The 144,179-nt window shown below is 40.6% G+C and overlaps 1 protein-coding gene across 2 annotated transcripts; it reads left to right on the forward strand.

Annotated features, from left to right (window-relative positions):
* Positions 1-49,098: 49,098 nt before the first annotated feature.
* ngfb (nerve growth factor b (beta polypeptide)) lies at positions 49,099-119,221 on the forward strand. Of its 2 annotated transcripts, XM_039749342.1 has the most exons (4): positions 49,100-49,174; positions 50,468-50,525; positions 86,579-86,701; positions 118,096-119,221. In XM_039749342.1, exon 4 carries the CDS (start codon positions 118,107-118,109, stop codon positions 118,863-118,865), a length of 759 nt encoding a protein of 252 aa, XP_039605276.1. In that variant the 5' UTR covers positions 49,100-49,174; positions 50,468-50,525; positions 86,579-86,701; positions 118,096-118,106; the 3' UTR covers positions 118,866-119,221. The 2 variants fall into 2 exon arrangements, with proteins under 2 accessions (XP_039605277.1, XP_039605276.1); XM_039749343.1 differs by lacking the exon at positions 86,579-86,701 and having other exon boundaries at positions 49,099-49,174.
* Positions 119,222-144,179: the final 24,958 nt, after the last annotated feature.

Here is a 144,179-nt window from a genome sequence, read left to right on the forward strand (position 1 = left end):
CAACAGGTTTTGATGCGTATTTATCACCGTTAGAAAGAAATCTTCCTTTGTTTAGATGAGTCTATAAATATTCTCTATTCCTCTGCATTATACTCTCTACCAAGTTTCTGCCCCAGGCCATTTACTTCAGTGCAGTAAACCAACAATCCATCTTTGTTAAAATAAGCTGAAAACTCTTTGTCTCTGTATTGGTACCAAAAAAGACACATATTAAGCTTTTATCTCTAATGGATTTACATTGCTACTATGACTCACTACTGTGTTTACTTCAAGCTATATTTTAACCTCATTATCGAACATAGATTTTAATTTTAGAGAATGTTAGATTCGAACAAATTATCATTAAAATAAAATTTAGTAATTAATTACATTGTGAAAACAATAACATAAAATATAATTGACACCTAAAAATGTGTTTTGTGAAAAAATATGTGAGTGTGGAAGAAATAAATCTCTCTCTATATAAAATCCAAAGTATGTCTGTCTGTCTGTATGTCTGTCCACTCTTCACGAAAGAACTACTTTACGGATTTAGTTCGGGTTTTTTTCTGTAATTTGCTTGAACATTCCGTTTGATTTTGCGACTTCTTTCATCGCACTAAGTATCAAAGTTTGCTTGCAGTACCAATTTATTTGCGTGAATCCTAGAGAGATACAGTGGACCAGGGGGAGGGGGGCAGGGCCCTCCTCACTAATGCGCCAGCCTCGGGCTGTTCCTTACCTCCGCATAGCTAGCGAACGAGAGAACTACTTAATGGATTTAGATCGGGTTGATTTTGTGACTTCTCTCATTTCGCTAAGTATCATAGTTCACTTGCACGAGCGATATATTCGTGATAATCCGAGAGAGTTGCAGTGGACTGAGGGGAGGGGGCAGGGCCATCCTCACTAATGTGCCAGCCTCGGGCCGTTCCTTACCTCCACTTAGCTAGCGAACGAGAGAACTACTTAATGGATTTAGATCGGGTTGATTTTGTGACTTCTCTCATCACGCTAAGTATCATAGTTCACTTGCAAGAGCGATATATTCATGCTAATCCGAGACAGAGGCTTTGGCCTCACTGTCCTGTTTCACTAATACATGGGTGGAGCCATGGAGGATGGCTACATGGAAATATATTAAAGTAAGAAATTGTGTCCTCAACTACAGAAACCAGACAGGAGGAAGCTTGTTCATATGTCTTTAATTTTTCTTCATGAATAGGTAGCGCCCTGTCACAGCAGTCTTCTAAGGAGCAGAGGCGTCAACAAAATGGTCCCAAAACAAAGGCAGAAGCTCATATTTATAGATAACTGAATTGACATAACAGTGCTTAATGAATGCATGCATAACATCAGACCTTTACTCTGATTGGTTCGTTGGCTTACACACCCATCATCTGATTGTTTCATTAGTTTATTAACCTTTCAAAATTAAAGTCCCATTCGACTACACTTGTGTTCTTCTCGGTAGTTCTTAACTTCAGCTCTTTTTATGAAATTTCTATGTGTGTGACAACGATCAAGTGTTACTGGGTACAAGAAATAACTGACTTTTTAATTCACCTACTACAAAATCCTGTGTATGGCATCAACCATCTCCTAGTATATTCCTATCTTTTTTACTTAACCATTTCAGACGTTTCTTCATTCTATTTCTAAGACAAAGGCTATATTCTTTTTAAATGTATACTGCTTACCAAAATACTTTACGCGCAATAGCTATATTATCCCTTTATCATCTATTTATTCTCTCACAATAGTGAAACATGGTTTTGATTTTTGAATTCAACCCCCAAAAAAACATAAAATCACCTGAAATTAGTCAGTCAGTCATTATCCAACCTGTTATATCCTAACACAGGGTCACGGGGTTCCGCTGGAGTCAATCCCAGCCAACACAGGGCGCACACACCCACACACACTAGGGACAATTTAGGATCGCCAATGTACCTAACCTGCATGTCTTTGGACTGTGGAAGGAAACCCACGCAAACACAGGGAGAACATGCAAACTCCACGCAGGGAGGACCCAGGAAGCGAACGCAGGTCTCCTTACTGCGAGGCAGCAGCACGACCACTGTGCTACCGTGCCGCCTCTCACCTAAAATTATCGAAACAATTTTTTTAATGCATACCTGTCTTACCCACTGATTAATACCTTAATTGACAAGTCTTTTACATTCCTGGTAGCATCATATAGACTGTGGTTGTAGTGGTAGAAGCATTTCAAGGATTTTGAATATTCAGATATTTTGAAAAGGTTGTTTGGCTATTGGTCTGAAAGGCAGCAATAAGTTCAGGAAAAGCAGTATAGTCGGAGATGCTGCATCAGCGTTGAGGAGACGTTCCTTCACGACATCAGCAATAAAAGCCGTTTTCAGTGCCGTGGTGACGTAAGTATACATTCTGTCTGCTAGTGGTGGGCTAAGCGGAAACAACACACTCATATACTGTACAATGTAATGTATTACAGATTTCCTTATAGCCACCATGGAGCTCATTAATAAAATTAATAATAAGATGATGTAACATGGAAAAATCCTCCAGGTAGGAATAATTTGTTCAAAGTTGGATTTATGTGCTGCTGTTGCATTTCCTAATTGTGGTAAAATACATTCAAATAAGGACCTGTTCATGATTACTTTGAGAAGTTATAATGTGGTACAGTAAACAGTAAAGGCTGGCCTATGCCGTTTTTAATTATTTTATTTAACTCAATGGACTAATGACTAGAAAATCCTTACCTAACACTTCAGATAAACAGGTTCATGATTATTATTTTGTTCGATTACTGAATATATAGTACATTTTATAAAACGAGTCTAAGAACTCTGCCTGGAAGATCGGCAGCTGCTTATTTGTTTGGTGTGCATTTACAGTCCTTCCATCAATTATATATTATATTTGTTACAGCAAATTCTCATTTGCATGACTGCATTGGCACCACATTTGATTCTAAATAAAAATCTACTTCACTGACTAATATACAATCTGCGGTTGCTTTGTTACACAGGAACATAAAGGAGGATTCATCAAGAAAGATATCCAGTATATCCAGTATATACCGTAAACCTTGATACCATTTTAGAAAAGAGGCTTTAAGGTCTTCCTATAGTACATCTATTATTAACTTGCTGCTATATTAACACTAACAAAGTTAAAAGATAAGTTCTCATGTCAGAGTTATTTCTTCTCAATTATGATATATATACTGTATATGCTTTTGCTTCAGACCCCAGCTTCATTTATCATTTTTTCTCTGTATTTTCTTCCAGTCATTCTCATTTTTTCTTGCCTTCTGGGCAGAATAAGTATCACTTCCAGATATGCCATAGAACCATTTCCAAGGTCAAGGACTGCCTTCCATATGCCCCAGAGACACCAGGCTAGAGCTCCCTCTAGTGGTGGTTAATATGACTTAAACATTAGAGCATCAGAACAATCGAGATCAGAACAGGCCATTCAGCCCAATACCACTCACCAGACCTACCCCAATTAATTCTTCTAAAATAACATCAAGTCAAGTTTGAAAGTATCTAAAGTCCTCCTGTCTACCACACTACTTGGTCACATAGTGCATTCCACGTGTCTGTGGTTCTCTGTGTAAAGAAAAACTTCTGGATGTTTGTGCAAAATTTACTCTTCACAGGTTTCCAACTGTGTTCTTGATGAGCTCATTTTAAAGTCACCGTCTCGATCCACTGGACTAATTCCCTTCAGAATTTTAAACACTTCAGTCAGGTCTCCTCATAATCCTCTTTTACTTCACCTGAAAAGGCTTAACTCTTTACATCTTTCCTCATAACTCATCCCATGTAGCCCTGGAATGAGCCTAGTCACTCTTCTCTTCACTTTTTCTAACCATTGTCTTTTTATTATTAGGCCAGGTAATTGTGTCCTGTGCCAGTTTGCCTGCCCTGTGGTAAAATAATACACTTGCACTTAGGATGCATGTCACTTGTTATCCTTGAAGGTGTTCCTGTCTTTAATTGTTAGGGTTCCCCAAATATGAAACGCACACTCACTGAGCAAATGATTAGGAACTCTGTACTAGTACTGGGTAGGATCATCTTCTGCTCACATGATGTTGGAAACATTTCCTTGAGGTCCATTTTGACATGACTGCATCACACAGTTTCTGCAGATTGGTCAGCTACACATTCTCCCATTCTACCACATCCCAAAGGTGGTCAAATGGATTCAGTTCCAGTGACTGGGAAGGCCACTGAAGAACACTAATTATTGTCATGTTCATGAAACCATACACTTTCATTATGATCTGGTGCGTTATGATACTGAAAGTAGCCATTAGAAGATGGGTAAACTGTGACCATGAAAGGATGCACATGGCCAGCAACAATATTCAAATAGTCTGTGGCAATTAAGCAGTGATTTATTGTTATTAACTGGCCCAAAGTGTGACAAGAAATCATTCCCCACACCATTACACAAAAACTACCCCCAGCCTGGGCTGTGGAAACAAGGCAGGTTAGATGCATGGATTCATGCTGTTGACACCAAATTCTGACCCTACCATCTGTGAGCCTCAGCAGAAATCGAGGTTCATCAGACCAGGCCACATTTTTCTAGTCTTCAGTTGTCCAGTTTTGATGAGCCTGTGACCACTGCAGCTCCCAGCTTTTGGTCCTTGGCTGACAGGAGTGGAAATCAACGTGGCCTTCTGCTGTTGTAATTCAGCTGCCTGGAGGCTCAACATGTTGTGCATTCTGAGAAGCTTTAATGCTCACCACAATTGTACAGAGTGACTATTTCAGTTTCTGTAGGCTTTTTGTCAGCTTGAACCAATCTGGCCATTCTCCTGTGACCTCTCTCATTAACAAGTTATTTCCTTCTGCAGAACTTCTGCTCATTTGACATTCTGAATGAACTCTAGAGAAATGTTGTGTATGAAAATCCCAGGAAGTCAGCAGTTACAGAAATGCTCAAACCAGTCCTTCTGGCACCAACAACCATGCTATGGTGTTTGTTATGAGCATTAACTGAGCCTCCTGCCATGTATCTTAATGGTTTTATGTATTGCACTACTGCCACATGATTGGCTGATTCAAAATTGACATAAATAAGCAGGTGTACAGGTGTTCCTAATAATTTCTGTATTAAACGATGAGTATATTTCACTCTGGAGATGCACCACCTATCACCCTTGTATTATACTGGGATGGTTTGTCGCCTGCCCATCTCCCATATCACTTTTCACTGTCTGCAATACCAATCCAGATCCGCATCCCAACTATGAATGGACTCGGGCCTGTAAGTCAGGCCAGCACCTGCAAGTTGACATGTTCTTTATGAATCCATGTGAAGCCTCATCTGATACCCTCTTAGTGTATTAAATTGTGGCAGTGATTGTGATCGCATTGTTGTAAGCCCTGAGAGCCTCGTCTCATCTGATGTACAGCAGGGCATGTCAAATCCATTTCAGGGTTTATAAAGTCACTGGAGTAGCTCCAGGTCCTGATTAGATCTGGTAATCTTATAATGCTTTTGTGGTTGAGCAATGCTGTAGAGATTCTGTTTTCATTTTGGTGTCAGATACCCTTGAGGCATTTGAATGCCTTCTTTCACCATTTTTCGCTTTCTAGTACTGTTATATTGAATTAAGCATAGAAAAACAGAACCATGTATAAGCGTTGCTTTGAAAGAAGAGGAATGGGCTTTTTGTATTTAGACACCGGAACACACTGATAGACATTTTCTGAAATTACTCTTGGTTTTTGGGGACAAAAGAAAGAAAGAAAGAAAGAAAGAAAGAAAGAAAGAAAGAAAGAAAGAAAGAAAAAATTTTAATTCTACAACTACATATCTATCTGAGTTTCGTATTATGTGTATAATGAAAGAAAGAATTTTAATTCCACAATTACAAATCTATTTGAGTTTCTTATCATGTGTATAATGAAGGAAATAACAGATTGTAATTCTACAATTACAAATATAACTGAGTTTCTTTTCATAATGAAAAAAAGAAAGAATTTAAATTCTACAATTACAAATCTATCTGAGTTTCTTATCATGTGTATAATGCAAGAAAGAAATAATTTTAATTCTACAATTACAAATCTGTCCGAGGTTCTTATCATAATGAAAGAAATAATTTAAATTCTACAATTACAAATCTATCTGAGTTTCTCATCATGTGTATAATGAGAGTCTTTCTCGCATGTCTTCCACAGATTGGACAAGAAGGGTCATTACAGATCAGTACACAAGCCCAAACGAAGATCAAATAGGCAGTCATAGGACCAAATCTAGATATTTTAATAAACAATAATACATACAAGGGGAAAGCAAAGGAGAACACAAAGACATAACATAAGGTCTTCCTGGCCCACTAACACTGTCTTGTTCTTCTTTCTATGTCTTTTACTGGCACCTCTACACCGTGATGGTGAACTTTTGCTCCCCACGTCCTCTCTGATCAACGGCCTGTTTTAATGCTGCGTTTACGTGCTACACGACAGACAAGGCCGGATTAAGGTGGGTGCTATTGACGCTGCTGCATTAGGCCCATTCCTGAAATAGGCCCAGATGAAAACAGACAAGAATTTTCCGGAAGCTGAACAGTTTTCCTTTGCTATATTAACCTCAAAATAATTCTCAGAATGAAATTTGGAGTCTGACTTTTGGACGCCTAGACACAGCGTTACTTATTACACAGTTACTATGGTTCTTTGTGCTGTGACATAACTATAACATTGTTGTGTTTATTGTTAACCGAAGATTTCAAGTTAATGCTATCAATTTTACGTTAAACAGTTTACTTAGTAATTTAGCTACATTTTTTGCAATATCTTCAGGATTCTTGCCACTTTATTATTGTTCAGTAAGTGCCACAAAGTAAATTTTTCACCTTGAAAGTTAGTTGTACAGTAAAAATTGATGGCTATTTAAATGGTTATCTGTAAAGGTAAAACTAAAAGCCAGCCCGCGGGCCCAGCATGGATGTCTACAATTTTTAAAATCCTCAACAGGATTCTGGTCTATTATGACATTTAAATCATTGACAAATTTTACCCTCAAGAGCCTGAACTGAGTCACTTTGACCCAAAGTCTCTGCAAATCAATTTTTTTCTTACTCTGTTTTGCAAGAGAATTGCGAAATTTTGTGTATTTAATTGTTAGGTTTTCTGCATTAATTGCACTTTTCAGACAATTGCTATTGAATGTTGATGTTACATAGTTTGATGTTAATCTCGAGTTGTTACGATACTACGTCGTCATTATTATTCATGTTCAATAAAGGCTGGCTGGTTGCGTCGCAAGCAATTAAGGCTCCTTGGTCAGTTTGAGTGCGCATGTACGGTGAGTGTCGAATGCACATGCACCAATGCCATGAAAAAATAGGCCTTTTTTGTGCTGCAGCATCAGGCCCAATTTCATCTTAATCCGGCCCTGACAACAGACGGTATATTTGAGTCAGAAATTCAATGTGAACACCCTATAAACCTGGAGCTCTGAGTCCGACAATTCAGAGAAAACAAAGCTATCCAACTTCTTCAAGTTGTTGTGTAATGCTGACCATTCACCTTAGTATACGATGAAAATATATAACCAGGTCAGCGACAAAATGTAATTTCTGTGGTTCAACTTAACTTTTCTCAAAGTGACATGCATGTAATAAGTTTAGTTTGGTCTTCATATTTAGGAAAAAATCATACAGTTTATCTTCAATTACTTTTTTGAAGACCAAGTAAACAAATCAATAGCAACCTCATGTTTCTCCAAATAGTCCAACTAGAAATTCACGCAGACACACTGAAATGGGAACGTGCTCTGAAATCTGTAATAGCACCTGAAGTCATCATTACTCTGGTCCTGGCTCCACTTCAGCCCAAGAGAAAAGCATATAAAACTGCTGCGCACCCCTGTTCAGAGCCACTGGTCAATGGCCATGCAGTATCCTAATGGATCTCTTAGCCCATTCACAACAAAAGGCCTAAGTAATCCTGCAGGGTTCTTGCCACCCAATAATAAGAATGGGGAATGCACGGCCACATTTCCCATATTCCCTGCTGCCCTTTCTCTTCCTCTATACCACCATGAACAGTTATTTCCAAGACTTTGCCCCATTTTGGTCTCCCTGACAGTACAGAGGGTCTTTTGCCTCCCTTCCTTAATGCCCTCAAGCCTATCTGTGTTCCAGCCCTGACCACCCACACCATTACACTGGTCTCAATAACAGGAAATCCCAACACCATACATTAAATAATTTTCAGTTTATGAGAAGGTACTCAAGAATAACCAGAATTGGAAATTGTTTAAATAACGTTCACTTAGTACTTTCCATGTGAATGAATGCACTTGTCCCAATGGTTTTCCCACTGGTGGAAACATTTTTATAATTGCTGAAGAGGAACATTGTTCCAGGCCTGCAGCGATTTTTCTTTGAATTCCTCCATGGTACAAAAACGCTTTCTTTTGAATTCTTTTTTCATATGCAGGAACAAGAAAAAGTCGCACAGAGCAAAATCAGGTGAGTTGGGAAGGTGGCAGGAACTCCAAGACGCACAAGTCAATTCAGAAATCTCTTTGAGAGTCCGTCGACGATCTTCGTAAATTGCATTGTGAATTTTTTCAAGATTTTCGTCATTCCTAATTGTGGTAGGTCAGCCAGATCTTGGCTGTTCTTCAAGTGACATTTCCCCTCGTTTGAAACGTGAACACCACTCGTAGACCTGTGTTTTGCTTCCTCTTTAAAAGCAGTTTCAAGCATCCCTACAGTTTCAGCAGCTGTTTTCCCTAAGAAAAAGCAAAATTTAACATAGACTCGATGTTCTTTTTGATTATCCATCACAAAAATCGCAGAACACGTTTAATAAGCATCAAGAAAAACCGACGCAGAATGAACAATACAGAACAACGCCACTTAGCACACTGCCACAAAATACTGTAAGTATGCTACACCTAGCGGCAAAATTTGCAACTAAGTCGAGATTGTGCGCCAGGTACAGATTCTGGTTATTTTTGGGTACCCCCTCATATATTGTACTTTATACTGATAATTACACGTAAATAAATACAGCATGCTGTCAGAAAAAAAATGTAATCGCCAGACAAATCATGACGCCAGACTGGATTTTAAGAGCTGTTCACCCTGCCTGGCCAAACACAGTATGCCTACTGACCACATTACTGTGACCGCAGTCTGTACAGATCTACCAGCACATATTGCATGCCAGTAAAATGGGGAAAGAATGAAAAGGGTGTAACTCATCACCGTTCATCAAAAAAGGACGCAGAGAGTTTTCTGATCTCTGCATTTCACTGACGAATAGATTAAGTACATGACCATGCATTGACAATGCTGAAGAGAAAAACCAAATCTGTAACACCACATAGTTGAGTGGTGACTTAGAGCCTAAGGATCTGCGGATATTCGGAAGGTTGCTAGCTTGAATCCCCATTACCGGCAAAGGAGATCCTACTCTGTTTGGCAAATAACCTGTGATTGCTCCAGGTGGTGCTACCTAATAGCTGACCCTGCACTCTGACACCAAGGAGTATGCAAAAACGAACACATTCCTAATACAATAAATTGTGAAAGGTGAAATATTGAAAAAAAAACATTATTAGATAATAAAGCCCCCGAGATTGCAGAGATAAACTAATCGGCGCTTTTTCCTAAACACAAACTCAATCAAATGATTGCTTGTTTAAGATCTCTCCTACACTTTGATAGCACATGACAGCATCACCCACCCTGCCGTGTCTTTGAAATGGTCTGATATGAGCTCTCCAAAATACCAAGGTATAGTTCCCACCTCACTTACCCATGTGCATTCCGCATGGGCGCTGCCAGAGTAATTGATTAGGACTCTTAACACCCCAAGGTGATTGCATCATCCTTAATCTGTCCAGGTTTTTAAACTCACAAATGACATGGCTGGGTTTCAAGAGGCATTATGCTCCAGGCTTTTTCTGGATCAAGGATCATGGTGCTGGTTTTAATTAGAGGATGCACTTGTCAGCCTGGAGTAAGAGGGAGGAAATCAGCCCTGCAGCTACTGAATAAACAGATGGGTAATGCCTTGAGATAAAATAAGACAAAGACAAACACAAATTTAAACTTCTCTTCAGTGATGAGTACACTTTTGACCTTTTCTCATGAAGGTGCAATATTTGAAATGTAATCCCTGCATGATTATATATGCAGCTAAAAGAAAATGAACAGTCTGGACAAAAGAGAGACTTGCCGGGAAAGACTGCTGGCAGTTACGGAAGAAGGGTGATCAAAAATAAATCACCTGGCGTACACAAGTATGGGATGTCCTTTTCGAATTTTGTTTTTGGATTTCTTGTGGAACTTGGGTGGACTTTTTTAGATTTAAGTCAAGTAACATGAGTAATGATGCATGGAGCTGAGACATGAGCAGTAAAGGGAGTGTAGGAGAAGAAGATGAATGTTGCAGGAAGAAGAATGATGAGATGGTTGTGTGGAGTCACAAAAGAGGACAGAATAAGAAATGAGACAATCAGAGGTACAGCAAAAGTGGATGAGATATCTAAGAAAGTATAGGAAAGTGGATTGAAGTGGTATGGACATGTGATGGATGAGGAGAGACAATGGAATTTGTCAAGCTTGGGTTGTAGAGGTGCACAGGAGGATTAACTTTATTGTTGGACAGGCAGGAACAGACACAAGAGTTGATTCAACAGGAGTTTTTCTTCAGGACATAAGCACATAGGTAGCAACTGGCAAACACTGCGCTTCACCCGCACCCTTCAGCTTAAAAGAAAATGAAGTCTTCTACCTCAAACAGATTTAGGGCCTTAGAAGCAGCGGCTAGGGCAGACATAGTCTGGGGAAGAGAGGACAGAAGAGCGAGCAATTGGCTGAAATGTTCAAAGCATCGTGCGAGAAGCATGTTACGTGGTGAGTGAGCAAAGCTACAACTAATGTTGCAAAAAGAGTTGGTTATGAGTGTGCTTGTTTCCCATCGAAATGTTTGTTAGGTGGGCAGCTGTGTTTCATTGCCATTGGTTTACTGTTCAACAGAGAGCCAGCATACAGGTAAGAGAACATCAGCGTGCATCAGCTGCCGTTACGTGGTATAGGAATACGAAGTAGAGGAGCCACCATCTTGAGCGATCGCTGCCCCCTCTGTCAAGGACCGAGAATTGGCCGAGACACAATTTGTGGACAAAAGAATGATGGGAATGGAAGTACAGGGGATGAGAAAGTGAGGGAGGCTAAAGAAGAGATGGAAGGATAAAGTAAAAGTAGATCTGAAGGAAAAGTGCTTGACTGAGGAGGTGGTATCAGGCCAAGCTGTATGGAGAAGGCCGATCAAACACATTGACTCCATTTAAAAATAGAAAGAGATGAAGCTGAAGAGAAGGAAGAAAATTTTGGGGTTTTGTACATATACATTCCAATTCTGATAGCTGTGTTTCCTAACTGAAATTAATTTAATCCGGCTCATCTTTTTCAATGCCATTTTATCTTTTGTGAAACAATCGCAAATACTTTCCTTAGAATACGACCCGGACAAGATACAAGGGATGTTCAAAAAAGTTTCCGCACTTTTTTTAACCCTATTTACTAAGAATTTCAAAATCAAATGACATCACTTTTCTACATAGTCACCTTGCTTTGCAATGCAATTTTCCAAGCGTCGTACCAACTTTTTAATGCCATCAGCAAAATTTTTTTTTGATTGAATGCATAGCCACTGACGCACTGCTGCTTTGACATCATCATCACATGAAAATCTGCATTTGTCATGCTAGTACGGTCATTTTCGAACATTTCAATCCCCTCATAGAGGACTCTATGAGAGAGAACTTTATCTCCATACTGAGCACACATGCGGAGATGAATTTGTGCTCCCGGCACATCCACAAAAATCATATGACAGAACGCTGTTCCTCTTTGGTGCAATTTCTAAGTTTCACAGCCATCTTCACCACAGGGTGACAACTCTTATACTAAACTGCAAGGGCAGCTGTCTTGACAGGCAGAACTTGTCACATGACACTCTCAGACACGACCAATTACTACTCCTCCCGCCTTCACCGTTTCCAACGAAAATATAAAAGTGCGGAAACTTTTTGAACGGCCCTTGTATAACTGTTGCTTCGTTATAACGATCACACCCTACACTTTGTAAACCTTCCAGGTTGCTGGGTGAAAAACTAAAGGGCTGATTTATCCTTCTGTGTTGAGCCTGTGCCGTAGCTACTTGCATAGCTTACACTGTAGGCCACACCGTCAAAAGAAGTTTATACTTCTGCGTCATTTCATGCCACAGGCACATGCCTGGATAATAGCTGATGATGTTTGTAGTATGCAAGATGGTCCACTGAAATGCAGGCCGCTTTTGCCTTCCAGGATCACCGCTTCTCTTCCTAACATTTTATTCCATAAGTGGACATATTTGTCCTTCACTTTTTTCCACTTTTTCATACCTTCTCTGACTTCAAAACTGATGTTAGGCCACCGTCTGACTGTCTTTGTAGTCTTATTTATGCTTTCTAACTTCTTCAATAAGTGTTTCCTCAGTCTGCTCCTTGTTTATTTCATGAAGTATGTGGCTACCAAACTGGCCAATCAGAGTCACCGGGGTACACGTCAATGCGACGCATAGTCACATTTGTGAAGGGGTGCGTGTCAGGCTACATAGGTTATGGCGTAGCTTTAATGTAGGCTCCATGCAGAAGTATAAATCAACCATCATATATTAGTGTGTTGCACTTTTTGTTGTGTTCTTGGTAAACAAATCTCTGATAAAACAAACTACTAAATATGATTTAAAATTCATATTTTTGGCTTGACAAGTCTGTTTTACGAATCTTTGCCTATTTTCTTATCCACGTCTTATCTTCTAGTCCCAATTTAAGTTATTTGCTGCCTCACCCTCTCTGGCAGATCAGAAACAGTTGGCCTCTTCTCAAATAAAAGTTCATGCTGCTGACACGTAAATCCCGTATCTTGATATTAAATCTCATGCTTGAATACCATCCATCCATGTGAAGTCTGCACATTCTCTTTGTGTTTTCTGTCCACGTTCTCATGTTCTCCTAACAAAGATGTGTGTGTTTGGTTTGGTGTGTTAGAGTGGGCTTAGTGATGGACTCCTGCCCTGTCCCTGGCTGTTTCCTGCCTTTAATGTTGCCATGATAGTCTCCAAGAATTGGATTACGCAGATTTGAGGATGCTATATCTGGGATTACATCACTGCATCTTCTGCTAGAGGTGACATCAGACTCCTGCTTACCCATCTTAGGGTTTTTCATTCACTACTGTAATGGTTTAATCTCTGCTTCGATGCCAGCTCGGATAATGCCCCATTCATTTACTTGTCAGTTGAAAATGACGCTCAGCGATATGAATTAAGATATTATAAAAATGTCAATTTATTACCATCAAATTTGATTAAAAAAGGATCACGGGGAACCTTTCCTTCAGGGTGATCAAGCCATTATACTGTTTAACAGGAAAAATGAAAGCAAAGTAGACAAAGTATGTTAGTAATATACCAGTTACATTAAATAGACAGGGTGAGTCAAAATGATGTTAACACTAATGGATTATTTTTATCTCAACAAAACCTTTCCAGGTCGATGGATAGGTTGTGGTGGACTATTGCCATGGCCTCCACACTCTCCTGATTGAACCATCTGTGATTTCTGGTTATGGGGTATGGTGAAGGAGCGCATGTACAGCAGGAAAGTTTGTGATTTCAGTGACCTGAAGGACAGAATACAGACAGTGGTATCATTTATCCCCCGCAAAATGTGTGCCCGCACTTTAAATGGTACTTTTGCTCGTTGTTTTTTATGCGTTGAACATGATGGCGAGCAGACTCAGACAGTCGTGTAAATCATCTTGCACATATGAAGAATAAATTGTTTCCGCCATTCAACACAATTTTGACTGACCCTGCATTGCTGTATTTTATAATAGGGACCATAAAAAGTTGTTGTATTTGATGTCTACAGAATGCCAGGGAGGGGTGCCCAGCTGGCTGGCGTCTCCAGGACTCTCACTGCCTCTGACTTTCTTTGTGACTTTCTTTGTTCTAACTGATTGTGGACCACCCAGTTGCTTAGTTTCTTCTGTGATGCTGCAGGCTGCAGCTTTTGTTTTCCTCTCCTCCATTCAACAATGAATTAATGGGCACCTATTGTTAGGTTCCAGTTATGTTAATCATTTTCTAATTACGGTACTTTGTTTCCTATCTGTTTAAATATATCTGAGTCCTTATGTGTCTCGATTAATGTAATTAGTACTTTGCAAATTTTGCAGTTGTATTTTCCTCTGAACTTATTACAGTGCTCTGTGCCGGCACACAGTGGAGAGCGCTTTACAAAATAAAGTGAATTAACTCGATAATGTATTGTATACAGGTGCATCTCAATAAATTAGAATATCATTGAAAAGTTAATTTATTTCAGTAATTCAATTCAAAAAGTGAAAATTATATATTATATAGATTCATTACACACAGAGTGATAGATTTCAAGCATTTATTTAAAATTAGAATATTACCTAAGACTAATGAAAAGAAATGATTTTTAATACAGAAATGTTGGCCTACTGAAAAGTAAGTCCATGTACACACTCGATACTTGGTCAGGGCTCCTTTTGCATGAATTGCTGCATCAGTGTGGTGTGGCATGAAGGCGATCAGCCTGTGGCACTGATGGGGTGTTATGGAAGGCCCGGAAGCTTTGATGGTGGCATTCAGCTCGCCTGCGTTGTTGGGTCTGGTGGCTCTCATCTTCCTCTTGACAATACCCCAAAGATTCTCTATGAAGGGGTTTAGGTCAGGCAAGTTTGCTGACCAATCAAGCACACTGATACCATGGTGAGGGTACTTTTGGCAGTGTGGGCAGGTGCCAAGTCCTGCTGCAAAATTAAATCAGCAACTCCATAAAGCTGGTCAGAAGGGGGAAGCATGAAGTGCTCTAAAATTTCCTGGTAGACGGCTGCGCTGACTTTGAACTTGATAAAATACAGTATATGAGTTTCACTTTTTGAATTGAATTACTGAAATAAATTAAGTTTTCGATGATATTCTAATTTATTGAGATACACCTGTATTCTAGTATAGTTTTATACAGTACTAGGGGGGCCAACCACCAGTTGCGGCCAGAATATTAGTAAAATCTGTAAATGTACAACAGAAAAATGATAATTTATTGGAGTCAAAATCACAAAATTCTAGAAATATGTAAAAGAAAAATTAATTATTATTTAATGGAGTCAAAATCATGAAATGAGAATAAAATATTTACTCTCTTACCGATTGGAGTATTCCCGTGAAACTGAGGTCCACAATGCTCGATGAGTATTTATAAAAGACTAAATAAACGATCCATTCGTTTTAACTGACATTCTTATAAAAAATGACAAGAACAATCACATGAAAACTAAAGTGGTATGCAATGGGTCGTCATAACTCGACTTTCAGCTAACTAAATCACCTAAATACAAACATTGGTGTTAGGAATAGATATTTTTTTTTAATAGTTTGTTTCTGTGAAAGAAAGTTTACTCCATCAAAAATTATGTAATTTATTAAATTAAATTATTCAAATAAATTATTGAAATAATCATTATTTACTGAAATTAAAAACCACGACTTTCATGATATTTTAGTTTATAATTTAAAAATAGAACAAGAATCTGAAAATCTAACAACTTCACATTAAAGTTCAATAAATTCTGAAAAGAATGATACCAAACATATATATGTAATTTTTTAAAATAAGCCCGATTTAAAGTGTGACATAAAATCGTCGCACTTTTAGGCTTAGGATTTTATATTTAGAGAGTAGATATGGTTATGGAATTGATACCAAAACATGCTCTTTTTAATAGTAAGCTGTGGAAACAGGATGCGTCCCGTCTTTTCTATTTTCTTTGTCTCGACCAGCAGATCAAATTAAATGCCACAGACACTTAGATGATAAAATGTCACTAGTGATGAGCGAAAACATTCACGCAGAATAGAAGGTACAGTGACATTCACTTGACTTTCAAAATTCACAAAACAATTATGTTTTAGTCAGTATCCAACCCGCTATATCCTAACACAGGGTCACAGGGGTCTGCTGGAGCCAATCCCAGCCAACACAGGGTGCAAGGCAGAAACAAATCCCGGGCAGAGTGCCAGCCCACCGCAGCAATTGTGTTTTATTTCCAGTGAAATTTCTGGAATTGATTAAGAAGGAAGACTTTCATTTCCTGTCTGGAAGTTTTTACATGCATTAATTCTGCATCTGCAGATCTCTAGTGTGAAAAAAGGGATCACCGGTCTCATTTCCTGACATGTGTAGACATTGTTGAGCCACCAGACGTCACCAATTATGATGGCAATCCTGGCGATCGCAATCCTGAGGATGCATCAGAGACAGAAAAGAAACTCCAACATCTACAGCGCTTGGGGTCTGCAAACCTCAGCCTCATCTGCTGGAATTGAGAATCGGCGTAGGCCGGGAGGGCTTGGCTTCCCATATCGTGAGAATTTCCTGTGGAGAATGTGCACGATCGGGCATTTTGGCGTGTCTTCATGTGGAAAATATGCAGCATGTTGCATAAAAAAAAAAAAAAAGTGAACCGCACCCATGCAGTGATGTGAACAAGAGACATAAACAGAATTGACTTGACAGGAATACGACAGAGCATACGCATTGTGCAGCTGTAGAAAAGCACAGGTCGACACCGTAGTGTGCATGAGGCACTTGGGAGCACCCCAAAAAACCTTTAAAACTACCCAGTTTTTAAGTAGTAATGGGGAGTCACGTGTTTCACACTTGCAAAATCGCCTGCAAAGCAAATTTCAGTATCAGTTTCACAATACTCTGCCAATCGAAACTTGCCCGTTTCATCACTAATTGTCACAAATGTGATCATTACACCACTCCTTCAGGGATTAATGTCAAGAGAACATCGGAATGGTTGGAACCTCAGGGCAGAAGGCTTTTTATTTATTTATTTATTTTTATTTTTTTTGTGAAAAATTATTTTATTTGACAAAGTCGAAAAATCACCATCTCAAAAAGAGCAGAAGGCTTGAAGTCTCTCTGTGAAGTTCTTTTCAAATTTCCTTTATTTTATGTGTTTGACTTTAATTCTAATGCAGGGTTTTAGGTTTGGATGCGTTTCCCACAGGCCTTGAATGGTTATTGCCAAACTACGCAAGAATCTCACTGCACTCTGCACATGTGACACCGATGACCCCACACATGTGCGGAGTATGATATTGGACCTGCTTGTTTGGGAATGGCAATCAAAGCCGGGGGCAAACTCCTTCACAATCATAGACGATGCTGGCCAACAAGTTGGGAGCAGAGTCATTTCTTTTGTAAATGAGAAAGTTTGGTGGATCCCCTACATCACATTGTAGTCTTCACTTTCTTAAATGCGCTCCAGCTTTTCAGTTATCTGAGACTCATTGGTGCACTTTCAAGTGAAGTTTATATAAAACGTGATGCTGTAAATCAGCGCACACGATTTCATATGTGTAATGTACTTGACATGAGTCACACCCATCTTTAAAAGATCTGATTACTTGTCTTTAACAAGAAAAGGCACACTTTTACAGTATAGTAATAAAAAATGTGGATTTAATACAAAGGTAAAGGATGGAAGTAATAGACTGCAATCTTCTTCTTCCTCTTTATCTTTTCCCACTTTCTAGGGGCAAAAATGTTTTTTACATACAATATCAAAAAGAAAGGTAACATGTTTAGAATTGAACTTAGTAGTGACTCTCTAACTGTGTGAGTTGTTCTGCTGTGAAAGCGACCCTACCGCTACACAAGCGTTACACAAGTGTGCGCGTACTTTATGTAAATCTGGAAGATTCCACCAGGTGGCAGTGCAAGATATCATTATGGTGAGAAAACGTTCGGCCTCGATTTGATGTGAATTGCCTGAAACATCCAATAAATTTTGAGGACACCTTGCCACAATATCTCTGAAAAGGATGCTTAATGGTTTCATCTATCAATCCGGGGATGCGCCCATTCCAGTATGCAATGAGTGCGAAAAACAAAGAAAATCCCTGGACGGGGCATCAGCTCATCGCTAGGTGAACACAAGCATATACATATACTAACGTCATATTAGTGGCACCAAATCCCCAAACATTCATGTCTTTGGAAGGAAACCGGAGCACACTGTGGGAACCCACCAGGAAAACATGCAATCTCCAGGCAGGTGACACCAGGGACGTGACTCCCTGCAAGGCAGACCGTGCCGCCACAACATGTGTAATTAGTAGTATTCATTATTTAAATGACTGTGGTGGGCTGGCGCCCTGGCCAGGGTTTGTTTCCTGCCTTTCCCCCCTGTGTTGGCTGGGATTGGCTGCAGCAGACTCCAGTGACCCTGAAGTTGGGATATAGTAGATTGGATAATGAATGGATGGATTATTTAAATGAAGTTAACGACTTATCTGTGAATTGTAACATTCTGTACATACTTTAATGCATCCCATCATGAAAGTGATATCAAGTGTAAATCTAAGGATTCTAACTGTGCAGAGAGCTGTGTGGCAGACGGCCGAGACCAATGCCTGGCAGGGACAACCCTTTGACACTGAGACCGGGGTAGCAGCCATGGAATGCACACTACATCCCCCGGAATGCGTGGTGGCAGACCTCCTGGGATACATCAGGGCCACAGGTGTGGGACTTCAGGGCTCAGCCCAGTTGGCCTCTGTGGCCACCACCAGGAGGAGCTCCACGGCTTAACGAGCCTCTGTGGCCTGGAATGCAGCCACACCCGGAAGTGCAGCCTGAATTAGGCTAATTATCACCTGAAGCACTTCCGGCTGGGCTATAAGGAGAGTCTGCCGCCACTACTCGAGGCACCAGAGTCGAGAGGAGGAGGACAAAGCTGCCTGGGAGGAGTAGAGGAGAAAGAAGGAAAGAAGAGTCTGTTTTTTTTTTGGGTGTTTTTGTTTGGTGTGTTTTTCAGGACTGTGTAGGGCCTGTGGGACACGGGGAAGACATGCTCCACGGCCGAAGACAAAATAAATCTTTTATTTCCATTTTCACGTGCCTCCGGTGTTAGTCTGTGTCGGGTCGGTGCTAACCAAGCAATTCTGCCACAGCTGGAATATCATAAATGTAACGTGTTCTGTGTGGTGATCTATTGCTGCTTTCAGTTCAGGAGGAAACCCCAGAAGCTCGTAGCGATTAACAACTGTGTCGGTTTTAAGATGACGTTTACGATGGTCTACTTTAATGACAAAGTAAACTACGAGGGTAAAGTGGACATTTCCAGATTAAAGCTAAAATTTCCACTTTAGTCACAAGATAGACTTTTTCACCGTGTTCTTAATTTTTTTCTCTGTGGCTCAAATACGCCGCCGTACATTCTGATGCTGTTGTGAAGGTGCAAATAAAAAGAAGGGACAGAAGATGGTATGTGAGATCTTTAAAATGTATTGTATCATTATATTAGGGTATATGCAACGCTTGAATATAAAAGCACCACAAATGCATTTGTATGCTGGCATTATGCTTCCCCACATTGATCCTTTCATCAAATATCGAAGCAGGCACATCGATCCTCAAAGCGGCTTTCCATCACGTGTAGATAGTAAACAGAGACTCTGGCGTCACATTCTGACTTTTAGCGCACTGCACCCTCCGACTTTTTGCTGGTACTGCAACTCGTGCACGTGTCGCGTTAATTTCTTAGGACGTGCTCAGAGGACACATCAAATGAATGCTGGGAACGTGTGTCAGCCATGATGCATGCGCATACGTGTTCTGAGTGTGAAGTGTAAATGAGCTCTTAGGATTAAGGACAAGGTTAGGGTCTTCAAGGAGGATGGACACAGTTGTGCTGTGTTTTAGGCAAAAAAGACAGATCTTGCATACCCATTTCAAAGGAGATTGTTGTGCCCCTGACTGGAATGGTCTTCTTTTATATCAAGTGAGACGTCTTCCTTTCTGACACCAGGAATGGAAATTATAGTTTTACACAACATAACCCTTTTATTGTTTCCCAACAGTACATACGAAACAAGGCACCCTGATACTCATATATATGAGGGTAGATGAATTAGTGGCTCAGAATCGGCCCAGTGGGTAAGTGAGTGTGTCCAGCAATGGATGCAAACCCTGTCTTATACTCAGTCTTGTACTGGTTTAACTGGATTCAAACATGAATACAGTGAGAACATTGCACATATAAATATCATAAGCAAAGGTGAGTCCCATAGCTCTTTAAGAATTGTTGCTGGGACAGCTGTATCTCATGAAAGAGGTTGCCCCCTTAGCAGATACCCTCTGTCCGCCTGCCTCTCTCTCTCTCGTTATGCTTTGTCTTTATCTGCTATTTCTTTTCCAGATCCATTCATTCATTTACCCATTCATTCACCTTAACCATTCATTAACTGGGGACCATCTGATTCCCATTGAATGCTGCTTTATGGTCAGAACATGTGGAAAGCATTAAGAAAGTTTTCCAGAATTAAAACATAATCACAAAGTGCAAGTGGAAACATGTGGTGGGTGTCAAACTTCACCCTGGCAGCCCAGAATTACCATTCAATCAAACCAGTAAAATGGCAGATGAGCACAGGTCATAAAAGAACGGCCTGCTTTTATACGGTTAAAAGTTCCAGCATCTTGATAAGAATGACTTCAGTTGGCATTACGTGTTACCGGCATGACAGACAGAGCTTTAGATGGAGACTTAGAATTCTTTATTTATTTATTCAGTACACTTAGTACACACTGTAATAAAAAAAATAATAAAGGGTCAGGATAAAATGCAATTAATAGGATTAAATGCCAAAATGTATTAGCATATATTTTGGTTATGTCTTTCATTTGAGGCATTAAAATGAGAAGAATGGCCCTTCAACGTCATAAAAGCTGCAAATAGTAATATTTTACAGCTTAAAGGTCAATCAAGAGAGTGGTGAGGGGTGGCGCAAGAGACTTAAAAGAGATTCTTATTTATGTTTCGTTTAAGAATCAGCTTTAGACAAAAAAGAGGCACGAGAAACAATTGAGGTAAAATGAGACAAAATTAAGAATTTGGTTTGAAAAGCATGTTATACAGTGTGAAATGAAACGCCTTGACATAAGAAAAAGGTTTGGGGCAGTCACTCGTATACTTGAATAAGGCTGCAAAAAAGTGAAGATTGGTAGTACAGTAGTGTACAGATCAAGTCTAAAACAGAACTGAATTCATAGAAGGAAGCTGTCTGGCGTTAAAAGGCAGGTCGGGCAAAGTGGCGTCAGCAGGCCCGGAACCGGAAGTGGCGTCAGCAGGTCCAGGCAGAATTTCCCATGTTGCAGGGATAAAAGAGAAAGAGGATTATTGCAGCCTGCCACCCCCTGACCTGGTGTGGAATTATCTTCTTTTGGTCCTTCTCGTTGACTCCCGTGTGCACATGTGTGACAACAGTTAGGTCCATCAGTATCTGGACAGGGACACAATTATCATAATTTTGACTCTGTACGCCACCAAAATGGATTTGAAGCAAAGCAATCAAGATGTGACTGAGGTGTGGAATTTCAGCTATAATTCAAGGGGTTTAACAAAAGTATTGTATGAGCTGTTTAGAAATGCTGCCTCTCTGCCCGGGGTTTGTTTCCTGCCTTGTGCCCTGTGTTGGCTGGGATTGGCTCCAGCAGACCCATGTGACCCTGTAGTTAGGATACAGCGGGTTGGATAATGGATGGATGGATGGAGTGAGGAACAAAGTGTGATGCCGACAAAATTGAAAAATGTATCGAAAAGGGAAACCACTGATGGGAATGTTATTCTGCATTAATATTAATAATTCTTTGCATTTATATAGCGCTTTTCTCACTATTCAAAGCACTCAGTGATTGCAGGTTAAGGGTCTTGCTCAAGGGCCCAACAGAGCAGAGTCCCTTTTGGCATTTACAGGATTCGAACCAGCAACCTTACGACCCCCATGACCCTGTAGTTAGGATATAGCAGGTTGGATAATGGATTGATGAATGTTTAGAAAAGACAGGCATTTTTATATATGTTCCATAATACCAATAGCATATTTGGTTGAAAATCCTTTACAGTCAATGACTGCCTGAGGTCTGACCCCATGGCCATCTTCAACTGCTAGGTTTGCACCCTACGGATGCTTTTCTAGGCCTTTGCTGTAGCTGTCTTGAACTGCTGCTTTCATTCGTTGGACTTTCTGCCTTCAGTTTTATCTCCAGTAAGTGAAATGCATGTCCAATAGGGTTGAGGTCAGTTGATTGACTTTGAAGAATATTCCACTTCATTGCTTTGAAAAACACTTGGTTTGCTGTCACAGTATGTTTTGGCTTATTGTCCATCCCTCACAGAGCAGACGTCCTTTACCCAGTCCCATCACTAACACAGCATTCCACCCTGTCCGCTCCCGCACAGCGCACCACAAGCTGCCTGCACATCACAATATACAATATTTAACAAAACAAAACAGAATTTCAAAAAGAAAATTAAGGTGCAGAATAACATTAGGGTGGAGTGGTGGCTCTGAGGCTAGGGATCTGCACTGGCTATCGTAAGGTTGCCGGTTCAAATCCCGTAAATGCCAAAAGGGACTCTGCTCTGTTGGGCACTTGAGCAAGGCCCTTAACCTGTAATCGCTGAGTGCTTTGAGTAGTGAGAAAAGTGCTATATAAATGCAAAGAATTATTAATATTAATGCAGAATAACATTCCCATCAGTGGTTTCCCTTTTCGACACATTTTTCAATTTTGTCGGCATCACACTTTGTTCCTCACTCCATCCATCCATCCATCCATTATCCAACCTGCTATATCCTAACTGCAGGGTCACGGGGGTCTGCTGGAGCCAACACAGGGCGCAAGGCAACAACAACAACAACATTTATTTATATAGCACATTTTCATACAAAAAATGTAGCTCAAAGTGCTTTACATAATGAAGAATAGAAAAATAAAAGACACAGTAAGAAAATAAAATAAGTCAACACTAATTAACATAGAATAAGAGTAAGGTCCGATGGCCAGTTTGGACAGAAAAAAAACAAAAAAAAAAAAACTCCAGATGGCTAGAGAAAAAAATAAAATCTGCAGGGGTTCCAGGCCACGAGACCACCCAGTCCCCTCTGGGCATTCCACCTAACATAAATGAAACACTTCTCTTTGTATTTAGGGTTCTCATGGAAGGACTTGATGATGATGGTCATGCAGACTTCTGGCTTTTAATCCATCAATTTTGGAACATCATGATGCTTTGAGTAGATGGTGGTGGCGCTGGCTGCCACCACAAAGAAACCAGAAAAAGAAACAGAAGAGAGAGTAGTAGTAGCAGGAAACAAACCCCGGGTAGGGCACCAGCCCACGGCAGGGCACATACACCCACACACCAAGCACATTTGTTCCTCACTCCATACCAAGGTTATTATAGTTTTGCCTTTTTATATTAGTTTTTATTTCTATATTTTTTCTGACCTTTCTTGGAAATTCAGTTTAGTTTTAGTTTTCCTTCATTGTGTATTTTAGTTTTAGTTTAGTTTTTATTTCACAAATGTATTTCTATTTTATTTTTATATATATTAGTTTCAGTTTTAGTTTTAGTAATTATGGTATGGAGCGCCTACGGAGTTACTTTTGTGTCACAATCGGACAGAACTGCACACTTAACAGATTTGGATATGAGTTTAATGTTAGTGGAAGCTTACTACACTGCCTAGTTTACTATCTGGTTTTGTTTTTGTCTAATAAAAACAAACATAATCAAAACTAGACATTGAATATGAACAATTTTACACAATGTTATAATTTTTTTAATATTTTCTCATGAAAATCACAAGGGCTTAGGAAGAACAGGACTCTTAGGCTTGAGTCAGTGTGCAGACCCCACCGAGCTGTATTGAGGGAAACAAAGAACAACAAGCATGTAGTGTCAAGGTAAGGGGTGGTAAGTCTTGAATAGCCCACCATAAGAACAGTAAACCAACCCATAATGAGCAGAGCAGGAGCAGGTAATAAGAGTATGGACAGGCACAAAACAACAGAGACAGCGTCTGAGAGTAAGAAAACATATACATTATCTAAACCTGTTTATCTAGAGTAGGATTGCAGAACTTACAAGGGTTAAAGACTAACGGCAAGAATATTCATTCAAAAACTAAAACTAAAAATATTTTAGTAAATGATTATTTTATTTCAGTTCGCCTTTCCAGCTACTTTAATAGTTTCGTTTAGTTTTAGTTTTTAATTTTGGTTTTGTTAATTATTTTATTTCAGTTTACGAAAATGTTTTTTTAATAATAGTTTCAGTTTTGATTTTAGTTTTTGTTAACTATAATAACCTTGCTCCATACTCCATAAATTGAAGTAATACTTGAAGCACTTTCACTGTTTCATAAACATTTAATAATTTCAACACCATACACATATGTTTATTGGTAATAACAATGTATAGTAGATTAATTATAACAAAAGAGAAAAGCTACAAAATGCTATTAAAAGTGAAAGTGAATAGCTGGCACTGTGAATTCAAATTGCAGCATGGCACACGGTGCTGGGGAAGAACACCACGCGCTAACACAAGGGAGAGTAGCTCAGCAGAGCTCACAGTATACCACACAGAAGTAGTAATAGGTAGGCGCTGGTGTGAGCAATGTTTTTTTTTTTTTGCCCTGACGGTTAATGGAGACTGAAGGTTAACTGAGTTATGGATAATCAAGGTTTGACTATATTTAGTTAATAATAATAATACTATTAGTCATTCTAATTTATTTATTATAACAGCCAGGCAGTGTGCCATGGTGGTTAATCGTTTGGGCTTCAGACCCTGAGATTGCATGTTCAAATCCCACTACTGACACCACAATGTGACCATGAGCAAATCGCTTTATCTGCCTGTTCTCCATTGTGACTGATCATACTTTAAATGTTTTAAGTCTCCTTGGATAAAGCTGTGACGCGTCATCCTATCGGTTTTGCAGCATTTGTCTGAATCTGAGCAGACAGTAGAGCCCTGTACACTTCAGAATTAATCCTGCTGCTTGTCAGTAGTCATATCATCAATAAACACCAGTGACTGACTTCATTTGGTAGTCATGCATCTCCATGCCATAACACGGCCTCCACCACGTTTCACAGATGATGTGGTATTCATCAGGTCATGAGCCATTCCTTTTCCTCTTCATACTCTTGTCTATCCATCATTCTAGTACATATTGATCTTAGCTTCATTTATCTAAAAGAAATTTTTAAAAATATTTTCTGGCAAAGTCTAATCTGTCCATCCTATGCTTGAGGCGTACCAGTGGTTTGCACCTTGTGGTAAACCCTCTGTCTCAACTTTCATGAAGTCTTCTCTTGATTGTAGACTTCGGCAATAATAGGCCTACTTTCCAGAGAGTGTTCTTGGTTTGACTAAATGTTGTGAAGATGTTCTTCTTCACCAAGGACAGAATTCTGCAATCATCCAGCACCGTTGTCGTCCATGGTTGTCCAGGCCTTCTGGTGTTGCTGAGCTCACCAGTGTGTTCATTCTCTTTAAGAATATACCAAATGGTTGATTTGACCACTCCGGGTGTTTCTGCTATCGCTCTAAAGGGTTTGCTTTGTTTTCTCATCCTAATGATGGCCTGTTTTAACTTGCATGGACAGCTCTTTGAGAGTTCACAGTAACACTTGGAGTCAATTCCAGACCTTCTACCTGCTTAATAGTTAATTAAGTAATGAGGGACCTGCTCCCACCTGGCACAGCTAACACAGCTTGTCAGTCAATTATCCAATTACTTTTGAGCCCCTGAAAATGAGGAGGGCTATGTTTAAAATGGCTCACGCAACATCTCTGTGAAACTCTCTGAATTAATGCTGAAAGCTTACACTTCAATCATGTCACTATTTCTTCACTTCAAATCCATTCTGGTGGCATATAGAGCCAAAATGATGAAAATTGAGTCACTGATCAAATACTTATAGACCTAACTGCATTTTGTTAGACTTCTTTCTAGTCTTGTTTCAAATCTCTTCCAAGACTTCTTATTTTTTAATTATTATTGGACTGACTCCATTATGCAAGGAGACTTAAAACATTTGATGTATGATCAGTTACAATGGAGAACAGGCAGATAAAGCAATTTGCTCATTGGCACATAGTGGTGTCAGTAGTGGGATTCGAACATGAAACCTCAACATCTGAAACCCAAAGGATTAACCACCATGACACATTGCCTGGCTGTTATAATAAATAAATTAGAACGACTAATAATATTACTAGTACTGTATTAACTAAATATAGTAAAACCTCGATTATCCGTCACTCGATTAACCTTCAGTCTCCATTAACCGTCAGGGAAAAAAAAAACCATCGCTCACACCAGTGCCTACCTATCGCTACTTCTCTGTGGTACACTGTGAGCTCTGCTGCAAATCGGAGCTCCTCTCCCTTGTGTTAGCGCGTGGTGTTCTTCCCCAGCACCGTGTGTCATGCTACATCTTGAAATCACAGTGTCAGCTACTCACCTTCAGTTTTAATAGCATTTTGTAGCTTTTCTCTTTTGTTATAATTAATCTGCTGTATATTGTTATTGCTGGGCGGTACGGTGGCGCAGTGGTAGCGCTGCTGCCTTGCAGTTAGGAGACCCGGGTTCGCTTACCGGGTCCTCCCTGCTTGGAGTTTGCATGTTGTCTGCGTGGGGGTGCTCCGGTTTCCTCCCACGATCCAAAGACATGCAGGTTAGGTGGATTGCCGATTCTAAATTGGCCCTAGTGTGTGGCTTTTGTGTGTCCTGTGGTGGGTTGGCACCCTGCCCAGGATTGGTTCCTGTGTTGGCTGGGATTGGCTCCAGCAGACCCCCATGACCCTGTATTCGGATTCAGCGGGTTGGAAAATGGATGGATGGATATTGTTATTGCCAATAAACGTACGCATGTGGTGTTGGAATTGTCATAAATGCCAATTTCAAAATTGAACAATGTGTCGTAAAGGGAAACCACTGATGGGAATGTTGTTCTGTATTAATGTTAATGTTCTTCTGCATATTCATTTTCTTTTCCAAATTCTGTTTTATTTTGTTAAATATTGTATATTGTGATGTGCAGGCAGCTGTTGATGTGCTATGAGGGAGCAGAAAGGGAGGAATGCTGTGTTAGTGATGGGACAGGGTGAGGGGCTTCTGTTCTGTAAGGGGCAGATATGCCTCTGAGGAGATGGGTGGCAGGAGAAGTTAGGAGGAAAAGGAAGGTGCGTCGGAGTGGAGTTTTGAATAGGGAGTCAGGAGAGAATAAGCAGGAGTGTTTGCGGTATAGAGAAAGACAGAACGAGAATGACAGGAGGTAAACTGATCGGTAGAGAAAGCTTTCTTTTATTGTTTTGAAGGTGTGTGCCATAAAACAGATAGCAGAGTATAAGGCAGGACGCCGTTTGTTACGGAACAAAGACAAGTAAAACATAGAAAACTCCAGTACCTCTGAGTTATGTTTGCTTATAACTCTGGTTGTTACTGTATTATTATAAATTAAATAATTTTGTTAATACCATATTATAGTTTCTTAATATACTTTTGTTTTGTAATAAATATGACTATTTGCTATACTAATCTACTGCATATCATTTTTAAAGTAGCTGTTTTGTTATCTGTCTTTTCTCTAATCTGTCATGGCTTTGGTCCTGACCCCTGACAGACAATTGAGGTTTTACTGTATTATACTGTATATATTAATAGTATTAACTAAATAAATCAGAACAACTCATAGTATTATTCAGAAGCAAGGGCTACAGTTTTGTAATCATATATTTTTTTTACCACAAACAACTGTTCATACGAGGGGGAGTCAAACTGAAGTAAGAAAATGCGATTTATTAGAAAATGAAATGAACCTTCACAAAACTGATCATGTCATTTCTCAATGTCGTCTCCACTCTTCTCAACGCACTTGCGCCACCTGCCTGAAAATGCCAGCAGAATAAAAGGTTTTGTCTTGTCCTCACAACCACTCATGCCACCCGAGTTATTTTCGAACACTCCATGCCGAGGGCTACTCCAGTCTCCAGTGCAAGGTACTGTGACTCGCTGGAGACCAATGTGAAGCCTGCTATTCGATCCAAGTGGCGGGGACTGCTGTCTCAAGGAGTCTTATTCACCAGATTTGGCACTTTGTGATTTCCACTTTTTTGGACCGCTAAAAAAACATCTGGGTGTTTGTCGATTCAAGGCAGATGACGAAGTGAAGAAAGCAGTGCACAAGTGGTGGCGAGGACGAGACAAAACCTTTTATTCTGCTGGAATCCAGGCAGGTGGCGCAAGTGCATTGAGAAGGGCGGAGACAATACTGAGAAATCACATGATCAGTTTTGTTAAGGTTTGTTCCATTTTGTGATAAATCCCATTTTCTAACTTTAGCTTGACTCCCCCCTCGTACATTTCACCATATAGTACTGAGAACACAATACAAATACTTTAAAATTGTGCAAAAATAAACATCAATACACTACTTGGAGGATCTGAGCCCATCGTGTGACTTTGCTGAAATCTCTGCTGAAACAAAACAGGAGCCGCTTGTGACAATACTGGGCGATTTTTTCAATAAAAAAAATCAGAGAAGCAGGAAACAAAAGAAAATGCCTCTATTCTATTCCTTTCTTATATATTATCTCATTTTTGATTTCTCATTCCTACTGGTATGCATATGACCTTGCTGGCGCTGAGTTGGACCTGAAGTTTTATTGCTGTTGGCGTCATAGCGAGGTATCCATGTTTCATCACATCCCCAGTTAGGAAGGGTTTCTCAAATTTGTCCCATTCTGAATCCTTTAGCTTGAGATCCTCCTTGGAACTTTGGATGTAGTGATGCTACTTTTCAAGCGTCAACTTGCTAGACCCTCAGCATGCACAGACCAAGCTCACATGTAATGGTTCATGAAGAATGGAGTCAATAAACCTATACAGCCTATAACTAATATTATGTTTCACATTTTAGGGATTTATTTACCATTTACTTCATGTTCTCTGTGACTTTTAGTGCAATTTTGAAATATTTGCTGAAGACAATCATTGAAATTGTTCAAAATATTTAATGTCTGACCTTGACACAATTATGTTTCTTCTTGGTACCTCCATTTTGGTCTTAACTAGTGTGTGGTTACTAGCGGATGTTGCTATGCAGGACAACTGATGGGAACAGATTTTCCCGTTTTCATTGTGACATTCAACGTGTTAACGTGATTATTGATATTTCCTGATTTTTATGTTGGTGTTTATCGCATTACAATCCCGGATAATGTATTGGCACTCATTCACCGCACTGCCTTTTATGCAAATCGTTTTTGCTGTTTTTCAGCATTTTGCCTTTTTCTAATTTATGCAAATTAATCTTCATTTCTAAAGATTCTTTGGAGGGCCTGTATGTACAAGTGAGACTTTGATAGTGGCTCTACCTCTTGACAAATTTTTAAATTCATATTTTGGGACTCTTATTGTATTTTGAACATTTAAAGCTAGCTCCTACCTTTGGCCCCGTGCACAACAACACCATTCATTTCTGTTGAACATTTCCATATGCAGGTTGTAGCTTACTAAAAAGATTACAATATGCAAGCTTTCGAGGCAACTCAGGCCCCTTCTTCAGACAAGATGTATTAAGATGTATTAAGATGTATTAAGATGTACATCTTGCCTGAAGAAGGGTCCTGAGTTGCCTCAAAAGCTTGCATATTGTAATCTTTTTAGTTAGTCAATAAAAGGTGTCATTTTGCTTGGCTTTTCTCTACATTCATATTGGCTAACACAGTACAACACCCTAGTACTACAGGTTGTAGCTCAAAGTGTTTTATAAGACGTCAAATTAATAGTTACAAGAAAAGAAAAACAAATTAAAATTAGATAAGAATAAGGAAAAAAGAAAAAACACAAAAAAAATCAAAACGTTTAAATAAATTAGATATATAATTAGTATAAATGCAGAGTCCCTATACAGTATATAAACTGCTCAAAAAAATTAAAGGAACACTTTGAAAACACATCAGATCTCAATGGGAAAAAGAAATCCTCCTGGATATCTATACTGATATAGACTGGGTAATGTGTTAGGAACGAAAGGATGCCACATCGTTTGATGGAAATGAAAATGATCAATCTACAGAGCCCTGAATTCAAAGACGCCCCAAAAATCAGAGTGAAAAAATGATGTGGCAGGCTAGTCCATTTTGCCAAAATTTAATTGCAGCAACTCAAAATTGTACGCAGCACTTTGTATGGCCCCTGTGTTCTTGTATACATGCCTGACAACATCGGTGCATGCTTCTAATGAGATGACAGATGGTGTTGTGGGGGATCTCCTCCCAGATCTCGACCAGGGCATCACTGAGCTCCTGGACAGTCTGAGGTGCAACCTGGTGGCATTGGATGGACCAAAACATAATGTCCCAGAGGTGTTCTATTGGATTTAGGTCTGGAAAGTGTGGTGGCCAGTCAATGGTATCAATTCCTTCATCCTCCAGGAACTGCCTGCATACTCTCACCACATGAGGCCAGGAATTGTCGTGCACCAGGAGCCACTGTACCAGCATAGGGTCTGACAATGGGTCCAAGGATTTCATCCTGATACCTAATGGAAGTCAAGGTGCCTTTGTCAAGCCTGTAGCGGTCTGTGTGACCCTCCATGGATATGCCTCCCCAGACAATCATTAACCCACCACCAAACTGCTCATGCTGAATGATGTTACAGGCAGCATAATGTTTCCATGGCTTCTCCAGACCCTTTCACTTCTGTCACGTGCTCAGGGTGAACCTGCTCTCATCTGTAAAAAGCACAGGGCACCAGTGGTGCATCTGCCAATTCTGGTATTCTATGGCGAATGCCAATCGAGCTGCATGCTGCTGGGCAGTAAGCTCAGGGCCCATTAGAGGACATGGGGCCCTTGGGTCACCCTCAGAAGTCTTTCTGGTTGTTTGGTCAGAGACATTCACACCAGTGGCCTGCTGGAGTTCATTTTGTAAGGCTCTGGCAGTGCTCATCCTGTTCCTACTTGCCCAAAGGAGCAGATACTGGTCCTGCTGATGGGTTATGGACCTTCTATGGCCCTCTCCAGCTCTCCTAGAGTAACTGCTTGTCTCCTAGAATCTCCTCCATGCCCTTGAGACTGTGCAGGGAGACACAGCAAACCTTCTGGCAATGACACGTATTGATGTGCCATCCTGGAGAAGTTGGACTACCTGTGCAACCTCTGTAGGGTCCAGGTATCGCCTCATGCTACCAGTAGTGACACTGACTGTAGCCAAATGCAAAACTAGTGAAGAAACAGTCAGAAAAGATGAGGAGGGAAAAATGTCAGTGGCCTCCACCTGTTAAACCATTCCTGTTTTGGGGGTCATCTCATTGTTGCCCCTCTAGTGCATCTGTTGTTAATTTCATTAACACCACAGCAGCTGAAACTGATTAACAACCCCCTCTGCTACTTAACTGACCAGATTAATATCCCAGAAGTTTCATTGACTTTATGCTATACTCTGATTAAAAAGTGTTCCTTTAATTCTTTTGAGCATTATAGTATTGTTTTTCAAGTCTGCAGGGATTTCAAGGCTAAAAGGCCATAAAGCCTCTACTAGGCATTGGACCCGAGATACAATAAATGTTCTTAAGTTGCTCCTCATTGTTCTTTAGGCTTCGTCTTAGAGGACTGGGTCTTGTGCAAAGTTGGGGTATTCGCGTTCATTCAGACATCACAAGGGGCTGCACAAATTGCTACCACAGAAAAAAACAGAAAAGAAAGCACAGAAAAGTAGAGATTTGTAAAGATTGCTAATCCCAGAAGAATGTGATCATTTCATGCATGTACAGTACAGTCGATTAGGAGTAGAACTGAAATACAGCTGCAAAAACGCTAAGTTAAAGTAAGGAGTTTGTATCTCTGTTGGTAAAGTATTACAAATTTTTTGGTACATAACAGCAAAAGACCACCTCACCGTTTCTTTTATTCTTAGATTTTGAAATAATAAGCAGACCACTATTGGGAGATCTAAGGCAGAACCAAAGCATGGATGGTGCGAACTGTGCATCCGCACAGAATATTAGGCAGAGCATGATTATTTAAGACTTTATACACAATTAGTAGTGTTTTTAGAGTCAATTACTGCATATAATGTGGATAATGAAGCTAAGACTGGTGAGATGTACTCAGTTTTTCTTTACTTGATTAAAATTCTTGCTGCTGCATTTTGAACTAAGCAACAGATTGATGTCTTCCTTAGGTAGTCTTGTAAGTTGTGCATTACTGTAATGTAGTCGACTAAATACCAAAGCATGAATTCATTTCTCAGCATCTTGCATTGTTAGAAATATTGCAACTTTTTCAATATTACTTAAACTTCCTAATGCAGTCTTATTAATCTAGATAATGTGAAATTTCATTTTTAGGTCAGAGATCATTGTTTTGCCTAAACATATTTTTTATCTCCACCTTGACTTTTTGTGCTAAAGGATGAAGTTTATTTCTAAGAACTCCATTATGTCCATCTTTTCCAGACCAATACTATTTCAGTTGTTTTTTTCCTTATTTAGCTTGGCAGAATAATTACTTATCCATTCAGAAATAAATATAAGACATTGGATCAGAGAGCCAAGAGCATCAGGGTCATCAGGTGCTAGAGATAAGTAAAGCTGCATGTCATCTGCATATCTGTGGAAGCTCACCTTGTGTTTCAATATATTCTTGCCTAATGGAAACAAGAAGATTGAAAAAAGAAACAGGCTCAGAATAGATCCTTGTGGTACACCATATGTATTATCATACATCTCTGAACACCACAACTAACAAAGCTTTCCTACCCATTGCTTAAGACTAATCAGTTTAAGACACTGCTTGAGAGACCCATCCAGTGCTGAAGGCATTTTATTAGAATACTGTAGTCTGTCGTGTCAAGTGCTGCACTCGGTCTAAAAAGAACCAGAACTGTGTCCATATTAACGCACAAGTCCTTTACCACTTTAACCAGTGCAGTTTTGTTACTATGATTTGTTCGAAAACCTGACTGTAACTTATCAAGCATACAATGTTTATCAAGTAATCGTTTAACTACTGAAAAGCTGCTTTTTCTAGAAATTGAATGCACTTAAGAAAGGCAAGTTAAAAATAGGTCTAACATTCTGAGATACAGAGAAGTCGAGATTAAATGGGGGTTTAACAAATGGAATCTTTAGACAATATGGGAAGACCACCATATCTAATGAAGGATTAACTATGTCATGTACACTATAAAAAAGGAAATCAGAGACATCTTTGAAAAAGGCAATTAGAACCGGTCAAGGACACAAGTGGAGGGTTTTAGGTGGGAAATTATTCTACGTAGTTTAAGTAGACCTACGTTAATGATGTAATTTAATTTATTTAAAAGAGCATGCTGAAGTTCAATGAGGTTAACTTTAGAAGGATGTATTATATTTAATATATATCTTCTCAATCTGTGGCGGGCCCCCCTAGGGGGGCGTGAAGTAACGAAAAGGGGGGCGTGAAGATGTGAAAAAAAGAAAACAAGAATCAAAAATATGAAAAATACATCTATTGAAACCAAAACAAATTAACTTAAACTACATTCTGATACTAGAAAAATAAGCATAGAGTTAGATAAATGTCGATAAAAGTTAAGTATCTATGATATATCATTAATTTAAAAAAAAAATTGGTATTAGTGGGCTCCTTTCAAAAAAACGTTAGGGGGGTGCGATTAAAACTGTTTTGAAAACTCGGGTCGCAAATACTTAAAGATTGAGAAACGCGGCCTTAGGTGAAAATAAAAGCCTTGAATTTCCAGCATTATCGTGTATAGTTTAAAAAAAATAGGACAACCTCTCAAGGCTGAAGGTTGTATTAATTGAAATCTACTTTTAATATGCAGGTGTACTGTTTATTTAGTTTTCCACGATTTACTCTCAGCTTTTCGGTATTTACTCTTACGTTCAGACACTCTATGAGTCTTCCAAGGAATTTTATTTCTTTTGGATTTCTTAACAGTAATCCTCCAGCACTATACCCTGCAGGTAGTTGTTAGGGACTGGCTGACTTGGAGGAGACCTTTCTGGGCATGACTCGCAGAGTTCCTGGCCTGCTGTTGGGTCTCTCACCTTCTCACCAAGTCAAGAATTCGGACTCACAAAACTTTACTATTATACTGTACTGTACATTGTCACAAAAATGAGACATGGACAGATAAAGAGTTGGGGCAGCCACCCGTATATTGTGGTATCCTGGCTGCAAAGTCGTTTTTCTTGTAAAAATACAGAGCACTGAAGTGCATACAACCGAGTCCAAAACAAGACTGAGGAAACAAAGGAAAGGGGGCAGGTTTTAAAGGGGGAGACAGGAAGTGAGGTCGTATGGATCTGGCACGTGGTCTTCCACCATTGGCTCGTAGCCGGAGGTGACATCAGAGGGACTGGAGCTGGTGTGGCCGAGTTCCATTGGCTCAGTCCCGGAAGTGATGTCAGGAGATCCAGGTGAAATCCCGGGGATGGTCTACAGGCAAGGAGAAAAGAGTCAGTGCACTCTGCCACACCCGGCATGCCTCGAACTGCCTTCACTCAAGCCCTTTAGCTGCCTCCCATGCGCGTGTGTGACAAGGCCCCCTTAGCCCAGACCCGGCGGGTCGGGCGACCTAACGAGAGGTCGTGAACCGAGAAAGGGCATCAGCGTTGGCGTGGAGCGCCCGGCGATGAACGGCGAAAACTTATGCGGCTGCAGGTCAAGAAACCACCGGGTGACCCGCGGATTCGACTCCTTGTGGAGGGCCATCCACTGTAGGGGTGCATGGTCCGTGACAAGGGTGAATTCCCGGCCCAACAGGTAGTACCTCAGCTGAGTAATCGCCCATTTAATCGCCAGAGCCTCCCTCTCCACCGCAGCATACCTGGTCTCCCGGTCCAACAGTTTCCGGCTCAGGAACATGATGGGGTGCTCCACACCATCGACGCTTTGGCTCAGCACGGCGCCCAGGCCTGTGTCCGAAGCGTCCGTCTGGAGGATGAAAGGCAAAGAAAAGTTAGGTGCCATCAAAACAGGTGTGGACGTAAGGGCCTGCTTTAAGTCACCAAATGCAGCGCCTGTTTTTCAGTCCATGCCACAATGTTGGGGCCCTCTTCTTTGTTAAATCAGTCAAGGCGCGCTCTCTCCAAAACCGGGGTACAAACCGGCGGTAGTACCCGGCTAACCCGAGAAAGGCTTGGACTTGCCGCTTGGTTCGCGGACGGGGCCATTTCAGAATGGCATCAATTTTGGAGCACTGTGGCCTTACGGTACCCCGACCCACCAGGTAGCCTAAATATTTGGCCTCGCTTAATCCAAGAAGCATTTCTGGGATTAATCCGGAGCCCGGCCTCACCAAGTGTCCGTAATACCGCTTGGACATGCTGTAGGTGTTCCTTCCATGTGCTGGAATAGATGACCACGTCATCCAGGTAGGCAGCACTGTATGAGTTATGAGGCCGAAGCACTTTGTCCACCAGGCGCTGAAAGGTTGCTGGAGCCCGTGTAACCCAAATGGAAGGACACGATACTGCCAGTGTCCGCTAGGGGTACTAAACGCGGTTTTACCTTCGGAGTCCGTTAAAGGAACCTGCCAGTACCCTTCGTCATGTCAAGTGTGGTCAGGTATTGAGCCTGTCCAAGCCTCTCGAGGAGGTCGTCCACGCGTGGCATTGGATAAGCATCAAATTGGGAGACTTGATTAAGCCGGCGGAAGTCATTGCAGAACCTCCAACTTCCGTCAGGCTTACCGGCGAGCACAATGGGGCTGGACCAGGGACTATAACTTTCCTCAATCACACCTAGCTCCAGCATGCGCGATCTCAAGCTCCACTTCAGCCTTTTTGCCTCGGGAAGGCGATACGGGCGTTCTCGGACAACAACCCGGGCTCTGTCACGATGTTGTGCTCAATCAGAGAGGTCCTTCCGGGTTCTCACTGACTACCTCCCGAGCGGTCCGGATAACTGTTTCCAGCTCCTGCCGCTGTCTGGGACTTAAGTCCGTGCGAAGTTAAGGTCGTGTGTGTGGCGAAGAGTGGCGGGGCTGGCGGAGGAGGGATCGGGGTCCCTGTCCTTCCACGGTTTCAGCAGGTTCACATGATAAACCGCTCCTTTGGCCGGCGATTGGGTTGACTCACCAAATAGTCGACCAGTCCCTTCCTCTCCTTAACCGTAGGGGCCCTGCCAGTGGGCAAGCAATTTAGAGTGGGAGGTAGGCACTAGGACCATGACCCGATCTCCGGGCGGAACTCCCGAAGAGGCGTGCAGCGGTTGTAGTACCGGGCCTGTGCTGCTTGAGCTCCTCCATGTGACTTTTAAGGACAGGCGAATCTTTCCAAATCTATCGCGTAACTGCGCGATATACTCCAGTATGTTTGTGGAGGGAAGAGCCTCTTCTTCCCAGCCTTCTTTCAAAATATCTAATATGCCCGAGGTTGTCGCCCATACAGTAGTTCAAAGGGGAGAACCCGTGGAGGCTTGTGGGACTTCCGATAGGCAAAAGGACGAGGGGAGGAGCTGATCCCAGTTCCTTCCATCCTCGCTGACCACCTTACGCAGCATTTGCTTGAGAGTTTGATTAAACCTCTCTACTAATCCGTCGGTTTGAGGATGATACACGAGGTCTTTAAATGCTTTATTTTCAGTAATCTGGCAGTCTCCTTGAGCGTTTCCGAGGTGAAGGGGTCCCTGGTCTGTCAAGACTTCTTTGGGGATCCCCACGCGAATACCCTAGTAATTCCCGTGCGATGGCTTTAGAGGTAGCTGGCGCAGCGGAACAGCTTCGGGTATCGTGTAGCGTAATCCACGAGGACTAAAATGTACTTGTGTCCTCGGGCTGAGGGCTCCAGGGTCCCACCAGGTCGACCCGATTCTGTGGAAGGGAGCGTCAATCAGTGGAATAGGAACAGAGGAGCACGGTCCCTCCTAGGAATTTGTCGCAGTTGACACTCCGGGCAGGAAGCGCCAAAGCGGCGAACCTCCTCATTAATTCCTGGCCAGTAGAAGCGGAGCTTGATCCGCTCCAGAGTTTTTTTGGTGCCCAGGTGGCCACCTAGGAGGTGGGCGTGTGCTAGCTCGCAGACCTGCCGCCGGAAGGTACGCGGCACCAGCAGCAGCCTCGTCTCCTGCCCGTCATGCATTGCTACACGGTAAAGGAGGTCATTATCTAGCACAAAGTAGGGGCCCTGTGGCATCGACTGATTAGTGCGCTGGCCATTGACAAGGACCACTGCATTTTTTACAAACTTCAGGGAGTCATCATTCCATTGCTCCCTTCTAAAAGAAGCGGCGTTTCTTTAAATTGGAACCGCAACACGGAGAGAGGGTCAGCGTCGACCTCAATGGGCGTGGTTTCTCCGCTCCGCCGCGCGTTGGTGGATGGCGTGTTAGCCAGCGACGGCCGGGAGTTGCCACGTCAGTCAGGCGACGCCGTCTCTCTCTGCCGGCTGATTACACGGCGTGGAGGCAGCTTGAGGCGGGTTATCTCCGTCCATAACGAGGCCCAAATTAACCCGGGAGTGGTATGTGTCTCACCGCTTTTGATTTTAGACCAGTCCGCCCTAGTATCACCGGGTGTGGAGGATCAGGTAGGACGCTACGGTGAGTTCTGAACTGACCCTCCGTAACTGATGACACAGCGGCGGACCTGTACCAGCGGATGTCTCCGTGGACACAGGTTATACCGGTCTTAAATTTTAGCCACTGTTGCGGTTGCACAAAGCGGCGGGCAACAATAGAAATGTTGCTGCGGGTCGAACAAACCTGTGGTCTTGTGTCCGTTGGCGATCACCACGCCAGTATGTGGGACCGCCAGCGGATTAGCGAAACACACCAACCCCTCCTCGCCCTCCACCTGCATTCCTCCTTGCCCCAAGCGGTTTTGCGCGCCAGCGCCGCCGGACGCCCGTCTGAGCTCCGGATTGTACAGGGAGGGGCTAGGTCTTGGAACATACCCGGCTGGGTTTGACATGAGGGCGGTTCTGCTCCCCCAGAGTGTGAGGCCGCCCTCTGCGTCTCCATAAGCTCTATGAGCTCAGACATGTTCTTAAACTGCTCGCCCCAAACCGGCTGGGTGAAGCCACGGGGAAGCGCTTCCAGGAGCAGATAGCAAGCTACCTGCTCTATTATTTGGTAGGGCGTGTTTTCAAATGGCGTAGCCAATGCCCTACCATTGCCCATAAGGACCAGGCTTGTTGTTGGTGGCGCTCAGGGTCCAACCTCCATTTTTATTTTATTCACCTGCCAGTCTGGGGCACCCCTAGGTGGTAAATGGGGCTTTGGTTTCAGGGAGGCAGGCACTCTCCCCAAGAGAGCATACTGAGTCCCTTTTGCCTCCCCCCTCCAGGGCAGCCCAATTCTGTGAGCCCCACCCGCACACTCCCTGGCCTCTCCAGATGGCCTAGTTATGAGTGCTGGGGCGGAGCCCACGCCGGTCACGCCGACCGCGGGCACCCTCCCCGCCTGAAGACTCGGCCCCGATACGCTCCCACCTGGGTATATTGCAGGTCCTGTCCCCTTCTCCTCTGGGACTTCTCCATCCTGCCGACTACGCCACTGTCACAAGAACGAGACATGGACAGATAAAGAGTTGGGGCAGCCACCCGTATATTGTGGTATCCTGGCTGCAAAGTCGTTTTTCTTGTAAAAATACAGAGCACTGAAGTGCATACAACCGAGTCCAAAACAAGACTGAGGAAACAAAGGAAAGGGGGCAGGTTTTAAAGGGGGAGACAGGAAGTGAGGTCGTATGGATCTGGCACGTGGTCTTCCACCATTGGCTCGGAGGCGGAGGTGACATCAGAGGGACTGGAGCTGGTGTGGCCGAGTTCCATTGGCTCAGTCCCGGAAGTGATGTCAGGAGATCCAGGTGAAATCCCCCGGGGATGGTCTACAGGCAAAGGAGAAAAAGAGTCAGTGCACTCTGCCACACCCCGGCATGCCTCCGAACTGCCTTCACTCAAGCCCTTTAGCTGCCTCCCATGCGCACGTGTGTGACAACATATATTGGCATTATTCCCTGGAGTTAAATAAAGTGCTATCTATCTATCTATCTATCTATCTATCTATCTATCTATCATCTATCTATCTATCTATCATATAGTGCCTTTCATATCTATCTATCTATCTATCTATCTATCTATCTATCTATCTATCTATCTAATGAAATAACAGTTTGCTTGAAGTGTTACTAATAGATTTTCCAGCTATTAGTCCATAGAGTTAAAAAATAATTAGGAACTGCATAGATCATCCCTTACTGTTTCTTTATATCTCATTGTAACCTCTCAAAGTAATCATGAACAGGTTCTTATTTTAAAATATTTAACCACACTTAGGAAAGTATGAACTGAAATGCAACAGCAGCACACAAATCCAATGTTGAACAAATTCTTCCTACCCGGAGGATTTTTCCATGTTACATCATCTTATTATTTGTTTTACTCATGAGCTCTATGGTGGCTGTAAGGAAACCTGCAATATGTTATATGAATGTTTTGTTTCGGCTCAGCTTAGCCCACCTCTAACAGATAAAGTTAACTCTTTTCAATCGGTATACCTGCCTCACCATCTTTTGTGAAGAAACATCTCCATCTATGCTGCTTTTCTTTCACCTCACTGCTGCCTTTCAGAATGATGACCAAACCACCTTCTCAAAATATCTAAATGTCCATTATAATCCTTGAAATTTGTCTACCACTCCAACCACAGTCTATATGATGGCACTAGGAATGAAAATAAGTTATTAATCAGTGGGCAATCAGATGGTGTTGACTGGAAAATCACAGTGGAACATTACAGTACTCATCAGTCCTGGGCACAAGGTGAGAAACAACCCTGGTTAGCCAGAAGCCTATGTGACCATCATCATCAAGTCCTTCCATGAAAACACTAAATACAAAGAGGACTGTTTGATTTATGTTAGGTAGATTGCCCAGAGGGGACTGGGCGGTCTCGTGGTCTGGAACCCCTACAGATTTTATTTTTTTCTCCAGCCTTTGGAGTTTTTTTTGTTTTCTCTGTCCACCCTGGCCATCGGACCTTACTTATTGTATGTTAATTAATGTTGACTTATGTTTATTTTTTTATTGTGTCTTCTATGACCCCTTTTATTGGCTAACTAAAAAGATTACAATATGCAAGCTCTCGAGGCAACTCAGGCCCCTTCTTCAGGCAAGATGTAATCTTGCTTGCATATTGTAATCTTTTTAGTTAGCCAATAAAAGGGGTCATTTTGCTTGGCTTTTCTGTACACACCTAGTGAAGCTCATGCCCTGCTATCTATCAAATAAAGGTGCCAGCGTCATTCTTCAGACCGCTGCCACAGGAGATTCAACTTTGGTTCCCAGTACACCCAATCCACATGAAGGTTCCAGCAAGAATTTGTATTTATTTGGCTCTGTAACAGGCAGCTCCATGAGGATAGGGTGTTCCAGATCTAATTATACAATTTTCATTATGCTATAACATTAAAGTTTATTACATAGAAAATCAACCCTTAAAATCCTGGAGAACTGTGCAAACTGACGACATGAAGAATCATCTTCGCGCCGAACTGGAATCGTCCCTGCATAAATCAAAGTCATCCAGCTGATCTTGATCTGCATAATTAGATGTGGACCACCCTGTAGATTGTAACAGATTTGTAAAATCCCAATGGCTCTTGATTTTAAAAGGCCTCTTCTTTTCATACAACAACGCAGACTACTGTACATTCAGGTTTTCTTAATCTGTTTGTGACTGACATACGTTAACGGTTTCAGTTTTTTTCCACATGTTAGAAAGTTTTTCAGATCTCCGTTTTTTCCCCACCTATTAGGAAGTTTTTCAAAGCACAAAGATCGACTTTGTGTGCAAAGAGCCCTACGAACAAGTAATTGATCTATGAAGAACTACACAACCTAGTAAAGAACCATAAATTGCCATTAAAGAAGTGTTATTTTTAAGAGTGTAGTTTGTGTCAAGTTCTGCTGGTGCCAGCATTTAGACCCTGTGATGATGTGATGGTAATCACTGCCATTCACATTCATTTTATTATTTGCCTAAATTACTTAAGGGAGTACATGCTGTATGTTTTATTAATTTAAAGCTGTTTTTGTCTTATTATATCAGACCCAATGTTTACAATGTTTCCTCCCACAATCCAAAGACATGCAGGTTAGGTGGATTGGCGATTCTAAATTGGCCCTAGTGTGTGCTTGGTGTGTGGGTGTGTTTGTGTGTGTCCTGCGGTGGGTTGGCACCCTGCCCAGGATTGGTTCCTGCCTTGTGCCCTGTGTTGGCTGGGATTGGCTCCAGCAGACCCCCGTGACCCTGTATTCGGATTCAGCGGGTTAGACAATGGATGGATGGATGTTTACGATCTATGTATCAGAAAAAACAAAAATCCAAATCTACATTGCTTAGTTACGTCTAAGTTGTAAATATGTGTGTGTGCTTTAAGCCAGTGCTTAGTGAAGAATAAATGGAGTGCGTTGAATTGAATTCCTGCAATAAGCAGGCCAGCAAAGCAGAAGAATGAATTGCTGCACTCTCACAGGGGAGAGGGGCTCAAGATTTAAACAAATGCTATTTTTATTTGCACTTTTTGTGGCCTTACCTGGCAGGCTACTTTAGGTGGTACCACTTGGCACTTGTTATTGATTTGGTTTCTTAGACATCCATCCATCCATTTTCCAACCCGCTGAATCCAAACACAGGGGTCTGCTGGAGCCAATCCCAGCCAACACAGGGCACAAGGCAGAAACCAATCCCAGGCAGGGTGCCAACCCACCGCAGGACGCACACAAACACACCCACATACCAAGCACACACTAGGGCCAATTTAGAATCGTCTAACCTGCATGTCTTTGGACTGTGGGAGGAAACCCACGCAGACACGGGGAAACATGCAAACTCCACGCAGGGAGGACCCAGAAAGTGAACCCGGGGCTCCTAACTGCGAGGCAGCAGCGCTACCACTGCGCCACCGTGCCGCCTGGTTTCTTAGACATCTTTTTACAATATTTTTCCATGAGTTTTGACATACACTGAATCAGATTCAGCACTTTAAAGACTTGTTTGCCACATATTTACAGACATCTTATTTTTTGTGGGGCATTAACATTTTGTGACAGACTAGGAGTGCACTGTGTGCTTTGTCATCGGCGGTCCGCACTGAGCACACACGGCAGACGGTTCTTTACGTATCGGAGTGTGTCTTGCTTTAGAAACGTTGCATTTTTTGATTTAGACTTCTCGTTTTGTTTTCTCGCAATGAGTTTTGATTTCTGATTTTAGCAAGAGATAGGACAGGTTTTTGGGATACAAACTTGTTCGCTTGTTTTCTGACTTATGTGTCATTTTCTGATTCTTTTATAATAAAAAAGAAATTCTCCGCCATTACCCTCAAGGCATAACAACAGCTGACGCACTTCAAAGTGAGCCTCTCTAGCCCTATAAAGTGTTTAGAGATAATTTTTAGATTTAATTATCAGAGTAACTAAAATGACCTATTATGTCTCTCAAAAAAGAGAAAAGAATTCAAGGATTCTTTTTGGATTTACCATGTTCTGATATTTTAATCAGGTTTAGCTTAATAAAAACAAAATATATGATAGGATAGAAAAGAATCCAGGGGCTCATTTCCAGAATGAATAAATGTAAATTAAGGCCACACTCCTGACTTTTCCCTTCCAGTTCACTTTGTCTCTTTTTCTCTCCCCGTCTCAGTCTTCCATTCCATTCCTGTTCAGCGCCAACAGACTGGCACAAAGCCCTGAGACACTTAAGCGCGCCATGCTCCTGACTTTCAACGACTTGGCGGGATCTGCAAGTGCAACCATAAATCACCCAATCAAGCTGGTTTCTATTAACCCAAAATGATTTATTCAAATGCTTTTATTTACAATTATGAGCAGCGCCTGTCTTGTCAAGATAGACACCATAAATAAAGAAGATCCTGAAATGTGACTACTGTGCTTGTCGAATTCCAGCTACTGGAATACAATTTCTTCATTTTCAATTTTAGAATGTATCAATTATTGATGCCTTTTGCTGAAAATATATCTTAAGATTAAAAGATACCTTATTGCTCGATGTGGTGGTCCATATAGGGCTGATTCCTGCTTCATACCCAAAGCAGCCAGGATGGGCTCTGTTCCCTATGACCTTGAACTGGGTTCAGAAATGGATGAATTGATTTATTATGAGCACAATATGTTGTTTACACAATGAATATCTCTTTGAGAAAAAAATATGTGCATATGGTGGATTAGAGAATCTCGACCCCTAAACATTATGTGCACTTTACTGTTTTGAAGATCCACCTTAACAAAAGGACAAGTGTCTGTCTGTGTGTGTGTGTGTGTGTGTGTGTCGGTCTGGTAGGTTTGTCTCTGTTGTATGCCATTTGATATGGGATTTCTCACAAAGCAGTGCTAGTGTTTGTGCTGTGCCATCTGTTGGAATGAAAAATGCAGTTCATTATTACTACATGCATTACAAAAAAAAAAATTCCAGTACATGATGCGCTGCAAAAGTTAGCAGTTAATATGTCCAAAAAAGAGTAAGTGTCGGACAGACAGAAATCAGCTTATCAACCTTAATAAAAGGACAAGTGTCTTTGTGTTTGTGCATATGTATGTCCGTCCTGTAGCTATTTTTCTGTCATGTGCCATTTTGTATAGGATTGGGTAAAAGCAATGCTAATGGTTGTGATGTGTCATCTGTTGGAATGAAAAATGAAATGCATTTTATTACCACGTGCTTTACAAAATACTTTCCAATACGTGATTCACTATGTACGTTCAACAGAGAGTAAGTGTCAGACAGACAGAAATCAGCTTATCCACCTTAATAAAAGGGACAAGTGTCTATGTGTGTATATGTATCCCAGTGTCTGTCTGGTAACTTTGTCTATGTTATATTTCATTTGGTATGAAATATTCAAAAATGTTGTGCTAATTTTTATGATGTGCCATATTTTGGAATGAAAAATCCAGTGCACTTTATTACTACATGCATAACATTCCAATAGATGGTGCACTGTATATTGTTAAAGCTGAATATCTCCAATAGACAGTTATTGCCGGATAATCAGAAGTCAGTTTATCCACTTTATTAAAAGGATAAATGATTGTGTGTATATCTGTGTGTGCAGCTGTGTGCCCAGCTGCTGGGTCTCTGTTATATGCCATCTGGTATGGGGTTTGTAAAATATTGCAATGCTAATGTTTGTGATGCACCATCTGTTGGAATGACATATGCAATGCATATGTCCCTGTTACTGTATATGCTATTTTGCATTTAATTTGTAGAAGTAGTGCTAATGTTTGTGAAGTGCCATCTGTTGAAATAAAAAATGCAGTGCCTTTTATTACTATATGCATTACATAAAACATTCCAATATATGATACTCTGCAATCTTTAACAGCGAATATGTCCAACAGAGAGTTAAGTGTCGGTCAGACAGAAATCACTTTATCCACCTTAATAAAAGGAACACGTGTCTGTCTGTCTCTGTGTCTGAGTGTCATATATTTGTGTATAACACATAAACAGTATTGTAACATATCAGGCATATTTCACTTTTTAGAAAATGCATACAAGTAGCACTAAATGTATTATTACTATTATCATTAGCACTGTTTCTGTGTGTTCTTTATGCATAGCTTTTGCTTTTCCAGCCACAGACTTGAAATTTGACATGCAGATACTTTTCACCATAAGTTATGATTTTGACATAACTTTCAGCCTTGGCGTCCCAGGAGGTTGGCATAATGGATCAGAGTTGAGATACAAGTGGCTGTAACTTCATATCTCATACACAATTGGGATTGCTGATTGTATTTAGTCTAAACACAGAAACATTTGCCATATTTAATTTACAGCAACTGCATTAAAGCTGCAGTTTCAAAATAGTGATTGGTATGAGAGTTAATAGATTATCAGAGAAACAGCATCAAACTGGAAGGGAAATCCAAGAATACTGTTTATAAAGATGCTATCCAATAATAACAATAATTATGTAATAAATGAAACCAGTTTGAGGGTAATAAAATTTGATAATATATTGTGGTCGTCCCAGGGAATGACAGGCTGATACTGTGACAAAATTTTCAGTGGGCCAATCTGGCTGTCCTCATTTATTTGCAAAATTCAACAAAAACAATGCACAACAGAATTCAAAAAGGAAACAAAAATACTGCACCTTAATCTATCTATCTATCTATCTATCTATCTATCTATCTATCTATCTATATAGTGCCTTTCATATCTATCTATCTATCTATCTATCTACCTATCTATCTATCTATCTATCTATCTATTATATAGTGCCTTTCCTATCTATCTATCTATCATATAGTGCCTTTCATATCTATCTATCTATCTATCTATCTATCTATCTATCTATCTATCTATCTATCTATCTATCTATCTATCTATCTATTATATAGTGCCTTATCTATCTATCTATCTATCTATCTATCTATCTATCTATCTATCTATCTATCTATCTATCTATCTATCTATCTATCTATATAGTGCCTTATCTATCTATCTATCTATCTATCTATCTATCTATCTATCTATCTATCTATCTATCATATAGTGCCTTATCTATCTATCTATCTATCTATCTATCTATCTATCTATCTATTATCCAACCCACTATATCCTAACACAGGGTCACAGGGGTCTGCTGGAGCCAATCCCAGCCAACACAGGGCGCAAGGCAGGAAACAAATCCCGGGCAGGGCGCCAGCCCACCACAGATCTATCTATCTATCTATCTATCTATCTATCTATCTATCTATCTATCTATCTATCTATCTATTATATAGTGCCTTTCATATCTATCTATCTATCTATTATATAGTGCCTTATCTATCTATCTATCTATCTATCTATCTATCTATCTATCTATCTATCTATCTATCTATCTATCTATCTATCTATCTATCTATCTATCTATCAACTGGCAGTGAAACATAATTTATTTTGCAATAATAATACCCTGATCACTATCTACCAGGGTATCTTTCAGTGCTGGGTCTTCTCAACTGACAATGACTACCTGCTACGATTTGGATTTGAAGGCTGGTGCCAGAAGGCGAGAATTTGAAAGTGGGATTGAGGTGACGTCAGTGGTCCTCTTCCAGTGGGTTCTCCTTGATTCTAAGTGCAGAAGAGGTTAATGGGTCAGCAGCTGTGCCAGATCCATTCTTTTCCCTCATATATGCACAACAAAAATCTGTCCTTGTAAGAGATTCACCAAGTCCACATGTATGACGGGCACAAAGATGGGATTTGATAGCATAGTCTTATAGCTATGATGGTCTTATATTACCATTGGGTTAATACCCTTGGACTGATGGGGTAAGCAGCCTTCCTTTACAGGGAGAAGGAAGTGGTTTCAGAGATAGGATGAAAGTTTTGAAGGTGACCTTAGTTTCCTGTCTTTGGTTCTTTACCTTTTGCTTTAATCCATTCATCCATCCATCCATTATCCAACCTGCTATATCCTAACTACAGGGTCACAGGGGTCTGCTGGAGCCAATCCCAGCCAACACAGGGCGCAAGGCAGGTAACAAACCCCAAGCAGGGCGCCAGCCCACCGCATCTTTAATCCATGCACTTTTAAACATTCCAAAAATGACATCACATAAATGTAATGAAACGCTAACAAACAGAAGTGACTGAAATAGTTAACTGCTGCTTCAGAAGCACTTAAGTGGAGGATCTGTTTATATGCAGCATGGCTTATCTAGTCGTCCTCGTCAGTGCGGGAATTTGCTGTTCCATTCAGAGAATTAAACACTGGAGGGCAAATAGAGAAGCAAAAAGTCACAATGATTTACTGATTATTTAACTGTAAGGAAAACAAATTCTTAGTGAGGTATTGCAATTTAGCTGGCAAGAAATTAAAAAACAAAAGTTCAGGCTAAATGGTGGAGTCTTTATGGGAGCAGCCGGGAGTGAAACATTAACAAATAGTAACTTGCATGGATTTCCGGCACATTCTAATTTGCATGTGGCTGATAGAAGTAAAGATAAATTCATATAACAATTAAAGTAACAAAGTTAACAGACAAATCTCAGCGTGCTTCACTTTTCACATGTCCACCTAAGAAACTATGAAGCTTGTATGGCAACGTGTAAGACAAGCAACTCTGTTATTACAGATTGACATTTAAACTGGTTACTGACAGATCCAGGAGATGCGTTTGGAACCCTGGCCCTCGTATCACGCTGGTAAAAATTAATTTTATTTATGCCTCGTGCACACATCATCGCTGAGGAGTGCAGTACATTTTTTACTTGAAGTATAAGGCAAGTATTGGAATCATCCAAAAATTCAATTTCAAGATTTTGATGAATTTCGACATTTTAGACCTCCCTGAGTCTGATTTACTTTCTCGTACGGAAAGTATTGTAATCATCCAAAAATTCAACCTCAAGATTTTGATGAATTTCGACATTTTAGACCTCCCTGAGTCTGATTTACTTTCTCACTGGGAAGGCATTGTAATCATCTACAAATTCGATTTTGAGATTTTGATGAATCTCGCCATTTTAGACCGCCCTGATTCCAATTTACTTTCTCGTACGGAAAGTATTGTAATCATCCAAAAATTCGATTTTGAGATTTTGATGAATCTCAACGTTTTAGACTTCCCTGAGTCTCATATATTTTCTCGTAGAGAAAGTGTTGTAATTGTCCAAAAATTGGATTTCGAGATTTTGATGTGTGTTTAAACACGATAACTTGAGTACACTTTCAGTTAAGTTAACCAAATTTTGCAAACAAGTATTAGGTACAAAACGTAGATTTCTATCAATTTCTGAGCTATTTCTGCTAACTGGAAGTAATACTTTTTTATTCATGAGGTTACAGAATCTGTTTATTCAATTTTAGTTTTATAATAATTGTTCAATATATTGTTAATTTGATTTGATTTGTTGTTGATGGTTCTTTAATGTACATAATATAAAAATATAGTCATTGTCTTGCGGTTTACTCCTCAAATATCCATCCTCATATCTGAGTATGCAAGAAAGTCTAAGGGAGACCACTCCCGATTTTTTAAAAATGTGACGTTACTTATTGTTCACACAAATATCTCAAAAAACACACCATTGTGTACATTACAGTGTTCTATCCACAGTAAAAAAACAAAAACTACTTAAGTAGGAAGTCATTGCTCCCAAATCTTTCCCCATCACTATATAGAAACTACCTTATCCTAGCTGAGGATATGCACAACTCCACCGACTGGTTTTCTCCACTTGAAATCTTTATTGAAATATTAAATAACAGGCACACACATGTGGAATTAATGCATGTGAAATTTCACAGACTGGACTAAATACACTTTTCAGAGTTTCACAGTGAATTCAATTTTTTATGAATCATTTCAACTGCCTCTGGAAAGAAGCTACACAGTATAATGATCAACTTGTCAATTTGTGCTTTTAAATCACTCAATTTTACAAATTAAATTGAGTTTAATGTTGCTGATAAATCGGTGCCACCATAATGCAAGGGTTACAAAAAAAGACATAGCAGCACTACAGAAAGACCAGAGACGATCAACTAGGCTGATTCCAGGGCTACAGGGGATGAGTTATGAAGGAATATTAAAAGAGCTGAGCCTTTACAGTTTAAGCAGAAAGGAGATTAAGAGGAGACGTGACTGAAGAGTTTAAAATTATGAAGGAAATTAGTCCAGTGGATCAAGACTGTGACTATTAAAAGGAGTTCAACAAGAACATGGAGACACCGTTGGAAACTTGTTATGGTAAATTTCACACTAACGTTAGGAAGGTTTTCTTCACACTGTGAACCACAGACACTTGGAGTAAGTGACCACGTAGTGTGGTAGACAGTAAGACTTTAGGGACTTTCAAAAGTCAACTTGATGTTATTATAGAAGAATTAAGTGGATAGGACTAGCGAGCTTCGTTGGGCTGAATGGCCTGATCTCGTATACATTGTTCTAATGAACACAGGGGTATGGTTGGAAACCTGTTAGGGCCATATTTTGCACAAATGTTAGAAAGTTTTTCTTTACACAAAGAACCACAAACATATAGAATAAATGAAGTGCCTTGCGTAAGGAAATAAAATGTATAATTATTTTATTATTATTACCCTTTAGTGTATTGGAGAGCAGGACGGTTGGGACCTTCATATTCAACTTGATTTTATTTTGGACAATCAGTGCCTGGAAGAATTGGATACACTGCCCAAATCCAAAGGTGTGCAAAAACTTACCGGGAAGACTATTAGGTTGAATTTACTACCAAAGAGGCTCAACAGTGTACTGAAAATACATGAATGAAAGTGTTCAGTTTGTGATTTTTTTTTACATAATTGCAAACCTTTCTGAAATCATTTTATGGGTTATTGAGTGTCTATTGATGGGGACAATGGAACATTTATCCATTTAAAATGAAATGTGCGCAGAAAGTGAAGAGTCCTGAATCCTTTCTTAATCCATTGTAAATACTATACATTATCATTTTATGAAGGTTAATAATCTATGTTTGCTGTTATTTTAGGTCCAATATAAACAGTTGTCTAAGGACATTTCACTATATGCAAATTTCTAATATACACAATACTTTGGAAGTCAGCCCTAATTTTAGATAGAGGTCTACTATACCTATTATTATTATTATTATTATTATTATTATTATTATACCTGATCGCCAGTTGAAAATGCTGCAGTCTTTTTCAAGTGGTCAACATGGCAGTTGAAAACATATCATAATGCACAATACCCCATAATGCACAAGCACAAAACTCTTTAGGAAAAGACAAGCCCAATAGTTTGTTGAGGCAGAAGGTCCATTCTCCTGGCCTTATATGCCTGAATGACCAGACATGTAGTCTGGTGGGCCATGATGTTCACTGTTCAGATGGTAAGGTGCAATCCTACTTATTTGTGAGTTTGAAGTCTGTCTGGTAGCTGCTCAGTGACACTCAGAACCTCAAATAGTCTACCTTGTCATCTACACTGCCCTCCATATTGTCTGGGTCAAAGACACATTTCTTCTTGACTAACACCTCTGCTCCACAGTTTAAAACTACAAATCAAACAATTCACACATGATTAAAGTGCACGTGGCAGACTTTCATTTAAGGGGGTTTGCATACATTTCGGTCACACCGTGAAGAAATGACGACACTTTTTCTACAGGGTGCCCCCATTTCAGGACACCATAATATCTGAGACAATTGGCGCCAGAGGTGTGTGTTTGCTTCATGGCTTCATAAGATTTCTCAGCTTGCTTCTACCCTTTGGAGTCTGTGGTTGCCATTTTTCAACATGAGCATAAAAGCTGTGCCAATGAAAGTCAAAGAAGCCAAAGTGAGGCTGAAAAACAAGAATTTTGTTTGACTTGTAATTTTAAACTGTGATGCTAAGAGTTAAATCAAGTAAACCCAAACCCAAATATTATGGAGGGCACTCTATCACCACCTTCATCCTAAAATGGGCACCTACAGTCCCCTTACTGATTTTAATTTTTACTCTCTTTTCATTGTAGGTGCTGTTCCTACAGGAGGTAATCTCACACACTTTGGAGTGACTGCCGCCACAGATAGGTAAGCATAGGTTGCTTTTTTTTTTAATTTGGAAATGTTTATTTATAAAGCCCCCTGGCAGTGACTAAGAAAGGGAAGTTCAGGCATGAATGCTTCACCTTTCATCCTGCATTCTTTTCTCAAAGTCCGCTTCTGTTTTTTGAAAGGAGATTGGTATGTACAGTACGCAGGCTTCATACAGTACTGCGTGTTTTTGTTTTTTGGTTTGGTATACTGTATTACTCCCTGAGATGAAATTCTCTTTTTCGCACATCCCAACTTACTCAGAGCTTTATGGCTAGAACGCAAGGTCAGCTATTTGTAAAGCACGCCTGGAGCAATTGGAGGTTAAGGGCTTTGCCCAGTGGTGTAGCATTCCTTCTGTCCCTGCCGTCATTCAAACAGGCAACTTTCGAGTTACCAGCTCAGATCTTTTAGCCACAGCACCACCACACTGGCCACAATTAAAGTAACAAATGAAAGGTAAGAGCTATTGCTTAAGCATTAATTGCACATCTTCTATAATTCATTTCAGAGTGTGTTTCTAGCCAAAGATGCACTCCACAGATATTTTGTTGTCTTCACATTCACTTCCCACGTAGCATTAATTATATATAAGACAATCTCCTCACGGTTTTCCTTTTCCATAAAATAATAAATAAATAAAAGAACATGCTTGAAAGTAGCTGCAGCTCAGCTTCCAAGCATCCCGATTTATTAAGCTTTAGCTTTCAGGACCTGCTTATCCCAGATAGAACCGTAGAGAGTGAGAAGAGGTAGCGATTGGAATGGCAGTCTTTCTCTGAACACTTTCAACAAGCCATTTAAGATGCCAACTGACCATAGGTGCAAATCAACACCCTCACAAAAAAAAAAAACACACATGAAAAATCCATACTAAAAGGCACATCAGCCTTGAAACATTATGGGATGGCAGTTTCACACACGGAGGCACCAAATTAGTTTCAACTCTTCTGGGAAATGCACAGAACAAATGAACTCTTAATTTAGAGACAGTTTATATGTGTGGGATGTACAGTGGATTCAGAAAATATTCGGACCTTTCACTTTTTTCACATTTTTCTCTGTTGCAGCCTTAGATTAAATTAGATTAGGTTATTTCTCTCTATTATAAAAGGAAATTCTGAGACGAGACTTTTTCAAAGTTCCGCAAGACAAGACTTTGGCCATGAGATTTTTTCAAGTCATGCCCTCCTCTCAACCATATTCAACCACGCATACGGTACTCTGACCTCTCATTCGTGTGAATGCTTTTGTCAGACACACTTCCTGCTGTCTTAGCTGTTATAAATTTTTACGTTTTCCTCAATTTAAGTTCCCAGTAGGGGCGGCACAGTGGCACGGTGGGTAGTGCTGCTCCCTCACAGTTAGGAGACCCGGGTTCACTTTCTGGGTCCTCCCTTCTGCTCTCCCCGTGTCTGAGTGAGTTTCTTCCCACAGACCAAAGACATGCAGGTTAGGTGCATTGTCCCGAGTGTGTGCTTGTTGTGTGGGTGTGTGTGTTTGTGTGCGCCCTGCGGTGGGCTGGCACCCTGCCTGGGGTTTGTTTTCTGCCTTGTGCCCTGTGTTGGCTGGGATTGGCTCCAGCAGATCCCCGTGAGCCTGTAGTTAGGATATAGTGGGTTGGATGATGGATGGATGGAAGTTCCTAGTAAAAGAAGACTATTATGTCCAAATCTTATTGAAGAATTTCATCCCGAAGGGTTATCAACAGAAGAAATTAATACACGGGCAATCCTAGCTCAGAAAAACGAAAATTAACGCAAGCATTGTCGATTGGTTACAAAGCAAATTGGTTAAATGCGTATCAATAGACTATGCTGAAACTTTTGGTGGTGATGGTGCGGAAGATGTAAACATCAACTTCAAATATCCTGTAGAATATCTATAACTGTTAACACCATCCGGTCTTCCATCACATGAATTACTGTTGAAAGAAGGATGTATCCAAGAAAGGTAATGTAGTACATCTCCCATGGATAACATTAGACTCCAAAGGAGATCTTGATATGTCATTTGTTTTAAAACATTCACAGTTTCCCATTGGAATAGCTTTTGCAAAGACGATTACCAAATCACAGAGACAAACATTTGAAAAATGTTACTAGAGAGAAAGAAACGAAATTTACTCACGGGCAGTTATACATTGCGTTGTCACAATGCGAGTCCAAATACAGAATCAAAATTCAATGTGATATTGATAAAAAATTAATTCAAATCATTGTTTTTACTGATGTTTTACAGTAAAAGTGTCAGTTTAAAAAGTTTGTGTTTGTTCATTTCAAATCCAAACAGAGCGAAAATGTATAACGCAACAAATAACTCTAATGTAACATGAAACATAATTTACTTTCAAATTATTACGTTTTACTAGTTAGTTCTATTATGCATATGTAACAATTCCCATGAAAATAACAATCTGTTTAAATTGTACCGCAAAGTGGCTAGCGCCTAGTGCCAGCCTGGGGGGTTGGCGAGAGAAGCGAGCAGGGGGCAAAGCCCCCTAGTATTTATAAAAGCACATTTAAAGCAACAGAGGTTGCGCCAAAATGCTGTACAAAGAAGCATTAAAATAAACGCAATGCAAACAATCATGCAGAAGCAGATTAATAAAACAACCAATTATAACATCCACCACAATCCCATTATACATAATGAAAGGCGAAAGAAAACAAGTAGGTCTTAAGCCAACTTTTAAAATCTTCAATAGAGGATGAAGGCCTGATGTGAAAAGGAAAGGAGCAACAACTGAGAAAGCTCTGTCTCCCCTTGACTTCAGACGAGATCTTAGCACTACAAGGAGAAATTGTGCAGATGACCTCAGTGCTCTTGGTGCCACATAGGGGTGAAGGAGGTCACAGATATATTTTTGGAGTGAGACCATGCAAGGCTTTAAAAACAAACAACAATATTGAAAAATCAATGGGACACCTCACCGGTAGCCAGTGGAGAGAGAGGCTAAAATGGGGGAGATGTGATCCCTTTTTCTCGACCCAATTAAGAATCTAGAGGCACTGAAGGCACGACAGAACAGATTTTGGCAGACCCACATATAAGGAATTACAATAATCTAGGCATGAATGTTTGTTTCCTTGCATGATAGAAAGGATTTTAGTTTAGAAATGTTCCTCAGTTGGTAAAAACTGGACTTTACTACCATGTAGATTTGTTTCTCAAAACTTAGTGACGACTCAAAGGGTGATACCTCGGTTTCTGACATTATTATGAATCATTGCTGCCAAGAAGCCTAACTGAGTGCCAATTTCAACTGAAAATGTGGTAGGACCAAAAATAATGACCTCTGTTTTATTTTCGATTAATTGTAAGAAATTTTGTGCCATCCAATATTTAATATCCTCAAAGCACTCCATCAGCTTTTTTTACAAATGAAGTGATTTCAAGACTAACTTTGAGGTACAGCTGTGTATCATCAGCATAACAATGATATGTGACATCATGTTTGTAAAAGATGGCCCTTTCCATGGGAGAAGATAAAGGGAAAATAAAAGAGGAGCCTTGTGTTAAGAAATCCTTTAAATTATTTTTTACCTTCATCAAGCAACGCTCAATAATCCGGAATTACAAATCAAAGATGGGATTTTAGGAATTGTTGAAAATGTTTTTAAATATATCACATCGGCACAAGTATTCAGACCCTTTGTGATGACACTTCAAGCTTGGCTCAGGTGTATCTCAGCGTATTGACCATCATGGAGATGTTTCTACACTCTGTTTGGAGCCCACCTGTGCTCAGTTCAGTTGATTGGACGTGATCATCGGTGAGATGTTTCTACACTCTGTTTGGAGTCCACCTGTGCTCAGTTCAGTTGATTGGACGTGATCATCGGTAAGATGTTTCTACACTCTGTTTGGAGTCCACCTGTGCTCAGTTCAGTTGATTGGACGTGATCATCGGTGAGATGTTTCTACACTCTGTTTGGAGTCCACCGATTGATCATCTGTGTGAGATGTTTCTACACTCTGTTTGGAGTCCACCTGTGCTCAGTTCAGTTGATTGGACATGATAAGAAAAGGTATACATCTGTCTCTAGAAGGTCTCACAGCTATGCCATGAGGTTGAATGAATGGCCTGCGGAGTTTAGAGACAGGATTGTGTTCGAAGGAACAGAGCTGAGGAAGGCTACAAAAAAATGTCTGCAGCATTAAAGGTGCCCAAGAGCACAATGCCCTACATAATTCTTAAATGAAGGATATTTGTAACAACCACAACTCTTTTTAGAGCTGGCTACCTGGCCAAACTGAGCAATTGTGGGAGAAGAGCCATGGTAAGAGAGGTGACCGAGAACCCAATGGTCAGAGATGCTGTGTTTAGATGGGAGAAATTTTGAGAAGGGCAAGCATCACAGTGACACTCCACTCACTTGGGCTTAATGGCAAAGTGGCCAGACAGAAGGCTCTACTCAGTAGAAGATACATGGAAGCCTGAGTGGAGTTTGCAAAGAGGCACACAAGGGACTCTCAAGCTGTGAGAAAGAAGATCCTCCTATCTGATGACACCAAGATTGGCATTTTCGTGCTGTGTTTTGTTTTGTGTATTGTGTTGTATTGACCACCTTCTTTTCGACACCCACCACACGACCAACCTGCCTGAAAACCGATGTCTCTTTGAACTGTCTTTCCCAAGGTTTCTTCCAATTTTTTTTCCCTACAAGGGTTTTTTTTTTTTTTGGGGTGGGGGGTTCCTTGTCTTCTTAGAGAGACAGGTTGGGGGGCACTGTCAAAAGGCAGGGCTTCTGAAAGCCCATTACGGCACTTCTTGTGTGATTTTGGGCTATACAAAACTAAATTGTATCGTATTTTATGCTGCAGAGTTTGTTTTCAGTGACATAGAATAGGAGAATAGACTAGCTGAGGGAAAGAGATATCCTTAATGAAAGCCTGCTCCAGAGTGCTGAAAACCTCAGACTGGGCTGAGGGTACACCTTCAAACAGGACAATGACCCTAAGCACAAAGCAAAGACAAGATAGGGGTGGCTTAGGGACAACTTTTTGAATGTGCTTGAGTGGCCCAGCCAGAGCCAGGACATGAACCCTATCAAACATCTCTGGAGAGACCTGAAAATAGCTGTCCACTGAAGGTCCTCATCCAGCCTGATAAAGAAAAGAAAAACAGGCAATCCCCAAATCCAGATGTTCAAAGCTTGTCACGTCATGTCACTCCCAAGAAGACTCCAAAGCTCCTTCAATGGGTCTTCTTGGGTACTTATGTTAATGTGATATTTCAGGGTTTTTTTTTTTTTTTTTTTCATTTTAATATATTTTTTAAACAAAGTCGTAAATCCTATTTTCTTTATCTGTATTCTGCGATATTGCGTGTGCGACCACAAGGGGTGCCACTGAATCCTAAACCTCAGGCACAATATCACCCTACACAGTCTCAGGTTCAAATAAAGGATTTTATTTTCACAAATAAATCACCACACATGCAAAAGCTACCAAACTACAATATAAACAGGTGTCTCATCCATCTCTCCTTCCATTCCTCTGGTTGAGTGTCATCCACTGCCCCCCGACTCTGACTCATCCAGGTGAAGTGATGGGCTCCTTTTAAGCTGGACGTGGGCATGCTTCTGGTGCCACAGTTTGTCCTTTTGGAAGCATGTCTGACTCATGTGGAAACCAGGAAGGTCCTCCCCCCTGGCCTCGCCTTCTTACAGCACCCAGGGACCCCAACAGGGCTGCAACACTGGACTCCAATTCTAATGTATTCCTATGGGTGTCCAAACTGGGATGCCTCGGGAGGACCACTGACACCTGTTATATGGGGGGATGAAAGTTCTCCAGGCCTCCAGCTTCCTCTTGCCCATCCTTTATATGTCTCTGGTTGGGCAAGAAGCTGTTTCTTCATTCCCCTGGCATGCCAGTCTGACCTCCATGGTAATTTACATGATTTTAACACAAGGCTACAACACAGCGAAATGTAAAAAGTAAAGGGGGTCTGAATACTTTCTGAGTGCACTATATAATCATACCGTATCTGAAGCATCCAGTAAGATACAAAGTGAACGATATCATAAGTGTGTTGAATACAACAACTCAGAAAATGTCTTAATTACAATTTTAATACCATTGTGGCCAAAAGAGCATGCAGCTGATGATGCCTTATCAATGCCGTTGTCATTGTTTGCTATAGTATTACTACAAAGAAGCTCACTTTATTTGTTAAAGATGACTGACAAATCCATTAATGTGTTTCCTGGAACAGAAACCCAACAATATTGGATCTTCTATTCCAACATTTTCCATTTTATATAAAACTAGGCTGACCCGCCTTTTAAGGCGACCGACTTTTAAGTTGACCACTTCTTAAAGCAATTCAATATGTAGATCAATTTGATATTTTATACAAACTCATTAATTTGGTTATATTGCATTTGAGCGGTATTACTTTAATACTCGTAGTTTCTGTTATTTTTGTGATGAAATTTAAACTTTTTTTCTATATTGAGGTCGCCCTTTTGAACCCTCCAGAGACATAATTTTGTCTATTTTTCCAGCACATCGCGCACAAAAGCAAGGGAATGATGAGAGCACCAGAGCTCTGCTCACATCATGTCGCGTCGTACCGCAAGCTGCAAGTAGTAAGTCTGTGATAAGCAGAATACCGCTACGCTTTCCACTCACGGGACGGAAGGACAATCCCGACTACTTTTATATAGTAAGAAATAAGAAGAAGATATTGCACAGTCTGGAGTAGAAAATCATCTTTTACCTGGAAAAACGAAAATACAAATCCCATCGTGCATTGCAAAATTGACGGGGCGTGTGTGAAACTCCGCGCCTGCGTAGCACTCACGGGACGGAAGGACACCCGACCGCTTTTATATAGAAGGACTAGCTGTATGTGGTCTTCAGGACAAAAAACAACCCAGAGCAGTTTTACTGTATTCATAAACTTGGTGAGGTGTCAGTCAACTCTTAAGAATGACCCAGTGCAGAGGATTTGGTCCCACCTGTGCTTGCTGCCCCACTGGCTTTCACAAGAAGACACTGGTGATGACATATCTTAGCCGTATCTCTGCCTATTCATCTTTGTCTCAAGAAAAAACCTCCAGATAGACAATGTTTTTAGTGAAATCTTCAAGTCTTACCCTTCGTTGCTGAGGTGTTTCACTTGCACGTTGCTAAGCGGCGCCGTTTGCTTCCTTTTCATGTTGTGTTTCTTTATTTGTGTCATTACCAGGACGCTGTTGTTGCGCGGTGGCATTTACTGAACACAGGGTTTTTGTAGTGAGAACTGAGAAGTGAGGGGTATGAAAGCACTGAAAAAATGTAAAAGTGAATGCATGCGCCATCTAGTGGCTGTGGTTGAGCATGAGCAGAGCGGACTGCTCCAGACACACACACACACACGCACATGTTTTGTTTATATACTGTATGTCTAATTAGATTAATTTAGATTAGATTAGATAAATGTTTTTAATCCCATGGGGAAATTTAAATGCATACAGCAGCAGAAACATAAAAATTAAGGAGGCAGACTCACAGATAACACAGCCAATCAATCAATTAATAGATAAATAAACAAATGAAAATAAATTTAATAAGTACATTGCGTGGAAGCATTGAACTGCCTGATAGCAGTGGGCAGAAAGGACCCCAACAGATGCTTCTTAGTACACTGTGGTGGAATGAGCCTGTCGATAAAAGTGCTCCCAGAGAGCGCCTCCTGGAGGAGATGGAGGGGATTTTTCATGATGGCATCCAATTTTGCCACCTTCCTCTTGTCCACGGCAGCTTCCAGTGTGTTCAGAGTTTGTCTAGTGATGGTGCAGGATTTCCTGATATTTTGCTTCTTTTGAGCTCAGATTGTTTCCGCCCAAGACTACAGCATAGAACTCCACACTGGCTACTATGGACTGGTAGAACATCTCCAGCAGCTTGGTGCACACATCAAAAGACTTGAGAGTCTCCTTAAAGTTCAGTCTGTGCACACACACCCACAGGTCTTTTGCTTGTAGATGTCTAATTAACTCTTTCAGGGCTGATGTCGACCTTTGTCAAAAGGAGGAGCTGACGATAAATCGGTAATCAGCTCTAAACTGTGACAAAACCAACCGTTACGTTTTAGTTAAACTCTCTTTGGTAGAAGGTAAGTTAGCTTCATTGGTTTTGACCGAAATTTCCTACGCTGCTGTGGGTAGCAAGGCGCTGACAATGGCAAAAATGGCACTGACATCTGGTGAGAGATCAAAATGAATGCATAAAGCAAAATACTCCATGGACGACATTTTGCCTGTTCTCTCTGAATTGGACTAAGACTTGTCGGACTCTGATTTTGATACAAGCAATCAAAAACGAATATGAGGTTTTGCAGATTCAGCTGAGTGGTCCCCAGCTAATCGTGGTGCTGAACAGGTTCATGTAGATGACACAGCCTATGGCACTGTTCATCTGGGAGGACTGCCACTTAACAATGATAAGTGGTAGAAACCAGATTGCAATCCACTGTGACCGTGACCGCTGCTGCTGCCCCATGCAGCCACGTGAACACAGCCTGGCAGCTTGCCTGCCACAAATTCTTAGCAAACTGGTAGCCACCGCATGCAGCAATAGACGTTTTATGTTGATTTCTATGTAAAGCCATACAATTCTTTTTTGGAAAAAATATTCAGCCCTCAAAGAGTTAAATCAGATTAGATTAGATAAACATTTTTAATCCCACAGGGAAATTTAAATGCATACAGCAGCAGAAGCATAAAAAAACAAGGAGGCAGACTTACAGATAATACAGCCAATCAATTAATAGAATAATAAACAAATAAAAATAAACTTAATGAGTACATTGGGTGGAAGCATTGAACTGCCTGATAGCAGTGGGCAGAATGGACCCCAATAGATGCTTCTTAGCACACCATAGTGGAATACTTCTATGGCTAAAAGTGCTCCAAGAGAGCTCCTCAGAGAGAGAATGAAGGAGATTTTTCATGATGGCATCGAGTTTTGCCACCATCCTTTTCTCCATAACTGCTTCCAGTGTGTCCAGGGTCCTCCCTCTGATTGCACAGGCTTTCCTTCCATTGTGCTTCTTTTGAGCTCAAGTTTCTTGTTCTGGAGACTGCAGCATAGAACACCACACTGGCTACTATGGACTGGTAGAACATTTCCAGCAGCTCGCTGTGCACATCAAAACACCTGAGAGTCTCCTCCAGAAGTCCAGTCTCCTCCGGTCCTTCTACTGTGTTGTCAGACCAGCCCAGTTTGTTATTCATGCGAACCCCCAGGGTACTTGTAGCACTGCACCACTTCCACATTCTCCCCCAGACTGGTCTCAGAGGCCCCTTGGCACGCCGGACATCCACCACCAGCTCTTTAGTGTTGCTGATGTTGAGTTCCAGGTTGTTGTGCCAGCACCACAAAGCAAAGTCCTCAACGACTTCAGAAGAATAAATAAGTTCAGCAAGAGTGACTAACGTAATGACAAAGCATTGTTGTCTCAATTCGGTTGGACCCTGAAGACCAGCTGTGGCCCCTTCAGTGTGAAATTTTGTACATTCCTCCATGAAAATGTGAGTTTTGTCTAGGAGATTCTGATATCCTCCCACATTCCAAATGCTTGGAATACGTTCACTGGTTGTAAATTGTCTGGTCACTGTTTTAATGCAGTTGGCACATTCTCTGCATGTTTGCATGGATTTATTTTCTGGACCTTCCAGCTTTCATTCCATAGATGTGTATGCTAGGTTTATCGATGTCTATAACTTGGCCCAACATGAGCGAATGTGGGTGTTAGCAAACTTGGGATTCTTTTGGGTTTTGGTTGCTGGTTCTAAGAGCAGGCCCTAAGAGCTTTTTGGCTCTGTTGTCTCTCTAGTTTATTTCTTTGGTCGTGATCGTTGCTTTGCCCTTGACTCTGTTCTTTCTTCTGACCCTCACACTAAGATTTTTTATTAACTGTCTGCCATTTTTGCAGTCAATACAGTCAGTTCTCTGACAGAACACTAATGTTTTTGTTTTGTGTGACTTTTTGGCTTTGACCTTTGCTCATTTCGCCCATGTTACTCCCACACATCAATGTCCATTACTTAAATTCTGCCTTCGGGCTTGTCAGATTTTATCATGGCAGTAAAGTACTCTAAAATGTATTGAACGGGTTTGGACTATTAAATGGACAATTAAATGAAATCTCACTGTTCATACGGCCACTTTCTTTTAGTGATGTCTGCATCTCCCTTATTCTTTACCTGACCAGACATTGGCAAAATAAAACTTACACTTGACAGGACCGCCTGCGTTGTTAAGCAGATTCTTTTGTTCTGTCACATCTCAGGAATTAGACTGCAGGTGACCTTCTAAAATCTTTGCTAAAAAAGAAAAAGCCCTCAAAGAGAAAAATCAGTTCATTTCAAAATTAAAAAGAAAATCAACAACATCTATTCTGGAACAAGCTGAGGCTTTCAACAAAAGCAAGTAATTAGTTAGATAAGGAAACTGTGGCCAGCTAAAAAAGATTATGTTGCAGTGTTTATTTCATTTTGGCCTCCGAGGGAGTTTTCCAGCTATTAACGCAAAAAAAAAAAGAAAAATCAGTCCAAGAAAATATCTTTCAACAAAAAAGAAGAAGCAACTGAAATTCAGTCCATGAAGTCAGCCTGGGAATTGCTGAAATTTAATAAACAGCAACAATAAGATTCAAAAGTAAAAAGAAAATCATTAATCAGTATTTTGCTGTACTGAACACCTCTACTGCTCACCATTAACTGACTTCATAATCCAAATTTAATAATTGCTGATGATATCTTGTAATCGTTCTTTATCTTCTTTATTCCTGGCTCACACTGTGAAACTGAGTCTGACAGCACACTGATGGCGTTTAGTTTTCCAAACCAATATCTTTGCTATGCCCAGCTCTTGCCCTGTGTGTTTACTGCAGAGTTCTGCTTCCATTCCCGACAACGACACCGTATATTAAAGGCAATCCATCCTTCCGTTTTCTGACTATTATCCGGGTCGTCCGGGGCAGCAGTCTAAGCAAAGATGTCCAGACATCTTCTTCCATCATCACCTCCTTCAGGGAGATATTGATGCCAGCCAAATAATATTATCTCCCCGATGTCTCTTCCATGTTGGACAGACCCAAAACACCTTCCCAGGAGGCATCCTGATCAGATGCCTGAACCCACCTGGGTTGGCTTCTTTCAATGTGGGGAAGCTGTGGCTCTACTTTGAGCTCCTCCTGAATGTCTGAACTTCTCAGGCCTGTCTTTAAGGCTGAGCCCAGACATCTTGTGAAGGAAACCCACGTGCATCTGCTATCCGGTTCTTTCAGTTACTACCATAGGTGAGGGTAGGAGAAACATGGATCGATCAGGTAAACGATAGCTTAGCCTTTTGGCTCAGCTCCTTCTTTACCATAACTGACCAGTACAACAGGAGGAATGACGGCCAGTGAGAAGGAGAAGACAGTGAGTAGAGGATTGTGACTTACAGTGGATAAGTGAATCAGGAGTCCCATGGAATAGTTGAACACAAAGTTCTGTACATAAAGGCATGGCTAATCAACTGATACGTATATATTGATATTGATATATGATAACGTGCAGTGAATACACTTGACTTGAGCATTCCTAGTCTTCATCCTCTTTCTCTGTATGTTTAGCATTCATTTGCTCAGAGGTTGATGTGCTTGCTGCTTCCTGAGAAGCTCTTCCTTTCTCCACCCTTGGGGCCCGCTTCTTCTCTTCTTCCATCAGCATCTTTTTCGCATTAAAACTGATTAAGTCAGTGTTTGTGTTGCAATTACTTAGTACATTTTTCTTAATTTTTCACTTAAGCTGGCACTTAAGTCTTCAATCTTCTCAAGAATGATTCAAGATATGAAGAGGTAGGGAAGTGATGGCGAAGGTGGTAGGAATGTGAACGACGCCCGTACACATGTGCCGCACAGCAACCCTGTTGCATGCTGCCGAGAGTTGATTCTACATCAAAATAAAATAAAAATAAAAAGGGTGATAAAAACCATCACCCAGAAAGTGGATAGTAGACGTCATATAGTATACGAGATGCGTACCAAATTTCAGGTCAAAAGGTCAAACGGTTTGCGAGCTACAATCCTTGACAGACAAACGGACAGCCACGGTAGATATATTTAATACAAATGGCTCTCACAGTCAAGATTTTTGGTTTTACTCTTGTGTACCTGTTGCAATTACTCCTTTCCTTTTGAATAACCCCCATCTGTGCAGGTAGGTCCTAAAAGGTCAGTATGGAAGCGACTCCCTGTTAAGTGTCACCTTAAGCAGAACTGAACTTTTTTTTTTGTTTTTTCTGTCCTCCCTGGCCATCAGACCATACTTTTATTCTATGTTAATTAGTATTGACGAATCTTATTTTTAGATTTTTTCTTTTTTCTCTTTCTTCATCCTGTAAAGCACTTTGAGCTACATCATTTGTATGAAAACATGCTGTATAAATAAATATTGTTGTTTTTGTTTTTGTAACTTCTTCCATATAATTTTAAGAACTTTATTACGAAACACAGGTAAATTAAAGAACATAATAAACATTAAATTTGTCAAAACATTGTTCCAAAAATAGTATTTCCTTTATCCAATGTGGACCACCAGGCGGGCAGACCGCCGCCCAAACCCGACACAGACACATGCAGAGGCACAAGTATAAGCACAAGATTTTATATTTCCTTCATTTTCCTTCGTGGGAAACGTCTTCCCCTGTTTCCCACAACCACAGCACAACACAATAATCTCTTCTTCTCTCTCTTTTTCTCTCTCTTTTCTTCCCTCCGTTGCTCTGGGAAGCTTTGTCCACTTCCTCTTGACTCTGGCTCCCTGAGTGGTGTCTGCTGACTCTTTATGTGAGGCACCCGGAAGTGCTCCAGGTACTTGTTGATGCATTTCCAGCAGCACTACCCGGGAGTGGTGGAAGAGCTGCACTCCAGGGCTCAGCTGACAGTGCCCATGGAACCCAACAGGGCTGCTCCAAACTCCAGCTCCCATTGAGCTCTGCGGGAGACACTATTGCGACCCAGGGGGCTGCCATCTAGTGCTCCAGGGGAGGCTCTGGATATGCTGACCCCAGACGTACGTCACACCAACTAAAACAATCAAAAAACCATGTCCTGCTTCACAGCAATCATCTGACCGAAAACGTTTTATGGAATTAAAGTAAGAAGCAGGACAGACTAATAATGAGGTTAGGAGCATCGCCACACCCACCACATGATGAACCACTTCAGGACAACAGATTAGAACCCTAGTGCAGCCATGTGACAGGTGACACCTCAGCACCACACTAGTTCAGATGGAATGGAACACTGGGAGGTTTTTTATGGTGCCAGGAGTGCCAATTCTGCCACCAACCCCCAGGTTTTTTTCCCTGCAGGTTGGAGGGCTGGATGCAGATTAACATCATACCCAGGATGTAGCAATTGCAGGTTAAGGGCCTTGCTCAGGGGCCCAACAAAGTAGAGTCACCTTTGGTGTTTGCGGGATTTGAACCGGCAACCCATGAAATGCCAGTGCAAATCCCCAGCCTCAGAGCTACCAGTCTGCCCTACAGACTATTACAGACTAAAAGAGCACCTAGTTATTGTATACAAAGGCATGGCTAATCAACTGATACTGACACACTCATATTATTATATGTATGGCTCTCACTGTCAGGTTTTTTGGTTCCTTTCCTTTTGAATAAACACCATCACTACAGGCAGGTCTTAAAAGGTCAGTATAGCTGCGACTCCCTGTTAAGTGCCACATTAAGCAGGACCGAAGATTTCTAACACGTTAAGCTGCTCATAACTTCTTCCATACAATTTAAAGAACTCTATTACAAAACATATCTGTGATAAACTTATTAAATTTGTCAAAACATCTTTCCAAAAATACAATTTCCTTTAATTTAAACCTAAATCCAACTAAAACAATCAAAAAAACTGTTGCCCCATGCCCCGCTTGACAGTAATCAACTGACCTAACCCTCTTTAAGGAATTAAAGCAAGAAGCAGGACAGACTAATAGAGCGCCTAGGTATTCTACACAAAGGCATGGCTAATCAACTGATACTGACACACTCGTATTATTATACTAATGGCTCTCACAGTCAGGTTTTTTAGTTTTACTCTTGTGTACCTGACGCAATTATTCCTTTCCTTTTGAATGAACCACATTTTTTTATTCTGTAGTCCTGTATCTTTTTTAGATCATGAGTCAGAAGCTAACTATCCCTTCTAAGAGAAAGAAAACACAACAATAAGGAGTTGGGGTACCAGCCTGGGCACCCTGTATAAGTGAAAGGTTTTTTAAAACAAAAACACGCAATAAGGTGAGGAAACGTCTTTTCAGATGCCAGTTCAACCTGAACTAACAAAGAGGGTTCAGGTTCTCAGTCCTTCCAGCAGGAAGAGATGATTCCAGGTGTGTGCAAAGGGAGACAGAGAAAAGGCATTAGGACACAGCACCAGCCCCCTGGAATGGCAGTAGAAATAAAGTCACTAGAACCCTTCAGCTGCCCCCTATGTTGCAGGTGTGTGTGATTATGCGGGGTCTGCTCCAGGCTCCCATCTCCAGTTTGGGAGCTCTTGAACTTGACACCATCGGTAATGTAACTGGATGAGCTGGACAATGAAGACAACAATGAAGTAAGGGGATGGTGCAAAATGCGCAAAGTGCTTTTATTTAAAACAAAACCAGAAAAAGTGTCCAAATAAATAGTGCAGTGTTGCAGTCATTAAATAAATAATCCATTAAAACAGGTAAAAATCCCAGATGATTAAAACAAGGCTAAAACAAGATTAAAATCCTACTCACAACATTGGGGTCACACCAGCCAAGCTCTGCTCCTTCCCAGTCTCTCCAGCTCACTCTTACGTATATTCTGTATCCGTATTACGTACATACCCCTGTCATGGCTGCCTCCGCCAGCGTCTGCCTGACCGCTCGTGGTCGGTTGTCCTCTCGTCTTCCTTCCCGCACTCGGAGGGCGGACTTGTCCCTGATCTTACCCACTCTATTAACTCAATGGGCACAATCCTGTCCCACGAGCATCGATCACTCACTCCATCTGGGACCTCTGGCCGCATTGACCTCTCTCTTTCCCTAATGCTGCGCCTCGCTCTCTGCCTCTTCCTTTCTTTTACTATCCCCCCTTTCACCTTGCGCTTCTCCAGTGTTAGGGCCGCTGCTATTTTTAATATATATAAGTGATTTAGATAGGAATATAAGTAACAAGCTGGTTAAATGTTTAGATGATACCAAGATAGGTGGATTAGCAGAGAATCTGGGATCCAGTGAATCATTATAGAAGGACTAGGGTAGCATACAGGCTTGGGCAGATTTGTGGCAAATGAAATTTAATGTCAGTAAATGTAAAGTATTACACATAGGAAGTAAAGATGTTAGGTTTGAATACACAATGGGTGGTCGGAAAATCGAGAGTACACCTTATGAGAAGGATTTGGGAGTCATGGTGGACTCTAAGCTATTGACTTCCTGACAGTGTTCAGAAGCCATTAAGAAGGCTAACAGAATGTCAAGTTATATAGCGTCTTGATGTGAGGAGTACAAGTCACAGGAGGTTCTGCTCAACCTTTATAACGCACTGGTGGGGCCTCATCTGATGTACTGGGTGCTGTTTTGGTCTCCAGGCTACAAAAAGGACATAGCAGCACTAGAAATGGTCCAGAGAAGAGCGACTAGGCTGATTCCAGGGCTACAGGGGTTGAATTATGAGGAAAGATTAAAAGAGCTGAGCCTTTACAGTTTAAGTAAAAGAAGATTACTTCTCCACTCTCATTTTAACATGCATTGCTAGCAGTGCTTGAGACTTTTAGTAAAAATTAAATTAACTTCAACGTTGTGCCCGATATAGCTGGGATAAACGCTGACCTCCACGACTTTATGATAATGGATTTTCATTTTATTTGCTGGGTTTTCCAGTTAAAGAATTCTGAAAGTTAGATATTGGGGAAACATAAAGTTGCTAACTCACCCAACTTCTTGCTGTATCTCCATAGCAAAGAATGAATGAAATAATTCATTCATTCATTTTTTTGTGTTTGTTCATTCATTTTCTAAGCCCCACTATCCATTTTTAATTCATGCAATCTGAAGCAAAGGCATCAATCACTTATCCAGTCCCACAATACATTTCTTTATTAATCAACTACACCAAACCCAAGCCTGAGATTTTTAAGATCTAAGCAACATTCCAATGCTTCTAATGTCTCAGATTCTCACCTTTACATGGTACAAACCCCGAAGCGAGAAGTATGTCCACTTCAGTCATTGCTTGCTTTATCGCGTCACTCTCAATCAAAATTTTTCTTTAACTTTGCCATTTTTGGAATGCTTTCTTCTAAGCTGAAGTTCATTCCTCAAGCCCTTAAAAGCTGCCAGTCGCCTAAAAATTATGCATTAAAAGGATTTACACCTTGCGGCTAACAAACATTGAGAAAATGATGGCGTTAAACTAAGGTTAGTGGTGTGCAAAAGTAATCCATCCCCCTGGAAATTATCCTAATTTTCTGCAAGACAAAAGATTTGTACACAGATGTATCCATTCAGTATTTTTAATGTGGACCCTTATGCTGTAACAATACATTTCCAATGTCCAAATGAACCATTTTCTGTAGATATTTAACTGAAGAAGTAGAACTCTATAGTTAATGTTGGCCTAAGTCTTCAAGCCCTAAATGTTAAAACTTTATCAAGAGACGTTTTGCTGCAATAACAGCCTTCATTCTTTTGGTTTTGCACATTGTTCAGGTGGGATTCTTCCCCAGTCATACTGTCAGAATTTCTAGAGATCTTCTCATTTGGTGGGTTGGCACTAGGGAATCCTTTCCCCGATGCGTTTATCCATTTCCGGGAATTTGGGAAACTCGCATGTCATTCCCGGGAATCCTGGGCTCCCGGGGATGACACAGTGCACAGGCATCTCACATGTGAACGGTTTTAGAATGACCGACACTTATTTGTAATAAAACTACTGCAATATGTTGACACCAATAAATGACTAACCTTATCTACAAGCAGTTCATGTTGTCATATAAGTACATGTATCTAGTTCAGGGGTGCCCACACTTTTTCAGCTTGCGAGCTACTTTTAAAATGACCAGGTCGAAATGATCTACCTACATTAGAAAAGGCTATATATATATATATATATATTGCATAGTTTTACTGTCAAATGAGGCAAAGAGTATGCGACAAGTGTTTTGACCTAATTCTGGGCTCATCAGGTGTACACACTCACTGCACCTCAGCATCAGAGGCGAAGCCATGGTGTGTGGTTCGTTTATTTGACAGCATGTAGATCGGTGTAATTACATTCATGGCATTCGTAGTCTGAATCACAATCTGATTGTATGGGTGCATGTGGGATGACCAGTGTGTTAGAAGGAAAGAGATCTCAGACTGGTCGCCCTATATGTCAATCAAGTGGAAATGCCATAGGGAGGATATATGATAGACTAACGTTTAAAAAATTTTTTTTGAATGCAACACGATCTACCTGATCAGATACTGATACACTTTTTCTAAAAGTTGCTCTGAAACACCGCCATTACAGCTTTTATTGATGCATCCAGTTTCTTCTTATCATTCTGTGATGGCAAGTTTCTTGGCACAGATAATGTGGATGCAACAGACTGACGCATTGCAATTTCAAGTTGCTGTTCAAAGCTGTTGTCTGACAGACGTCAATAAAGTCTGCCCTGTCCCGATATTCATGAGCTGCCGAGTGCAGACTCCTCCCAGTCCATTATACTCAGTCTTAGTTGGAGCCAGGAGACTGACGACTGCTGCTGGTTGACTGAATGAATCGGCCAAAAAAACGTGCCACTTAATTATTTTCAACTATAACTCTATTTATTTCTTGATCGATTTTTACACTTTTACACGTTATATATGCGAGCTTGGCCGTTCCCAGTTTCCTGGGATTTACAGCAGTTTCATGAAAAATGTCCGGGAATCCCGGGAATGGATTCCCTAGTTGGCAGCTTTCAAATAGTGCCACAGATTGTCAACAGGGTTAAGATCAGGGCTTTGACTTGGCCATTCCAAAACATTTACCATTCTGTTTTTGAGCCACTTCAGTGTCACTTTGGGCTTATGCTTAGTGTCATTGTCATGCTGAAAGATGAATCTTTTCCTGGGCCGTAGATTCATAACACCGACTGGAACAAGTTCTCCTGCAATATTTTGAGGTATTTGTGTCCATCCATTGTCCCTTCAACTCTGACAAGATTCCCATTCCTAGCACATAAAAAGCATCCCCATAACCCGATGCTGTCTCCACTATGGTGTTTCTTGATGCCTGTGCAGTGTTAGTTTTAGGCCACACACTCCTCTTTGATGTCTGGCCAGAAAGTTCTATTTTGGTCTCATCTGACCATAAAACAAATCTTAACTGGGTCCTTCTCCTGCTTTATAGCAAATGCCTTACATGCTTTTAGGTGGACCTTCTGAAGGAATGGCTTCTTTCTTGCTACCCTCTCATAGAGGCCTGTTTTATGGAGAGCTCTTTAGTACTAGGGTGTTGTACCATGTTAGCCATTATGAATGTAGTGAGAAGTTAAGTAAAATGACCCCTTTTATTGTCTAACTAAAAAAGATTACTGTATGCAAGCTTTCAAAGCAACTCAGACCCCTTGTTCAGGCAAGATGTAATGGAGAGCTCTTGAAATTGTGGACCCCTGCACCTTCACATTGCAGACCTCTGACATTGGACTGGTTTGATTTTAAGTCTCCTCTCTCAGCAGTCGACGTCTCGCTCTGGTGTTTAGTTTAGCAGGGCGGCCTGTTCTGTTGAGAGTCAGGGTGCTCTGATGAAACTTCCACTTTCTGATAATGGATCCAAGACAAGACATTCAGACTTTTTGATTATGTTTTGTAGCCATTTCCTGTCTTCATTTCAATTACTTTGTTTCTGACATCAGCAGATACTCCTTTGTCTTCATTTGTGCAGTGATTGTCCAACAAAGACTATGGCCTTACAAAAAGGGGTTTTTACATCCAACGAGACAGAAAGGATTCACAAGTAGTACCTCATAATGTTTAATTATGACTGTAAAAGGCCTGTCACCCTTGTGACGTGTGTGATTAATTTGTCTTTTATGTAAACCTGGAGCTTCCAAAGCACAGAGGTTTAAATACTTACTAGTCGACGCCTAGTAGTAGTAGTAGTAGCATATGGCGGTGTAAAAATAGGAACAGAAAACAGTGAGAAAGGAATTCAGAAATCAAGAAGAAAGAAATACTTTCTTTCCTTTTGGTTCTTATTTCAGAATTATTGTGAAGAGTAAACAGCATGTGGGCATGAGGAAGGCCGCGCTTCTGGAATTTGATTACGTAAATATAAGAGATAACAACCCCAAAAAGATGTTGTTGTAGAATGTCTCTAAGTAATTCCTGCAGCTTAATCCAAAAGACTCGTACTACAATATTAGGTCTGTGCTCCGGTCTTTGGGTATCTGAAAGTGCATGTAGAATTTCCTGCCAAGCAGGGTTACATCTGAAAGTGATGAATAAATCAGACTTTCGGAATTTACGTACTATGGCCATGACATCCTGATAGTTTTGTGGCATGTATCTCGGGCTTCCTGGAAGTGTGGACGATAATATGATCATTTTGCCTACACGTACGTTGTTATTTTCAGCCTTTGTTTGCAGTGTGTCTGATAGTCATTTGTTTTGTTCCACGCGCAGATCTTGTTGATGTAATCTGAGATGAATTTGAGACACGCGCCCTCTGTTTTAACATACGCAAAATACTAAATGTATTACTCATTGATAATCTGTACGCGTAAAACTGACATTTAGTAAGCCTGATTTGGTTGGCGGTTCTTTTATCGGGAACATGTTGTAAATGTTTGTGCCAACCAATGTCTCCGTAAGGGAATAAAAGTGGGTAAACCATAGGATCGCAATTCATATTGAGCGTGGAAATCTGTTTACAGGAGTTGCCTCTGGGATAGATACAAATGTCCCTTTCTTCTCCGACGAAAATCGTTGCAACATCGGTGTGACGTCGGAGCATTGTATCGTTGTAAATCCTGCCCAGGGTTTTCCTTGAAAACCATTCGTACAGATGCTGTTGGATTGGACTGAGCGATTTTATGCATGTGTTTGTATGATTTAGCGAAGGGGTTGATGGTTCTGAGCATGGAATCTAGCTGGAGAAGTAAATTTTTGCTGCATGCAGAGTTTGCTTTATTTTGTAAGTGTACTTCAGTAGCTTGTGTTGTGTCAAAAACATACAACTGTCCATATCCTGGAGAGATAGAAGTGTTAGTGTATAGTGGAGAGATTTGGTGATAAATTTGCCAGTGTATTTTAAAACAGTATGGTCTGTGGCCAGGAGGTTGAGTTATCTGTGCACCCATGGAAGCAAACGCTAATCAAGAAATGCCGTGTCGGCTGCGTGTGGGTGGGACCGGTTTTGAAGAAGAGCAGTTGACAGTGTGGGGAAGCATGTGGGCAGGACCGGTTTTGAAGTGGAAGCAGGACAAACCACAAGAGAAATATATATATAAGAGATTATAACAGTAACCACAGAGTTTTTCTTCTTCACTTCAGGTATCTACAGAAAATGGTTTATTTGGACTTTGGAAATGTATTATTACAACCTAAGATTAGAGTTCACATTACAAATACTAAATGGATAAATCTGTGTACAAATCTTTTGTCATGTAGAAAATTATGATTACTTTCAAGGGGATTGAATATTTTAGTACGCCACTGCAGACGCACCGTTCTCCCTCTTTAAAAAGACTTTGGCTGTCCTTGTTTGTTAAAATCAAAACCCGTCTTTTCCTCGTAGCCTTATTGAGATAAACTGTGTTGTCCCGTCGAGTGCCACAGCCCCCTTAGCTTATTTCAGTACCTCTTTCCTAATTACTCGTTCCTGGCATTTGACAACATTTTGGACTGATTCTAGAAATCTTGTTCCAAAAGACACATGCTCAGGGCACAAACAAGTTGAACAACCACCAAGCATTCCTGAAATGGAAAGAAAACATTTTTTTCCTACTCTGTTAAGATGGTCTTTTTAACATCTAAGTTTTCTGATGCACTTAGTTTATGCAATCGGATAAGAATCTTGAAGCTGTGTCAGATAAATGAAGATGTGCAGAGAAAAACATTGCAAGTGGTGATTTCTGTAAAAAAGAGTCATAGAAGAATTTCCTTTTCTAGTCAGGGAGTGAGATGTTACAAAATAAAAAACAGAGAGCATGCCGAGTGCATAAATGGCAGTTAGACATCGTCTTTGGGGACACTCCTGCCTCTTATAAAACAGTGGAAATCTCTCAGGGACAAGCCGCACCTGGAAACAGCGGGTCTGTGAAGTCCCGGAGTGGCCAAAGTGCAGCGTGATGCTGACATATTTATAGTCCTTTGGGGCGCACTGTCACTGCTCTTGGAGAAACCGCTTTATCAATCATACAAGGCTGCATAAATAACATAGGAAAAGCAAATCCAAGGGGAAGTTAATAAAATGAGAAGTTAGGACCATAACAAGTAAGGTCAATAGGTAGCAGGAGCTGATTCATAACAGAGTGAACTTTCCATGGCAGACAGTGTGATGTAGTGGTGCAGAACCTGAGGTTGGGGGTTCAGATGCCGCTATTGACAATGTGTGACTATGAACGAGTCACTTCTGTCTGTGCTCCAATTAGAAAAACAAAACAAATGCAAACCAATTGTATCTCATAAGTCAAATGTGAATTGACAATAATGTCTGTCATCCATCCATTCTCTTTATCTCATACCTCTCAGTCAAAGTAACAGGGATCTGAAGGCAAGTGGCGCAAGAAGGAAGCCAATCTGAGGTTGAACACTAGTTACTTCTTTTCTTAAGAAAATTCTTAGGTTACGTTCACACTGCAGGTCTGCGATCCCCATGCTCTTCATCCCCGCATGTACAAAACCCTGGGCATCTTGTAGTAAATGATCCATGCACCAGTCAGGGAAAGACAAACACCAACTACTGAAAAAAATAGTGCTAAAAAATACTTATTATCATCTCCGGTGCCAAACCAATATTTAATATTGTAAAAAAAAATTGAAAGCTAAAGTCACAAAGAAATAATTGGCATGTTCAAAAATCAAGTCAATAAACGTTCAGGCAACAATCCAGCCATTCACCTCTACTTCGGCACTTAATTGTGCAGAGGTAATTCCCAAAGCATTTCTCCTGTTTTCTTGGTAGACTGGTAGACTTCTCCCAAAATGCTTTCTTCCTCTCGTCTTCATTCCTTCTTGATCATCAGACCACAATGAAGACCACCTACCCCACCCGTTATGTAAAGTGGAGCTGGTATACTCATGGCCCTGTCCTCACTGCTGTCTCTGTCATTCAGTGGATCCAGCCATGCTTTGATGATACCTGGAACTGTCATGGAAGAAGAAGGCAGTCACAGGGCCCAGGTCAAAACATTTCTGTATTTGTTATGCACAAATGTCTTAGTCTGTGGAGGGAGTGAGCAATCAATTAAACAATTCATCTGTTTTTATCCTTTTTCTGTTACCATTACCTCATCTAATACATCACATCATCTGACTCTTAATATGCACAACTTTATTTCATCCTCCAATCAACTAATGCCACCAGCAATTGCTGACTCATGTCAATTCTCCCGTTACTCTGAACAATGCTTCATTAAGGGGGATTTTGGTGGATTTTCCTATTGATCTTAACATCGCTCCATAATTTATCCCCACTTTCTGAAGGCGTGTTCATTACTAATTTAAAGATAAAATTGGGTACCAAATTAAGCAAAAAAAAAATACATCTTTTTTAAGAGAATTTTTAAAGACAAATAATTCTGAAATTGTCATATTACTAGTCCATGCAATAATTCTAGTCAGTGTCTAAACCTACTTAGTCAAAAACAGGGGTGCGTTGGAGTCTACACCAGTGAGCAGGAACAAACCGTGAACAGTCTATTGCAGGGTACTGTGTGTCTGCTTATATCTCTTCAACGATATCTTTTACAGGTAGCAAAAGTTTACACTGGCTGTTGCAGACTGAAATCAAAGGCTTCTTCTTTTTGGTCGCATACACCGTCAGCATGACACTGCCAGATCTAAACACTAGCGTGGCAAATTGCTTGCATACTAAATCGGCTTTAGCTGCAGGTGGAAGTCCCATTTTACTTTATGGTGCCAAGCAGAGTGCAGCCATCTATAAGCCAGCAAAAGTGCTGTGAAGAAGCTGTCTGTTGTTACGGTTCTGCCTTTGTCCAGTTTGACAGCGGTCATGGGACATCGTATCTTTGATTGCCGGTATAACAAAAAATTCTGAGCAGGCATCAGCCACAGCGCTACTCTTGTGAAAAGAATGGAGATAAACATCATCAACTCAGAGGGGAAGAGGCAAGTTCATTGTACCATGTGAACATCACTGAGAGAATAAAACGGAATAATTAAAAAAACAAGCGCTAACCTTTACAAGTAGCCAAAATTTGCACTGGATGTTACAAATTTAAGTCAAATGTATGCTTTTATTATATTAGAGTAATAATAATAGGAGCAGTTCACTAATCAAAAACACAAAGTGCCAGGGCTCAACCCTGCAACCTTTCAGTTATAAGGCAGCAGCTCATGTCTCTGCACCATCCAGGAATATGTGTTAGCTTTTTGTTGATTGACATTTGAGCTTGTTGCTATTTGACAGCAACATGTAAATTGAATATTTTTTTTTTTGGCTTTGGTTATCTTCCTGAATAAAAGTGCACGTGTTTATTTGAAATTTGGACTCAAGACTCCACACATTATACACTTCACATCATTATTAGTATAACATGGAAAAAGTTTCTGCTTTAGGTATGTGTTCAGCATTTCTTGCATTTCCTTTCATCCTACACTTACCCAGATCTTTGTAGACATGGAACATTTATGAAATGCATGTATTCCAAATAACGATATACTGTATTATTTACCCTGTACAACCCCAGGCACCCCACATGGAGATAAGGAGCCTTGGCTTGAGCTGGGAGAACTTTTTGCCTGAGTTGAGCTCCGTCAAGTGGTGGGGATGGGACAGCAGGCTGCTTGCTGCCTGTGCTGATCAACACATTTACAACACAAAAGACGCTGTTGGTAGAGGTGTGGAGAAATTTAAGGTGGGCCGTCTGCTATAACTATACTCTAAACAAGTGTTTTTCAACTGGTGCACAATGAGAGCTTCCCAGGTGTGCCATATAGAACCACCTGTGTGAGCGGACAAAAGGAAGAAGCACCTGGGAAAAAGCGTACAAAGTGCTCACTCAGTGCTGTGTGTCTGTGAACGCCAACCTCCAAGCTGCTTTTTTGTGTGCCTGCATCTCTGAAAGTCTCGCCCTTTCGGACAGTATAGCAAGTCTATTGATTTAATAATTTTGTGGTTGGTAAAATCATGGTGTGCCTTTGATTTTTTGGATTACATTGATTTTTTTCTCTCATCAAACAGCACTAAATTCACCAGAAGAACAAAGCAAAAGCAGGATTTTACAAATTTTAGCATCTTTATTAAAAAGAAAAATCGGACCTATCACATTCACACAAGTATTTAGACCAGTGGTTCTCAAACTGTGGGGCGGAACCCCCCTAGGGGAGCACGAAGTAACAAAAAGGGCGGCACGAAGATGTGAAAAAACGAAAACAAGAAACAAAAATATGAAAAAACATCTGTTGAAACCAAAACAAATGAACTTAAACTACATTCTGATACTAGAACAATAAATATAGAGTTAGATAAATGTCGATAAAAGTTAAGTAGGTATAATAAAATATGCATCTACATTTCAAAAAAATGTTAGGGGGGCCGCGATTAAAACTGTTATGAAAACTCGGGTCGCAAATACTTAAAGGTTGAGAAGCACTGATTTAGACCCTTTGCTATGACACTTGAAATGTGGCTCAGGAGCATTCTCTTAATGCTGAGATATTTCTACACCTTGTTTGAAGTTCATCTGTAGCTTGATTGGACTTTATTAGGAAAGGCACACATCTTCTACAGGACGTCCCAAATCCATGAGGTCAAAGGAATTCCCTGCAGAGCTTACAGACAGGATTGTGTCTAAACCCAAATCTAGGGAACGACTACAAATACAATTCTGCAACATTGAAGGTTTCCAAGAACACAGTGTCCTCCAAAATTCTTATCTGGGAGATATATGGAACAACCACCATTCTTCCTAGAGCTGGTCAGACAGCCAGACTGAGTAATCGGGAGAGAATGGTCATGGTAAGATAGGTGATCAAGAACTACATCCAGCTCATTGACAATATGCTTCAAGCATACAAAACCAGGAAATGCAACATGTCATTAAAGACATTAAAGATTCACTTTCTGTATTCACACTTGGACTTCTCCCCTACTGATCTTGGTGTAGTCAGAGACAAATATAGAGAGGGTTCAACAGGACATTGCAATGATGGAAAAAGTGGTAATAGGGCAAGTGGGATCCATCAATAACGGCTGATGGTTGTTGAAACGAGAAGCATCAAACGCTTAGTATAAATGAAAATCAGCAGCAAAACATTAGCACCATTAAGCGATTAAACACACTAATTTCAATAAAAGTGAATTTCATGTATTACCAAATTCCTGCGTGATGCAGTCAATCTGAAATTAAATTTCTGTTCAGCTTAAAGCTGTCCCTCATAATCATCAAAACATTTGAAAGAATCCATTGTCCAGTGTCTCGGTTTGATTAAACTTAAAAGGTTCAACTCCTTCAAGCTCTTCTCATAACTCATACCTTTCAGTCCAGGAATTTTTCGAGTCACGCTCCACTGAACGTTCTTTTGATGAAACATATGTGTGCACATGTTGCTGTAATTACAGTCACTTTCTTATAAAAAATCTTAGCTTCTCCAAAAATCTTAAATAATTCTTAAAAGAAATGTTGGTGATTGAGTTTTGCTCCGCCCTCATATTTTCACACATTAGTAAAATGAAAAGTGTCATTGACTACACCTCTTTAAAATAACTTTTTCTGACATTACATTACCCTTGGCTTTAAACCAGACCCAACTGTTCCTAAGGGAGACCCGCCAAGAAAAACAAATTTGTACTAGTTTAAAAAAAAAGTTCAGTTTTTCATTAATTTGCCCGCCCATCTCATCGTTGGCATGGTACCACAGCAGTTAGGATTGCTGCAGCATCCTGGGTTTGAATTTCCTGCTTGGTAGTTGTCTATTTGAAGAGTTGCATATCCTCCAAATGGATTCACAAAGACTTGCAAGTTAAGTGAAACCTCAGGTGGTGGGTTTGTGTGTGAGAGTGGGCAATGTGATGGACTGGGACCTTGTCCAGAACGTTTTTGTCCTCTGTGCTGCTCCTGGGGTTGGATAACCCCCTGGATGACCGTGAATTGGATTATTAGGATGTGAAAATGTTAATTTATGGTCATGTCACATTATATGACTTTTACAGTAATTTTCACTTGCATCCTTCATTTAAACAATCTTAGTGAGTCGTAGACAGTCAGCAGCACACTCCAGTGAAGTCCATTTGCTTAGTCTGACATCGGTCCAACTAATCGGTGACTCGCCCAAACAGAATCAAACATGTTTGAATTTTCGTGGGGATGGGCTTGTGGGCATGAGAGCTAACAACCAATGAATGCTCATCTGGAAGTAAAATAAATAAAATACAGTGACAAGGAATAAGTAACATGGGTGTTATGGACCTTACAAACAGTTTGTCTGATGTCTTGCGTCTTACATACCAAGACAGGATGGAAAAAGGAAAGAAAGAAAAGGGCATAAATTACAGGTGAAACTTCCATACCTGTTAACCCTTACTTCATAGAGCACCAGTTCCATCAGGCAGCACATTATTGGCTGAAGCAAAAAGGGGTGAGCAGGACTGCGCTAAAAGGTTGGCATACAGATGTTAAATTTGACATGGCTAGTGATTTTTGGTTGTGTTAATTGACTGGTCTGGCAACAAGATCAGCAAGGGTAGTCAGCAACCCTGACATATCCAAACACTAGAAGTCGCATAATATGACATCTGCTTTATGGTGCACTTTAAGGTTTCATTTGAATTATTATAAAAGACTCTTAAAGAATGAGTCTGGTATATTTCAGGCTAACGTTATGTCTACACAAACATGCTAAATATGCATTTGCCACAAAGCATTCTTTAAAATGGAGACTATGGAGTATTGCAGACAGAAATTATAAACTACTTAAATCTTTTAGGTATCCCGTCCACTGACAGCTCACTCCTGTACCGCTGGGTAAATGAATGCATTCAATCAAAACCACAACTTCCACATTTAGATAGATAGATAGATAGATAGATAGATAGATAGATAGATAGATAGATAGATAGATAGATAGATAGATAGATAGATAGATAGATAGATAGATAGATAGATAGATAGATAGATAGATAGATAGATAGATAGATATGAATAGATATGAAAGGATATATAGATAGATAGATAGATAGATAGATAGATAGATAGATAGATAGATAGATAGATAGATAGATAGAACTATATAATAGATAGATAGATAGATAGATAGATAGATAGATAGATAGATAGATAGATAGATAGATATGAAAGGCACTATATAATAGATAGATAGATAGATAGATAGATAGATAGATAGATAGATAGATAGATAGATAGATAGATAGATAGATAGATAGATAGATAGATAGATGTGCTAATATTAAGTTAGGTTACTTCAGGTCAGGTGAATACTTGACGTATCATAGCGGTGAAAATGACACAAAAGGTCACCCTTGTGTGCTGCTACGCTGCAAAAAATGCATATACAGAAACTAGACAAGTTGTTTTCCTTTTATTTAGCAAAAATATCTGCCAATGGGGTAAGGAAAAGCCTAAGAATCGTAAATATTTATATTTTTTTGATGAGTCAATAATAACAGATAGATAGATTTAACCTTAAAGGATAAGTTCAGTATTACTCAAGTTGAAGTTATTTCTTCACAAACATGGTATATTTACGCATTTGCCACACAAAATTATGTTCTAAAGTTAAGCTTTTTCTACAGATTTAAAAAAACCTGGCCACCACTAGCACTTTACAATGGAGGCTATGATGCAGGGAACACCACTAGAAAACGAAAATTTAAAAGCTTACCAATGAAGCGAGAAAAGTTTTGATATGAAAACATGCCTTCCGTGTTTTCAGCACATATTTGTGACCACAAAATGGATTAGGAAATAATCATTTTTTGGCATATTACTGGTACTATTTTTCTTGAGGTTAGCACATGTTTTCTGTTCACCTGTAGGAGTTCTCACATAACTATTGAGGTAAATTAAAACAAAACCAATTACGTAGCATGAAAAGTTTACTGTGAATTGGTCTTTCCAGAGGAAACTACATCTATCTATCTATCTATCTATCTATCTACCTATCTATCTATCTATCTATCTATCTATCTACCTATCTATCTATCTATCTATCTAAATGTGGAAGTCATGGGCTTGACTGAACACTGAACACAGTCAATTACGAGACAGTAACAGAGTGAACAGTGAGTCGACAGGGTGCCTAAAAGAGTTTAGTCGTGTGACATTTCCGTCTGCACTCTCACTATGTTGCAGTGATGTTTTGCAAAACTAAATACGCTTAAACTGAAAACAAACAAACCACAAAACTCACACTAGTACCCTTTTCTTTAACACAGTTCCCCTATCATGTAGGCTCATACGTTTCTTCGCTCTGTCCTCGGCCGTGGCATACATTTATAAGAATCTAAGGCCTTCAGCTTAACCACTTAGTCTGGAAGCCTGTGGATTTATGAGCAGCTCAGCTCACCTCCCATCCAGCAGTCTTGTGAATGTGTTCAAAGCGTAACACTCCTCATGTTCTTTGTTCCACTTGTTCTGCCAGTTGACAAACTTCCCAGGCAAACTCATTGCAAAAGATTGACAAAATAAAAGTACTGCGTTGAAGGAAGCAAGCAACAGCTGGTTTTTCAACCTCTCTGAAAACAGAACTGACGTATCCATTTTCAGTGTGAAAAAAAAAAAAATGGTTTCCAGGTAATCTGTAAGTCGTTCAATCAAATGGTTGAGTTTTTTCTACAGCTGTGGTGAGAAAACTTACAGATGTGACATTACTGCTTGGGTATGCAATCGATGGCTTTGAGGGCATTTGTTTTAACCCCATCGTTACTGCTATTTATTTGTTCATTCCTGGGTGCAGAAATATAGCCCAATGACTCTGGATCCATGAGAGAGCAGTGGTGCCCACTGGCCCACTGTGCCATCTTATCGAAGATACATGATTTGAAATTTAACCTTCCAACAGCCACCCAGATAGCCCTGGAAAAATGTTCATAAAACGTTTGACAAATGAGATGAGACCATTCAGTATATGAAGCTGATTTGGGGAATTAACAGCTGCACTGTCTTCATAACAAACAGAAGGGGCACATGTCTGTTCTCCATATGTACAATGATGAGGGGCTGGAACCCATGACGCTGGATCTGTGAAACAGCAGTGCAGACCACTGTAGTAGCCCAGAAAAATATGCTTTGTCTTATGGGTCTGCAAGTGTTACTGTGCTGGCTTAATTTTATTTTTTGTTTATTTGATATTTGGGGTGTTTTTTTTTTTGTTATTTTTTGTCACGTGTTTCTTGTTTTCATGTATTTTTGCTATTAGTGCATTATGAAAGTAATGTTTAGTAATATACTATGTATGACAGAGAGCAGTCCTCATCCTTTGTTGGCTGGGCCCTCCCTGACGGCACAGCTGGAGGACCCCCCTCACCTTATATCTTGTGAGGCTAAGGACCAGATCCTTCACTGGTACACTGATGTTCACAAAGTGCATTTTGTGTGTTGGATATTTCTGGTTTCTTAGATTTATTCGCTTCTGTTCTTGGTTTTGATTGTTGGATTAAGTATTGAGAATGGTGTCCTCTGGATTGCCTTTTTATTAAGATTACCTGATGTGCCCAGTCACAGATTTCTTATCTTCGATTTCCTGACTTATATGTTAAAAATCCAAATTTGTCTTGTGTTTGAAACATGGCTTGTTTCTCAGTTGATTGACTGAACAGTTTCAGTTGTGTTTCTATTTATTGATGGCATATGACCAGTGCACCATTAGTCGATTTAGTTATTAAGCACATTGATGTATATTAAGTCATTTTTCACCACGCTGACTGCATTCCATGTGTACACTGCAAAAAATTAAATCTGAGCAAGGGAAAAGTATTTATATCATGACATTAAATCTTGTTTTCCCTATTGTGATTATTGACTCATCAAAAAATATAAATATAAATACGATTCTTAGGCTTATTGTAAGAAATCTTGTCAAGTAAATTTTCCTTACCCCATTGGCAGATATTTTTGCTAAATAAAAGGAAAACAACTTGTCTAGTTTCTGTATAGGCATTTTTAGCGTAGCAGCACACAAGGGTGACCTTTTGTGTCATTTTCTATGATATCAAGTATTCACCTGACCTGAAGTAACCTAACCTAATATTAGCACATCAATTAATAATAATTATTTATCTATCTATCTATCTATCTATCTATCTATCTATCTATCTATCTATCTATCTATATAGTGCCTATCTATCATCCATCTATCTATCTATCTATTATATAGTGCCTTTCATATCTATCTATCTATCTATCTATCTATCTATCTATCTATCTATCTATTATATAGTGCCTTTCATATCTATCTATCTATCTATCTATCTCATCTATCTATCTATCTATCTATTTTCATATCTATCTATCTATCTATCTATCTATCTGTCATATAGTACCTTTCATATCTATCTATCTATCTATCTATCTATCTATCCATCTATCTATCTATCTATCTATCTATCTATCTATCTATCTGTCTATCTATCTATCTATCTATCTATCATTATCTATCATCTATCTATCTATCTATCTATCTATCTATCTATCTATCTATCTATCTATCTATCTAAATGTTGTGGTCTTGATTGAATGCATTCGTTTACCAGGCAGTACCGGAGTGAGCTGTCAGTGGACGGGGTACCTAAAAGATTTTAGTAGTTTATAATTTCTATCTGCAGTACCCCATAGTCTGCATTTTAAAGCACTACTGCAGGCAAGATATTTAAAATCACCAATCATATCAATTCTATTCGAAACAGGTAATAATAGATCAATCAGATACTCTGTATTCTGAAGTGAAGCTGAAAAACTGGGGCCAGTCCAAGTGTGATATCAAAGCATTGAGTTTTGAGATGGCTTGCTTTAGCCATGTGCAAAATTTCATTGTATTGAATTTTGCATTACAAAGTACTGCCGCTACAGAATGTGGCCTTGTATCTTGTATTGTATGACATTACCTTAGACTGACATAAAACATAATGGCAAACAAAAACATCTTTCTTCAAAAGCAGGCAGTTTAAAGATTTGATTGAAAAACTAGAATTAATGTATAACATGATAAAAGTTCTGGAGAACTTTTACACCACCTATATAAGAATGTGAGGGTGCAAGTTGTCAGTTCACAACATGAACATCAGGAGTGTTCAACCTTCTTGAAGAACCACCTACAAAATGCAAAAAACAAGGTAGAACAGGTACATAGGCATAGAAACTATACCATAAACCAAACTAACAAAAATGTATAATTATACTGGCCACGTTACCTGTTGAAGACCAATAATAGAAAACCTTTTAAAATATCTGATGTTTGATATCTCTTGCCCTACATGTACCTTCAATACTCCTTGTACTCCTTTTCTGGGTATCCTCGTGTGTCTGAACCCCTCTTGACAGGCTCTCCATCTGTCAAGCAAGTTCTCATAAATCCTGCTTATCAGACCCTATCATTATGGGGCACCTTGCTCACCTTCTGTCCCCTTTTATGCTTCTTTAAGGATGACTCTCAGTGTGCCTCCTATGTCTTCACTCCTCCTTGGGTGTTGCAAAAACTCAGCTTCCTCTTTTGATTGCAACACCAACGCCAAACTGACCAATCAGACCAAAGCCAAGTTGAACAGTCAGATTTCTTGTTGGGTCCAGACACACACACACTCTTAACACACACACACACGCACAGACCACACAGACAGTTGTGTTTTATTGTAAAGTAGGAAAAATAAACATATATAAAAAAATGTAACATAAATAAAAATAATAATAATGAAATAATTAAAAATGAAGAAAAAAAGGATTAAAAAAAGGGTCCCTGGCTTATACAGTCCATGTGTTATTCATTTGATGTAATTAGAGTTTTAGTAATGCCTCCTTTAGTGTTCTTGCCGGTAAAGGAAAAACATCTGGTCCTTGGGGATCATTAAAGGGAAGTCACTAAGCAAAAACGTGGTGGCACTGTCCCAACTGTGTGTCACAAGCTCAATACCCTGGCACAAGAAGGCACATCTGCCTCCTCTCTATCTTTCTCCATAAAAGCATACAAATGAGTGTCGTGCCCCTTTCTGTATCATTCCGAGTTCATCACTGGCTTTATATTTAAAATGAAGATCATTAGCTTGTTTTCCCCTCAAAATGACCTGCTTCTGCGCTCTGAAGTCATAACTAATTACACTGCAGTGCTGGTCTGTAGCAGAGGGGGACGCTCTTGCAAATTGGTCCACAGCATGCATTTGGCTAGTGACTTTTCTTTTACCATAATTCTTCTGCAAATCAAAAAAATAAAAAAAAAAGCTCTGTGCTCATAAATTTTAGATTTACTTCTTTTAAAAAAAAGTCAAACAGAGCCATGAAAGTCTTCCAGATGAAGAAATTTTCAACAAATGCTTCACAGCTGTTATAAACAGTGCTACAGCGAGTGGGTTGGCGGCTTCTGCTTTCATGGACATTTACATTTGCATTTATCCAAAGCAACTTAAGAAAGGCGGTCAATATCATCGAGTAGACATCCGTTGGTAGGACAGTTTGGGAAATGAGTGTTACAGGACAAGGGTACAAAATCGATCGCCATAAGTAAAGAGCACAGAAAACAAATACAAGCAACAACGAATATCAGACAGAAATTCACCAAACAAGGGTCTTCAAATTCTTCTTAAACTCATTGAGGGAATCTGAATGCTGAAAGGAGGTGGGCAGATCGATCCACCAGCTAGGAGCTACACCTGAAAAAGTCCAAATTGAGGTTTGATGGATCTTTTCATCAGCTATCTTGAGTGGTTGAGTAGGAGCATAGGACCTCATGAGTGTCTCTGTATGTGTAAGTGCTGACCTATTGACCACTCTCGTAGACAGGCGTGATGGATCTGAACTTAACACATGCTGCCACAGGTAGCCAATATAGTGATCCGAACAGAGAACTGATATGTGCCTTCCTTGGCTAGTTGAACATCACTGCATTTTGAATCATCTGCAGTGACTTGGTGACATACTGTATGTTGCTACTCCTGGAAACAAAGGGTTGAAGTAGTCCAGACATTACAAGACCAAAGCCTGGAGCAGGAATTGTGCTGCATACCTGAAGCTAAGTATGTTCAGGCCCGGCCAGTACTTGGGGTGGGAGACCATCTAGTAAAATCTTGGGTTGCTGCTGGAAGAGGTATTGGTGAGGTCAGTAAGGGGTGCTCACCCTGGGGTCTGAATGTGGATCCCAGTGCCCCGAAGCAGTTATGGGGACACTGTGTTGTAAAAATGGCATCGTCCTTCAGATGAAACATGACGTCCTGACTCTCTATGGTCATAAAAGATCCCTGTGCATCCTTCATGAAGAGTACGGTATATCCTGATGCCCAGGCTAAATTGCCCACCACAGCCAGGTCATTAGACAGATAGATAGATAGATAGATAGATAGATAGATAGATAGATAGATAGATAGATAGATAGATAGATAGATAGATAGATAGATAGATAGATAGATACTTTATTAATCCCAAGGGGAAATTCACATAATCCAGCAGCAGTATACTGATACAAAGAAACAATATTAAATTAAATAGTAATAAAAATGAAAAAAATTTAAATAAAATTAATGTTAGCATTTACTCCCCCGGGTGGAATTGAAGAGTCGCATAGTGTGGGGGAGGAACGATCTCCTCAGTTTGTCAGTGGAACAGGACGGTGACAAAAGTCTGTCACTGAAGCTACTCCTCTGCCTGCAGATGACACTGTTCAGTGGATGCAGTGGATTCTTCATGATTGACAGGAGTTTGCTTAGTGCCCGTCACTCTGCCACAGATGTTAAACTGTCCAACTTTACTCCTACAATAGAGCCTGCCTTCTTAACAAGTTTGACCAGGCATGAGGCGTCTTTCATCTTTATGCTGCCACCCCAGCACACCACCGCGTAGAAGAGGGCACTCGCCACAACCGTCTGGTAGAACATCTGCAGCATCTTACTGCAGATGTTGAAGGATGCCAACCTTCTCAGAAAGTATAGTCGGCTTTGACCTTTCTTACATAGAGCATCAGTATTGGCAGTCCAGTCCAATTTGTCATCCAGCTGCACTCCCAGATATTTAAAGGTCTGCACCCTCTGCACAGTCACCTCTGATGATCACAGGGTCCATGAGGGGCCTGGGCCTCCTAAAATCCACCACCAGCTCCTTGGTCTTGCTGGTGTTAAGATGTAAGTGGCCCCTTAATCATCCTCTGTCTCTAACTGGCTATCTCTCACCCTTAACCACCTAACAGCTAATATGTGGTAAGTGAACTGGAGCAAAAATGGCTGCCGTTGCATCACCCAGGTGGACGCTACACATTGATAGCTCCCCACTCACTGAAGCGCTTTGTGTAGTGAGAAAACTGCTATTTAAATGTAAAGAATTATTATTATTATACTCTGTCAGATATGGTCAGATATTGCAGATGTTGTATAGAGTGAATATATAACGATATGACATGGTCAGTGAAAGAGAGGTGGTCATCAATCACCACCTCAAGGTGGTGAAATGACTTGGTGGATTTTAGTGATAACGGGCAAGCTGAACAGAGATGAGGTGCAGAACAAGATGACAAGAAGGTCCAACTTTGCCAGGGTGTTCCTTCATCCAGGTTACAATAATATGTGAGCCATGATACCACGTGGTCCTCTGGAGGGAAAAAAAGGTACAGTGGCATATCATAGGCATACCACTGATATGAGGAACAATGGGACTGGATGATGTGGAGTATAAAGAGAAGAGGAGAAGGCACAGAAATGTGCCATTGTCAAGAAAAGTGTCTGTTGTGCATGATGCTGTTCAGAAGTACATGGTGGTGTGGCCGTCATTTGCAGATTGAAAATTTAAAATAATGCAATTTTCTATGAAAAATTCCCTCCATCCCCTCCAATAGCTCCAAAATACTAACAAAATCCATGTTACCATTTTCCAGAAGTTGTGCAGACTCAAAACAAGTAGCCAGAAGTGTTTCTCAATATAAAAATAAAACCAAACCCAGGTATAGTTTTTACAGAAAAAATGTATTTATGTCCGTAATATATTTTTAAAGTGTAACACGTCTAACATGAATGCTCTTTGTGTTGGCTTGGCTTGAACTTCAAAATAGAGGATTGGCATTTGGCAGACCTTCACTGTTAAAAATGCTTTGGAATTCCCTTAAGTAACAAACTCTGACTTATGCTCTTCTGTGGAGTCATCTGTCCATTCATTTTCTGATCTACTTAGGATCAGACTTGACTGGAACTTATTCTAGGAATCGACGTTGAATGAGGGGCCGCTGCTAGGAACTGATGGCCTCTTTGGATCCCCAACTGGTGTCTAATGGCAGGTTTCAACTTTAGGTCTGAAATTAGTGAAAACAGGCTGTTTCTGTTTTATCAGAAATTTCAAGGGAAGACTTATATACTATAGAAGGTGAGAGGCATCCTAAGAAATTAAATATGAAATCTCACCGGGGCAGGGCTGATCATCAGCATCAGATTCTAAAGGAAGACCAGCCTGCCCAAACCTCAGATTACTTAGAACTCAGTGCCACACTGATGCCAATGTAATGTTTCAGTAAGGACCCCCATTTTTAAGCTTCTTTCTTTTTGTTATTTAGATCATTAAATCGGTTAAATCACTGGTTTGATGTGCATTGCTAAACGTTATGTCATCCTTGTCAAGTGCTTGTCCAATAAGAGACCTGTCAACAAACCTGTGCCTTGTTCTGCAGGCGGAGGCGAGACCGAGGTTCAGTGAAGAGCAGTCCAGATGGCAGGCCGCTTCGACATTGCCTGCACTCAACACTCGCTATAGGAGCAGCGAGGACCACACTTTACGTGGAGACAGTGCACAGGTGAGCAGCTCCCTCAAGCCCAAAATCAGGTCTCTGCTGTCCTAAATTAAAAAAGCCAGAATAAGAAGGCATTTGTTTCTCAAACTTATCACAATAGAGACTGGCTGCAGAGCTCCAGCGGCAGACATCATTCAGGGTCTAGTGGCTGGAGGTGGAAGTGACGTATGTTTGGAAGGCCTGCCCTCTCTTTGAAATGGAAATGATGTGCATGTCCAACACTCCTAACAATCGATCCACTTTGAACAGAAGGCAGGCCTTCTCTTTCCAAATCTACGTCACTTCCACCTCCAGCCACAGACTCCTGCATGAGGTCACAGGGGTCTGTCACCGAAGGTCTTCAGCCAGACCCTTCTCTCTTATCCTCCTTTGCAGCTGTGCATCTGGGCCTTCCACTTTATTTTATATCCTGGTTAGATCCAGATAGCAAGACAGTAACAGACAGCTTTGTATATAATCTTGAGTTTTTTGGCAATCTGGAATTGGAATAACCTTCATTCTGAAAAAAAAAAAGACTTGCATGTATCTTGAGAAAGTTGTTTCATGTTGGCAATTTTTGTAACCCGGGACCAAATTCTAGGAATGTTAGTACCTTGCAACTGGAAAATAAAGAAAACTGACCTGCTTTATTGAACAGGAAAACATATTTGGGCAGTGTTAACTCATTGACCAAGGTTTCTCTAGTAACCATTTAGCATTTAAACTTGACTAATTATGAATGAGCTAAACATTTCATCATTAGGACAATAGAGTAGTAGCTGCTGAAAATAGAGCTGGCACTCCTATGGGAATAATAAATTATAAATCTTCATTTCAAACAGGTGGCACAGTGGGTAGCGCTGCTGCCTTGCAGTTAGGAGACCCGGGTTCGCTTCCCGGGTCCTCCCTGTGTGGAGTTTGCATGTTCTCCCCGTGTTTGTGTGGGTTTCCTCAGGATGCTCCGGTTTCCTCCCACAGATCCTAAATTGTGCTCTCTGTGTGTGCGCCCTGCCTGGGGTTTGTTTCCTGTGTTGGCCGGGATTGGCTCCAGCAGATCCCCATGATTAGTAAGGATTTAACAGGTTTGATGGATTTCAAACAGTAATAGCCATTTCCAACATTAGAAATGTTTTGGCTGTATTTTTAAAATCATTTTAATGATACTTTGATAAAAACGGCATCCATTTCTACAGAAAACATTTACATATCCGGGTGATTCCAACATTTTGAATGCTACTTTTATACATTAAAGATTTGTTCTTAGAATTGACTGTTTAACAACTTTATGACTTTTGGGTGGAAACTGTACCCAAATCTCCTGGCACAAATGCCAATGGTCCTGTACCCTTTCCCAGAAGGAAGGAGTGAGAAAATTGACAATGCAGGATGGCTGAAGTCTTCAGTTGTCCAGTTTGCCTTTTTAAGGCAGCAAGTGCTGTAAACGTCCTGAAGAAAAGGCCTCTGGGCACTGGTAAAATTCTCTGCAGGGCTTCATAATCTTGAGCTGAACACGTGCCATGGCAGGGTGTGAAGATGGACTCCAGTGGGCATCTGTAGAAATGTATAAGCACTGATGGAGAAACACAAAGAAGTAGAGTGCTTTTGACAAGACCTGAAATGTGTTGTGCCCTATTAAGATCATCAGTTATGATCATTCCAAGAAATGTAAAACTGCTCACATTTTTATCATCATCTCCTCTCATGTAGATGTCAGTATAGTCTCCCTTTTGATTCCAGCTCCTTGGTTTTGCCGAGATTAAGTGTATGATGTTTTTCCTGTCCCTAATGAGTCAACATGTAGGCCTCTTCGCTGTAAGCCAATTCATCATGATTGGTAATCTGGGCTATGATGGTGATGTTATGAACTAGAGAGTTCCTAAGCATAAAGTCCCAAATAGAGGGGGTGAAAAGTCAAACCCTAGTCAAAAAATGGCAATGTAGTATCTGTATAAAGATTTATTTGTATGACAAAATGCTCTTTAACAAAAGTAAGCTCCAAGGAGCACCATAGGTGAAAGGAGCTGCCTGCAAAGGCAATTCAATGCAAACAAGTCCTCATCACAAACCTAGAAAATGAAGTCCAAGACAGAGCAAAATTGTCAAAAATCCAGTCAGTTCACAAAAGCACAATAAGTCACTAAACTCACCAACCCACCAAGTGCATTCAATGAACCACAAGGGACTGTGGCTTTTCTACCGCTGAGGGCAGTTGACTGTGGTGATGGACAGGGGGCCAACCACGTGGAGAAGCACCCATAAAATACACAGAACATAGCAAATGATACACAGATACAGAAAAACTAAATGAGCAACAATATTAAAAAAAGAATAAAAAAATGAACAAAAACGACATGAAAAGTGACTTTCGAACCCCAGAAACAGGTGGTGTCATCTGCAAATATGATGATAGAGTTAGAGGTGAACACAGAGTAGATAAGAAGAGGACTCAGCACACTACCCTGTAGAGTGCCTGTGTTGAGGGTCAGTATGGAAAATGCTGAGGTCTGTTGGCCAGAAAGTTAAAAATTCAATTGTGGAGGTGAGGAGATTGGTGGTCAGCTTTAGTAATACAACAGTGTTAAATGGTCAGCTATACTCAGGACCCTTGCATAGCAGTTTATATTATCCAGAAATACCTGGAGAGTATGAAGTGCATGCGATATGGCATCTTATGTGGACTGGTTGTGATATGCAAATTCAAGGTGATCAGGGCTATCTGCAATATTCTGTTTAATGTGTCCCAGCACCAGTCACTCAAAGCACTTCATCACAATTGGAGTAAGCACCACCAGGCTGGAGTCATTCAAGCTGTAGAGTTTCATTTCTTAGGAACAGGGACCACAGATTTAAAAAATATTATTAAAATATTAAAAATGTCTCTGAAGATGTCAGCTAGTTTGTCACTACAGGCTTGTAGAATACGTCCAGAAAATACATCTGGATTGGATGCATTGTCGATATTAACTTGTTTAACAGTCCTCCTTACGTCAAGTACAGAAACAGAGGTGGATGAATCATGTGGTGCTGCAGGAAACCAAATGGTGAGCTGTGTGTTGTCACTATCCAAACTGGCGTAGAAAACATCAAGTTGGTCTAAAACGTAAAGGGAAGATGAGATTGGTTTAGGTCTTAAGATATACTTGACGCTCAGAACGCTTCCACACAGGTATCATGGATGCCACACATTCCCAGGGCTCTTTTGACGTATCCACTGAGCACATCGTCAGAAATTAACGCAACATGCACGCAAGTTGTAATACCAGCAGTGTGACGCCAAGCCACAATACAGCGCCAACTGGATCAATGTGTATGATCCAATGTTTGATGAATGGTTTGATGCGATGAAACAAATCATCAAACTTAAATGTTGACATGCAAAAGTATTTGTGGTACTTTTCTTCATCCATTTCTCACATAGGTAATACAAGCGTTGCATATTCTCCATCATATTGACGTGATAAATTTAATCCTTAACTAATCTTGCCCGTTGTATTTTGTTCACCAATCTCAGTTATTTTTGTCCAACATCCTTTTTCTTGAACCTACCGGCAGCATACACCATCTGTCGTCAGCTTGATTCACTACAAGTACTGCATTGCAATAGTTTCCCTCCAGGGTGCTCCCAGCCGTTTTTATGATGGACGCACATATGGTGCATTTTGTAGACCACGTGGGTACATACATATGCATGACAATGATGAGATGTTCTTCTTCCAATCACTTTGTCTGCAAGGAACATTCAACAGCTGAAGTGAAATGTGCTCCATGTGCAAATCCTGCGGTGGATGAAAGCGTGACCAATGATGAAGTGGATCATGTTTATTTTCAGATAGTCCTAGACTGTGTCATACTATTCATCCATCCATCCAGCCATTATCCAACCCGCTATATCTTAACTACAGGGTCACGGGGGTCTGCTGGAGCCAATCCCAGCCAACACAGGGCACAAGGCAGGAAGCAAGCCCACCGCAGGGCACACACACACACACACACACTAGGGACAATTTAGAATCGCCAATACACCTAACCTACATGTCTTTGGACTGTGGAGGAAACCCACACAGACACGGGGAGAACATGCAAACTCCACACAGGGAGGACCAAGGAAGCGAACCTGGGTCTTCTAACTGCAAGGCAGCAGCGCTACACACTGCGCCACCATGGTGCCCCTCATACTATTCAGTAATATGATATTAAATTACATCAAAAACATGTACAAATGTACATGTACATTTAAAATTATTGCAATATTTGATATTACAACCTCACAGTGTGCATGTAAATAGTCATTTTAACACTGTTGCATAAAGTACACCACACGAGTACTTATGAGATGAGAAATGGTGCGAGTACTTAAAGGGTTAAACGCCTCACATACCATACCATTGTCTTTCTTTGCGCCTTCACAATAGCACCTGGATGCAAAGATTTTTTATCTTCAGCATTGTCCTTCCCTCAACTCACAAGATAGCAAATCCGGACATTGTTTTCTCACAGTGATGATTTTTCACACTGCCACCTGGTGGAATCCTCCAGATTTGCATGTGTGCAGGTATACTCAGTACGCTGATTATGTAGCAGCAGTGTCCGCAAGTGTATAAGTCACGTAGCATCAAGGACAAGCCATTACTTTGTAGTCCATAAGCATCCAAGTGCAAATCGTTACAGTTCTAGTTTGCTTCCGTACTGATGTTTAGGAGGTCTAATTGCTTTTGAGTTTCTATGTGCAAGATCATAACACAAGGGTCAGTTTCAGGGAATATCATTAGGAGCACCACAACCAAATTAGAAACCAAAGTTGAAAGTCAGAACAAATGAAGATTTTATAACTTAATAATCTGATTCTTAACATGTTGAATGGCGGTGTTATGTAGTACTGTATATATTGGTTGCATTTTTGTCTCGTGACTAACTATTGTTGTATAGCGGGTCCATGGCTCAGATAAAAGCTCAGTTTTAAATAGATAATCGCGGCACTCGTGGCTTATAGAGGGTGTGTGATAGTGTGGCCGAAGCAGTTCCCGGGCGCTTCATGATGCGGGCAGTCTTCGCTTAAGTGCACAGGTGAGGAATCGTCCATATCTGTAATTGATAATGGGAGCTGCTAATCGCCACACCTGATCTGCGTCCCCATTATATATAGTAGGAGCGCGACTGAGGAGGGAGAAAACAAACAGAGAAAAAAAAAGAAAAAGTGAACGGAGGTTAAGGGAGAAGAAGGCAGTTAGAAGTTAGAGTCAGTGCATGAGGGACTGAACGGGCTCGCTGTAAGAAAGAAGGCAGCTGGGCAGTGAGTCCTAACGGGGTGTTTGGCCGGCACCTGTGGGCAGTCGGTAGTGGTCGCTACTGCTGAGCGTTAGTGAGGAGTGGGAGTTACAAGAAGGAGGATGGTTCGCCGTATATGGCTGTGGGAGTCTGGGATTTGGGAAGTGAAAGCCCCAGCATGAGTGCCCTGGTCACTGAGGGAGCCCAAGTCACAGTCTGGTGGAGCCCACCAGAGCCAGGGATTGGAAAGGTGAACAGACCAGCAGAAGGCAGAGAAGGTCAGCTCCAGGTAGGGTGACTCCCCTGGTGCACAGCCTGCATGGGAGAAGCAGGGGAGTCGCCAGTAGAAAAAAAGGCACCGGGCTTTGTTTTTAAAAGGGCTGCTTCTGGCCATTGTTTTAACCCCGTTTTTAACTAGATTTATTTATTGGATTTTAACCTCCACATTTTTCACTTGTTTTTAATGGATTATTTATTTATTGAACTTTATGAACTGCACTTGTTTTTTGAACACTTTGATTTTGGTGTTGTTTTAAATAAAAGCACCTTACACATTTTGCACCATCCCCTTGCTTCATCTTTCATGTCTTCACTGCCCAGCTTATCCGGTTACATTACCAACGGTGTCGGGTTCAAGAGCTCCCAGAAGCCAGATGGAAAGAACCCGCATCGTCACAACCATGCAGTACCACCTGAAATGTAGACCTGGGGGCTTGTGGCTGAGATCGGGGGGGTGTAGGGCTACAGCATGTAGTTTGTACTCCCACCACATGGACAAGGACCTCAAGAGAATCTTGTCTTTTCAGTGTGCCTATTCTTTTAATGTGTAATAGATTCACACTTTTTATTGTTATTTAAGCAGTCTAAAGAAGAAGATTATAATTTATTTGTCCCAAATGAATAGAAAGTCAAAATAGTTTATCATAGATAATGTGGTTCAAAATCCTTGAAAGGATGTGGATATCATGACATCAATTGTGCTACAATAACCCTAACCCTATCCCTAATTCTTTATTATTATTAGTGGAAATTACATTTTGAAAAGAGTAAGCTTGAGCTTTGTTAAAAATGTAAAAATGTCATAACAATAAAAAAAAAGCTCAAAATATACACATTTTAAAAGTCAGAGCAGCTGGTTTAGCATTGTTAGGACTTGCTTTCACCTGAAATGGTGATAATGACATGGTTGAAACTTACCATCATTCAGTCAGTGTTTCTGCAGTTCTGATCCTGTTAGACGGCGCTTAATTCCTTAGCACTGCATACAGAGATGTCACAGTCAGTTGTTTCATTTGTGAATTGTCCACCTACCACCTGAACCATGACTTTACAAGAAGAGTCTTCTCGCTCTTCCCTTCCATTTGTCAAACTGCCCTTGTCTGTCTTTTAAATGAGTTGTCCTCAAAGTGTTGTCCACGTGTCACCAGTACTCCCTCAGTATGCTTGAAGTAGTCGACTAGCTGACGGTCATCAAGGCAAAGTCACCGTTATACACGTATTTAAGCATTTATTTGTTACAATCAAGGCTGACAGCTGACATTTGGGGTGCTTACTCAATATGAGAAATGCCTGTGAAAATCTCACCACAGAGCGCACATCTCATTTTCTTGCAGACAATAACAACTTCTGCTTCAGTTCCGTGTGTTCCTACTCCACTCCTGCTTGCTTGTTGTTGCTTCCCCCCACTTTCTCTTCCTCTTTCAAATGTAACGCCTCTTTAACATCAGTCTCTCTCCAGTCTAGCTGATCACAGTCACCTCCCGGGTCTCTCTTCTAAACTCACTTTGATGTCAAATTGGAGAGTCCATATCTGGTCAAGGCATCCCTGGAACTCCAAGCCGCCACTGAGGCAAGCATCAGGCTGCCTGCTGTTAATCGATGTTCAGGGTGTAAAGGAAGGCAAGAATATCCTGGCTTCATGACTGTCATGGATGGTTCCTGGAAGGACCAACGTAGTGGATGGATGACACCATTGGAAGGATGTCCTAACCAGAGTAGATGGTGTTAACTTTCCTGGATTGAACTATGAAATAGAAGGACAGGGGGAGACTGCCTATCAGGGCTGTATAGGCCTACTGTCCCCCATGCGCAAGGTGGTGGTATCCCTTGGCTAGATCATCCATGTGCACAACCACAGGGCAACCTCTGAACTGTAGTTCTTTGGGCAGTCCTTCTAGGTTAACGGATATCATTATGGAAGGTTCTCAAGAATAGGTTTTCAAGGAGATTCCAACTGACTTAGAAGTGATTTCTCTGTGTAATGTTGTGACATCAGAAGTATCCCAGGTATGGCAGGGTTCAGCATAAACGGAGCTCCTTCTAGGAAGAGGAACTACTTCTGGTTGAGGTTTAGCCTCCTCTAAATATAGAACTCTATTCTCACCAGCTCCCCTTGGCAGAACCCAGCAGAGCTGCCACACAGGACTTCAATTCCCAGGTCGCCCTTCAGATGTGTACATGGGTGATGCACCCAAGGAATGTCTCCATCTAGCAAACTGTGCAAGTGTATACAGATAGGAAGGCTACCTTCAAGGAAAGGGAACACCATCCATCCTGCTCGGGACATCCACCCATTGGTGCCCTCTGTCCATTACATGGGTCTTTTGGCCAGGCAAGGACCCATATATCCCACTGAGAAAGGCAATCCATCCCTGCCTTCTTTAACAGTAGTTTTTGTGCATCGCTGGCTGAAATCTGACTTTAAAGTGCCAATCCAGCAATACTGGATTTATATCTTAATATTTTTCAGATAAATGCCTTTCATTAAATAAATCTGGGAAATGCAATGACTTTAGCAAACTGACAATGGGTCCAAAACACTACTGATATAAATTTACAGTTTGGAGTCTTAAAAATTGGATAGTCAATTTATTAAAATATTATTTTCTTGGTAACAGCTGTTCTTAATAAACCAGTTCTCACATCTTCACAAAGCTAAATGGAAATCAATGGCAGGTGCTGACAAAAAAAGTAAGCCTGGCAAAGTTATTAAGTGTTTTATTAGTAATAGAAAAAAAAGAAATCAAGTCAAACAGCTTTATTGTAATACAATCCATACACCATATTTCTGCAAACAGTGGCATGAATTAACATCCCCCCAGGACCACCATGTAACACACAGTATACAGTATATAGATTCCGGACAAGTACAAGACAAGTGACAAACTTTACTATGCTATAATATAAATAGATAATAGGTACAGTAAACCTTTATATATATTATGCTACCGTGGCTGTCCGTTTGTCTATCCAGGATTTTAAATCACCTGTAGCTTGCAAACTGTTTGAACTATTGACCAGAAATTTGGTACACATATACTACATGACCTCTACTATCCACTTTTGGGGTGATGATTGATCTCCAAAGTTATTCTTTTTATTTTTATTTTATTTTATTGTAGAATCAACTCTCAGCAGTGGCCAGCAGGGTGGTCATGCGTCGTTCTCATTCCCTACCACCTTCGCTGTCACTGTCCCTACCTCTTCATATCTTAAATCATTCTTGAGGCAGATTGAAGACTGAAGTGCCAGCTTAAGTGAAAAGTTAAGGAATATGCACTAAGTAATTGCAATACAAACACTGATTTAATCAGTTTTAATGCGAAAAGATGCCAACAAACGAAGAGGAGAAGTGGGCCGCTAGGGTTGAGAAAAGAAGAGTTGCTCAGGAAGCAGCAAGTTCATCGACCTCTGAGCAAATGAATGCTAAATGTACAGAGAAAGAGGATGAAAACTAGGAATTCTCAAGTCAGGTGTATTCACTGCATGTTATTGTGCAGTCCTCCGTTACTGGTTAATAAATATTCGGTAATATATTGAAATAGATAGTATTAAATAGTAATAAAAAAGTAGTAGCAAACATAACAAATGTATCACATATAAACAAAGTACTAGGAGAAGATCTGAGGGCAGTGGGCAGCACAAGTCTGAACAGCCAAGGGGTAGAAGCTGTTGCAGAGCTTCCAGATAAAGAGCAGGACAATGAGACCATACGAAGCTTGAGAGTGGTCCTCCACAATGCAGCAGACTTTGTAGATGTAAAGCTTAATGAACATGTCTTTAATGGACAGCAGAGAGGTCCCGGTGATCTTTTCCGCTGTGAGCACTACCTGTCATAAGGCCTTGCAGTTAGGACCCTAACCAGAGGGTGATGTCGCTTGTCAGAACACTCTTGATGGTGCCTCTGTAGATCGTGGTGAGATCTGTTTTCACTTTACATTTATATTTAATTGCTTACAAGATAATGTTATCCAAAGTGACTTACAAAAGAAGTTAACATAATTGAGTAAACATCAGTCTGGTGATCAAGTGTTACAGGACAAGGGTACAAAAATTGATCATAACAAGTGAAGCGCACAGAACAAAACACAAGCGAGTTACAAGTCTTAGGTTACAAAAACATAACTGCTAATATCAGTTAAAGATAAATTCATCAAACAAGATTCTTCAAATGCTTCTTAAACCCACTGAAGGAGATTTGACACCATGCAGAAGTGACATCATCAGGTGCCATTCATCAGCAGAGCTAAATGGTCAAGAAGGAGCACAGGCCCTCAGAAGTGTCTCCATATACAGACGTTGGTTATAGTAGGTTTACAATTGTTCATATGGAAAAATATATGCAATTATGATTATTACAATAGCTTTATTTAATTCCTTAGCTTTATTAACTTTATTAACTCAAAAAAATGTGACAATGGTACTGCACACTTAGGTACAATCTTGTAAGTTCTCAAATTGCCATTCCCGCTTACTCACAATTGTAAACCTTCTTCTGCCCACCTCTGTATAGAGGTGCAGACTCTTTGACTACTCTGTAGACAAGCATCACCAATAAGATCTTAATACATGCAGCAACAGGAAGCCAGTACAGTGATCTGAAGAGAGAAGTGACGTGCCCACCACCAGACATGCCGCTGCATTTTGAATCATCTGCAGTGGCTTGGTGTCACATGCCCATACTCCAGCCCAAAGAGAGTTGCAGTGGCAAGATCAAAGCTTGGACCAGACGTTGTGCTGCATACTCTTCTAGGTAGGGACTGATCTTGCGGACATTGCACAGAGTAAATCTGCATGACTGAGACATCATAGAAACTTGGTACCTGTAGGACAGCTTGACATCCATCACGACCCCAAGGTTTCATTCCACCTTAGTGGGTGTTAGCGATAGCGAGCCAAGCTGGACAGAGGTGAAGTGATGAAAAGATGGATGAGATGGGATAACGAGAAGGTCTGTCTTTGCCAGACTGAGCTGGAGATGGTGTTCCTACATCCATGTTGTAATAGTGAGACAGGCAGAGGTTCTAGCTGATATTGTGTGGTCCTCTAGAGGGAATGACAGGTACAGCTATGTGTGTCATCAGCATAACACTGATATTAGAAAGTCTGATAAAACATTAGAGAGTATTTTTCCACTGATCAGAGTAAAAAAAGCCAAATTAAATCCACTTTGATTCAAATGCTGTATAACAATTAAATTTGAACCTTTCCAGCTGTGAGTTCTTCTTTATAGGTTCTGTAATTGCATTGAAATTTCCACTTTGACGTCTCAGGCTGTTTATATGTTTTAGGCATTTCTGAACATTACTTGACCATTTCTAGCATGAAGTCTGTTCATAAGTGTAACACGCACGATTCCTGAATAGATAATCCAGTTGTGACCATATCTCATTATAGTCCTGAAAAGCTAGAACACTGTTGATTAAAAAGAGAAAACAGGTTAAGCAAATTTATATTTAGTGAAAAATTGGATGTTGTTGAAAATGGAAAAGTTTATAAATTCAGTTTTTATTTTTTTGTATTAGGGTGGCGCAGTGGTAATGCTGCCGTCTTGCAATAAGGGTTTAGCCTACCTACGTGAAGTTCTTGCCTTATCTCCATAAGTTTCCTCCAAGTGCTCCAGTTTCCTCCTATAGTCTAAAGACTTGCAGGTTTGGTGAACCGGCATCTCTAAACTGGCCCTAGTATGTGTGTGTGTTTTCCCTGCAATGGAGTGGTGTTTATTTCTGCCTTATGCCCAATGCTAGTTGGGATAGGCTCCAGCTCCCCTCATGACCCTGGTCTAGATTAAGCAGGTTACAAAATCACATGATGTGTTTGTACACTGCTCAAAAAATGAAGGGAACACTTAATCATCACAGTCTAACACCAAGTCAATGAAGCTTCAGTGATATCAATCTGTCCAGTTAGGAAGAACAAGTGATTGCGAATCAACATCATCTGCTTTGGTACAAATGAAAATGACAAGAGGGGCACTGGAGAGACAACAGCAAGACCACCAACAAAAGAGGAATGGTGGGCACAGACAACTGCTCTCTCCTTATCCTTCCTGATCGATTCTTCTCCAGTTTTGTGTTCTGCTAGTATCCTTGTCACTGCTGGTAGCATTAGGTGGTACTTGCAGGTGATTCAGGTTGCACAGGTAGTCCAGCTCCACCAGGATGGCACATCCATATGTGCCATGACAAGACAGTTTGCTGTGTGTCCTAGCATGGTCTCAAGAGCATGGAGAAGATACCAGGAGATGGGCCGTTACACGAGGAGAGCTGGACAGGGCCGTAGAAGGGCATCAACCAAACAGCAGGACTGGCATCTGCTCCTTTCTGTTAGGAGGAACAGGGGGAGCACTGCCAAGCACTACAAAATGACCTCCAGCTGGCTACTGATGTATATGTTTCTGGCCAAACTGTGAGAAACAGACTCCATTAGGGTGGCATCTTAGATGAGAGCAGATTCACCCTGAGCACATGTGACAGATGTGAAAGAGTCTGGAGACGCCATTGTGAACGTTATGCAGCCTGCAGCATGAACAGTTTGGCGATGGGTCAGTGATAGTCCTTGGAGGGTCAGACAGTCCTCCACGTATTGGGGGTACCCAGATTGCCATTAGGTATCGGGATGAAATCCTCAGAGCCATTGTTAGACCTTACACTGGTGCGGTAGGCCCTGGGTTCCTCCTGGTGCAGGACAATGCCCGGCCATATGTGGCCTGAGTGTGTAGACAGTTACAGAATGACGAAGGCATTAGTACCAATCACTGACCCACACGTTCCACAGATCTGAATCCAATTGAGAACCTCTGGGACGTTACGTATCAGTGCATCCGACGCAACCAAGTAGCACCACAGACTGCCTAGGAGCTCAGTGATGCCCTGATCCAGGTCTGGAAGGAGATCCCCCAGGACACCATCTCATCAGGAGCCTGCCCAGACATTGTCAGGAGTTCATATAGGCACGTGGGGGCCATACACATTACTGAGTCTCATCGGTGGTTGCGGTGATGAAATTTATGTAACTTGGATCAGCCTATGATTTCAATTTTTGTCTTTGATTTTTGGTGTGAGGTTGAATCAGCCCTCAATGGGTTGGAGATTTTGGTTTCCATTGACGTCATTTTGTTCTCATCATTTTGTACTCAGTAAAGATTTTCCACTTGGATATTTCGTTCATCGAAATCTGATGTGTGATTTAAGTGTTCCCTTAATTTTTTGGCCAGTGTATTTTTTTTTTCTTTGATATTTTTCTATGAAAATGTGCAATAAAAATAAAAGCAGTTGTTGAAACATTTTTTAGCATTTCCGACCTTTCCAGCTTGCTGTCATTTTGCATTTATTGTTTAGGTATCTAAGGCCCCATGGCTTCATTTCTTTGGAAAAATATTCCTAATGAAAATGCTTGAGATAAAAAGACTGTTAGTATTTACAGCTATGTTTGAGACCTGAAATAAATCATCAAACCCCTGACACGTTCACTCAGCGATACTCCAAACATGTTCAGCCTCCTGCACATAATGGCAGTTTATGCCGTGTTTACTCCTGTAAGTGAGCACTAATGTTCTTTTTGTTATTTTTAAATTTGGAACAGATGTGCTGTCAACAACAGTATTCCGAGTATGGAGAATGTTTCATGCCCCCAGGTGAGATTGCTGAACTGATAAAATTACATCTAACTAAATTTCAAGTTGCAATGATTAAGTGGAAATAGATCAGCAGATACAGAAGAAAGACAAAGTGACCAGAGCTAATGATGAGGTATAGGAGTGACCGGGGCGGGGGATACTAAAGCGTTGTTCACAACCGCTGGCTTCACCCAAGTGAATGCACTTAATCCACTGCTTCTCTGTACTGCCCGTATCAAGGTTCGAGTTTGAGATGTCACAAGATGGCAGTTGAAGAAAGAAAGAAAGAAAGAAAGAAAGAAAGAAAGAAAGAAAGAAAGAAAGAAAGAAAGAAAAAGAAAACGCTCTTCCGTATCTGGGACCTGATTGTCCTTTAGGAAACATCAATGAGGTGTGTCGTTTCTTCGGCCCTTTTTCCAGGGTGCAAATATGTCTTTTTCACTTCTATGGTAATGTTCAGCCGAGGCTGACCAGGTGTCCACTGATGCTGAGCTTAGGGTGAACAGCCTCATGTAAATTCTGCCATACCACCTCATTTACCTCTGTGTTAGTGAAAGCCTCGACATCTCAAAGCCGACCTAAAATCACTTCACAAGTAATATATAATTTTCATCTTATACAGTCTCTCTCGCTGTTTCTTGAACACCACTGTCCATCTTATTACGAGCTGCTGGTGCCTCGCAATAGCGTGTCAGTCACATATTGATGTCTTAGCCACACCCATTGACCTGCATTAATTAAAAGATATTTGCACTAGCGACTGCGAGCCCGATCGAATAGGGCTAACAAATTCTATGTTTGTGAAATCCATACTTTCTCTGCAAAGAATTATTTGTTTTTTTAAGTCCTTGAAATGATTTTGTTATCATGGCACTGATTTGTGCTTAAAATAGACCTTTTCGGCCGATGTAATGAAGAGCTTCCTATTTAAACGGGGCTGTGAGACGTGAACTCAGCTCTTCGGCGCACCTCATTTGATTTTTTCCAGCAAACACATTTTCAAAACAAACCATATTTTACGACTCTAATCAGAGTCAGAGTAATAATTATGTTGGCGTGGTCATTTTAGATCTGAGATCAGCTAAAATTTAAACAATGACCGTTGTTAATACCCAGCCATCATTACTCAGTTTGCCAATAGATGTCAGAAGGACGGATGCCAAAACCGAACTGCCCAAAGATGGATTTCAACATACCAAGCAAATGGTAATACGTTCTAAATTACTTACGGTTCCGGAACTGTCGAAGGGTTTAAGTCAGTCGACAATGTTAATCCTGGAAAGTACGCCCCACCAAGCCCACGTACCAAAAACCAACCGAACTTACTGTTATCTGCTCGAACCAACACCGACTTACTATACTCGGCCGTCCAGCAGCATCACTGAAGTATTAGAAGGTTCTTAGCCAATCATGCAATACTGCTGCATCCGCGTGTGCAACATTATGTTCTAACTACAGAGGCAGAGTCCCATTGCATGGATCTAACTTGTATTGAGTCGAGGTATTGACGCGAACACCATATAACGGATAGTATCAAATTATATATAAGGATGTTGAGAACTTAAAAATGAAAAGGCAAAGTGGGAAAAGTAAATTCAGTGAGCAGCAGGTGGTGCCTTTGTTCACAGTCCATGTACTTTTTGGTATTTGAAATTTCATTTTAGAAGCAAAAACAAAAAAAAACAAAATGAAAGGAATTTTCAGATTTTGATTTTTGATTAAACAATAAAATGAGGGAAAATAAGTTTTTTTTTTAAATTCTATTGTAACAAATAGCAGTCATAAACTTAAAATTACACATACTTTTCTGGATTTATTTGTGATTCAAATAATGAGTGTAATACCTCAAAAACAACAAAGCAGTTGCATTTTCATTGTCTGAAACCGGAAGTACTTCTGCTTGATTTTTGATGACACTGTTTGCACAGTCCTCCTCACAACACATCGATTGACGGCCTTGAAGTTTGTCACTTCTATCTCCAAATCTGTGTCGGAGAGTCGACAGCCAGAGATTTGCTCAACACAAAACTTTCTAACATTTCTCACAGAAAACCCTCTCGCTTCTCTGTGTTCATATGACAGACGCTCAGATATACTTTTTGATGACAGGCCTTGTTTTGCCATCTCTAAAATCACGTCTGAGTACTGTTCCAATGTCATGATGATCGTCCAATCTACACACCAGTGACCAGTGTTTGCTGCAAATGGCGCATTACCTGACCAGGTTGCTGACCTACAAAAACTTCTGGTTTTCTCGTTCTCGTTTTCTCATTTCTTGCATTTTTCTTTTCTGATATGTGAAAGAACAAAAGGAAAAAAGTAATTGCTTTGCATTTTTGATTTTTCCCTTTTGAGCAGAAAATCAAATAAGTGTTTCTTTTATCTTTTTTAAATGATATTTTCTGAAACGAAATTTCAGAAACCAAAACATACACGGACCATTTACAATTGGCTTTTCATTTTCGCAGCTTCATTGCTCTTCAGGCTGAAAATGAATATCTAAACAAGGACTTTATGATGGGTCCGTGTACTTTTTGGTATTTGAAATTTCATTTTAGAAGCAAAAACGAAAAAACGAAAATAAAAGGAATTTTCAGATTTTGATTTTTGATTAGAGAATAAAATGAGCGAAAATAAGGTATTTTTTAATTCTGTGGTAACAAATAGCAGTCATAAATTACACATACTTTTCTGGATTTATTTGTGATTCAAATAATAAAAGTGTAATAGCTCAAAAACAACAAAACAGACGCATTTTCGTTGTCTGAAACCGGAGGCATTTCTTCTTCTGTGCGATTTTTGACGAGACGTTCGACAAAGCCTCCTCACAACACATCGACCAACGGCCTTGAAGTTACACTGCATGGCATCAGCAGAGGATGGACCATCGCGTTGTTTTTCGGAACAGTAAAAGAGTGACACTCTGGGACGAAGACATGACTACAGAAAAACTGAGTCGCATCTTTCCGGTAAAAAAATGCAAGCTTTGCAAACTTTGCTTCATTGACGTTGCAGTTCTTTTATTAACGTTATTGTTGTTACTTACTATGAAACAGCGAACATTTGGTGATTTCATTTACTAACAACTAAGTCTGGCAATTTTTAGAGTGCTAACATTTTGAATGGCTGCTCATTGACAAATGTAACACATGTTAAGAAAACTTTCTGTAAATCACGTTGCTTTCCTATTGTGTTACACTTGTGCGCATTGTTAATACTCGAAACGTTTAGCGATAGCACTATAAAAATGGCCAGACTTAGTGTTAGTAAATGAAATCACCAAATGTTCGCTGTTTCACAGTAAATAACAACAATAACGTTCATTACAGAACTGCTACATCAATTAAGCAAAGTTTGCAAAGCTTGCATTTTTTTTACCGGAAAGATGCGACTCAGTCTCATGTCTTCGTCCCGGAGTGTCACTCTTTTACTGTTCCGAAAAAAAATGCGATGGTCCATCCTCTGCTGATGCCATGCAGTGTAACTTCAAGGCCGTCGGTCGATGTCTTGTGAGGAGGACGTTGGGAGGTTCGCACGTCTCGTCAAAAATCGCACAGAAGAAGAAATGCCTCCGGTTTCAGACAACGAAAATGCGCCTGTTTTGTTGTTTTTGAGCTATTACACTTTCATTATTTGAATCACAAGTAAATCCAGAAAAGTATGTGTAATTTAAAATTTATGACTGCTATTTGTTACCACAGAATTAAAAAATACCTTATTTTCGCTCATTTTATTCTCTAATCAAAAATCAAAATCTGAAAATTCCTTTTATTTTCGTTTTTTCGTTTTTGCTTCTAAAATGAAATTTCAAATACCAAAAAGTACACGGACCATGATGGATTTATCCATTTTGAGTTTTCGTTTATATTTTCTCACATGTGTTCTGGGTCCGTGTACTTTTTGGTATTTGAAATTTCATTTTAGAAGCAAAAACGAAAAAACAAAAATGAAAGGAATTTTCAGATTTAGATTTTTTGATTAAAGAATAAAATGAGGGAAAATAAGGTATTTTTTAATTCTTTGGTAACAAATAGCAGTCATAAACTTAAAATTACACATACTTTTCTGGATTTGTTTGTGATTCAAATAATGAAAGTGTAATAGCTGAAAAACAACAAAACAGACGCATTTTCATTGTCTGAAACCGGAGGTACTTCTTCTTCTGCTTGCGATTTTTGACGACACGTGCGAACAGTCCTCCTCACAACACATCGATCGACGGCCTTCAAGTTACACTGCTTGGCATTAGCAGAGGATGGACCATTACGTTGTTTTCCAGAACAGTAAAAGAGTGACCCTCCGGGACGAGGACTTGACTGTAGAACAACTGAGCCGCATCTTTCCGGTAAAAATACAAGCATTGCAGACTTTGCTTCATTGATGTAGCAGTTCTTTTATGAACTTTATTGTTGTTACTTACTGTGAAACAGCTAACATTTGGTGATTTCATTTACTAACACTAAGTCTGGAAATTTTTATAGGGCTAGCAATTTGAATACGTTTAAATGTGTGACTGGTTGCTCATTGACAAGTGTAACACATGTTAAGAAAACTTTCTGTAAATCACGTTGCTCTCCTACTTGTGCACGCCGTTAATACTCGAAACGTTTACTACCATTCAAATTGCTAGCAAAATTGCCAGACTTAGTATTTAGTAAATGAAATCACCAAATGTTAGCTGTTTCACAGTAAGTAACAACAATAACGTTCATAAAAGAACTGCTACATCAATGAAGCAAAGTCTGCAAAGCTTGTATTTTTACCTGAAAGATGCGACTCAGTGTCCTCGTCCTGGAGTGTCACTCTTTTACTGTTCTGAAAAACAACGTAACAGTCCATCCTCTGCTGATGCCATGCAGTGTAACTTCAAGGCCTTAGATCGATGTCTTGTGAGGAGGACGTTGGGAGGTTTGCACGTGTCATCAAAAATCACGCAGAAGGAGAAGTACCTCCGGTTTCAGACAACGAAAATGCGTCTGTGTTGTTGTTTTTGAGCTATTACACTTTCATTATTTGAATCACAAACAAATCCAGAAAAGTATGTGTAATTTTAAGTTTATGACTGCTATTTGTTACCACAGAATTAAAAAATACCTTATTTTCCCTCATTTTATTCTGTAATCAAAAATCTAAATCTGAAAATTCCTTTCATTTTCGTTTTTTCGTTTTTGCTTCTAAAATGAAATTTCAAATACCAAAAAGTACACGGACCGTTCTGCAAATCTAATGGAAATTTGAATTTTCAATTTCACTTTAGCAATGATGAAAAAGCAAATCCAAAATGAAGATTGCATTTTCCTTTTAAATATGACATTGACTCACCAAGACAGGTATAGAAACTGAAAAGACAAAAGGGTGATTTAATTTTATTTTTTTAACATTTTCACAAATAACTTACGTGTGAGGAAAATGAAATTGCAAATGGTGTTATTTAATTTTATTTTTAATTTTCGCAGCATTCCTGCATGTAGACTTTGACAAATAAGTCGCCTAAGAGAAATTGCACTTTCATTTGATAACTTTCATTTTCATTTTCTTTTAAGCAGAAAATACCTCCCATACTTCTCCTGCCATGGATGGTAGCTTTAAATCTTGTTGCCATCACACCTGTAACAATTATGTAAAAGTGGTAACAAAAAAGTGCTACTGCATAGCCTAATGTATGAGCCATTTAAAAAAGCAAAGAAAAAAATATACAGCTGGGCATTAGAATTAGATACGTAGACAGAACTGGGTAATACCCTCTAGTAGATATACAGATAGAATTGGAAATCATCATCATCATATCTTATCACGTCATTAGCATCCTTAAGATCTTCATTGGTACATGTAGGGCCTCGGGAACATTCATGGAGAATGTGGTCCATTGGGTAGTCTCACCACAGGGACATTCAGCGCTTGCTGTGAGGCCCCATCTAAATAGGTTGTCCCTTGTTTTGCCAACCTAGCTCAGTTAAGCACGACCCAGTCCTTCCTAGAGAGGGATGTTCCATTGGGTAAATGCTCTTGAGGTGTAGGAAGAGCTTCATTGGGAGGGCTACAGTCAGTCTCTCGCCACCTCTCGTGGACTGCTTTGGATTAAGGAGTTCCACTGTGGCGAAGCTCCGACGAGAAGGTCTACACACAACACAGTCCACTGCACTCATCCAGGGGTGATAAAAGAAATGGAAATAAATTTGAATGAATAGAATGGAAATGAAAATAAGAATGAATTTAATAGACAGAGTTACAGTACAAGAAGCAGAGGTTTGGCATATGACAGGGAAAGTCCTGGCCAAAGGCATTTAAAGAGAAAGGGTCTGTCATTGAAAAGACTCTCTGCAGGTTAGTGTGATCTAGGAACAAATGAGATCTATCGAGATACAACTTACCATCTCTGAAAATCTCGAGGCAGGCAGGCTGGCTTTCTTTTAGGTAGGGCTGGCACTCAAGAAGCATTCTGGGGTAGCTGACCTCATCAGTGAGAACTTGGAACCTGAAGTACAGATACAGCAGGACCTTCAAGGTTTTTTTACCTCTAATAGCCCCAAACTATACTTTTCTATTAACCTTACTTGGACATTTAGCCGAGTGTGGTAAGGTGACTTGAAATATGACTGCCACTAGCAGGAAGGAATACAAATTGGAGAAATGGCCACGATATGTAGAGTACAATTCCAAGGACACTCTGGTGATGCCTCATCTGGAGTCCTGTGTGCAGTTTTGGCCTCCAGGACTACAAAAGGACATAGTGGCATTAGAAAAAGTCCAGAGAAGAGAAACTAGGCTGATTCCAGGGCTACAGGGGTTGAATTATGAGGAAAGATGAAAAGAGCTGAGCCTTTACGGTTTAAGCAAAAGAAGATTAAGAGGAGATATGACTGAAATGTTTAAAATTATAAAGGGGATTAGTCCAGTGGATCAAGACTGTTATTTTAAAATGAGTTCATCAAGAATACGGGGACACAGCTGGACAAGTGTTAAGGGTGAAATTCACACAAACATCAGGAAGTTTTTATTCACACCAAGAACTAGAGACATATGGAATAAGTGACCAAGTAGTGTGGCACACAGTAGGAATTTAGGGACTTTCAGAACTCGAATTGATGCTTTTTTGGAAGAAATAAGTCGATATGAGTGGTAAGCTTTTGTTGGGCTGAATGACCTGCCCTTGTCCAGATTGTTCTAATGTTCCAAAACAGGCAAGTGGTGCAGATCGGGTAGTGACATCATCATCCAACATTGGCCGCTACAACTCTGTGCTGTCACAATGGCCTTGCAAAGCATCATAGGGCACTGGGTGGGAAAAAAAAGTTTGTCTAAATTGGCTGCACTTCTGATTTACAGTAACAAATTTGGTGCACAAGGTCAAAACAAAAGATTTGCTGTGAAATATGCTACTCACCATCATACCAGTTAACACCTAACACCAGGAACACCTAATCTGTGATCGATAGATAGATTAGATAGAAAGTTAGATAGACGACATCTAATTTAAAACCTGCTTCATATTTTCTTCTGATCGAAAGTTTAATCATAGATAAAGGAGGCTCTTACGATAAATGTATTAGGGTGTGAGGTACAAAAAACATAAAACGGTGCAAACGTCGCTTCGGAATAGTTCAGGTATTACAATTTGGTCACGTAGGCACAACAGATAGGAAAAAAAAGGCCATGTGCTCCTTGGTTACTCTCTCAGGTGGGCGTTAGCATATCATAATCTCTTGGACCAATAGTGTTTAGAGTTTTCCACATTCGACTTATACAACTGACCCCCTCCGCTGGTTCCATGCCCGTCTTCTCGGAACAGATGGGTCTGCTCGTATGTCCGACACCTCCATTGACTTTGGGACTTCCCTCTGCCCCCTTAGAGGACGGCCAGCAACCAGACGTAAACGTCCTGCCTCACGTCCTCCCTTATTGGAGGAACCGGCATTCACTCCTCGATTCCTCCTCTTTCTCTGGGATGCCATGACAGTTTGGGTCTGCGCATGGCAAACGCACAGATCGTGTCCCATCTGCGTCCCTATGGAACGACGTGAGACCGCTGCAGGCTCAGGACGTAGGGTGCTAGGACCCAGGGCACTCATCAGCCCCCATCCTGCCAGCCCTCGCGGTCTTTCTCCCCTCACCGCGCGCATAGCACTCACTGTCGCATCCACTGTCAGAGAACTCCCTACTCAGTTCCGATCATTTGCATCACGGGCCTTTTTGGTGGGCTGTCCCTTATGCTTTACATGGTCGGTTCTACTCACCGTCCCTGCGGTACCGCTCAGGCCGAAGGATCCAGCATCACGCCGTTCTGTCCTTCCTCTCCAGCATCTGCAACTCTGCACGGAGGGCACTCAGCACCTGTGAAAGTGACTCTGCTGGCTGAAGGCAGACCTTCAGCTCACAGAGAGCCGCTGACAAAGACAGGAAGTTAGCCAATGGTGTGCTTACATGTCCGTCAGCGACACACACCGGCTGCTTCCTGTGGGCCCCTTCTTCCAGCCCAATCGGGTCCTCCCCTGGCCCGAGATGGACATTCTTTGGTCCCACCTCTATCCAGTCAACGGTAAGCATGCAAGACACACGTGCCTGTCTTGGTGAGAGACTTCCGTCCCGTGGCCATTTTGTATCCCTTCTTCGTGGTGCAGTGGTGTGCTTGGGCTTTCTCGAGCTGCAGCGGCTCCTTCTCTGAAGCTCCCGCAGCTGCTGCTGCTCTGCTGGAGCCCCGCAAACTGGCATGCGCTCTCCACCGACACGGATCCGGGCAGTCCCTGCCTTGCAAACACGAAACACACGTGGCCTCCCCAGGGCCGGTTGCCGGCAAGCAGGGAACTTACCTCCCGGATCCCATCTGTCCGAGGAAACGTCCTCAGCGTGGCCTCACTAGGCGACATGCTGTTCCAGGTGCCTCCAGCAACGGCGCACTCGTAGGAGGCTGCTGCACTCTTGCACCGCCCGTTGTCCTTCTCCCACACCAGGGGAAAATGATCCGTTTGCGGACTGGTGGTGGTCCGTGGGGTAGGTCTCTCTCCCAGGGCTGTGGGCACTCTGCTCCCACGGCACATGTGTGGGCGCACCTGCTGCTCCGGGCCATCCACAAAATTATATTTTCTGGGTCCCTGCATTGTAACAGGCAGACAGTCCCATCTGGGATGCCATTGTGGTAGATAGATAGATTATGTCCTGGACACAGACAGGCAGACACGTTGATATCACCCAACACATGTTTATTTACAACCATATTTACAAGGGCACAACCCCAAAAGTCCAAAGTCCTGGCCAACACAAAAATGCCTCACGTTTTCTTCAGGCCACCTCCTTGCCTCCTCCAGAGACCTCGTCCTCTTCCACCCGACTCTAGCCCTCATATCAAGGGAGGCTTTTATAATCCCCCAGATGTGCTCCAGGTGTGTCCTGGCAATCTTCCACCAACACGTCCCAGAGTGGTAGAAGTGAAGGGTGCATCTCCGGAAGCACTCCTGGTGTCCCTGCTCCTCTTCCCCCCAGCACTTCCGGGTGTGGCGGAAATGCTGAGGTCCAGGGCTCCAAAGGCGTAGGGGCCCCCCCTGGCGGTGACCACGGGTCCCTACAAGGTTGAGCTTCAAAGCTCTGTACCCGTGGCCCCCAAAGGTACCAGGGTGGTCGGCCTCCACATAGTCTAGGGAAGGCATAAGCCCTCCTCTGGTCCTCTTGGGCATCCCGGACTGGGTCATCCCCGCAGCCATCTCGGACAATAGATAGATATGAAAGGCACTATATAATAGATAGATAGATAGATAGATAGATAGATAGATAGATAGATAGATAGATAGATAGATAGATAGATAGATAGATAGATAGATAGATAATGTGAAAGGTACTATATAATAGATAGATAGATAGATAGATAGATAGATAGATAGATAGATAGATAGATAGATAGATAGATAGATATGAAATGCACAAAATAATAGACATTCACTTTATATTGTGAACAGAATTTTCTAATACTTTTCAGTACTTCCTGATATCCTTATTTTATAATATTTTTAGCTGTTAACAAAATTTCAAGCCCCGCACCTAATGCTGCACTTTTTCATGAAATCATTTTGACATGTGGGTGTGGAACATAATCGTGTTAAAAGTACGGCTGTCAGTCACTGGCATAACTGAAATACTTCTGTGCAGGCAAATGTTAGGGCGAGATTTCTCTGATTAGAATCATTCAATGCAAAGTTCATGGAGATGATTGCTTTTGAGGAGCATAGTTTCTGACAAAGAAGCAAAAATGAAAAGAAAAAGTGGTGTTTATGATAAAGTTTGATGTTTTGAGGATGATAATGTCAAAATGACACGTTTAAACAAGAGTTTTTAACTGTCTTCAAACGTCGTGTTTGTGAGCCTTGAAAAACTTTGTTGCTATGGCAATGAAAAGGTTTCAGGGAGTGAAATCTCATAGTTCCAATCAGCCGCCTGAAGACATTTTTAATCTCCCACGTCAAAGGTTTTCGAAAACCTGCTTGGACTAGTTAAGCTGCTGGGAATTTGTTTTAAAATAATAAATAAATAAATAGATGTTGACAGTCACCAGATGAACATTATTTCATTGTCCTATGAATTAAATTTCTATATAATTGTTCTTTCTATATATATATATCTCCACTATATGTAACGTTTATTTGTGAGAATATAACAAACTAAGAATGTTAAATTCTACATGTAATTTGGCCCGCGTGTATGCACTCTCAACGTTGTCCAATGTAATGTTTCAATTACTTAGTCCTGGTGCATTTAACACACAGTAAGCGCATGAAAAAAGTAACTCTTTACTGCAGAGCCCACCTATAGTCAGGGAGCTACCATGAGGGCGTTATGAGAGTGCACTCAGAGGCCCATGATGACAGGGGACTTTTCACCAAATGATGAAACAATCGAATGTTTGTGTGATGAAATCACCAAGGGGGACGGACGGACACGCTCCCCCCCAGGCCCACTTGATGATACGATTGAGTGTCCACACGCCAAAAGCTAGAGATGGAATTATTGTGCTTTAATAAACAACTGGGTGTTCACGTTGTGTATCAACTCTCAGTTGAGGAGCTCTGTCACCCAGAGGCCCATGAGGGTCTTAATCTGGGTGTGCCTATAGTGCATCTATTTGTCACACGCTGCTGCATAACAAGACAATAGTAAACCAAATGAAGCCCTTTGCTGAGATCTATGCAACTGTAGCACTGATCATCTAGAAGCACTGTACAGTGCCATGTAACTATAAGTACAGTTTATGCTTAAAATGTGCAACACTTCCATTCCCTCGTCTTGTCTTTATAGTAAACTGAAGCCCATAGGAAGGTGCGTAATAACATTTACACAAGAATTGCATTTTTCAATAACCAAGACAAATGTCACAAGGAACTACTGTACATACAAATCATTAGACACAGGTTGGTCATTTAGATAAGTTGCTCAATAAAGATAAGAGGGTCACTTCAGTCACTGCTAAGACAATGTCACATAACCTGACTTCTAGTTTGAGGGGATGTTAAACTTGCCGGCTGCAGCCGCTTTTGTTATTACATGAAAATGACACATTACAGGACTAGAAATCAAGGAAATTAATTGCATAATGACTTTCAGGCATTTTTCCAAAGAATTTTGTGTGCTCACCTTTTTCTGACAGCTAATGAAATGCTGCTTTGCAGAGCTGCTGCCAACATGAATGTTTTACAGGTATGGCAAATTCAATCACAGTCTTGGACCTTTTTTCATTTTTCCATTCTGTCTTGGTATGTAAAACAAGGTACATCATACAGATGAGACTCTTTTCTATTTGTGATGTCCAAAACCTCAGCATTCCTTATTCCCCTTCTCTGCATTATATGCATTGTACTTCCAGCTGACAGCTCATTGGTTCTTACCTCCCGCACACACAAGCCTGCACCTATGACTGACCTGCTTGATCGGGTCAGGCGAGTCTCAGACTGACTGGACTGAGTCGCTGGGTATGTCACACTATACGACTGCAGTTGACTTGTTAAGTCAGTGGATAACTGATGTTATATATTATCTAAAATTGGAAAAAATCAAATTCTCACTTAGAGGATCTGTGCAGAACTTCTTCAGAACTTGGCAGGATCAAATCAATAACATTTTAGAATAAGCATTTAAATTGAGGAAGCGGATTCTGTTTCCTTTTTTATCTATCTATCTATCTATCTATCTATCTATCTATCTATCTATCTATCTATCTATCTATCTATCTATCTATTATATAGTACCTTTCATATTTATCTATCTATCTATTATACTGTATAGTGCCTTTCATAACTATCTATCTATCTATCTATTATATAGTGCCTTTCATATTTATCTATCTATCTATCTATTGTAATAGAATAAGATGCTTCTCGCACTCTTGTACCCTCAGACTATACGTCAGACACCAGGTAAAAGTCCAAAGATGATATTTATTATAATAATAAAGTGCACAAAGCACGCTCCTCTCCACAATTCTCAATAAATTACAATAAACCACAATAATAAACAATCCTCCACTCCCAGACGCTTAGCCACCCTGCCTCCCAACTCAGCTCATCGTCTGGGCGCATCCACAGTCCTTTTATACTCCCTGACCCGGAGGTGTTCCTGCCCAACAGTCCACAAGTCCTTATTCCTTCCGGGTCAGGGTAAATAGTCATTTTCTTCAACCCGGGAGCACGTCGTTTCTTCCTGTCACGTGACCGTGACGCACTCCCGGGTTATAGGGCACATAAGAGCCTACGAGCCCCCCTACAGCGACGCCTGGTGGCCCCCAAGGTATCCAGCAGGGCTGTGTACAAACACTACATAGTCCATGATACCCTGCTGGAACTCGGGGCATGATCATGCTGTCGGGAGAGCTCCTCCTGGCGGCCAGGGGTTGAGGGCCGGAGTGAAATGCCGGCAATCCACCACACTATCTATCTATCTATTATATAGTGCCTTTCATATCTATCTATCTATCTATCTATCTATCTATCTATCTATCTATCTATCTATCTATCTATCTATCTATCTATCTATCTATCTATTTATCTATCTATCTAAAGTTTTATACTTTTGGCGTAGCTCATCGGTGGGGTTTGATTTGTTTCGAACTTAGTTTTGTAAAATTTGACTTGCTTGTATGGAGTCTTATTTTATTTTCATAAATTCAATCAAATAAAAAATTATTATTATTTTGTAATTTGAAAGCAATTTCAGGGGACAGTTCAGGTTCCATTGCTCCCAGGCCAAGTCATAGGGTAGTATTACACTGTGTGTGTACACGTGTTGTCCTCGACCTGTAGTAAGAATAAGAAGTCAGACAAAATGTTGGGGTGCCAACCAGGCCAACCCATTTACTTCAATTACGTATGAAACAAAATAACAAGATGGCACCAAATATAACAGAAATAAATGTAGCTGTCAGCTATCATAATGTTCTGCACTTCATAACCAGAAAAGGCAATGTAAGCTGAGCAGCACTGTGGTGCAGCAGCTCGAGAGGCTGCCTCCTCGTGGCTCCCCCAGACTGTATTCAGATGACTGCCTGTCACTTTCGGTGTGCAGATTGCCCCTTGTACTCTACTGTTCATCCCACATATGAGGTAAGTTAAACTGCTCCCTATGAGTGAGTGTGGATCCGCACATGGCTGTACTCTGTGATGGACTGGACTATAGTCATGATCGTTCCTTGCATTCTGCCCAGTGCTGCTTGGATGACACCCTCCCCAATCCCGCCCCACACCTGACCCCAAACTAGACTGAGCAAGTTTTATTAATGTGTGGGTAAAACGTAGTACATACAGTACATACATTAATTCTCAAGCTCATTTAATACAATTCAGGGTCACTGGAAGACCAGAGTGTATCCTGGCAGTACTGGGCACAACGCAGGAAACAGCCCTGATTTAAGTTGCCAGCCGATCACAGGGCATGTGCGGGCATGGACTAACTTAGAATCATAAATTAGCCTAACCTGCACATCTGTGAAGATGTGGGTGCAAAACTAGAAGACCTGAAGGGAAATCTCAGCCAGACGCTGAGGATGGCCTTCGACATCAGCCTGCTGAGTCTGTGAAACTGAAGCACTTAACCATTATGGGCACCACAGACGATGTCGATGATGATACCAATCACAGTAATAGCATCAACAACAACAGTTCAAACTTGAAAAAAGGCGCTCCCTCTGGAAACCTTACAACTGCAATATATATATTTTTTTTGTGAAATCATGAGGTAGAGCCACTGTATGTGAGTCATGTTCATAGGCCACCTGGGAAAAAAATAACTTAATTGCATCTGCTGTGTATGTTATTTTAGAATCTATAATCATACTCTATAAAAATAAATAACACTGTTATAATAACTTTCAATTGTCTATGCCTTGATCAAACCCCCTCAAGCCTTTGCTCCGGGGATTGAAATGTTAGCAGCTAAAAACTCAAAAGTCTTCCCGTCAAAGAAGTTTCTTCTAATGTTCCTGGTGTGGTTTAAATTTAACACAACGGCTTCCTTTTTCTGTTCCAATAATAAGAACAGGGCCCCAAGGAGTGCACTAATCACCATTAATATCCAGGTGTTATTATCTTAGAGCAGATACCTGATCTTGTGGTTGCCAAAAAGTCCTCAGAATCGTGTGAAGTGTAAGCTTTCTATATTAAGGAATTATTTCTTGGCACAAAAAAAAAAAAAAACATGCAGCACCTTCTCATATGTTTAGCCATATGACTAATTTTGAGATAAAGAATAAATTAGGGTGCAACGTTATAAACATTCTAAAACGACGTGATTTTGATCATCCTGCAGGTTTGGCTTTTTCTTTTGTTAATTTTATAGTATTATGAACACTAATCTTGACTGCATATCTAATTTAATCAAAAAATAATCTGCTGAAAAGCAGTTGGCAAAATAATGCAAATCATCCCAAATATTTTTTTTAATCTTTATATCTAATCCCATTAATTCCATAATAAGTGTCTGAATTATCTAGCTAGGGTGAATCTCATTATTTTTGATTCTTACAATTTTATTATGATTGCTTTACTGTTAATCTAAAATTTAAAAGCTTGAATTGCCTGAAATCATGAACTGCCTATCTAATTGTTTTCCCCACCTTCATCAAGATGCCTGCTGTATTTATGAGCAAGCAGAATGTATAAAAGAAAATCTCGAGACAAGACTATTGCCAAGAGAATTTTTTCCAAGTCCCGTCCTCCACTCAACCATTTCCGGTTAACAGCCCACGCCCAGAGTCCTCTCACCTCTCATTCGTGTGAATGCTTTTGTCAGACACAGTTCCTGCGCTCTCAACTCTTTTAAATTTTTACGTTTTCCTCACTTTAAGTTCCCAATAAAAGAAGACTTATTATGTCCAAATCTTTTTCAACAGATTATCAACAGAAGAAATAAGTACACGGGTAATCCTAGCACTGAGAAACGATGAAGTCAAACAAATTAACTCGAAAATTGTTGATCGGTTACACGGCAAATTGGTTAAATGTGTTTCAATAGACTATGCTGAAACAGTTTAATGATGGTGCGGAAGTTGAAAACTCTAACTTACAACATCCCGTAGAAAATCTACAACCGTTAACACAATCTGGTCATCCACCGGCTGAATTATTGTTGAAAGAAAGATGTATCGTAATGTCATGAGTGATGGGCTATGCAGTAGGACAAGATTAGTTGTATCCAAAATTGGCCGAACAATTCTGACATGTAAACTTGTAACAGGCGACAAGAAAGGTAATGCAGTACACCTTTCGCGGATAACATTAGACACCAAAGAAGATCTTGATATGCCATTCATATTAAAATGTTTACAGTTTCCTGTTAGAACAGCTTTTGCTATGACAATTAACAAATCACAGGGACAAACATTCGAAAATGTAAGTTTATTTATTAGAGAGAAAGAAATGAAAATTCACTCACGAGCAATTATGCGTTGTCTTGTCACGATGTAACTCCAAACACGAAGTCAAAATTCAAAGCGATATTGACGAAAAGTTAATTCCAAATATTGTTTTTACTGAAGTTTTACGGTAAAAGTGTACGTTTTAAAAGTATTTGCGTGCTAAATTCAAAGCCAAACAGAATGAAAACGTATACGTATGAATACCTCTAACGCAACATGAAACATAAGTTTCTTTCAATTTATTGAGTTTTACTATTGTTTAATAAGGTTAATTACTTGCTGTAATGTAAAATAGTTAGTTCTATTATGCATATGTAACAATTCCCATGTAAATAACAATCTGTTTAAATTGTACATCCGCTTCCCCATACGCGAGCGGCAGAGCCGTGAAGTGGCTAGCGCATAGAGTCCGCACGAGGGTTGGCGAACGAAGCAAGCAGGGGTCTGAGCCCTCTAGTTTATATAAATCTACAAAAAATGGAGCTTAAAGGTGTTACTTTAATATACAGGGCCTTCCGAAAGTATTCTGTTCTGTGTAGCCTTGTGCTAAAATCATTTCAATTTGTTTTATTTCCTCATCAAGTAGCCCCCAATACCACAGAATGACAAAGCATAAAAGGGATTTTAGATTTTTTTGCAAATGTATTTATAATTTTAAAAAATCGTAAAGATTATATTGACACAAATATTCAAGTATAGGTAGAAGGAGACTGTTAACATATAATGATATTTACAGTGGCTTCCATACCCTATAAGGGACAGTATTACCTTGTACAGTGAAGAATAAATAAAATAATATGAGGGGATACCCACATCTAGACTTAGCGAGGTGTAGCACACTCACAGTATTCGGTGGCAGTCTGCTAAGTGGCGTTGCTCTGTATTGTTCGTGCAGCATTCCGTGTTCGTTGGTGTTGGTTGCTTGGTGCTTTTTGTGATGGGTGATCATAAAGAACAACGAGTCTACATTAAATTTTGTTTTCTCTTAGGGAAAAAAACTACTGAAACTGTAGCGATGCTTCTAAAGAGGATTCTTAAGTAAAACACAGGTCTACGAGTGGTGTTTGTGTTTCAAACGAGGGGAAATGTCACTTGATCTTGCTCAGGGCGACTTTTTCTTGTTCCCGCATATGAAAAATAACTCAAAGGAAAACGTTTTTTGTACCATGGAAGAAGTCAAAGAAAAAACGCTGCAGGCATTGGACAACGTTTCTCTTCAGCAATTCCAAAAATGTTCTCTTAAGACAGACAAGTGTGCAAATTCGGCAATGCTTTTCAATGGGAAATTTAGAGATTTCATAAATGTGTACATCACGCTGTATTCGAGATGTTTGCGATAAAAATTAAATCAGCAAACTATTTTGCACTTGAAATCACACAAAATGTTTCTTGGTTTTAAGATCGATGAGTTCACAAATTCACCAGTTCTTTTCAATGGGAATTTTTGAAATTTTACAAACATGTACAACATTCTGTATATGAGATATTGTGACAAAAATTAAACCAGTTAACAGAGTTTGCAAATTTGACAATGTTTATAAATTCACCAATGCTATTGATTTTCAAATTTCAATAATGTGTACATTGCACTGTATTCAAGATATCCATCTCTATCCTAACTACAGGGTCACAGGGGTCTGCTGGAGCCAATCCCAGCCAACACAGGGCACAAGGCAGGAAACAAACCCCGGGCAGGGCACCAGCCCACCTCAAGGTGCACACACACCCACACACTAGGGACAATTTAGGATCGCCAATTCACCTAATCTGCATGTCTTTGGACTGTGGGAGGAAACCAGAGTACCCAAAGCAAACCCACACAGACATGGGGAGAACATGCAAACTCCATGCAGGGAGGACCCAGAAGGCGAACCAGGGTCTCTGTACTATGAGGCAGCAGTGCTACCCACTGCGCCACCGTGCTGCCGTATTCAAGATATCGAATACCAAAATTGAACTTTCCCAACATATTTCTTTGAAGAGGAATAAACTTGGTCCACTGAGAGACAAGTTGTTAAATGCAGAAATAGGATGAATAGACAGACAGACAGACATGCTATTGTAGTAGGTGCTTTTTGCTTTTATAGATCAGAAAGCCATATAGCTCCTTTCACAGGAAGAAGTACAAAGTCACTGCATAAAACTGAGGAGAAGGTAGGCATAGTGACGGTGTAAATATTAGTGTTCAAACACACAAGAGTCAGAATAATCAAAGAAGAGCATTTAAGAGTTGGATTGTGCCCACCAATCCAAATACCAGGAGTTCTATGGCATGCAGCTCTATTCCATGTCCAAATGTCAAATGCCCTCTCTTCTAATTTTGAAAGTTGTGTAGACTTTTCATCTGATTTCTTTTTGTTTTTTTTGTAGGACAGTTGCCCATGAGGTCGTTGACGCTGGCCCTGGTGTTTTTGATCATTGTCCAAGCTGTGGAGCAGATAAAGGGTGATGCCAAGGCCGGAGAGGAACAGCACACCCTGGATAATTTGGACATTCCACCAATTGGGATGGCAACAATGGCACAGCAAAATGAAAGGACTGCTTTTGCCTCCCAGCTCCATCACAGCCAACACGAAAGCCATACTCAAAGAGAAAAGCAGCCACAGAGCTGGAGTCCTGACCCCCTCACAAACACAGTCACTACGGTGGACCCCAGACTCTTTACCAAGAGACGATACCGTTCGCCAAGGGTGCTCTTCAGTTCCCAACCTCCAGAAGATGATGAAGCCATAGACGATGTCCCTGGGATGCCAGGGTCAAGAGTAAAGCGTCATGCAACTCCAGCTTTGCACCGTGGAGAGTATTCAGTGTGTGATAGCATTAGCACCTGGGTGGGGGACAAAACCCGAGCTACAGACATCAAGGGGCAAGAGGTGAGTGTCCTGGCAGAGGTGAACATCAACAACACCATCATCAAACAGTACTTCTTTGAAACGACATGTAAAATCAAGCAGGGACAGCAGTCGGGATGCCGGGGAATCGACAGCAAGCATTGGAATTCCCGTTGCAACAACACTCACACCTTTGTTCGGGCTCTGACAGTGGAAAACAAACTGGTGGCCTGGCGATTTATCCGCATCAACACAGCTTGTGTTTGTGTGCTCAGCAGAAAGTCCTGGAGACACTGGCCAATCCATTGACCAATAGTCACTTGTACATCTGGACCTACATCCAAACACTTTTTGCTCTATAGCCTGCCTAAAGAAACATCGATTTGAGACCAGAATTGACTTCTTATTTTCTGTTTGACCAAAAATCCTTCTCCATGACCCTTGCCCTACCTCAGTCTGTAAATTATTGTGTCAAGATGTTTTAAGTTATAAGAGCTGCATGTTGTATTTATAGTTTATATGTTCACAAATTTACTGAAAGGAAAAAAAACAAAAAAAACAAACCAACAGAACAGAGCTTTTTGTTATTTATTAAAAACTTGTGTACAAGCTTCAGGTGTTACTGGTGTTTTTGCTTTGTGACGTGTGAGTCCCTGACTTGCACCCCAAAACACGAGGCTGAGTCTCAGTACATCAAGCAAAACCAGCTTTATTCAGCTTGAAACAGGAACAGCACACTTATTTATTGTGGCGTGATCTGCCACTCTCTACACAGACACAGCAGTCAGGCAGGGCTGTGACCAGGTTAGTGGCCAAGAAATACTGTGCCCTGCATTTACAATGCATCACCCATCGATGACAGGAGTTTAGTGTGACCATGATAAGCTCATACAGTGGCACCTTGGTTTGCGAGCATAATTCATTTCGGAAACGTGCTTGTAGTCCAAATTTCCCTATAAGAAATAATGGACACTCAGATGATTCGTTCCACAACCTAAAAATATTCATATAAAAATGATTAATACTAAATATAAAGTAAAAATACATAAACCAAATTAAACTGCACTTTACCTTCGAAAAGAATTGTTCCGCACACACACATGGTCACAATGCTTTAATATACTTGTACGAATGTGGACTATACGAGTGAGGCACACCGACTGAGACCAAGCATGGCAGACAGTTACCCACAATCCTGCAGTGAGAGAGAGAGAGAGAAGAACGATTGGCTCAGTTGTGATCACAACTCGGCAGACAAAGCATTTACTGTTGGGTTTTTTAGAGATCGAAACTTTTAGTCTCTTTCAGGCGCGATCCAGGCACACTGTCAAACCCGGTCGCCACAGCTCCACCTCTTGATCAAAAGAACACAAAAATCTTCCTCCTCAAAGGAAGCCCCAACCAAAGCAGGGAATGTCTAGGAGAGAAGGGACAAGACAGTGAAATACTAGGACAGACGCAGTATGGTCTTTTAAATGTTCGAAGCCCTGCCCTGCAGATCACACAGCACAGTAGCAAACAGCAGGCCAGCAGCTGATCCCACAAAGAGGAGATGAAAAGCTGTGTTTGTTTCCCATTGTATCACTGTTTAAGAGGGGGTATCGGAGGAGCAGCCACATCCCCTTGGGGCCGTATTCACAATACGTACTACTTGTATTGCAAGATCTCACTTATTTATCAAGTTAAAATTTATTTTAAATATTTGCCCATGTTGCAAAACACTTGAATACCAAATTACTCTCAATCCAAGGTTTAACTGTAGTTGGTTCCGTAGCACTTCGCTGAAGCATTGTGAGCCTGCGGTTGTCCCGGCAATGGGCAAGCAGTGTTCCAGTCTTCTGTGCTATTTTCGTACTGTGCTTTATGGACGTGTTGTCGTGTTTTGGGGGGTTGGTTTGGTGATGATCATCAACTGCACTAATGAATGAAATGACCAACCACCTGCAAGTGGCTCTGCTTTACCACACTGGAATCTTTGTCAGAATGGTTCTTTCTGTCCTTCAGGTTTCGTGCGAAACTTCCATGTTCCATCTGCTTTCAAAAGTACTCAAGTCCTTAACATAAAAGTACATTTTAGAATAATGAGACTGGAGAACAAAATACAATTATTTCATTTGTAAACAACACACAATTTTTTATTTTTGCTACAGAAATGCACTACAGAATAATGAATCGTGTAAATGCAAACCTGCCTTTGATCAGCACAAACAGTAACAGCAGTCTGTGCCACAGTGTGCCATGACCTGAAGTGTGTCATGTGTGTGTTTGTGGATATGACTTACATTGTGCCTCCCTTACTGGGATACCTGGTAGTGATGGGCGATTCATGAACAATGTGTTCTTTTTGAATAACAGGGTCGCTGGTGATTCAACATCCTTAACATCAGTGCCTCAAGGACAGCTCCGTAGCTGCTCTGCTACATTTGGTAAACTGTACACCAAGGGCAAAGCAATTGGTTGTCCTCTGCAGTGTCAGGCTTCCCACATAACATGCTTGTTGCACAATGTTAAGAACATTTAACATCAGGATTTGACCTGCTCTTCCTTCCTCACACTCTCCTGGTCTGCCACAGCAGTGATTCTGAGCTGCTGGTATTCTTCTAATCTGTTACATAGGTGCTAAAGCAGGATGATTGCCCCGTGTTGCAGCTCCTATCTTGTGTGCTTTAGCGATGAAGTAGAAGCTCCAATTTTGAATGAAGTCTTGAGACTCATCCTGCCGTCATTATGCAGTAATGAAGTAACTGCATTTTCCTTGAAAACTCAAACTCGTGTTCCTGTCCCTCATGCAACTAATTCTGTGAACCAAGCTTGACAATACCTGTTTAAAAAACAGCACTTCTTAAACTGCAAAAAACTACTTCCTTTGAAAATGAGATGTTAGGTGTAACTTTTTTTTCAGTGCAAACTAACATCATTCCTCACTTTTTTTGTTCATTGCAAAGAAAACTTTTCTAGGCATAATGAAAATCGCAGTATCCACACACAACACAATTATCCATTAGATGGAGCACTGACTCAGAGTTTGGCTTTGTGTATGATGTTGCACCTACACTCTTGCAGAGACTGCCCGAGACCAGAAATTTTGCAACAGACTGTTACTTTATTTGGGTCTATCCTGATATCAATTCAGATTCTTCAAAGAGTATCAGCAGCCCGGTAGCGGACTAAAACCCAGCTAAGATTCACACCGTCGATATGACGATGATTTATTTATTTTTTTGGTAGGGATCCCGGGAACGCACCCAGCCTTGGCCCGACTCACACATGCTACCTCACAGTGACAAAAAAGCAACTGGTAATAAAACAGAAATTAAAGAATGTATTAAACAATAATAAATGAAATATATGCAAACTACCCCAGTTCCCCTTCCAGCGATATACAATAAACACAAATTTAACAATAACAAACCACTAACAAAAACCACACACTATGAAGTCCATGAAAATGGCAACTGATGAAATAAAATAATAGAGGTAGATAGTCCAGAGATCATCACACTTTATATGAATGTAAAGACAGTCCTGCCAGTATTTCCTGATGAGATGATGACGTGTGAAAGGGATCAGGAGTGGTCTTTTCTTCACAGGATGACAACAAATCCCCAGACAGTCCATACTGCTATTGAATTGCTCTCATATGACAACCATTTCAGAACCTTTCCTGCACGGACCTCACGGTTCAGAAACAGTTTCATCCCAAGAACTCTGAACGTACTCAATCAGTCCATCAAGTTCTCCTTGTAGAACTGTTTGTGCTTATTAGTATAATTACCTCACTGTAAACTTGCACTATAGTTATAATATTGCACAACCTGAACCACTTTATAAAGTGCGTATTTACATATGATGACGATATCATTTTTGAGCTAAAATTCAGCAAAATATGTTTATTACATTATACAGGTAAATTATTCAGGAATTGTTCCTGCCTCGTGCTGTATTCTTGCTGGTGCTGATGCGACACTGGAAGGAAGGATAGATAGAATAATTAAACATCTACTACAAATATATTTCGATGTTTCTTAAAAGTTTTAAAGAATCAGCATTCTAAGCTTACAGATGGCTTAACGTCTATTACAGAGCTGATTGTGTGGCAATTGGGTATTTGGAGAAAGAAAAGTAAGGACAGGAATTGGAGGTTAGTATGTTTGAAAGAGACAGTACTGCTACAAATAAAGTATTTTATCGAAGGTAGCACACGGCGCAGCAAGCATCTTATGTGAGACATGAACAATCACTGCGCCACCGTGTTCACATGTTTAATAACATGCTTTAACTCCTGTCATCATGAAAATTATATCACGTATACATCTCAGTATTTTAATTATTCAGAGAGCTGTAATATCACAAATGTAATGGATTCTGTGTCCAGTCAGAAGAAGAGAAAGCCCGTTTAAGAATAACGTAGTGATTCACACACTCAGAGCACATAGAAGATCAAATACAAAACAAAGCATTTAACATGCTACTTTAGTTATGATGGGATTGAGAAACTAGTAAATTAAACAATTTTAAGATTAAGTTTATGATGTTCTACTTTAATGACAAAATAAACTATGTGATTAAGGTGGAAATTTTAAGATTAAAGTTGACATTTCGTGCTTTTTCCCCAGTGTGTGCCTTTTTCTTTCTCTGTACTCTAATAAGCTTTCATATGACACTCAGACGGTGGGCTACGACTCGCCTTTTCACGGCGACTTTGATATCTGACAACTTCTTCTTTATTTTAGGCACTGTGAACATGAGCTTTCGAGTTTCTCCGACATGCTATGTCACTCGATCAACTTTCTTTTGTTGTTTATATCACTGTTTAAATCAACAAAAAGTACATTTTTCTTTGCCTCCACTAGGTATTCGCTGAAATTTTTCTATTTTCCCTCTTGCTTTTCCCATTGCCTTTTCACAGAGGGCTGAGCTTAAGGGATATTTATATTGATTTGCATATTCAAAGAGGCATAATTCTGGGAGGAGACGGGGCGGGACAGCAGGCGCATGCACATGCATATGCATTACTTTTCACACTGACCGGGATTTATGTAGCGGAAGAACGTGGAAGTTGGCATTCACACAGATTTATGAAACAACAACAACAACAACAACATTTATTTATATAGCACATTTTCATACAAACAGTAGCTCAAAGTGCTTTACATATTAAAGAATAGAAAAATGAAAGACACAATTATAAAACAAAATAAATCAACATTAACATCTGGATTTTTTTGTGCGTAAGTACATTTCCACTTTTGTCCGTACGCCATGTTATAGTGTGAATTCTATGCATGGCGTTATACATGAGGCCCCAGGGCACTACCTTCCCTGGGACACTAGAGGGCAGCCCTCCTGGGCAGCTGTGGCACGATGAATTCCCACAGGGCATGCTGGGAGTTGGAGTTTGGCACAGCTCTATTGGGGGTCACAGAGGGAGCTACAGAGCCCTGCAGTGGGCTTTCACCCCACCTGGGAGTCATTCCCGGTACGATTAATGAGCCACCTGGAGCACTCCCAGGACCAGCTTAGTTATGATGGGATTGAGAAACTAGTAAATTAAACAATTTTAAGATTCATGGAATCGGAAGGAGTAGGAGGACTAAGCTTGCCAGGAGAGGAGTGGAGGCAGAGAAAGAAGAAGAAGAAGAGGGAGGAGGAGAAAGAGGAAAGAGTTTTGTGCAGGACTGTGCTATTTTGGTGCTTTGCTTTGGGGAGCAAGAAAAATGCTTCCCACGTGAATAAATGTGTGTTGTGTGGCAAACTCTTGTCTTTGCCTGTCTGTGTAGGGGTTGGGGCAGGTGGAGAGCCCCTGGTTTCCACACCAGACATCCACGACTATGCTTAGCCTCGTGGCCAGCTTTAAAACCGCGACCAGTAAACATTTAATACTACACACAAGGCCCGTAGCTGAAATTAATGGCAGAACATCGAAAAAATACAGAAACACCCTGCCAATAAGTTCAAAATCTTGCTAAATATTTTGGTTTTCTCACTGTAAGCCCACTGACAGCTACTTATTGCTGCCCACATTATTGCTTATTGAGTGTCTTGCTCTTCTCTGTTCGGTTGCACTGTGCTGCACTGGAATCCTCGTGTGGCTATAGCGTCACACAATTAGCAACTCTTTTTCATCAACTCTAATTAAATATTTTGAAAGGTAAAGCTTTGTGTAAGGTCAGTATGAAGAAGAAGATCTAACAAGTAAGAGACAGCCTGTTGAAGGATTCCTGAGACTCGGCAAAAGTGTAGGTGTGGCATAAAGTACTTTTTGCATCGCATTATTATCATAAGTGATCATTTTTGGTTGAAAAAATATTCATTATACTGAAATTTGCATTTCGTTAAAACAAAATCAGTAAAACATGATGTTGTATGAATGTTTGTTGGGGCCAATAAAAAATCTTTGTTATTCTGAACAATTCGTTACTTCAGTATTTGGAATTTCATAAAAAAGGATGACTTAATAGATGGGAGTCTCCGACCAGACTGAGGAGAGATGGCAGTGGTGCAAGTTTTGAAGTCAATGAGGAAGGTTTCAAGCACCCTAGACATGGAAGTGATGTTATGTGTCATCTGGATTTGCAGATGGAAGGAGAGGAGAGGTGTTAAAGAGACCAACCCACAACTAGATAAGAAGATATTGTATTGATATAGCGCTTTTGAAGACACTCAAAGTACTTTACATAGAGAGGTGTGAGCCACTTCAACAACCACCAATGTGCAGCATCCGCCTAGATGATGCAACGACGGCCATTTTGCGCCAGTATGCTCAACACACATTAGTTATTAGGTGATGAAGAGGTAAGAGAGATAGCTAGCCAGTTAGATTCGGGAGTTGATTAAGATTCTCGAATGACTAGGCCAGGACATCGGGAAACACACTATTCTTTATGAAGGATGGCAAATGATCGTCTTTGAACACAGAGAGTCAGTACCATGATTTTATATCTCATCTGAAGGACAAAACCATTTTTGCATCACGGTGCCCCCCTCACTGCGCTGGGGTACTGGCATACACACTGAGACCACAGGGGTAAGCGCCCCCTTATAGCCTCACTAACAGCTCCTCCAGCAGCAACCCAAGCTTTTCCTAAAAGAACCAGACTGAACATCATGAGTGATTCAAACAAAGACACACATACCTTTAGGGGGTATGGCAAAAGAAGTCTTTTAATGTAGAATTCATAAAGCATTGTGCAGTCATAACAGTAACACTACTGGGTTGCTGTCCTTTCACTGTTTGAGGTAGATTTCTGCTAACTTGTGCCTTCAGTTTGCTGCCATAGTTGATACAAGTCCTAGGATGCTGACCTCAGCAGTGGAACTAAATACACAGGGAGTTGATGACTAAAGTTTCTTTTGACTTTCTGCACTCCCCATAACCTCTTGCACACACGCAAACTATCCTAGGAATTTACCAGCAAATTACCAGGTCAAGTCATGTGTAAACAATGCCAGGTCAAGAATTCTAAGAAATTAGGTTAACCTGATAATTTCTTCAGGTTGAGCAATTAATGTATGTTTAAACAAAGTGAGTAAAATACCGGCTAAGACACGTAAGACGTCATGGCATCCTCAGGTGTGCATGCTGACATGCATGTGTGTGAACCAGTCTCAGGTTAATTTGATCATATTGTCAAATATTTTCTGAGGTACTGTTTGAACTGGAACATTCTTTCTTTCATATCAATAAAATTGTTATGCCCAGTTACTACCAGATAATTCTTCATGAATGAGTTTTTAACCAGTGGAAAAAAATATATAAAACTGTTACAGTCCACTAGCCTTGAAGCAGCAGGGAGACTGCTGGGAGTAAGACATGCAAACCACATCTCAAACAAGCTGAACGTGATGAAGCTTTCCCAAACAGTTAAAATACAGAGGCATTCGTCTTCATTTGCTTGAATCTTTGTCTTTGGCTCCTTATTTCAGTTTTCAATCCCATGGATTATCTAATTCTAAAAAGTATTGTCATAATTTGCATCTGTTGTTCATTGTATTAAAAAATCGGGAGTGGTCTCTCCTAGACTTTCTCGTATACTCAGATATGAGGATGGTGTCACAATAAGACACAGGAAACATCAAATGTTTTGGGCAGCCACCCGTACAATATCCCTTGTTGCAAAATGGGTATTTTTTCTAAGAGTTGCATGGTACAATGTCCAAAACAGAACTGATTTGACTTTGGTATAATGGCGGCTTTAAAGCCTGTGACTGGAAGTGACGTCGTCTGGACCGGAACCGGAAGTGATGTTGTCGAGGCTGGAAGTGATGTCAGCCAGAGCACCGATACTGGAAGTCACGTCAGCTGGAGTACCTGTACCGGAAGTGGCATCTTCAGGACTGGAAGTGACGTTGTCCTGGGTGTCGGTACTGGAAGTGACGTCATCAATGGCATCTGCACATAGTGGGATTTCCCGAGGATAGTCTGCAGAGGACGGAGAGAGAGAGTTAGTGCAGCTCGCCACCTCCTGGTCTTGCGTGGTACTACTCTTATTTAAGTCCTCTAGCTGCCTCCTATGCACACGTGCGTGACAATGAATATTTGAGGAGTAAACCGCAAGAAAATGATTACATTTTTATATTTTGTACATTAAAGAACCATCAACAACAAATCAAATCAAATTACCGTATTTACTCGTGTACCACGCGCCCTCGTGTAAGACGCGCACCCTAATTTTTACAAAGAAAATCGGGAAAATCGTTTTGCCCCATGTACGACGCGCGTTGTGATTGTATAGGAAGAGCTTAGAGAGAGAGAGAGCGCGAGTGCACGAGCAAGACAGCGTGTGTGGGTGTGTGTGTGTGTGTGTGTGTGTGTGAGACAGAAAGCGTGACTGCGCGAGCAAGCGAGAGAGAGAGAGAGAGCGAGTAAGCCCAAGCAGAAGAAGTAAACATTACAGAATTACATTTCCTCGTTTATGACACGCACCTGATTTTCTAATGCTAATTTTCGTGAAAAAATCTGCGCGTGGTACACGCGGAAATACGGTAGTAATATAATGAACAATTATTTTAAATAAGTTGAATAAATCTGCAGCTGCATGATTAATAGGTAAAGTACCACTTCCGGTTAACAGAAATACCCCAAAAGTTGACAGAAATCTACGTTTTGTACCTAATACTTATATGGAAAATTTGGCTGACCTAAGTGAAAGCGTACTCAGGTTATCATGTTTACACACACACACACATGCACACACACGCACACACAGACAAACAGACATAATTCCAAAAATGGTATTTTCCGTCTCAGCAAGGTCTAAAATGTTGAGTTTCATCAAAATCTCAAAATGGAATTTTTGGAGGATTCCAATACTTGCCCTATACTTCCTAAACGAGAAAGTCAGGGAGGTCTAAAATGTCGAGATTCATCAATTAATTCATTAATTAATTCATTCAGATTCATTAATTAATATGTTGATTTATTCCATGGCAGTCATGATAATCCTTGGGCTACTATGATTTAAGAGTAGAGAGGGAAATCATCAAAAGCCTTGGCTGTAAAACATATCTATTAACTCTTTGATTTATTAAATAAAGAAATAAACCAACCATTGTAGAAGAAAACAAAGAAACATGAATTTAGAAATTAAAGAATTAAATAAAATACAGTCAGAACACGAAAAGAAGGAGGAAACTTAATGAAAAAAATACAAAAACAGAACAAAAGAAAACTTAAATTAGCAATGGCAATTCCAAACAAAATTTAGATGTCGTAAATTGAAGAAAAATACTAAAATTTAAAAAAATCGAGACAAAATCTAAATCAGAATATAAAGTATTTGAAAACAAAACAACCTGAATTCCTAAACAAATTTGTCAAAAGAATGCACTTCGGCTAGAAATGAAAGACTTGTCAGCAGATGAGACGCACTCGAGAGGCCTGACAATGTTGGTAACCAGGAGATCACTATTAAAAAATGAAAACCTTTGAAACACCACCAGAAATCAAAAGGTAAGATGAGAAGTGAAAAAATGGGAGATGAAACCAAATTATTTTTTTTTTTCCAGAAGCACAAAGAAGTTTACAATATCCACAATCGTGAAAAAGGAATGGTCATGGAAATGTTTTATATTTTTTCAAGCTTTTCCTTAAAATAATAATTTTGTTCTCAAGGTTTTAGAGGTCAATAAATTGAATGCCAGATTAGATTTTTGATGTAAAACCTTTTTGAAGGTGTTATTTTTGAAATATGTCTGCCCACCGCACCATCTGTTTGTTATTTATGATGCAGAGTTTCTTTACTGCTGCTAGGCAGGATGATCAGGACAGGACTGTGGGACGTGTCATATCATTACTGCAATGGGACAAAGGTCAGTGTCATACACTTTCTAACTGTGTAAATGTGTCAATATATCATAAGAAATAATCAGAATCCTTTATGTCTCATGTTTTGCCTTAGGTTATGTGAAATATTTTGATTATTGACTCTCTCCTTCTATTTCTTTTTCAAAGGTTTGCCTTACACCCCTGTCCTCCTGGTATTATGTAACAGTCTGCAATTATGTGTTTTATGCTTTATTATTGCTTCTGTATTTTTAGAATGATCATTTTTCACATATTTTATGTAATGTTTGTTATTTTCTACTTTTTCTTATAATGTGCGTTGTGGGCGGTTCCCCAAGAGGCGGGGCCACCCTGACATCACAGCTACTGAGCCCTCCCTTTAAGAAGAAAGCAACGTGTTTTATTGATGTTTATTGGAGGTTTGTGTGTGAGTATTGCTGCTTCTTTGCTTTTCCTGGTTTCTTGATCTTTTTGTTTTTATGTTTGAACTATGATCTCAGTAAACTGAAACTTGTTTGCTATAAAATTGCCTTTTAGGCAACTCCTTTTTCCTCTTTTTTGCTCTTTGAACATTCTTTTTCCTATTCATTTTTCATAAATAAATATCTTTCAAAAGATCCTTAGTTACCTTTTTGGTCAAAAATCTGTAGTTTTTGGTCGGCTTCTGCCTTTTGTGAGACATTAAGTACTTTATGAACTTTGTTAACCAGTTTTCCCATTTTGGGACCTAGCGAGGCAGAAGAGTAACGCTGTTGTGGGGAGTAAGCTGGAATGAGTGAGACCGTTCTTTGCTGGCCATTTGAGATCTTGGACTGCTTTCCTGGAGTTTTTTTGAAGTCTCCACCGTTTTTCACCATGTTTGACAGCAATTCACGACACCCGGTTAAATCCTTGGCTTGTTATGACAATTATGATTCATCTTCTGATTACATCTATGTAAGTAAAATCATAAGCTGTTTGTCTGTGCACTAATCATGCACAAAAGTATGAACTGATTTTCATGAAATGTTGCATGTGCTTTGTCATTGGTCCTGCAGGCTATACTATGTGTCATATTGGAGAGAGGCATTATAATGGCAGGGGGACCACAGAAAATCCAGCTCCTGTGTGGAGTTTAAAATTCCCATCAGGCAGCAGGAGTATGCTAAGGCTGATGGAGGACCTTGTGATTAGTGTGCACAAAGTTTCTACCAGCCAAAGCACAATCTCAAAAACTACAGCGGTATAGTGGTCTCGGCAGGATTACAGATTTTGTCTAAGAATACTTCATTTTGTCCCATAGTGGATTGTGTTTAGCCATGTTAAATTTCCAAAAGAAAGTTTTTCCATATTCTACCCCCATAGAAGAAATTTGAAATCCAAGTAACCAACGTAAACCTCAGTGTACTAAAGTTTACAATGCTCCATTTATCTGAATATATTATTTAATGCATGTACTAATAAAATGCATTGACACTGAACAGATGGCTATCTCAATTATTTTTGATAACATAATGCATTACGTTTTAACTCCAACAGATGGCGCATCACAAACATTTGCACTGCCAAATGGCATATAAAATGCAGTGCAAAGTATCCACTCCCCTTGAAAGTTATCCTGATACTCTGCATGAAAAAAGATTTGTACACAGATTTATCCATTTCTGTATTTGTAATGTGAACTCGTATGCCAAGTCACAGCCCTGATCTTAACCAAATTGAGAGTCTGTGGCGCTATTTATGAACTGCTGTTCAGTGGTGCCATCCCACCAACCTAAAGGGTCTCTAGAACAATGTGCAAAACTGAGACCTACTTACTCCTAAAAGAATGAAGGCTGTTATTGCAGCAAAGGGTTATCAATAAAGTTTAAATGTGTAGAGTTTGAATACTTGTATACTTAATTTTTTCTGTGTCAGTTTAATATCTACAGAAAATGGCTTATTTTGACTTTGGAAATGTATTATTATAAATGTATAATGTATATAAATGTATTATTACAGTGTAAGAGTTCACTTTACAATAATCAATGGACAAATATGGGTGTAATACTATACTATACTTCCTTAGAAGGTTGGCATCCTTCAACAATCAATCAATCAATCAATCAACATTTATTTATGTAGCACATATTCATACAAAACAATGTAGCTCAAAGTGCTTTACAAAATGAATAGAAAAATAGAAGACACAATAAAAAATAAACATAAGTCAACATTAATTAACATAGAATAAGAGTAAGGTCCGATGGCCAGGGTGGACAGAAAAAAAAAAACTCCAAAAGCTGGAGAAAAAAATAAAATCTGTAGGGGTTCCAGACCAAGAGACCACCCAGTCCCCTCTGGGCAATCTACCTAACATAAATCAAACAATCCTCTTTGTAGTTAGGGTTTTCATGTAAGGACCTGATGATGGTCATGTAGACTTCTGGCTTTCAGTCCATCAATGTTGGAGCATCATGATGCTTTGAGTAGGTGGTGGTGGCGCAGGCCGGCACCACAAAGAAACCGGAAAAATAAACAGAAGAGAGAATTGGGGTCAGTACGGATTTTAGAGCCACTATGAATAGTTATTATGAAGAATTGAACATACAGAGTATCAGGATTAAGTTAAAGTGAAGTTATAAAAGGCCATGTTAAAGTAATGTGTTTTCAGCAGTGTTTTAAAGTGCTCTACTGTATCAGCCTGGCGAATTCCTATTGGCAGGCTATTCCAGATTTTAGGTGCATAACAGCAGAAGGCCGCCTCACCACTTCTTTTAAGTTTAGCTTTTGGAATTCTAAGGAGACACTCATTTGAGGATCTAAGGTTACGATTTGGAATATAAGGTGTCAGACATTCCGATATATAAGATGGGCGAGATTATTTAAGGCTTTATAAACCATAAGCAGTATTTTAAAGTCAATCCTGAATGACACAGGCAACCAGTGTAGTGACATCAAAACTGGAGAAATGTGTTGGATTTTCTTTTCCTAGTTAGGATTCTAGCAGCTGCATTCTGCACTTGTTGCAAATGATTTATGTCTTTTTTGGGTAGTCCTGAGAGGAGTGCGTTACAGTAATCTAGTCGACTGAAAACAAAAGCTGAATTAATTTCTCAGCATCTTTCAATGATATAAGAGGTCTAACTTTTGCTATGTTTCTTAAGTGAAAAAATGCTGTCCTAGTGGTCTGATGAATATGCGATTTAAAATTCAGATTACAGTCAACGTTACCCCTAAATTTTTTACTTCCGTCTTAACTTTTAATCCTAGTGCATTAAGTTTATTTCTGATAACCTCATTGAATCCATTATTGCCAGTTACAAAAATTTCAGTTTTCTCTTTATTTAGTTTGAGAAAATCACTATTCATCCATTCAGAAATACCAGTAAGACATTGTGTTAGTGAATCAAGAGAGTCGGAGTCATCAGGTGCTATAGATAAGTACAGCTGTGTGTCATCAGCATAGCTGTGGTAGCTCACGTTGTAACCTGAGATAATCTGACCTAACGGAAGCATGTAGATTGAGAAGAGCAGCGGACCCAGGATAGAGCCTTGTGGAACACCATATCGGATATCATGTGTCTTTGAGATTTGATTACCACAACTCACAAAGAATTTTCTCCCTGCCAGGTAGGATTCAAACCAATTTAAGACACTGCCAGAGAGGCCCACCCATTGACTAAGGCGATTTCTAAGAATATTGTGATCAATGGTGTCAAATGCAGCACTCAGATCTAAGAGGATGAGAACAGATAAATGGCCTCTGTCTGCATTTACCCGCAAGTCATTTACTACTTTAACGAGTGCAGTTTCTGTGCTGTGATTTGTTCTGAAACCTGACTGAAATTTATCAAGAATAGCATGTTTATTGAGGTGGTCATTTAACTGCATAATGACTGCCTTCTCTAGAATTTTACTTAAGAAGGGCAGGTTAGAGATGGGTCTAAAATTTTCAAAGGCAGAGGGGTCAAGATTATTTTTCTTAAGAAGGGGTTTAACTACAGCAATCTTAAGACAGTCTGGAAGACCCCGTATCTAATGACGAATTTACTATGTCCAGAATATTGTCAATTAGCACGCCTGATATTTCTTTGAAAAACCTGGTTGGTATTGGGTCAAGGACGCAGGTGGAGGGTTTCAGTTGAGAGATTATTATGTAATTCAGGTAAATCTATCCTGGTGAAAGCATTTAATTTGTTTATAATGGAGTACCGGGGCTTTGGAGGTTCTGCAGTGTTGGGGAGATATACTATGTTATCTCTAATATCATTAATTTTTTGATTGAAAAATACAGCAATGTTCTCACAGGTTTCACTGGAAGTATTCTGGGGGCATTCCTTTGAGTTACCTGGGTTTAACAGACGATCAATTGTAGAAAATAAGACTCTGGGATTACTAGCATTGTTATTTATAATATTAGAGAAATAGCAGCGCCTCTCAAGACGGACAGTGTTATTGTATTCTGTTATTTTAACTTTTAATATCTCATAATGGATAGTTAGTTTAGTTTTCCTCCATTTACGCTCAGCTCTACGACATGTTCTTTTTAAATCAGACACTCTTTGGGTCTTCCATGGAATAACAGTACTAGAGGATTTTTTAACTGTCTTTTCAGGTGCAACTATGTCAACAGCAGTTCTTACTTTAGAATTAAAGTTTTCCACTTTACTATTTACATTATCCTCGCTATTATAGTTGGCATTATAAACGGACTGATTGCTTAGAATAGTTGTAAGCTTTAAAGCTGCTGATGAGTCAAAGAAGCGTTTTTAACAAATGCTTCTCATGAGTGTTTTCTATCTTTATTTCTATATTAAATAGTAGAAGGAAATGGTCTGATAGACCGATATCAGTGACCTGCTTTATATCAACTTTAAGTCCTTTAGTAATCACTAAGTCTAACGTATGACCTGCTTTATGTGTAGGCTGATTAACGAGCTGCCTCAAATCAAAAGAGTCCAGGAGGTTCATGAATTCCTTTACCTTTTGGTCACACTGATTGTCGACATGAAAGTTAAAGTCGCCAAACTATTAAGAGTGCGTCATAGTTTGTAACTAAAATTGACATTAAGTCAGAGAATTCCTCAAGGAAAGACGCGTTATATTTAGGAGGTCTATACACGGATAATACTAGAACGTGAGAATCTCCATGAATAACAACGGCGAGATACTCAAAGGACTTAAATTTACCAAAACTAACATCTTTACATTTTAACCGGCTCGAGTAAATGTTTCATCTGCAATAAGAGTTGTGGCGAGTGCCCTCTTCTACACAGTGGTGTGCTGGGGAGGCAGCATAAAGAAGAAGGACGTCTCACACCTGGACAAACTGGTGAGGAAGGCAGGCTCTATTGCAGGAATAAAGCTGGACAGTGTAACATCTGTGGCAGAGCGACGGGCACTGAGCAGACTCCTGTCAATCATGGAGAATCCACAGCATCCACAGGATCATCTCCAGACAGAGGAGCAGCTTCAGCAACAGACTGCTGTCACCGTCCTGCTCCACTGACAGACTGAGGAGACCCCACACTATGCGACTCTTCAATTCCACCCGGGGGGGTAAATGCTAACATTATTCAAAGTTATTTACTGCTTTTACATGGATTTTTATTACTCTTTAATTTAATTTTTTTGTTTTGTATCAGTATACTGCTGCTGGATTATGTGAATTTCCCCTTGGGATTAATAAAGTATCTATCAAAAGATCACAAATTTTTTGTTAGGCAGGAAATTGTGATGACTTTTAATGGGATTAAATACTTTTGCATGCCGCTGTAACAGAGACAGAGACCCAAAGTTGCCCACACACACACACACACATACACTTGTCCTTTTATTAAGGTGGGCTGCCAGGTGCTGAGTTTAAACTGCTTCTACCCCGTGCTGTCAGCACATCACAACCCAAAGACACACATAATGAATTACCTGCTGACTCCAATTTGCCCCAGTGTAGTGTGTGCATGAAGGGATTGGGGTCCAACCCAACACTCGCTCCTGCATTGTGCTCAGCGCATCTGGAATCGGCTTCACCCCACCACAACCCTCTACTGGATTAAATGCAGTTCGAAATAAATGGATGAATGACCTAATGAGTCTGAAAAGAGATGAATGGATGGAGGGCAGCACGGCGGCGCAATGTTAGCACTGCTGCCTTGCAGTTAGGAGACCCGGGTTTGCTTCCTGGGTTCTCCTTGCGTGGAGTTTGCATGTTCTCCCTGTGTCTGCGTGGGTTTCCTCCGGGTGCTCCAGAAGGACTTCAGAACTCAACTTAGTGTTATTTTGAGAGTTAAGTGGAGAAGACGGGCCAGCTTTGTTGGGCTGAATGGCCTGTTCCTGTCCAGATTGCTCTAATGTTCTTTGCATCCATTAAGTAATGAGTAATTTGTGTTTTGATTTTACCTGTGCGTGGGTTTCCTCTGGGTATTCCAGTTTCCTCCCACATTCCAAAGACATGCAGGTTAGGTGGATTGGTGATCCTAAATTGTCCCTAGTGTGTACGTGTGCCCTGCCCGGGGTTTGTTCCTGCCTTGTGCCCTTTGTTGGCTGGGATTGGCTCCAGCAGACCCCCGTGACCCTGTGTTAGGATATAGCGGGTTGGACAGTGACTGACTGATTGAATGGATGGAGACTGCAGCCATAAACTTAATTTATGAGTTATTTAAAATGGTTTTGATATGTGAGGAAAAAAGGGTTAATTTCTCTCTCTAGAATATGTCTTTATGCACAATCAGACAAAGGCCGTGGAAACTTTAATGGTTTTCAGGACTGGCCAGGTAAAGTGTTATAATATATGTTTATAGGTCCATATGTTTAAAATGGCAAACTTCCTCTCTAATCCCAACAGCTGAGGTGCATTGACCTTTACACCAGTATGCACAAAAAACAAAGCATAAACATTGTGGTAACCTAAATTTGTAAAGCCAACCAAAAATGTTATGTCTATCACTTGGAATTTTAAAGCTTAGGGTCAGCTTCAAAAGAAACCTACCAGTTATTAATGCAAAACAAATTCAGACGAGTTTCAAATTTCAAAATCAAAGTAAAGTCATTCCAGATGTGCATAGGTGTAATTCCACAGGTTATACTAATAAAAAGACTATGGAATATGTGAGTATGGTCTGCCTCTTGCTCGCTGAAGTCTGTGATGAGATCCTGGGATTTGACTCCAGGGTGTCAATAGACAAATCTCTTCTCCATGAGCCATCACGGTTATTGACTTTTGTCACAGCAAAAAGCCTCTATGTCCGGTCACAGTTCAACGAGTGGATGTAGGGGTGGTCCACTCCTACAAGTACTACATTAATGAAAGGTTGGACTGGTCTCGCGAACAGAGGGGAACTACTGTATAGGGTGGGGGCCAGATCTAATTATGCAATTTTCATTATGCTATAACTTTATTAAGTTTATTACATAGAAAATCACCCGAAAAATCCCGGACCATCGAGAAGTGTACAAACTGACGACATGAAGAATTGTCTTTGTGCCAAACTGGAATCGTCCCCGCATAAATCAAGGTCATTCAGATGTTCTGGATCTGCATAATTAGATCTGGACCACCCTGTATATAAGAAAGGGCAGAACAGGCTCTTTTTCCTTAGGACACTGCATTCCTTTAATGTGGGAAGTGACATCCTTCACATCTTCTACATCTCTGGGATGGCCAGTGCAATTTTCTACACTGTTGTGAGCTGGGAAAATGTAGAGATTCAACTGGGAAAAACCCAGGAAAGCCCAATTGATTTTGGGGTGTATGTTCAATGCATGCATGCACTGGTTGTTAGGCAGGGTCATGGGGTCCAGCGGCTGCGGGGTATCTTTCGCTGAAGACAAATTCACTGATCTTGACTTTGTAGATGATGCTGTGGTCTTCGCGGAGTCAATGGAGACTCTGGTCGGGGCTCTCGAGAGACTGAGTGAGGAGTCTGAGTGTCTGGGCTTGTGAGTGTCCTGATAAAAAACAAGATCCAGGCCTTTAATGACCTCTTGGGCACGGCCATCTGCAGTGTGTCTGTCTGTGGAGAGAGTGTCGACCTCATCGAGAGGTTTACTGACTCAGCAGTGATATTAATATCTCTGGTGATTCTTCCTATGAAGTCAGTAGACGGACTGGGAGGGCATGGGGGTTCATGATGTTGATGGAAAGGGGTGTGTGGCGCTCCTGATATCTATGCAAAAGGATAATGATCCAAGACTTTAGAGTCTTGGTGCTTGCTATATGATTGCAGGTCATGGACGCTATCCAGTGACCTAAGATGAAGACTGGACTCCTTCGGTACTGTGTCTCTTAGGAGTATCCTTGGGTACCACTGGTTTGACTTTGCATCAAAGGAGCAGTTGGTCATGGAGTCCTGAATGAGACACATTGCCTGCATTGTAAGGGAGCATCAGTAGCACTGCAGTCATGTGGTGATCCGGCTCACAGGATCCTCATTGTGAGGACGCCCACGCAACACTTGGCTGTGGAAGATAGAGGGTTGGGGCTGCACTGGATTTGAAATTAATGCCTGCTACTACATGGAGCCAATGTAGTGATCTGAAAACCAGAGGGACATGTGCCCACCTCAGTTGTCTGAACATCAGACTTATCACTGCCTTTTGAATTATCTGCAGCAGCTTAGTAACACATGGCGGTACTCCTGTCAACAGAGAGTTGCACTGCTCCAGACATGACAAGACCAAAGTCTAGAGCAGGAGGAACGCTACATACATAATGGTACAATTTGATCACCTAAGTATAAAGCTCAGAAAAAAATACAAGTGAGTTACAATTCCTTGGTTACAAAAACTAAACAACTATCAGTTAGACAGAAATTCACCAAACCAGAGAGTCTTCAAATGCTTTTTAAATACATTGAGGGAGGGAGAATTTTGAATGGTGGTGGGCATTCTGTTCCATCAGCAAGGAACGACAAATGAAATACGTCTGGGTTGAGATTTGATTTCACCTTTCATCATCAGACTTGAGTGGTGTAGAAAAGGCGCTATATAGGCGCCTGGCCTGACACAGAAAGACACGGAGGCACGTATAAAAAGTACGATTACTTTTATTTTTCTTCAGCTGTGTGACACGTCTTCCCTGTGCCACACAGCCCAAACACAGTCCCAAAGCACAAAACTCACAGCAAACCACAATTCTCCACCTCGCTCCACCACTCCTCCCAGACAAGCTTCGTCTCCTTCTTCCTCCCAACTCTGGCTCACCGAGTGGTGGTGGCTGGGCCCTTTTATAGCCCACCCGGAAGTGTTCCAGGTGATTAACCACCTTGTCCTAATTGCACTTCCGGGTGGGGCTGCAGGCTCATCCAGCCGGGCTGTGGGAAGCAGGCAGCTCCCCTTAGCGGCCACGCCGGGCCCCAACCAAGCTGTGGAGGACTCCATCTCCCATGGAGCCCTGCGGGTGGTTGGAAAAACACCATCGACCAGGGAGGCTGCCACCAAGCGTCCCGGGGGAGATGCTGGACTTTCCATGGCGACTCCCCTAGAACATAAGCAGCAGGGGCGTCCCTGCGGGCATGGGACCCGGCTGTCCTTCACAGTGGACCCGAGAAGGCACATAGGAGTGTCTCTTTATATATGCAGATTCTGACACATTGACCACTATGTAGGCAAGAATAAAGGATTTGAATTTAATGTGTGTCACTACAAGGATTCTATGATCTGATAAAAAGGAGTGGCATGTACTCACCTCAGCTGGTTAAAAACACCAGGGGCCTCGGTATAACGCTGTGCGTAGAATTCACACTAAAGCATGGCATACGGACAAAAGTGGAAATGTGTGCACACACATAAGCCAACTTCCATGCACTTCAGCTCCATAAATTCTGGTCAGCGTGAAAAGTAACTCATGTGCACGCGCCTGCCATCCCACCTTGACTCTTCCCAGAAGTTTGCATATTTTAATATGCAAATCAATGTAAATATCACCTTCCCCATTCAGTGCAAAGCAGGTAAGAAAACAGCACTACAGAGAATGTGAAGTGGAGACAAGTAAAAACTTACTATTTGTTGGCTTAAGCAGTGGTATAAACAATAAAACCAAGTTGATCGAGTGATACAGAGTGGTGGAGGAACTCGGAAGTTCTATTCAGAAAGTCGCATAGTGCCCGAAATAAAAAGAAGTGGTCAGATACCAAAGTTCCTGTGAAAAGGCGAGTTGTAGCCCACTGTCTAAGTGTCATACAGAAGCATATTAGGGTACAGAGAAAAGAACAAAATAGGGACACAGTGAAGAAATTGAATTGTCGACTTTGATCTCAAAATTTTCACTTTAATCTTATAGTTTATTTTATCATTAAAGAAGAACATCATAAACTTCATCCCATCGTAGCTAAAGTAGCATGTTAAATGCTTCTTATTCTATGTGTGTGAATCACTACATGCTTAAATGGACTTTCTCTTTCATATACAGGAGCGTGCGGGCACTGAACGCCACACAGAATACATTACATTCATGATATTATACGTAGCTTTCTGAACATTTAGGAATACCAAGATGTGTAATTGATATAATTTTCATGATGGAATGCATTAAAGCATGTATTAAACATGGGGGCACGGTGGAGCAGTGGTAGGGATGAGTTGGCATCCCATCCAGAGATTGTCCCTGCCTCACATAAAATTCTTGCTGGTACATGCGCAACCCTCAATGAAATAATTTATTGCAGCAGTACTGTCTCTGTCAAACGTACCAACACCCAATTCTTGTCCTTCCGTTTTCATTCTCCACGTAACCAATCGCCACAATATAAGCTCTGTAGTAAATATCAAGCCAGCTGTAAGCTTAGAACGCCGATTCTCCAAAACGTTTAAGGAGAAGTGAAAAATCTCCATAATATGTATTTGATTATTCCATCCATCTATCCATCCATCCAGGGTTGAGCCAGTCTCAGCAACCATACAGCACGAAGCAGGGACAGTCCCTGGATGGGCCGTCAGCTCATCGTTACTGCTGTGCCACCATGCCCACATGTTTAATTACTAACAGTATACATTATTTACATGAAGTTAATTTTTCGGTATAATGTAATATACATACTTTAATGCATTTTATCTTAAAAATGGTATCATTATACATCCTAGCATTCTAACAGCACACAGCTGCAAGAGGATAGCTCTTGGAAATTTAAATCAGCTTAGAATTCAGTCATCATCATCTGTAAATACATGCTTTCTTCTATTGAATTGAATTGAATTCCTTTATTGTCATTATATGGTATAATGAGATTCAAAATGCAAATCTTCCATAAACTTATTTTCCTTTAAAATGATAATAATAATAATAATAATAATAATAATAATAATATGATAAAATAAAAAATAATATACAGTCTGAAAGCATAAGTACAATATACATGTACATATTGTACAAATAGTGCAAATGGTTCATAAAGTGGCTCAGGATGTGCAATATTACAACTGTAGTGCAAGTTTACAGTGAAGTGATTGTACTTATAAGTACAAGGAATTCTTCTGGGAGCACTTGATGGACTGATTGAGGTCATTTAGAGTTCTTGGGATGAAACTGTTTCTGAGCTTCGAAGTCAGTGCAAGAAAGGCTATGAAGTGTTTGACAAATAGAGGAAGTTCAAATAGACTGTGCGCATGGCGGTGTGGAATCCATGCAGATGCCGGTGGTCTTCCTTGAGACTGAAAAGCATGCTATAAATGTCCTCCAGGGCTGGAAGCTGTATCCCGATAATCCTCTGCACTCTTGACACAACCCACCGTAGAGCTTTCCGATCAGCTGCTGTGCCGCTGTGATACCACACACACAGGTTGAATAAACAGGTGAAATACTCTGAGTGGTGCACTGAGAGTAACAACACTAAAGCAGCTATGATATTTGGAATAGTTTGTTCATTCCGTGCACCATTATATGGTTACAGGTTGATTACAATCAGATACCTTGAACTAAAAAACGATATGCGGTTAATTTCAGGGTATTTGATAAAGCCGCGTCAGGGATGTGAATCTAAAAAATAAACGCAAACCACACAGGAACAGTAGCACTGGTTTGGCATTGGGTGCCGCCAGTTTGCAAAACTGAGCAGAAATGTACATACGCTTGGGGGCTTACTTCCGTCGGAATGTGCATGGCTTTACAGCAAGTTTAGTTTTTATACATTGCTATGTGAGTGTGGAAACAGGTGTATGCAATATTTTTGAGCAGACTCACCATTTATACATGAGGCCCCAGATGTGCTGCTGCATTTTGAATGATCTTCCATCGACTTGGAAGCACATGCTGATTCTCCTGCCTGTACTGAGTTGTAGTAGTCCAGACATGGCAAGACCAAAACCTGTAGCAGGAATTGTGCTGCATACTCTATCTGAAGGGAACATCTAGTATAGCTGTGTATCATCAGCATGATATGAGAAGCCATAAGACTGAATAAGTTGATGTATAGAAGCAAGAGATAATCTTTGGGGAACTTCCTGTGGTTGCCTTGTGAACCCTTGACATCTCTTTCTAGCATGATACACTGGAAGATATATCCAAAAGGAAGGACTTAACTCACATGAGGGTCAAAGTGATGCCAAGTCCAGAGAGTGTTACAAGGACAAGCAAATGGTTGACAGTGTCCAAGTCAGAGGAGAAATCTAGAAGGATGTGGACAGATGATATGTTGGTACCTCTTGCATGTCAACTATGCTAGAGATGTCGGAGGGGTAATGGCCCCCCTTGAAGCTGACTAGTTAGGATCACACAGTCTGTTCTACAGAAGGACGTATATGAGTAATGTCACAAATTTAAGAGTAGGAAGAACATGTCAGTAATTGACTAGATGATAAAATTCGACCACAACTTGTGAACAGACCAGTTTACCAACTGGAGAGATTTCTTTACCATGAAATATTGAAACAATTCAAAGTCTTCTGCATGGTCAAAGAAGAAAGAAAAATTAAATTACCTATCAGTGGGAGTCTACACTTTATAAACTGGGAAAGTCTATGCTATTCCATATTCAAGTATGAAATGTACAACTGGAGTTTCTTAAAGCTCACTTGTTCTTTCTTTCTTTCTTTCAGGCAATGTAATTTTCCATTTCACTGGGAGGGTTCTAGTAACATCATAAAATCCTCAGGCAGATGACTGAAAGCCAGCATTTTGATTAACCTTTCAACTACTGCAGCAAACCCGTTCCACCAGGGAGTCCGGAGGCATTTTGCCTATCTATTCCTGTTGAGTTCCCATTCAGATTTAGCCCACTGAAACATTTTGGCACGCATCTTTGGAAATTGTTCACATCCAAGCATCAGTTTAAGTTCCCTGGGGCAGTATTTTTAAAAAGTCAACAGGGTTTAATGAGTAACATAATTCTATGCAAAGTATTCTATGGCTTGGGTTTATTTACTTTGCTAAGTGCAACACAATCACTGATATCTCCTGTCTTTCAACAGATTAGCCTTGGCAAGCGCTAGTTGAAATTATTCCTCTGAACTGTTTGAAAGTTTGGCCAAATTGTAAACTTTACTTTTTTTTATCTCATTCTAAACAGTCCCTACTTTATACATAGGGGTATATAAACAAGCTTGTATTGTACGTGCTGGCTTTCTGGGATGATTATTATCATTGATATCATATTCGTTTACCTACAGTGGCTTCATAAAGCATTCAGACCACCTCACGTTATTCACATTTTGTTATATTGCAGCCTTGTGCTAACATTGTATCAATTACTTTTTCCCACATCAAGCAAAACTCAGAATGACAAATTGAAAATTACATTTTATTAAAAAAAAAAACTGAAACATCACATTGACACAAGTATTCAGTCCCTTTGCTATGACACTTGAAATCTGCTGCAAGTGCATCCCATTCTATTGATCATCGTTGAGATGTTCCTACAGCTTGTTTGGAGTTTACCTGTGGTCAGATGAATCATTTGGACATGATAAATGATCAGATCCCTTCACTTTTTTTACATTTTGTTATGTTGCAAAAAAAAAGCCAGCAAGCCCTAAAGTGAGATGAAGGGTTGATTGTGTGTACTAATGCCTCTCTCTCTCCATCAAAAGAACCAAAGAAGATAAACCCTAACTCACCTGTAATACTTCTGGTTCCTCAAAATGGCTTCCAACCAACAATCCCATCGACAACGTCACTTCAGGCTCCCCCGAGATGGTGACACTTCCCACTCCTATTGAAGACATCACTTCTGGCTCCACCATAATGACGTCACTTCTGACCCTCTGTGATGACGTCACTTCCGTCAGTCTGTTTGTGATGTCAGTTCCTGTCATGATCATTTCCTGCCTCCATTTTTTGTATATAACCTGCAGTATACTGTCAAATGCTCTTATTATTGAGCAACTTTGCCTTATTTTTTCATTGTGTCCGACGATCATTATACAGGACCATTCCCCAACTCTTTCTTGGAGTTTTTCTAAGCCTTATTTTTATTATTATTCTCAATACCCCAAAATGACAAAACAAAAACAAGATTTTGGAAACTTTTGCTGATTTGTTAAAAATAAAAAAAAAACTCAACTATCCCACTGACACAAGTATTCAGACCCTTTACTCAGTTCTTAATTTAAGACCTTTTGTCAGCAGTTTCAGCCTGGAGTCTTCTTGAATTTGACGCAGCATGCTTCACCTACCTTGATTTGGGGATTTTCGGCCATTATTCTCCTCAGATCCTGTCAAGCTTTGTCAGGTTGGATGGTGACCGTTGTTGTACCGTTAATTTCAGGTCTCTCCAGAGATGTTTGATTGGGTTCAAGTCCAGGCTCTGGCTGGGCCTCTCAAGGACATTGTCAGAGTTGTCTCTAAGCTACAGTAGATCTGTACTGTCTTTGTTTTATGCTTAGGGTCCTTGTCTTTTTGGAAGATGAATCTTCACCACAGGCTGCGGTCCAGAGTGTTCTGGAGCAGGGTTTTATTTTGGATATCATCCCCTGTCCCTGATTGGCTAACTATCTCTCTCACCCCTGTATCAATACCTAATGTGTGGTGAGCGTACTGGCACAATAATGGCCACCAATGCATCATCCTGGTTGTTGCTATACATTTGTAATGATTGAAGTTGTTTCCCTCTGTCTATATAAAGCATTCTGAGTAGTGAAAAAAGAACTCTATAAAAGTATCAAATTATTATTAGTTTGCTCTATTCAAGTGTCCTTTAACGCTACCACTGACAACCATCTCTGCATCATGATGCTACCACCACCATGCTTCACTGTTGGAATGGTACTGCACAAGTAATGAACGGAGTCTGATATCCTCCAGACATGGCACTAATCTTGGCTTCATCAGACCAGAGAATCGTTTTGGTCACAGTCTGAGAATCCTTAAGATGCAAAACTTTAAGTGAGCTTCCAATTTTCTTTTACTATAGACAGGCCACTCTTCTATAAAGCCCAGATTGGTGGAC

Source organism: Polypterus senegalus, chromosome 3, assembly GCF_016835505.1.
Source record: "Polypterus senegalus isolate Bchr_013 chromosome 3, ASM1683550v1, whole genome shotgun sequence".
Classification (NCBI taxonomy): Eukaryota; Metazoa; Chordata; class Cladistia; order Polypteriformes; family Polypteridae; genus Polypterus; species Polypterus senegalus.

Bases quoted from the DNA above. Each gene is read 5' to 3' on its own strand.
- ngfb (XM_039749343.1), top strand. From the start codon at position 118,107: ATGAGGTCGTTGACGCTGGCCCTGGTGTTTTTGATCATTGTCCAAGCT.